Below are 144,179 nucleotides of genomic sequence, written 5' to 3'. Positions count from 1 at the left end.
GTTGATCTAGGCCATGCTCTGCCCCAATGATAATTCTGTCCTCACATTATAAATTTACCTCCCCCTCCAGTACAACATGGTTGTGCCAAGGTTCAAAGTTACTCATTTTTCTTTTCCTTCACTTTTCTTAATGAATCGGGTCCAGTGTGATCTGCATGAAAATTAGGTGACCGCTTCAGAAAATAAAAACAAATAATGGGGAGAAAGTGGTAAATCAGCTAGAAATAAAACATGAGATTGGCTAATATATACATAAAATATAAATCCGTTTAATATGACACAATCAATACATCAAACAAAAATCCCTGAGGGAAATGCATAAAAAATGGTATAGATATAAATGAGAATAGACTCCTTAGAGGCTTAAATGGAGGAATATGGATGTAGGATGAATTCATACCATACTGTATCTAGTGCATGGTCACAGAAACTTATCTGTATGGGGCTCAAAAATCATAATGCCCAATCAGAAAAATAAATATATATCTCCGGTTAGTTGAATAAATGTCCAGATTAGTCCAAACACTGAACAAGCAACAAGGAGTATCTGTGTGTGTTAGTAAATACACCTCCGTCCGGACAGCGCTAGACTGCAGAGCAATTTATCCCTCTCGGGGAGTAGATCTTACCCACATCTATGTGCAGATGAATCTTCCGTGGGGATGCAAATGATAAGCACGGTGCAGTGATATTACACGGGCTTGCCCGTTAGATAGAGAAAATGTGTATATGTACTCACTGTTCTTGCCACGTTGCATATCAAACAGGTCTCTGTTCAGATCATGTAGGTGCACCTACTTAATCGCCTGCGATAAAACATTGTTCCTCCTCAATCTTTAGTTCCTCGCTCCTCTGTGAATATAGGAGCCTGAGTTCTCAAAAACTATCCCTAACGAGCGCCAGACCTAGCCCCTAGGGGAGGTGTTGACAGCTTCAGAAACCCCACAATTTTCTTCATCACCTACCTACCTAATGAGTCTGAAGCAGGGATGTTGAATGATGATGGCCAGCCAGTAGTGAGGATAAAGCAATAAGCATGCCGGCTCTGAAGCAGGGTCTCCAAATTAGCATATAGGGGTGTGCTGTTTTTCTATGCTTTCCCCTGCTGGAGATAGCATAGAAAAAGCAGGTCTGAGTATACCACAAATACTTATCTGGTGCCTTGTTCCAATTTATGTTAGTGAATATGAACTACTTTCATTACTCTCCTACTGTAATGTACTATCTATGCATTGCTCCTTTTGTCATAGCGATTTGTTCTCCAGAGAGAGTAGCTGCAATTAAGGCGCACACACTAAATTCGGGACTAAAAACTTATTACGTTACAACATTCCTCTGTCTCCATGTCACAATATTGTCATATGAAAAACATTAAAATAAAAATATAAAATTCATTATACAGTGCTCCCTTTTATACCACACCCTTTAAAACACCACACTCACCACCAGATATTTTCTCTGCATAAAGGTGTATTAAAAGGTATCAATTCCATTAAATATCAACCACTTTATAATTTGATGTGAAGTTGATGTGTTGGAAGCAGGAAAAATGGGCAAGCATAAGGATCTGAGCAACTGACAAGGGCCAAATTGTGATGGCTAGATGACTGGGTCAGAGCATTTCCAAAAAGGAAGTTCTTGTGGGGTGTTCCCGGTATGCAGTGGTTAGTAACTACCAGATGTGGTCCAAGGATGTACTATCAGTGAACTGGCGACAGGGTCATAAGCGCCCTAGGCTCAAACGCTGGCTCGTCTGGTCCAATCCCACAGAAGAGCTACTGTAGCACCAATTGCTGAAAATGTAAATGCTGCCTATGATAGAAAGGTGTCAGAACACACAGTGCATCACATGTTGCTGTATATGGGGCTGCCTAGTCGCAGACTAGTCAGAGTTCCCATGCTGCCCAATGCACCTACAATGAGCATGTGAGCGCCAGAACTGGACCACGGAGCAATGAAAGAAGGTGGCTTGGTCTGATGAACCACGTTTTCTTTTACTTCATGAGGACCGTCACGGTTGGCTTATGGGAAATTGATCCCTATGCTCTGCTGGACATGGCTTAGCCCACCCACAGGCACAGGGTCTAACAGGCAGGTGGTTTTCACCAGGAACCCCCGCAAGGAGGTATGGATTTAGTGGCACCAAACTCGCAGGTCGCGGTCCTGTGAGTGGGTGAACAGCAGAACGGTGTGGAGGAGTCAGGTAACACGGGTAGAGACAAATGAGGCACAAGGAGAATAGATGTCCTGTGGTACAACGAGGGAAAGCAGAGGCTGTCACAATGGTGTATCCAATGGTGATTGATAGAGATACTGGAACAGCGGGAGTACAGCACTGGAGTATGCTGAGCACACACAGGAAAGCAGAGGTAGCTGAGGGAGAGCAGCCAATGAGTCACCAAGGCAGTTGCGGCTCACAGTGATAGCGGTGAGAGAACTAGAGCTGTCACAATGAAGTACACTGGAGATGGTAATATCAGTACTGGAGCAGCGATAGCTCAACACAGCCGGAGACTGAGAGCAGACTGAAGTAGCGGGGGTAACTCGTAGTAACAGCTGATGAGTCACAGGTGTAGTAGCAGCTCTGAGTGGTGGCGGTGAGAGAACTGAAGCTTTCACGATGAAGTACACTGGAGATGGTAGTAGCAGTGCTGGAGCAGCAATAGTTCAACACAGCAGGAGACTGAGAGCAGACTGGAACACAGGCAAACCACGAGGAGAACAGGAACCAGAACCACAGGCTACAGGAAGTGAGCTTGAAGAACAGGCATCAGACAGGTGAATCCAGGAGGTTTAAATAGTGCTCCAGAAGTGCTTAGCCAATAAAAAAGAGGGAGGAGATCCTGAAGTGCAATAGGCTTGCACCTGCACATATCTGAATATAGCTGAATGAATGAATGAAGTTAGTCTGATGCTGGAACATGGCAGTTTCCAGATAAATGAAATGCGGGTAACGGGACAGGTACTATTTGCGGGACCAAAGCGTTACAAGGACGACCGGGTGTGTGTGCTGGCAGAGATGTCAACAGGATGTACTATGGGAAGAAGGAAAGCTGGCGGAGGCATTGTGATGCTGTGCTGGGAAACCTTGGATCCTGGCATTCATGTGGATGTTACTTTGACATTTACCACCTACCTAAACATTGTTGCAGACCAAGTACACCCCTTCATGGCAACTGTATTCCCTGATGGCAGTGGTCTCTTCAGCAGGATAATGCACCCTACTACACTGCAAAAAGTTCAAGGTGTTGACCTGGCTTCCATATTCCCCAGATCACAATCCAATCGAGCATCTGTGGGATGTGCTAGAAAAACAAGTCCGAGCCATGGAGGCCCCATGTCGTATCTTACAGGTCTTAAATGATCTTTTTTTTGTTTATTAGATTGCCCCCCCTCCCAATGTCCTAAAATTAAATTGATTGCATTCAAAATTTAAAAAATAATGCTTATTCTTCCCCTACCAGACCCAAAATTAAATTAATAACTAAGATTTAATAATTACGCCTCCTTCCCCCCTACAAGTGTCAATATTAAATAGCATTCTCATTTATTAAGCAGACATATTCCCCACAGCCAAGACATTAAATGAAATCCTTTTGTGTATTGCTGTACCTCATGACTTCCATTTTGTCCTCTCTACATACATTATTTTAATATGAAATCTTTTATGGGTACAGAAATTGTGTTCTCATTAATGTGTATATAGTATGTATATTAAATAAGACAGATAAATCAATTTCATTCTTACTACCAGTATTTTTTGTGAACAACATAAGTCTATAGTGTTTATTTTGCAAAAACGTGAACCGGGATATCTAATGCAGACTGAGATATCTGCAATAGGAATAAATGGGCATATGTGGCTATAGAAAACCAAGTGCAGCAATATAAGTCTTGTTTTATTAATTGAAGATTGTACATATTTAAAAGTTTTAATAATACGGCTTTTTGTGACTTTATATATGATTAATATTGAGTGGGCCGTTGAGAGTGTTTTATTTACCCTACATTTCATATTTTCTTTGCGTTGTATGTTTCTTATGGAAAATCTATGTTCTGAATGTGGAAATCCTTTTACAATGGCAGAAACTTTATCTAGATGTATTGGTTAGGTTTGATGTGCTGAGTACACTGTGTATTTTTTTGTTCCTAACCTGTGCTGTAATGTGCAATGAGTGTTACTTAACTGTGCTGCTATGCCCCATGTGTGTTCCTAACCTGTGCTGCTATGCCCCATGTGTGTTCCTAACCTGTGCTGCTATGCCCCATGTGTGTTTCCAACCTGTGCTGCTGTTAAACAGCCTCACTGGGCTCAATCGCTCCACCTGACAGCAGCAGCGCTCGTCCATCAGCTGTTCTGAACGCATCATTCCGGTTCGGCCTGAGGTGGGGACAGCAGCAATTACGCAGTGGAAAGAGGACAGAGTGGAGGGAGTGTCTGATGAATGGGCTAGAGTTGGGAAACTGTACCCCACTCCTGTTGCTGACACCTCAATTCTGTACTCACCACGGGTGTGGGCCTAACCAAGAGGGAAATGGAGTGGGGCACACTCATTGTAGGGACATTACCTCCTCTTGATAAATGTCTGGAACTCAAAAAATGGCATCTATGAAAGGAGTGAGATGTAACAATCCTTCCACAGGGCCTACGTTTCCTCACTTAGGGCCTGATTCATTAAGGCACGCATACTGATCGCAATGTGCATGTGAGCATACCATGTTTTTAGAACCGACGTTCACTAGGTTACCTGGCCTCCCTTAGGTTTAGAAATCACACAGGTAAGGATGAGAATTAAAGATACAAAGCTATATATAATTTTATTATAGTAAAACAAGAGAATAAAAAAATGCACACTTTAAACAATAGGTTAGCAGATCACCAGTGTCAATAGGAGTCCCAGTAAGGTTCACCACCCACCTTAGCCACACAAAAGTTCCACAGGCAAAAGAGTCTGTCAACAGAAGGTCCAGGGAGTTTTGGTATTTTGCTGTTTCCAGACACATAGCTAGCTCTTCACAAGCATGGTGGGGCTCTGGGTATAAGTCTCCTCACGTATCTCCCGATGGAGTGATTTGATGACAGTTCCCAAGATGGGGCAATAGCCCGCTTCCCCAGATACAGGATAACAATGACCACCGGGTCTGCTGGTAGAGAACAAAAACTCAACACCAATCTTTCCCACATGTTCCAGGAATCAGTCCTCAGAATGAATACCTCCTGGAGTGGCTCCTTATATCCATGGTCAAATGTCCACTATTTTTTCCCCTCCCCGGGCAAACCTCTGGGTCTCTCCTTGTAAAACATTGGTGAGTGCTGGGCTAGGGGTTTGGAGCGGGAGTGGAGATGAGCTGGCCTTCCACAGTGGCTCCCCTGCTGTATCCCTGCCATAATGGCTGGGCCAGTCCTGTGGAAGACAATGGGTAATTCTTATCATTCCTGACCTCCAGATCTTGCATAACACACAGTCCCTCTTGAAAATTAACCCCCCTCATGCTTTTGTTACATGTCAGCGCCTCACTTCCTGCCCCTTACCTCTTACTCCCCCATGTGTCCGCAGTAAGTTCTACCCTTGTCCACCGGGCGCAATTTAAGAACTGGTCCTGGTGTGACAGTCCAGGTAATCCTTGCATATTGATGGGCCGAAGGGAGATGTTATCTTGGCAGTATGGACTGGTTCTGTCATAGTGCATTTGTTTTTGAAGCGCATGTTAATCGAATATATGTACGCCTGAATTAAAGAAGGAACGTATTTGAAGATACGTGTGGTGATGAATATGAGTGAAGGTCTGTTTTGCTCTACTAACCAAGACACTGCAGGATACGTCCAATGTTGAATATAAAATCACAAAAGAATGCACTGGAAAAAAAATACTATTCAATTAATGCAATATAGGCGTTAAATATAAAATATTAAAAAATAAAAATAAATGTTTTGTTTGTTTTGTTCTGGTGTTATTCACACCTCCTACTGACTGACAGTGTGTCCTAGCACTATGACTCAGAGGAGACACACCTGGAATGTTGCTTAACCAACATAAGGCTGGGATGAGCCGAGGAGAAGTGTCTGTGCAGAGAGTGAAAGCCAGGAACCCAGGATAGAGGGGATTAGTTCATGGGATCCCCTTTGTAATCTAGGGAGTTGGTTCGTGATCTGTTGCCATGAGAGGAAAAAGTACAACATGACAGATAGAATATTATTGACATGGGGTAGATAGAAAGGAGAGGCAGCATACATTGAAAGGGCTGACAGAGAAACATGTAAAATATTACTCCTGCAGAGGGAGGGTGAGAGATATTACCCCCACACAGGAGGGGTGAGTGATATTACCCCTGCAGAGAAGGGGTGAGTGATAATGCCCCCACAGAGGAGGAGTGAGAGATAATACCCTCGCAGAGGAGGAGTGAGAGATAATACCCTCGCAGAGGAGGGGTGAGAGATAAATCCCCATGCAGAGTTGGGGTGAGTGATAATACCCCCGCAGAGATGGGGTAAGTCATATTACCCCCGCAGAGGAAGGGTGAGAGTTATTATCCCTGCAGAGGTGGGGCAAGTGATATTACCCCCACTGAGGTGGGGTGAGTGAATATTGCTCTGAGAGATGAATGTGAGCTAAAAAGCCACCATTTTAAATGTCACTGTCCCATTAATATTCGGTCCATGTAGATGTTACGAACTGTGCAGAAGGAGACAGGAAATGTAGAAGAACTGTATATATTTACTTAATTACTGCAACAGTTTATGAATGTGCTGGAGTTAAGGAGTGTAAATAAAGAATTTATTTTGCAATATAGAGATGGTCTGGTGCCCAAATTATTGAGACATCTCATTGCACTGCATCACTAAGTTATATCACCTGTTGGTACACATCTTCAAAGAGACTTTGTAAAAAAAACCTGCATATGCGGGGACCCTCTAGTGATTTACATCCACAACCAGGAGCTAGCCTGGGCTAGAGAAGGAGGTGCACTGTCTATCCTGTGCACCTCAACACTCAACACAAGTGTCAGGGGGTTACAGTTATTTTCTCTTCAATAAAATACATTTATTAGTATGTTATGATTGTCTACTGTACATAAAATAATTTTGTATAGTTCCTCCTGATTGCAAACACCTGTAATAGCATGCATACCTACCCATCATCACTAGAAATCGGCATTTAGACTAGACCTGTAGCCATAGCAAAAGATACAGTTGAAAAGCCAGTACCGGACACAAGCCCAGAGCGTGAATCAGATGCGCTCGAGTTTGGCACGCACTTACTGTACATTGACTACAGACAGACACCACTTCCCTCCCCTGTTTCCTCACTGAAATCAGAGGCTATAGTTAGTGTCCTTTGTGCTCAAATATGAATTAAATGTGGCTGTCTTCAGTGGCTTATTATCCGGTTCCAGGCAAGCGCAGAGTAATTGTGCACATTATATGAGCAAAATCACAATTTACATGCCTTAATGAATCAGGGCCTTAGTATTTACCACCCACTCCAGTGTTAGCTTCTACACTAGGGGAACTTGGAGCACTAAACCAACTTCTCCTGGTGATCTAGTGGATTAGGGCACCGGCGGGATAGTGGTAAAGAAAACCAGAATTTATTTCTAATCTGCAACAGGCCTAATGCTTTACTTAATGCGACACAGGCTTAGTACCAGACTAAACCGATGCGTGACAGGCCTAAATCTGTTTTAATTATGCCTGGTGCCCAAACAACTAGTGCCACAGGCCTATAACCTAATTAAATAAGTGCCCATGGACCAAGTGCCTGATCAATTGGTGCCTCAGTCCTAAAGCCCCACAGGCCTAAGAGGTGCCAAAGATGTTATGTCCAAAGTAAAGGTGCCCAAAGGCAGTGACAGCTCTATTGCCTTCAACCTCTGCTTCTTGGTGGATTACCTCCATCAGTCTTCTACTCTTGAGCCTGCCGTCTTCAATGTTCTTGACTTGATTGTAATGTGTTCTCCGTCATTCACGCCATCTTCTTTCCTGATCATGGAGTTCCTCTCTTGAACTCTGCCAACAGATTAAACAACCGCAGCTAGCTGAACGAGAGCAATGACTGCCAAACCAGGCTCGCCGTCACTTGGAAATTCAAATGGCCTGTGATTGAAGCAAACTGAATCTTCTCAGATTTCAGTGGTCAAAAGCCAAAATTCTCCTGTTGCTGTGGCCCATGTTTGTTCCTAACTTGTTCTGCTATACCCCATGTATGTTCCTAACATGTGCTGCTATGCTCCATGTGTGTTACTAACCTCTGCTGCTATGGTCCCTGTGAATTTGTTACCTGTGAACAAGCACTTCCCACAGCAGCTCACTTCATCTTTGAAGTGGAAGGGAGGCGAGAGAGGGAGGGAAGTAGAGGAGAGATGTAACACCTCAGAGAAATGGAGGGATTACAATGCAAGAAATTACTTATTTTCTTCAAAGCTGTTTTCCTCCTATTCAGATATGGTTGACAGAGGGATAATGGTTCTGGCAAGTCTTACTCCCAACTTAATAAGCAACATCAAGAACCTTTTACATTTTTTGTTTCTGGATCAAAGAGGTTAAGGTGGGAAAAGGCAACTTGGAAATAATACATTCAAAACACATTGTGTAGACAATAAAACTAACATAGGCAATACCTTAAGCAGTTTGTTGGATAATTAAAAATATATTTCCACAGAAAATAAAATGAACTCTTCAAATAACAGGTAAATAAACACTTCAATAAAGAGATGGCCTGGGGATCAAACTAGGCGGAGCAGAAAGTGAAGCTTCATGGACATAAATCACAATGGGGCCTCCATAAAGTTCTAGCTCTATTTTCTGGCACAGAACGTAGTGAATCCTGATTCTGATGCATTAAATAGTCCCTATTAGAAGTGTACAATACTCTCTTAGCAAAAGGAAATCACTGAGATGCATACTCCCACACAGTCAGCGTCGGACTGGTCTGCCGGGGAGCCGGGCGATCCACCGGTAGGCCCCGACGCTGGTTAGCCACGCCCCCGCCCTGACCGTTGTTCCAAATAACAGGTGACAGGTGATTGAAGTGCAGAGAGCCCAAACGCGACTGTGCTCTCTGCACATGCGCCTTACAGACACAGTCATTGGTAGATAAGTCATGTCACATGACTCATCTGCCCACGTTTGAGACATCCTGCTACCCAAAGGAGCTACATGAAGAATACAGAAGCAGCAGGAGTCATTGCTGATAAGGTTAGTAAAGCGCGCAGCGCCGCAGCAACGTGCAGCCTGTCATTTTGGGGAAGAGGCGAGAGAGAAACAAATGTGGCATGAGAGATGAGGGGCAATGAGGGCTTGTGAACTGCCAAAGCAGCATGGCAGAGTGTGAAGGGGGAGGGGCCAAAGCAGCATGTCAGAGTGTGAAGGGGGGCCAAAGCAGCATGGCAGAGTGTGAATAGGGGGCCAAAGCAGCATGGCACAGAATGATGAAGGGGGGCAAAGAGAAGGGGGGAGCAAAAGCAGCATGGAGGGCGCAGTGTGATCATAAGGAGGCACAGCATGGTGATGAAGGGGCACAATAATGTGTGTGTGATAGCACAGCGGGCTTTATGGCAATGTAATTATTATTATTATTATAATTTATTTGTTAGGCGCCACAAGGTATCCGCAGCGCCGCACACAGTACTAACAGTAGACTATACAGGGTGAAACCATTCAGAACAATGAACAAAAAGTACCAATACTTCAGAAACTCCGGCTAGTCATATGCAGTAAAAACGGAGCGGAAGAACAGGTATGGAGACAGGAGGGGAGGAGGCCCTGCTCATACGAGCTTACATCCTAAGGGAGGGTAAATAGACCAGGCACAAAAGGAGCCAGTTGAGGCAAGAGGAGAGAAGGGAGGACGAGCAAAGGGAGGAGATGGGGGTTAAGTAGATGGTTGGTAGGCTTTGAGGAAGAGGTGAGTTTTGAGCGCACGTTTGAAGGAGCACAGAGTAGGAGAGAGACGGATGGAATGAGGGAGGTCATTTCAGAGAAGGGTGGCTGCACAGGAAAAGTCTTGGATTCTGGAGTGGGAAGAGGTGATAAGGGTGGAGGAGAGGCGGCGGTTGTTGGCCGAGTGCAGGGAGTGGGCAGGAGTGTGAATGGAGAGGAGGTTAGAGATATAACGGGCAGTAGAGTTAGAGAGAGCCTTGTAAGTGGTGGTGAGGAATTTGAAAAGGATTCTGTAGGGGAAGGGGAGCCAGTGTAAGGCAAGGCAGAGAGGGGAGGCAGAGGAAGAGCGGCGTGAGAGGAAGATGAGTCTTGTGGCCGCATTGAGTATAGAGCGGAGGGGGGAGACGGGAGTGGGGGAGGCCAGTGAGGAGGAGGTTACAATAATCAAGGCGGGAGATGAGTGCGTGGATGATAGTTTTGGTGGCATCCTGAGAGAGAAAAGGACGGATGCGGGCAAAGTTGCGTAGTTGGAAACGACAGGCTTGGGCAAGGGAATGAATGTGGGGGGCAAAAGAGAGAGAGGAGTCGAGGGTGACACCCAGGCAGCGAAGTTGGGTGACAGAGGAGATGGTGGTGTTGTTTACGACAATAGAGAGGTCATCGTGGGATGGGTGTCTGGGCAGAGGAAAGACAATAAGTTCAGTTTTAGAGATATTGATTTTGAGAAAGCGCTCGGACATCCAGGAGGAGATGGTGGAGAGGCAGTCGGATACCTGAGCGAGGAGGGTGGAGGAAAGTTCAGGAGAGGAGATATAGAGTTGAATGTCATCAGCATAAAGGTGATACTGAAGACCAAAGGAGGAGATGAGAGCACCAAGGGAGGAAGTGTAGAGCGAAAAGAGTAGAGGGCCAAGAACAGAGCCCTGTGACACTCCTATGGGGAGAGGGTAGGGGGAGGAGGAAGAACCAGACGTGGATACAGAGAAGGAGCGATTAGCGAGGTATGAGGCGAACCAGGCATGGACAGAACCTGAGAGGCAGAGAGAGAGAAGAGTTTGTTTGTGTGTTTATGTGTGTGTGTGTGTGTGTGTGTGTGTGTGTGTGTGTGTGTGGTAGGTGGTGGCTAACTAATGGGTGCTATTTTGTTTGTGGGGTGATGGGGCAATTTAATTTTATAGTGGGGACTATTAATTTAAGATGGGGTGGTTTGGGGGCTATTAATTGAATGTGGGGCTGAGTTTGAGGAGCATGAGGTCTATTTATTAAATGTGAATATGAATTATTTAATGGCAGTGACTGTTGCAGGAAATAGGTAAATTTATTATACGTAAATGCTATTAATTTATTGCTGGGGCTGTCTGGAGGGAGGGAAATAGGTTTACTTATTAAATGGGAACACTATTACTTTAATGTTGAGGCTGGATCCTGGATCCTGTTGATTTAACGCTGGGGCTGGTTGGAATTTTCTAAATGTACCCTTTTTTTTCAAATAGGGCCCCCAACATTCCAGGATCCAGACAAGCCACAACTAAAGAAACCAGCAGCCACAGGTGGTGACAAGAGCAGGTAGGACAGTCTGTTAAATGTTCTGATTCTAGTGGGACAATCCCTATTTTTTGGTGACTGTTCTGCCCAATCTAAGGGGCAGGTCAAGACTGTGTACTCTTTATATACTACACTACGGTGCAAGCTGTCCTTCATGGGCTGACCACTCCCCCTTTAGTGTCTGGTCTTGCCTCTTTGATGGCTGGCCACATCCCCTCTGGTGGGCCTCTAGCATTGCAGTCCCCCATTAGGCCCTTCATGCCCCTGTCAGACACTGCACACAATTTTACTAAAGTCCTTCACAATATCTTGAAACTAAGGTTAAGTGGAAATAGATGATAATCCCCCTAACAAATGGGTGAAATGAAGCAGCTTCTGTAAATTCTTATAGCTCCTAGAAATGATGCTCCTTTATCTTTAAAATAGTTGCACAGACTAATACTCTTTATATGCTAGCAATAGTGTTGTAGCATAATACTCTTGTGTTATGACAAATAACAGTCCAGGCTGGCCGATTCTGTAGTTCCACAGGACTGAATGGTATCTAATAGTTACAAAGCTCTCTCAACAAAGTTACTGGTTGGGTTGGAAGCATAATATCATTGTTGGGCTCCCTTTTGGTTGTTGGGTGCAGGACATATACTGTGTAGGCATAGTACTACTGATGTGTATTTAAATGGTACTTCAATGCAGGCTGAGTCCTGTAATTCCACAAATCACAGTTAGATTCTGAGAGATATTCAGTCTCTGCACCAAACAAATTGGCTGATCCTTGATACTACATTCATTAGTCTCAAAATGGTGGTGATTTAGGCTCGTACACATTACAGATATTTTCTCCAGATGTGTTATCTATAACAATTTTACCTGGTGGTAATCATATTCACAGTGTAGATAATACCGACAATGAATTTATGGACAAAATATGGCCGAACGTGACTTCTACGACATTAAAAAAAATCCAGACTTACCTTTTAATGAGAACAGAAGTATCCGACTGCCTTCTAAAACATCCCGATCACAAGTAATAGTGACACTAAGTTTTGACGTCATTCAAAATGGTGACCGACATATCAGAAGTTTTTAAAGCGGCAATACCGGCTGACGATCCGTAACCCGAGCCCGATACCATCAGTCCTCAAGAAGTGGGTGGACAAACAAAATCCCAAAAGTCTGACAAACTTCAGGTATTGATTAGGCAAGAATCATCAGTCAGTATGTGGCCCAGAAGTTAATTGACAGCATACCAGGGTGAATTGCAGAGGTCATCAAAAAGAAAGGTCAACACTGCAAATATTGACTCTTTGCATAAATTTTATGTAATTGCCAATAAAAGCCTTTGACACTTATGAAATGCCTGTAATTTTACTTCAGTATACCATAGCAACATCTGACAAAAAGGTCTAAAGACACTGAAGCAGCAAACTTTGTGAAAACCAATACTTGTGTCATTCTCAAAACTTTTGGTCATGACTGTAGATCCCCATCAGAGCCATTGTGACATCGCTGGGCCATGTGGCTGCAGCAGTTACATGGTACACAGGGCTGGAAATCTTAATGTTCCTGTGCTGTGACTGGTGGAGAAAAAGGTAAGAAGAAGGGGTAATGTGATGGGAGGGTCATGTATGTGTTGGGCTGCTTGGCATGTGTGTAAACATTGTGGGCAGAGAAGGTATATATGAGTAAAGCTGCTGGGCAGAGGGGACATGTGTGAGTAAAGCTGGTGTGCAGATGGGCGGCATAGCGGATTAAAGCATTTGGGCAGAGGGGGCATGTATGAGTAAAGCATGTGGACAGAGGGGGGGAATGTGTGCATAAAGCTTGTGGGCAGAGGGGGCATGTGTGAGTAAAACTTCTGGGCAGAGGGGGGCAACTGTAAGTAAAGCCGCTGGGCACAAGGGGCATGTGTAAGTAAATTATTTGGGCCTCTCTGTAATGATAGTGCTACAAGGCTCCTTCCCTAGACTACGGGAGCCCTATAGCACCAAATTATTGTATTCTCTAATGAGGATAAATTAAATTATTCCTTGCCTTGCGCTTTTCACATGCTAGGTACATCCCCAATTATTCAAAACCATGCCCCCCGTTGGTATGGCCACACCCCTTTGACACATAAGTTTACATGCTAGTCAATTATAGGGGGACTCCATGAAGTGCTGTACTGGGTGCCCAAAATTCCTCTTGGCAGCCCTGATTATTATATGCTATGGTTTGCAATCCGAGGAAGGGAAAATAATAAGCTATGAGCCACAAAGCTCCTTGGTAGGGGCTGGCTATGTGTGGAACTTATGAGCGGTATATGTAGTGCAATCCAACAATAGAATACTGCACTGTGAAGTTCTCCTCAGACTGTTTTTTATTAAGCTGGCTGCTCATACCACAGTTTGAAATTTGCAGTCAATTAATCTGCTTGTTTGTTTTGCCATGCACTTCAAAATAATGCACAGATTACATTATGATCTCTGAGTATGCATTTCAGCCCACTGTTGTCCTTTGATGATGATTTTGTATTAGAATTTAATACTAACATCACCTTAGACACCGTTGCTCAGGAAACATTAGCATGTGCAACTGTATTGGTCACTGAAGCTCTTGCCCAACGTGCTTCAGCAATTACACCTCTTTCAAAGTCCATAAGGACTCCTTTTGCAGCCATGTCAGGTATAATTATATGCAACCAGGGTAATCCAGAATATTTTTTATACAATCTTTATTCAATAGAATATATTTACACTATATAGCAAGGGTATAGAAGGAAAAACCAGATAAGGAGGTTCTATGATTTCACATAAGGATCTGACAAACATTCTCATGATATAGATATAGAGATATATATATATATATATATATATATATATATATATATATATATATATATATCTCAAATGCAGCATGTTAGAAATAAAAAGTTGCTGTTATTCAACATAGAGTAAAATAAAAAAAAAAAGAAAAGAAGGGGGTATGAGGGAGCTAGGGGAGATAAGAGAGGTAGGTTTGGGAAGGTGTATTTCTCCAGTAGATTTAGCTTTTCAGTTGTATTAAATGTGATACTGTACAGGATGATCTCTTCAAGTGTTTTCTCCCTATTATTAATTTTGTGTGTATATATTTTCCATAAGTCTCCCAAGCTAGGCGAGATGAGCGACAAAGACTTTAGCAACATGTAAGAGATGTTGAGGAACTCTTTCTTTTTATAGGTAGACAATGAATCAAGCCTCAGATATAACGGCTTTAAGTCTCAGAGACTATCCTCCACCCAATAATCTCAGAGCAGACCCACCTCACCCATGTCTTGTTTGTACAATCAGGGGACGTCCAAAACAAAATGAAGAAATTGCCTCTCGCCACTCTGCATCGTTCTCTAACAATGGGAAAAGCATTGTTCAATCTATCTGGACATCTATATCATGTAGATGTAGAGATATTTTCTCATTAGCTTTTTTTAGAAGAGGTTTGCATAAAATATCATGTACAGTATTCAGCCCTTCCAGGTAAAATGTGGGAGGTTCCAATTTGCTAAATGTGTTTGAATATTTCTGAAAAGGAGGACAAAATGAATCCAGCAATGGTTACTACGGTCTTTGGGTATCTGCAGCACCAGGTAGTTTATATTTGATATCTGCCATTTGAATGGGAAAGGTTGTGTGGAGGAATATTAATATTAAGTGTATCTGGCTTACAAAAACTAATTTTAAAATTCAAAATTGAGATTGTGGGTTTGTAGTGTATAGTAGAAGTGTGTCTACAAATGTAGCTGTTTTTAATTCCTTTTCAGTAATCTGGAGTCCTATTACATCTTGGTATTTTCTAATAGCAATAACCATATCTCCACATGGATGTCCCAATGCAACCTAAAGCTCAACATGTCCAAAACAGAGCTTAATATCTTCCCTCCTGCCAGAATCACCACTTGCCTTCAAATTTCCCTCATTGTCAATAACACCACTATTTCCTCAGTCTCCCAAGCCCGCTGCCTTGGTGTCACACTTGACTCCACCCTCTGCATTATTCCTCACATGCAGACTCTCTCCCAGTCCTGTTTCCTATTTCCTACTGAATATGGTACCAAAACTCTTATCCAGTTTCTCATCATCTCCCATCTTGACTAGTACAACCGCCTGTTATCTGGCATTCCTGACACCCATATATCCACACTTCAATCCATCCTAAATGCCGCTGCAAGGCTGATTTTCTTCTCTCACTACTCCTCATCTGCTGCACCACTTTTCAAATCCCTATATTGGCTCGTTGTGTTCTCCAGGATCAAATTCAAATTACCCACCATTACCTACAAAGCCCTCAACAACACTATCCCTGCATACATCTCAAATCTCATATCAAGATACTCTCCCCCACCCTCTTAGGTCTACATCTGACCTGCGACTTGTCTCGTCTCTGGTAACCACATCTTACTCCCGCCTACAAGACTTCTCCCGTGTTGTTCCCCACTTATGGAATTCCCTACCACACTCAATCAGACTTTTCCACAGACTTCAAATCTTTAGACACTCTTTGAAAACCCATCTCTTTTTTAGAGGTGACCTTACCCCAATAACTCTATTCACACTAATGCACCCTCACAACTGTCCCAATCTCCACTCTGAACCCCATTTGCTCCTCTTGTTTCAGCTGTGCCCTCTTCAATTTATAATGTAAATTCTCTAATGAGCAGGGTCCTTCATACAATTTATTTTCATGTCTGCATTTATTTTGTCTACCTTGTATGTCACTGTTTTATGTATGTATTGTTTTCTCTACTGTACGGAGCACTGTGGCGCCTTACAAACCTACGATAATAATAATAATAGTAATAATATGCTTGATGGCAAGTATGAATAGCAAGGCAGATAATGGGCATCCCTGCCTCATGCCATTAGAAATCAAGAATGGTTCTGATTTTGATACTAGCCTTCAAGAAATGATAGAATGACAAAATGTGGTATTTTCCATGACGTATGCCTTTAAGTGCCTCCCCCTTAAAGGCCAAGTCCATCCTCTCAAATACCTTCTCTGCATCTGTAAATAACAGGATTAGTTATATATTTCGGTATTGCAGTCCAGCATTTAAATATAACCCTGGCCATACTGGGATATTATTTTCTTAACACATAAGTCACACCTGCAGGAAAGTCCTTGCTTTCAATATACTTGGTGCCCCTCATTTACGCAGGCGTGGTGATGAATCCATAAATTGTTAAGAGCATTTTGTCGCTATCCAATAACGATTGTCGAATCTCGATTTGTATTTCCAACGCACAAATATTTATTCTCAAAAAGTAGCAGAATAATTCAAGCGAAATAATAATAAGTACAGCCGTTACTTATCGCAGATGCTCTGGATCCAGTGTACAGTCATTCAGGTCTGAAGTCTGTGGTCAAGGTGACTGAACACTACATGAGAGCTACTGCTTATATGCAAACAGAGACACAGTGAAACAATGCAGATGGTATAGCTTGCTTCTATTGGTCCAGGCTTCAGGAGGGTCCAGGGAGTTGCACATCATAGGCGGATTCAATCTAAGGAATCCAAAGGTGGGGTCATCTCTCCAGGGGATGAGCTCTGTTCTTCCCGCCAAAACTCCAATTACAATCAGTCCATTAGCATTTCACAGTCAATATCATATTAAAGGTTTATTCCCTAACATCAATAACTAGAGTATGCAATGTGAGATCTCTTCGCCGAATGCACCGGACAGCTGCTGATGTAAAGGGGATTAATATGATATCAAACATGACACGTTTCCCTTAACCTGAACCATAGGTTGCACTAGTATGCATATACCTCCTTTATTAAACATGAATTCTACTATATTTCGACATAACTAACCCTGTGTTGCGACTACGATTAATGTGTACTATGTACAAATGTGTGTGTTGGTGCGAATGTATACTAAAGTGTAAGAACAGTTATTGCCACGTGTTGCGGCTGGATACGCCCTTCCACGCCATAGCATGCTTGTCACTCACCGGACCGTGAGTGCCTCTTCACTGGTGCGTGGCTCTCCAGTATTCCTGCCAGCACCTATCCTGAACCGTGGCCGCCCGCCATCCTGATGGTCTGCGCATGCGCAGTTCCTAAGAACTCTTCAACCAATTAACTAAAAGCAAAGGTCAGATCAGGCAACGCTCCCTATTTAAAGCACCTGTGTTCATTACCTCGTGGCCTGATCTTGGAGTCTCATTCCCTGCGAGTCTCTGAAGGTGTTCCTGTGTACTTCTCCGTGTCTTCAGCTTTCTGCCGATTCCTGCTCAACTCATTGCCGGTTTCCAGAACGCTTCAAGTCTCCTGTGTTCTACTATGTCTTCAGTTCCCTGCTGATTCCTGCCGGTTTCCAGACCGCTACAAGTCTCCCGTGTTCTACTATGTCTTCAGTTCCCTGCTGATTCCTGCTCTAATCATCTGCGGCTTCCAGTCCGCTATTACCTCCAGTGTTCTACTCGTGTTCGCTATCTCCAGTGATTTCTGCATTGCTCATCGTTGTTCTACCCGTGTCAAGTTCTCTGCCTGTGTGCTGACCCAGACACGGATTACCGCTACCACTCACCTGTGGTTTCTTTACTCGTGCTGGCGTGCAGCCGCTCAGCTGTTCCTGTATCCTCTCGTGGACAGCCTGCTCAACTGAACCGCGGTATGCTTACTTTCAATTGACTGTATTCGTTTACTGCATATCCGCTTGGACTGTTCTCCACTTACCCACGGAATCCTCTATCTCCCTGAGACTGTGTTATTACTCCGCATATCTGCTGGGAAGTTTACCTCTTTGTGCAGTCGTGAGATACATATGCTAATTGACCTTCTACTATTAGCCTGGATTCCAGTAGTGAATTCGTCTCTGTCAAGCAGCGCCTGCCACACCAACATAGACTTGTGCATATTGTTTGGGATCAAGTTCCTTGTGCTCTCAGTGCCTACATTCTATGTTTCCACTCATCAACACTTGTACACCTCCTCACCTATTAAGCAGTGGTACAACTTGCTATACGCAGACCACTGACTTCCCCGCTACCTACCTGCACCTGGACAAGTCTTCTCACCATAAGCAGTGGTACAACTTGCTATACGCAGACCACTGACTTCCCCGCTACCTACCTGCACCTGGACAAATCCTCTCACCATAAGCAGTGGTACAACTTGCTATACGCAGACCACTGACTTCCCCGCTACCTACCTGCACCTGGACAAGTCTGTTCACCATAAGCAGTGGTACAACTTGCTATACGCAGACCACTGACTTCCCTGTTACCTTCCTGCACTTCTTCACGTCCATCAAGATCCTCGTGTTCATATCTACCTAATCATTAACCAGATTGCTGCTAGTCATTGACTTTTCTATTTGCATCCTCTCACCATCTGCTGAGTCATATGTTCCGCTAGTCACCCTGCTACCAGAGGACCACTGTGTAACCCACACTACTCTGGTAAGATCATCATCTGGTGATATCCTGGGCAAAGACTCCTAGTGCCCGTGACAGTGCTCTACACATAATTTCAGACAAAGACAATCATGTTTGTTCGATATTAATTGAAATGACAATTTGCTGACTTCGACAGCTCCACCCTTTGATAGTGTACTAAACTATCACCTAATCACCATCTCAAGTTCAGGATTATACAACACTTCATCACAGACCATGATCTCGGTATCTCTCACCACCCTTTCAGTCTCGTTCTCAGTGTTTCTCCCAGAAGACTGTTTTCCACACTTCAACACAGTAGGAACACATTTGACACATAAACCAATTGCTAAGATGACACCCAGTATAAGGAGAAGGAGCTTACCTACACTAGCAACCATTTCCTGTACCCACTCCCCCAAACCAGAGAACCATTTCACAGGGTTCAACCACGAGAACCAACCTGCCACCTTTTCCCCGACCTCATATAACGAAGAATTATGGTTTCTTCGAAAATCCCATTTCAGTTGCAGAATTTCATCCATCTTCCGGTCTATAACCTCCTTAGTGTCATCCGTATTATTGGTGATGTACGTGCAACATTTGACACCGAACTGGGTGGCCAGTGTTACACAGTACCCACCAGTAATAGAGGTGAGATAATTTAGTACCAGTCTATGTTGCACCAACTCCTTCTTGTACGCTTGTAGCTCCCTTCCAGTATACCTGAAAGTGTCATCATACATCTCGGTGATATTATATATCAATTTAGCTAGGTCTTGGATATATTTAAAGTTCAATGTTCCCCGAGTGGTCCTGGTGAGATCTAGAGCAACCATAACTTGGAAACCCGTTGTTTCACTAATCAATTTTGGAGCTATGGGTTCCTCACCAGGAATCATATTTCTCTTGCCACGGTGTTCATACGGTGTGTGTATGTATGGTGGTTATGTAGTCTTGTGAATACCAACCATTTCATCATGAGTAATAGTCATGATTTCAGGAACCAGTTTAGCTAAGAAACACAAACCCTTGGAACTCGGAGTCACTCAGGAATAAACTTTTCTCCCACAAACAAAGTACACATCATCAGGGAGAACACAAGGAACAGTATGCCCATTAATTATATCACTGTCACGAGCCGCGGCGGTACTCACAGCCGCCGTGGCTCGCTTCCTGTCTGCCCCAGCGTCCCGGCCGTCCCCATGACGACCGGGACGTCACTTCCCTCTCAACGCCGACCGTTGTCAAGACAACGGCCGGACGCCTCACAGTGTAGCGCTGCAACAGGGGACAGCCGGGAGCATGCGCAAGGTTATCTAATAGCCTGGAGGCTATTTAGCGGTTGATCTAATTAATTAACAGGGCCCTGTGTGTGGTTACAGAGCTAGGCTCTGATTGGTCTAACCCTGTATTTAAGGCAGTGAGGTCTACAGCCTCACTGCCGGTTATAGCTTCTGTGCTCCAGTCTGCTGACCTGCTTGTTCCTGTTCCTGTATCCTGCTACTGATTTCCCATGTATGACCCTTGACTTTGAATTGGACTTTGCTTGTGTTTCCTGTGACCCTGATCTCTGGCCTGTTTACCGATACTGCTGTCTGCTGCCGGCCCTTGACCTCTGCGTGGACCTCACTCCGCTTGCCTGGGTTCTCCCCAGCCGGTACAGACTTCACGACCCTCTGTCAGTCTGCAGCCCAGTCTGTCCCCACCATCAGGGGCTCCAGTGAACACCTGATTGGCAGAGTAGATTCCGGGTTGTGTTGTGCCGGCTGGATGGGTTCCTAACAATCACATAAGGTTTCGCTTAGGACAGTTGGAAGGTATGTCCCGCTTCACTGTGTACTGCTCGTGAAGGCAGAGCTGTGTGCACCTAACAGTAGTGCAGACAGTATTGCCTGTGTATTTGTCTAAAATGATGACCATGCTGCATCATAGGGGGTTACCCTGTCTAAAGTGCCCAAGCCCCCCAGAGCCTTAATCCAGCAATGGGTCTGGGCATAAAAATATATATATGGATTAAGCAACACTAACATAGCGTCTTTTTATATAGATAAATATATATTGTACCAAATACCACCCTTTAAGGATGGGCCACTACTTATGGGCCAGTGCTGTGTGCTTGCCCCCTGGGCTAAAGTCTGCCAGCCCTCCCCTGAAGTGATACGACTGAAAAAAATCACATACCTTAGAGATGCCCAAAGCTTGAATCGGACACTGTTCCGTACGCTCGAGCTTGGCATGCCTTACTGTACACTGACTATGTGCATATGCCCATTCACCTCCACGTTCTGCCCATGAAATTGTAGGCTGTGGTCCTTTGCGCTCAAAGATGAATTTTTAAGTTGCTGCATTCACTGGTATATGGTTCAGGTCATGTGCAGAGCGATTTTATGCAACATACTGCATTTGCGTTCCTTGATGATTCAGGCCCCAGATAATTGTATTTAATTTTTTTTGGTATATAATTACATTTTAAACACAGTGCAATTAGGATAAAGTGAGTTTTAGCATTTACTACTAACACTATAAAGCCACATCTCCACTAGGCTATCATTAGACTTAAGTATATACATTTGCAATGACTGATGTACGCCTGCCACTAATGCTACTGTTTTTGAGCTATAGCCAGGGGTGGGCTGGCCCGGGGGGCAGGGGGGCAGGGGGGCATCGGTCCCCCGGGCTGCTCGGTTTCAGCACTGTTAGGACCGGCCGGAAGGCCGGCCGGCTGCCCCTCGAATGCAAAATCTCCTGATTTTGACTGGCGGCCGCATCTCATGACATGGGATGCGGCTGCATCAGCGCACAGGCGGCCGCATCACGACACGCAATGCGGCCGCGTCATTGGACGCGGCCGCATCGCGTGTCATGTGATGCGGCCGCCTGTTGGCCCCCCGGGCTGTACTATGCCAGCCCGCGCCTGGCTATAGCCATATATAGCTCATACCTGTAGTCTAATGCATATGCGTCCACCTCAAAATTAGCCTCTAAATAAACATTCTACTCTAGAAAAGCCTACAAATCATATAACACTGCAAGTAGAAGACAGTGCAAGTTCTTGTGCAGCACATGGAATGGCCATGCATAACTCATGAATTATGTAGGTCTGCTCTAGAGTGAGTGATGATTTCCAGGCACATGTAATCCCAATGTGCTTGTCTATGCTTTTGCCATATTCCTAGCTCAATACCTATACCACACACCTAGTTTCATGGAGCAGTGCAAAAACAATATTTCATTTTGCAGAGCAAGGTTATTGAAAAGAGATGAAGGGGTAGAGACGTTGCATTATTAGGGGACATTCCTTGTTGTGTGGAGGGGTGCAAGGCAATTTTCATATAACAAAAGGACAAGATTTGAGGTGACTAAGCTCAGGTATTATCCTACACTTTTTAGTGCCCTCCAGTTGCACTTTAGTGGATACGTCTTGTATTCATTCAATATCACTGGGGAAGGTGCACCCTCACATATAGTACAATGTAGCACTAAAAGGAGGGGAAAAGAATATGTGTAATGGGGCACTCAGGGGGCTAGTTTCAGTTAAAATAAAGATACTTTATTAATAATTATGTTAAAAAACATGGTGTATGTTTAATAAGGACTTATATCTTTATTGAATCAACATTATTAGCAAAATAATAAAACCACAAGTGAAAATATTGAACCAGTTGGTTACATACAGTTAAAAGTAGCAGATAACTGCTAGACTGTGCTGCTGATTATTATATAAAGATCTCTTGGATTATGTATTTTCCTTTTTATTATCTCCTCAGTTACCAGTTATTGATATCAAGTCTAATTATCAGTAATGTTCTCCTTTAAGAAGTATATCTTAATGTGCTGTAGTTCAAGACAGTTGGTGTGATATATAGGAAATACCCTCAAGAAACTTATGTAATATTAAACAAATAGCTTACTTATCTATAATAAAATATATCATTGTTCAGTGAGGGTACCTAAAATAGATAGCAAGTGTTATAATGAGAAATCAGCTAATTTTAGACTGGCCCTATGATCGTGCTTCATAGGTTACAACCTATTGCTGCTGATATAAGCGTCATATACGATAGTTGTAAATAGTCAAATATTCCCAGGATTAATTACACGCTGGGCACTATGGTGAACTGAAATCCTATAACTGCTAGTATGAGCGTCATATATACTGGTTATTGAAGATCACATGCTCCCAAGGTGGAATTCAATAGTATGATAACTGGACGCTGAAACCTGCAGTAAGATAATTAGAGCACATATACTGCCCATAAGGGACATGAATGTCTACTAAGCAGAGAATAGCAACTGTCTGCACACTGAACTATTATTGAATAATAAACTCCTGAACAAAGACTGTAACTAGAGTGAGAACAGCATGCACAGAAATGCTGAATCGCATTTCGCCGATAGGCTTAAGCAAAGGCAACCCGAGGCAATCTTTCTACTCACTATTTAAAGTCTAGGGCCACGCCTCCAGTGACATCAGCCCTAGAGACATTTGTGGCTACAGGAACCTTGGAAACGTGACAGACGTGTACTCTGGCCAATTATGAATGCTGAACCATAAACAATCAGTGCACGCTTATACATAACACATACTCACAAGTACTGGGATCATACTTCACCCTAAGGTAGGTAATGTAAACAGAACAAATGTCCCAAAACACTTACAAAAAACAATTTACACTATATCAATTAGTTAGTCAATGATTCGGAATATATTATTCAAAATAGTGCCATACTATACTGCGGAATGGCTAATCTCGGTAGGTGATAATTGTGTCCAAGACCAGTAACATAATAATACCAAAGAGAAACTATACTATAATGTGAAAAGGACTATAAGTAAAATAAGGGAAACTAGTATAATGATATAGTGAACTCTGTAACGTGTGAATAAATTTGACAAGAAGAATGCAAAAATAAGTGACTGCAGTGTGAAAAACTATATGAATTAAATCAACACAATTTGCGTATAACATATGATTGGAACTAAGTTAGTAACAGGAATATCGCTAACAATAGACAAAAAAATATATATTTATAGGCTTTAATAGTCTATTTAGTGTTGTGAAATTAAGTGAAATACTAAAAAGTGACTAGATATGAAAAAGTGTGTGTATATATAATCGGCCTTACCTTAATCCAAAAGTGTCAATCCAGGCCTTTGCCATGATCCAGAAGTGTCAATATATAGTAAGTGTCAAATTCATATTAACATATAAGCCTAAATCTATGGCTATCAATATATAATATGCATATTTGGAATATCAATATTGTCATATCCTCAACTCCAATGCCTATTAAGGGCAGCTAGGTCTATACTTCATGGTATGATCTCCGTTCAATACAGAACCTGTAAGGGGGGGTCCAAATATTTAAATATGGATCATGGGTTATATCAATGGACAAAAGAAAGTCGATAGGGTATTACAGAAATATCATAAAGTTATTAAAGTCATTTAAACCATGTGGGACTAAACTGCTCATAAGGAAAGAAAAATTAGTTTCTCTCCTAAGCAATTCTTATTGGAGATCACCCCCTCTTAGGCCCAGCATGATCTGTTCCATAGCAAAGGCCTGGAGTGAACTTGTATCAGAATTGTGGTATCTCAAAAAATGCCTTGCAACGGTTGTAAGTTATTTATAGTTCTCCCTATCTTTCCTTGCTCTTCTTATATTGCCCACATGCTCCAAAATTATAACCTTAAGTGGTCTACTAGTCATACCTATATAGCATTATAGTTGCACGGCCAGGTTAAGCAGTAGATAACATTAGGTGAATTACAATTCAAAAATTTTTTGATTTTCCATATTTTTGAATATCGGTCATTATATTCCTTGATCCGTTTCATATATTGACATGCGCGGCATAAGCCACATTTAAAAAAACTCCATTGGTTTGTTAATGGTTGGCTTTTCTGGAGTTAGCACACAAACGAACCAAATGATCTCTTAAGTTGTTAGACCTCTGCCAAGTCATAGGAATTCTGTCACCAACAGCTTCATTTAGATCTTCATCAGACCTTAAAATACTCAGATGTTTCTGGAAGATGGTGGTAATTTGTTTTAATTCAGGGCAGTACGTACCAATCATACGGACTTGAGTGTCCGCAGATCTCATTTTAGGGGCAGGGTAGATTAAGGTTTCCCTATCTTTTGAATTGACCATTTTGTTAGCTCTAATAATGGTCTTATTGCTATAGCCTCTACATTGGAGTCTAGACTTGAGTTCTCTCACTCTCAAATCATAAGTGTCATCAGAGCAGTTTCTTCGTGTTCGAAGAATTTCACCTTTTGGAATCCCTCGAATAACTGCAGGGTAGTGTGAACTTGTCTAATGTAGTAGGCTATTGGTGGCCGTCTGTTTACAGGGAATATCTGTACTGAGCTTACCATCCACTGATTTGGAAATGGTCAAATCTAGGAAATTTATTTTGGTCTCCTGTATTTCTGAGGTCAATTTCAAGTTCAACCTATTGGTATTAAGAAGGACAGTAAAGTCATTGAATAGGGTAGCATTACCATCCCACAAGATGAATACATCATCAATGTATCTCAACCAAATAATTATGTGGCCAATATACAAATTCTCTCTCCCACCACCCCAAAAATAAATTAGCAAATGTGGGAGCACATGCAGTACCTCAAATTTGAAGAAAATATCTATTTTAGGTACTCTCACTGAACAAGGATATATTTTACTATAGATAAGTAAGCCATTTGTTTCAGTATTATTACATCAATTTATTTAGGGTATTTCCTATATATCACACTACAGCACATTAAGATATACTTCTTAAAGGAAAGCATTACTGATTAGACTTGATATCAATAACTGGTAACTGAGGAGATATTAAAAAGGAAATTACATTATCCAAGAGATCTTTATATAATCAGCAGCACAGTCTAGCAGTTATCTGCTACTTTTAACTGTATGTAACTAACTGGTTCATTATTTTCACTTGTGGTTTTATAATTTCGCTAATAATGTTGATTCAATAAAGATATAAGTCCTTATTAAACATACTCCATGTTTTTTTTAAAACTAGTTATTAATAAAGTATCATTCTTTTAACTGAAACTAGCCCCATTACACATATTCTTTTCCCCTCCCTTTAGTGCTACATTGTACTATATGTGAGGGTGCACCTTCCCCAGTGATATTGAATGAATACAAGACTTTATAATAAAATGATATGGTATTGATGATAAAACAATATATCACTGAATTAGTGGGCTCACCCAATGCGGTACACAATTGTTTAGTAACAACAGAAATTAATCAGAATGAATAAACTATAAAAATAAAAGTTTTTTGGACCACAAAAAACATTTCTATGTGGTATCATTCTCTCCACCTTTATCAGTCTCTTACTTTCTCTCCTGTCTGTGGCATTCTCTCTCCTCTTCCCTTGTCAGCAGAGCTGGATTAAGGGGGAGCACGTGCCCTAGGGGGGTGCGGGTGTGTTATAAGACGGTTCTCTAAAATAGTGCCAGTGGGGGGTCAGTATAGTTCTTGGAAGGTGACCAGCCACCTTCCTTCTAGTGGCTGCATTCTCCCTCCTCCAGTCTCGTCACTGACAGGTTCTGTCCCATGTGTGCAGATCAGCAAGAGCTTCTACTTAGCTTGGCTGGAACAAGGCAAGTGTGAGGAAAATGGGGTGGGGGAGGGTAAGTTATTGTAATTTGTGAGGGAAGTGAGTGGGTTATGCTAGTGTGAGGGAAGGGGGGTCTTAATATAACATGTGATGAGGGAAGAAGGGTCTTTGGGGTTTAATTGAACATGGGTACTATTTTAGTTGTGGGGTGATGGTGAGGAAATTGAATTCATTTGTTTGCCATTTAATTTAATTGTAGGGCCTATTAATTTAGGATGGGATGATGGGACCTTTAATATTGGGGCTATTAATTGAATGCTGGGCTGTTTGGGGAGAATGAGGTCTATTTATTAAATGTGAACATAAATTATTTAATGGCAGTGATGACTTGAGGGAAATAGGTATATTTATTAAAAGTAAATGCCATTCATTTATTGTCGGGGTGGGATGGTGAGAAATAGATTTATTTATCAAATGTGAACACTCTTTATTTTAATGTTGGGGTTGGGTAGAGGCCTCCTTATTAAACGTGGGTGCTATTGATTTAACACTGGCGGTAGTTGAATTTTTTAAAATTACATGTACCCATTTTTTTCCCCAAACAGGGCCCCCAACATTCCAGGATCCAGGCAAGCAGCAACTAAAGACACTAGAAGCCACAGATAGTAAAAGCAAAAAGAACAGGTAAAAGAGAGCAGGACAGTCTGCCAACTGTCCTGAACCTGGTGGGGCAGTACCAAATTTGGGTGACTGTCTCACTTAGTCAGGATTTGGTCCGACAGTGGGAACAATTGTAAGGTATATCCTGCTTCATACTGTACTGCTCATGAAGGCAGAGCTGCACACAGTAGTGCACCCAGTAATGCCTGTGTATGTCTAAAATGATTACCATTTTACATCATAAGGGACACCCCATCTTAAGTGACCCAGCCCCCAGAGCTTTAATCCAGCTCTACATGTCAGTGCCATTCTTCCTGCCCTGTACCTGTCTGTGCCAGCCTCTCTGCTTCCCCAATCTGTGTCGTTTTCACTCTCTTCTGCTCTTTATGTTAGCCTTTCTACCAGTCTCCTGTCTGTGCCAGTCTCTCTACTTTACTTTTCCTTCCCCTATTTGCTATGCTATCTGCACTTCCTCCGTCATTATGATCACAATTGCTGTTTGTTTATAAAGGACAATCTGGACAAAGCATGAATACAATAAACATTATAGCAGATGTGTTAATTCAATCAAGCATAACAACACATGCATGAGACAGATTCTTACATCAAGGGATAATTAGACAATCAATACGAAGGCACGAGTGGATTTGGTGGACAGGGGAAGTAGACGGCATGTATATACTTTAATTCATAAAGAATTAAATATTATTGTGAAAAATTGAGGCTAACAGATCAATGTTGTGAGCAAAAATGGCTTACTGCACTGCCAGTCCTAGAGGGCCATATCCACTGCAATCCATTGTTTGTGATGCTATAATTAGATTTTTATTTTGTTTCACAATTGTGCACTTTTTTTTTACTGGTTTTGACCCAAGAGTGGTGGCGTCTAGTTATCTATTTTAAGTCATTTGTGTGCACTGGACATACCTATGCCCTGGATCTCATAAAATCCAATACTGGGGTGTGAGGTCAGATACTGGAACTTGATTGAAAACATGAGAAAGTTGTCACGGTAGAAAGGAGGCTCCATTATCACTCTTATTACAGCTGGCACAGAGAGATCCTCAACTGCAACATTCACCATACAAAACCAAGATAGTTTCCTCCATATTACCTGTATGATTTAATTGCCAAATACAGTACACACTAACTCTACATACACAGTCTGTGCAGGAAGTATCAGTATAACAGTTGTTAAATCACACTGCAGTGTTTTGGAGCTCCGCCCCACCCTGCCCTCACTGATTAGGGTGAAAGTTGCCTGGGGAGAAAGATAACACTACACATAAAACTCTTACCAGCACCCCAGCTACTTACCCTATCCTGAGGGATGACTATGGGATGAATCATACACTCCTCACAATTACCTAACTTTGGCGTACAAACCCCTCAGCACCTTGGTCTAGAGAAGAAACCGGACAGGTTACTGAAGGGTAGGGATACTGCATAGATGCAAAAGGGGTGTCCCAGGTGATGGCAGGGAGTAGAGAAACCTAACAGACAACTCGTAATATTCTGGGCTAGATTGTGGGACTACAGATATTCAGGCCAGTGAAGAAGAATCCCACCCTAATACCCTACTCACCATTGTACTGGTAAAGACCCACCAAGTAAAGGAATCAACCAATAAATAGTACTCACAGAGGAACAGTCACTGTCTCCTCTTGATGGTTGCCTGCAACCCTCCAAACTGGTGCCTAGAAAAACAGGGGAGAAACAAAAACAGCCCACCCACAGAGCTACCTACCCTCTCAAATGTGCCTCCCACACTAGCGCTAACTACAGCAACAACGAAGCAGCGCCCTGATCCTAATAACAAACTATGTGATCAGACGCTGCGCAACTATAACGATATTCACTAGAGATGCGCATTCTGGGTTTTATAAAAGCCGAACCCCCTGAACTTCGCAAATCCAAGTACCAAGCAAAGCTGGCTCGGTACTCTCCTGCTTCCTCGGATCTGACATTGAGGCAAAATGCCATTGTCGCATCGTTGGATCTCACAGGTTTTGGATTCCATAAGTACCTCCATTCCCAGGAGATCATGGACCACTGCTCACACAGACACAGGAGGGGTAGCATCATTCTTGTCATTGTCCAGTGACATTGCTCACCCAGACACAGGAGGGAGGGAGGGGTAGCATCATTCCTGTCACTCTCTAGTGCCGGGTGGGGTACGCATCGCCGATGCTGTTAAACCAGACGCTGAGGACATCTACAAAAGAAAAACGATTTGAGAAGACAACGACAAGAATATACACAGACTTACCTGATCAGAGACTGTCCAGATATCCGATCGTAGCAGGACACTGACAGCAGCTTCTTTCGAATGTACAGGTGTCTGGCAGTAGTGCCTGACGTCAGTACGGGCTCAATGAATTTTTATTTAAAGCGTCAATGTTGGGACCACGCAGGATATTGTATGTATTCCTATCCCAGAATACATGCAATACAAGAAAATAAGTGCAAATGCAATTACATAAATAAGTGCCCTGCGCTATTCGCTTTAAATACATTTTTGGAAGTGAGACCAAAGGGTAAAGCATGGTCCTCGCAGACTGCAAAGTGAAGGAGACATTGATACCCTTCCATATGGGGATATGTAGGCAGACATCCTTTATGTCTAGCAATTTCAGAAATTCCCTGCATTCCATGCCTGACTCCATCCAGCATCCTAGTACCCGAACCAGTTTGTTGAATGTTCCGAGATTCAATATTGGATTAAACAATCTGTCTGTTTTTGGGACAAAGAGGTGGAAGTAAAACCTCAAGTCTTGTTCCTGAGGTGGGACCTGAAAAATTATGCAGGAAAACAGACGTTTCCGAATAGCCTCCTGGAGCGTCAGTTTCCTGAACCTGCTGGAGGGCAGACCTGTGGTGAAAAACCAGCGTGTGGAATTTCCCCATTTATCAAAGGCAAATGATAAAAAATTCCAGGTGCCAGGAAAATTTAAGTCCGGTTTCTGCCAGGTCTCAGATATCAACTAAAAGAGGAGAAGCCGGGAAACAAAGCATCTGCTTCTTTGGTATTTTAAAAAGAGAAGCCAGTAAAATCCCTATTTTCAGGTTTAGCAAAACCTATAGTCTGCCCAACGCCCAGGATTAAATCACCCATTAACTGTGATTTAGCTGTGTCCTCTTCATTGTAAGAGACTTCCCCCTCAGAATCCTGAAGCTACTTCCCATCTTCTTCAGAACATGGGATCAGAGTTGGGGTTATGGACCTGAATAGTCTCAGGAATCTGACATTTTCCAGTTGTCCTATGTGGGGGAAGACTTTAAAGGTGTTCCAATAAGGAAGAAGCACATGCAATACACTTGGAGGACTCTGCTAGAGATAATGCCAAACCAGTATCAGCCTGGGAAGCCCCAATAACGGGTAGCTGTGATGCATTTATAGAATGTGAAGAGTCACTTGCCTCTTTGGTCTGAGACATTACCCAGGCAAGTTCAGCTATGGATGTCGCCTGTGACTTTTCCTAAGGCGGCTTCTCTGGTTCAGCCAATGCAGTCGCAGTAGAACATTGATCACATGTTGCACACAGGGCATTCGGGTCAGACTGTCCTTTAGTCATGGCAGTCCCTTTCTCAGATATATTGATGGTAAACAAAATCAAGCAAATAAATTTCCTGTGTAATTAAAAAAAGAAAAAGGATTTAGTTTAAAACATATACATGCATGCAACACAGTTTGAACACACTACACTGATTACCAGTAAAGTTTGGTCCCCAACCATAAACTAGTGCCCACAACCCTGTAGGAACAGGTGGTAAAGGCACAAAAAACTGATAAACAGCGTACTATAGAGGATGGTACCAGAAGAGAGAGGGCACAGACTAGAAAAAAAACTGCTGCAGCACGACTGTGTTTATAGGGAGATGTTAAGCTGGTCAGGATGAGAGGTTACGCTGCCAACAGAAATTATACACAAAGTCCTCCCTAATAGTGAGAACAGCAGCTGCCACAGTTGCAGGGGTGAGAGAAGCCGAAAGGCTGCACATCCCAATGCAGGGACCCAAACTGAAGGAAGCTCACAGGCAACTCACTCTCTGGAAAAGGGTCCCCGCACTGTAAAAAGAAAAGTATTTGCAATAATAAAAAGACAAAAAAGGGAGAGCCCAAAATAAAACGCCCTACTTCCAAACACTTTACCTAAAATGGAGGATGGCTCCAATGGAAGGGGCATAGTAGGGTACTGGCTATCCACTCAAATAGTTTGAGTTTTCATCTGTCTATACTCCTGATCCACCTACTATATCCCATTGTTGCAGTGTCCCCCTCTTCACTAAGTTTAGGCGATTTAATTTTTAAATTCCAAACTAACTTCCAGGACCCCTTCTTCAAGGTTTAGCATCACCTCCAAACAAGTATTTGCTCCAGGTAGCTAGTAGCCTGACCCTGGAGCAGCAGGCTTCCTGCTACAACTAAAACTCTCAGGGTTTCAGTATAGCACTTCCCCTCTTTGGCCTCCCAGGAGGCAACAATTTTCCAGGATTTATTTGAGTTCAGGGGGTGCCATTAGAAACCCCTCTGGTGGTAATAGTCTGTGACTCCTGGCAAGGCCTGCCACAGAGTTGTACGAAAGACGCTCTTTTGGCCTCTCCACTGGACCACCAGGAATGGGGGAGTAGTCTGGCATGGCCACATTCTGCCAAAAGGAATCAGAGCGACGGAATAAACACTGGTTTCACCTGCAGAAGTGCATCTTCATAAAAATAATAATCTGCATTTTTTTTTTTATACAAGATTTCACCAAATACTAAAATTTACCAAAAAATGAATATGTAATTGTAGTTCTGAGCCCTGTTAAGAAGGGAAGGGTTGACTTTTTGGGGAAAATCTATTCTGGATGTAGAAACTTGATTGACAAAATGTTTACACACTTTTCAGATAACTGAACACAAACACCTTTTTCACATATACTTTAGGCTTAAATTTTCCAAAACTAAACACAGATGACCAATTAACCACAATTAAAATAGGATGTCTTAACTCTTAAATGTTATCCAACATCTATTTTCAGTCGGACACCTACCAAGTCTACTTTGAAGCCAATTGTGAATAACAAATTATCTTTAGTAGTCTACAGTATAGGTGCCTAATGTTAGTCAGCGTGTGGGTGTGAACATAATAATGTTTCTTAAGTAAGACAAACATTTTTTTTTTTTGCATGTTGATTTACAGGTAGAAGCATGCCATACTTATCGAAAGACGTGAAGAAAAAAAAAAACCTTCATCTTACCCTTATTTAAAAATAGGGTGGGGCATGTTTGCTCTTGTTAAATTAAATCTTAGAAGACCAGGGAGGATAAGCCAATCCATTAATTAATTTGGAGACCAACAGAGGCATGGCATAATGTGTTGGAGGGAATTTACCTTGTCCAGACTTTGTACACAGTTTCTATGATATATATCGCATTGGACATTTGTTGTTAGGAGCTAAGTGCTAGCTATAAGTGTCTCTGAATTATCTTAATTACAGTGTTATATTGACAATTAGTGGATGTATGTCCAAAACTTGGTTGGAGGCATCCAAACGAAGGTGCTTGCTCAACTTTAGTTGAACGCCAGAAAGTTTACAGTAATTAACCGGGAGCACTGTGGATATGATTTTTATAAACCACAAAAAAAATGCATGCAAGATCTGGTGAAATAAAATCACAGACACACATTGTTAATTAAAATAGAGTTTATTATTATTAGCTTTTTGTTTTTATTATAAACATGAGAAAGCAAAAACACCTGAAAATGTAGAATTAGTTTCAGTATACACCTGCAATAAACCAATTTACTTTTGGGATTCCCTACTACACAATGCAGTGCACCTAGAGTACCCAGACAAGAACCTTAATACTACTACAGTAGCCAGTTCTGTCCCCTCCCCCATATTAGCCATAGTTCCTTAGATACAAGATGTGAATCACAAAACCTCAACATACCTCCCTGTTCATAAAACAGACTCAATTAAGATGACTTACAAACATTAGGAAGCCACATATTAAAATCACAAAAAAGTCTGTCTCAGTGTGCTGACCAATTACTGTTTTGTGAGTTAGAGCCCCACATTGATGGGGAGACCATTGCATTATTGTTATCCTGTCACCCAAACAATTTTGTTAAAATGCTTATAAAACAGAGGAGTTAATAATTAAAATCTAAGACAATACTTCCATATGAAATGTAAGTATCATATTTGTCTGAAGAAACGAGAAGACAGCCCTTGCTTTTTAAAACAAAAAGTAGCACAATAGAAAAATATCTTGTACTTCACAATAACAAAATGGAGAAAAAGAAAAAAAAGCAAAAAAAAAATGCATTTACATAAACTCTGCAACCGCCTTATTTAGGTTTCATCAACCCATGCACATGACTTGGTTGTACAGTTGTTACAGTTGGCTCAGTTTGCTAATCGCATTAACATAACTACAAACATTGTTTGGAAAGATGCAAAAAAAAAAAAGTTTTATCTCAGTGGAACAAGGCATTTTAATAACGGTTTTAAAATTGGTCCCCAAAATTACATGGGTGACAGGTTAGAGCAGTTATGAAAAAATCAGGACCTTCTCACAGCCAGTAGACAAACGCTTTCGAATACCTCTTGGTTTAGCATACAAGTTTTTTTTGAATAATTAGACTCCAGTGTAAAAATTACCACTCATTCATGCAAAAGCCTTTTTTGTTTATTAAAGGATCATATTAAAAAAAAGTATTGTCGATTCTCATGTTCTGCATTTCTGTATATTTAAATCAGAGTATTTTGCTTCTTACTGATTGATGCAATAATTGGATCAGTTACACAGCAGTCTAAGCACTGCCCAGTGCATCTCAAACTTCAAACCTGCCCTGTATTACATGCGATATAACTATATATATTGAGGGACATTTTGATTAATTTATACAGGAGTGGGTGGTGAAATACAAGGTTGGAGGCAAATATGAATTTTCCCTGGAAAAAGTGCAGAAACATTGCTGAGACATTAACATTCAGTATGTCTTTGTTTAAAAGAATAAGTATTTTTGTCAGCTATCAACTGTTACCATCTGTATTAGAAAGGACACTGATCAAGTATGCAAACCTTTTATGTTAATTGGACTTTAACATTTTTAAAGAGATAGAAAGTTTGGGGAAGATTGATTTGGGGATGGAAAGTCCAAAATACAAAACTTAAAAGGGGTGTTATTCATCTGGAGAAGTAAAACTTCTCATCAGATCAGAATTAACAGTTAATTATTCTGTGTTCCCATGACTATATTATAATTTGGCATACCTACTTATCCTTCTTACTGCAAGGTAATGAATGGGCAGTTTACATTATCTAGCAAGCAGGTTGTTTCCATATGGTTTTGTTGAGAGGCTCATACAAACTACAACAGTTCAACACAGACATTTTAGAGGTTTTCCAACCATGTTACACACAATTGATCTTGTAGCAGCTGCAGTAGTTTACAGTGTGCTGTGGGACTCAAAAACAGCTATGATCATAGAAAAAACTGCAGCATGTCCATGTGTCACAGAAACTAAGGATGTAACCAAAACAAGTTGCAGGTATCTTCAGTAATCTGTGGTCATCAAATAGGAGTGATCATGGTGGGCCATAAATCTTAGTTCAGAAAAATTAAAAAAAAACAAAAACAAAGACAGCACTAAAGCAACTTCAATAGCAGCAGGTAGTGCATGGAACACATCTTTACATCACTATGAGATGAGGAAGTGGTGTAAAATTAAAAAACGTTCAAAGTTTATTTCATTTTGCAGCGTCTTATAATGCATCATTTTCTGGGGGAGCACCATTAATTACAGTAGTACAATCCAGTTATTTGTGCTGAAAATACACATTCTTCTTTGGACAGTCACCATCCTAACCAAACAATTTTGTGGTAGGGTTGTGCTGGTGGGCAACTGACAGATGAAACATTGCATATGGGTTAGATTACAAGCAGATCTTCAACTCTCTCAGAAGCGTAAAAAAAACAAAACAAAATAAACCATTGGTTGTGCAAGAGGACTCAAGTCTGTACTTTGCACTTGAATTTTATAAAAAAAAAAAAAAAAAAAGGTCTGGTTAACACTGAGGGATAACTGCAGCACAAAAACAAAAAAACAAAAAAAATAAAATGGCAATAAAAAAAATGTAACTATACTCACACAATTAGTGTTTTAGCTTCTACTATGTCAAACTATATAGTGTTAAAAGTCTCAGTTCACAGCTATAGGCCTACATAGTAAGCATACAAATGTAGGTAGTAGAGGGACATATGAGGAGGACTTAGCTTTTGACGCACCACTTGTATGTATGTAAAACGCTGTGCTGCTTCCTATTAGACCCTCTTCTCTGTTACCATGATGTATGCTCCTTATTCTCCAAAAAGGGCTTGCAGCGTCCCTGGATTCACTGTCCCTTGCCCCACCCCCCCACAATCCCTGTGCTGGAAGACACTGCTGGCTTGAAATAGTGTGTAGGAGAGTGTGTGGGAAGCTTGGTAGTGCCTGGGTAACAGTGCTGCACACTGATCGTGTTGAAGCTGCGCCTGGCTCCTGCTGGAGTTGCCTCAGGAAATGATAGCATTAGCACGCCGAAAGCCCACTAAGTTATCAGCACTGATGGACCGCCTCATGGCAGCTTTAGAAAGGTCTTTGTACTTATCTTCACACAGTCTGGAGATAGCCTGGGCGAAACAAATAAAAAATAATTAAATAAAAAAAAAATAATATATCATAGAAAAGCATTTACAAGCTGATAAGCATCGATAGAAAGTGCAGACAAGCCACTGAGGAAAAACTGGGAAATTATGCTTAGTACGGAAGTGTTCTACACAACAGCAAAGCAAATAAGTCAATAAAGTCATATGGCCAGAAATTTGGACATTAAAAAGGTCTTTTGGCCACTTGATTGAAAATACATTTACATAATAAGGATGGGGCTCTACAAGATTACCTCTAGTTTCTGTGCCCTTTCCTTGCTAAGTGGCTCCAGCAGAAAGCTGAGATTGTTATCATCTGCTAGAGAACGCAGGTCAAAGTAGTATTTGGCATATACACTGGCAGGAACGTTTATGTTGAACTGCAGCAACTCCAGGAAGTGTCTCTCCATTTCATTCCTGAAATTAGAGTTCAACATAATATTACAGAAAAATAAGAAAAAGTCTAAACAGTTGGGCACAAAACATACAGTGTAGTGTAGTGGCTACATAAGAAAGCTGGCAAGGAGCAAGTTAGCACCAGTGTGACACAGAACTAAGCAGATATCACAAAGCTGGACACACACTTTGCATTCCAGTCAGTCCAATAGCTTTTTATTATTTAATCCAATTGTTAAAAATGGATACAAGAGTAGGTGGCAATAGATCTAATCAAACAGATCACATCTAAATAAATGTGGTAGATTAGGTGGAAAAAGCCTCATCCAAAATAAAGAAACTCCATTCTTAAATCTGTGTTGTAAACACACAATTAAAGTCTAATGACCTGAAAACTATTCTACAATGTGTGTACTTTCAAATAGATTATGACAAATTATTTGCTTGTTTTTAAACATACAATATTAAAAAAAATGATCAAATCCACTTGGCTATCATCATGTCCTTTATTTGCATATTATTGCAGAAGTAAAACCATTCAGAAACAAAAATTGATGTGTGTGTGTGGCCAGCTGTAGACTGCTTGCAAAGATCACCACCAAGTACACGGTTTGCCTTATTTTCTCCACAATCCCTTTATCTCCTACTAGAGCTTGTCTGCCAATCTTTTTAAAAAGGTCTGATAATCCTACTGCAATTGATTTGGGCTGTGGGCTAATGGCAAATAGTATGTGACATCACTGGGGGCAGGAATAACATTGGGGATGTGGTTAGGTGCAGAAAGGCTGCACAATTATGGCAGGAGGCAGGAAGCAGACAAAACCTCCTCTATTAAGATAATATTTTGCACACAGGTATATTAAAAAAAAATAAAAAAATAATAAGAAAAATGTATCTAGCATATCCCACCTATAACAAGCTCAATTATGCAACAACAATTTACAATAGACTACCTTTAAGGTCTTCTTGCAAAAGTAAAATAAAACATTTGCATGCGTTTCAAATAGAAATTTCTGTTGCTTAGTTCAGGGGAGGACTTTATATAAAACATTTTAATACCCCAAATTGCAAGAAATATTCTAAATATTGTGTACCATTAAAATAAGACTTAAAATATCCGTCGAACGCAAATGTAAAAATAACACCAATTTTGGAAAAAACCTAACTACTTTTATTGTTCCTGTTGATTAACAAAATACAATTTGTTATGGTATGGAGGCGTGGGCACCGGGAGTAGCGTTATACCTTCTTCCCTTAGCTTGCAGGCTCTACAGTGGAGCAGATGAAAGGAATGATACTTGCTGTTTATTAGCTTCGATGAACTCTGCAACATTTTCACGAGACTGATAACAGGAAAGGGCTTTTTTTTATTATTACTAAAGTACAGACGTAGCAACAAAAGTGGGCACGTCACCAAGGCAACAAATGGATCCGCGCAGAGCTGCAGCTATTATCTCCATGAAAAAGGGCTCTTGAAGCAATATGGACTTGTCGCATAATAAATAAATAAATGGCACTCTGGAACAAGGAATTCCCCTGCCCCCTTTCCCACAGGCAAAGAACCAAAAAAACTCATCAACCGTCAGGATCTGCAAGCGGCAAATGACCACTGGCAATCTTAGCTACATAACACCTGTTGCTAGCAGTGGCTTTGTTCTATTATGGACACCTTTTTACACCAAGTTTGCAAAGCAACAACAAGCTCCTGCACTTCACTGTTTGACACAACCAAACACTCACTAATTTACAATGGACGGGTGGAAAAAAAAATAAAAAAATAGATAAACAGTTGACCAAAAATATTGTTAACATTCAGAAATAAAAGATTATAGGTTGAAGGGGTAGTACTGGTCAAGTTCATTATCCTAAAATGCTAGAGTACCAGGCATACCAGCTAAATTCATAAACAAAAACAACAATAAGAATGGGTGGCTTTTGTGAGAAATGGGGATTTTACCACTTACCAGGCAGTGTGATTGGTCATAAAATACGTCTGCCAATGCTCACTGCCAATACTTTTATATATATATTTGTCAAACATATGCCATGTTTTTTCAGGACAGACAGAGCTTTATTTTGGTACCAAGTAATTATATTTATGTTATATTTTAAAGAGGAGCTTTTCTTCTGTTAACGACTTTCATGAAATGAATTCAAGTGATTAAATATATCCCTTATTTTATTCTTGCTAAATCTAGCTTTTCACTTAATTGGGGGGTTGGTTTACTGTTTTGGCCCATAATACATAAATGTAATACATTTATTTTACTTTTGACACTATTTTAACACATTATAATTTTCTTTTTAACTTAATAATGCATGTGTTGACATGCAATACAATAAATTGAGATGTAACCATTTGTATTGGTCACCTTTAAAATGGCGGCTGAGATGGGAGCATACAGGAGGACCAATAGAAAACGGCAATCTCTGTGACTGCAGCTCCTTATTGGCCTACACAGCCACATCCCCGTTTTCAAATACCGCTGTGACATGAATGATGGCCCTCGAAGAGAAAAAAAGTTTGTATGGAGCAGCCCTTAGGACTCTGGTGAGGAGAATGATTTCTTTCCCTACCCTAATTAGTAGTACTGCTGTAAGATCAACAAAGCCTAAATTCAATGACAAAAGAGATACCAATAACATTCACAAAACGGTAGATTTTTTTTCTATGCACTGACCTATTCTTTCACAGTAAGCACATAAAAAAATGCAGATCATGGAGAAACGCCTTAAAATAAATAACACCATGGGACACAACGGCTTGCACTTAGCTACATATCAGGTATACTTAAGAACATCTTAAATACATCATTTTTATAATGCTCTATTTGACAAATAAAAATATCATCAAAAATGTTCTAATATTTACGTTGCACCCCAAGCTTGTGCAAAAGTATTAAGTTACCCCATTTCCCACAAAGACAGCATTTTTGGGCTGACATTTATAATATAAGCTCTTGCAGGTAGGGTCCTCTCTACCTATTGTCCCATGTCTGTCTACTGTCCCTTGTATGTCCTGTCATGTCTTTTGCTGCACCGAATGTTAGTCCTCATAGTATTACTCTCATTTGCCTGTACTACTTACATGTCGTACCTACCTCATCTATTTGTTACTTGCTTCTGTATCATATAATATAATATTTCTTGATATTCAAAAAAACACAGCCACCATTCCACTAGGAACCAGTAACATCACATATGCATTTCATGACTTATGATCATGATGCACTGGTTTGTAGTGAATTGAAAAGCTGCATTTTTTACAAGTATTGGTTCAGCCAACAAAATGGCTGCCTCCATATGTGTACAAGTGGCAGGACCCAGAAATATTGCAGATATGAGGCATTTACAAATGTTTACGTTTGCTATGGCCTAAATATAAAACTATGTATAGCATCTCCATATATACATACACTCCCTTGCACTAAGCACAAGTAAAGTATGTTTTCTAGGTTAGGGTAGTTTTCATGTCTTTCATAATATGGGACCCTTATATATTTTGTGAAAGGGAAAAACAACCAAATACAAAACCTGCTTTCATACTGTATTAACTTGTTGAAGGTTTAATGGCCTTTTCTACAAATGTTTTCAAAACAGTAGCTTTGAATGACTGTGGATGGAAGCTAGTTCCTACACACATGCACAACACTAGCTTCCTGCAATTACCAGTTATACATAAGGGTCACAATGGTCAATATAAATAAGAATATTGTCAGCTTCCACAGAAACAATCTCACTGTATGAAATTACCTGCTTGCACTAGACACAGAATGTATGACTAATATTTCTGTTTTAACATGTGCATTTGGAGGGTGGCCAACATTTATGTCCCACCTGTGTTCTCTGCATGCAGGCCTATAGAAATGGAAATCAGCTGATCAGACCACTAATTAAATCACTTAGTTGCTGCTTTTGTTCCTGCTGCTTCAATACATTTTAATTGCACACAGACAAAATACTTCAAGGCCTAACATCTAATTATTGTGATGGTAAAAATGATACCTACATGATTGAGCTGCAAATCCACAAGTGTGTATATCACAGGGCAAATTGGATAAGTATAGCTGGGAAAATTAGAGGGAAGAGAGCTGGAATAGACCTCTTTCACGGACCTGATGTTTATTGTATACAACTAATTAATGTTAAGATGATTAATGCTCTCACTGACCAATTCCTATAACACAAACTATGATGTGGGTTTGGCCCTTTGCTAGACTATATGTATACCAAATTCTTCTGCAGTTTATTTTAAACCTGCACCATAAAATTACCCATTGTATCCTGTTTTAGGGACATATTGCCACATTCAGTCATTGAGATCAGACTCAGGTGGCCATTACATTTTCTAAGAGATCTTGCAGTGGGACCACAAGACTAAGTGGATCCATTTAGGATTGAATACAAGAAAATCACTGGAAAAAATGACTTTTGAAATCAAAATTGTCAACCAAAATATCCATATAGAAGCCTGTATGGAAAAAAATTACTAAAAACAAACACAAACCTAGTGGAACTTCCATCATCAGGGCGATGGCGCGAGGTGAAATTATATATACACAGGTATGCTTTTTACTCAGATTGCTTGGGACTTCATAGATTTTAATGATGGTGCTCCAGGTTAAAGAAACACCCTCATCTTTATCCGGTGGCACTTCCCACCTACACTTTGTTTAGCCATTTTAACTAAAAGGGTCGAAAGACCATCGTTGGATGTCCAAGCAAAAAAGCTTTGGTAGTGGGGAGCATAAGAGCTTCTAATTTAGAACCCCATTGTCCTAGGAACACAGAAGGCCCTTGTTTCAAAATCAGATACTTAGCCAAGGGAAGAAACCCTCCTTTTGACCCTGTAAATTAACTTTCATTATTTTAACAAAAGCCCAAGTCCACCATTTGAACCTGCCAAGATTAACCCAACGTTTTATAATTACCTCAAATCCTAATCTAAGCCTAGAATTGTTAAACAATTGTTAAAAGTGTTAACTCATAGGTCCATTTAATAAAGGATGAAAAGGCCCTTAATTTTTAAATATTTCACAACTATTTTTTTACCATGTGTGACTAGCATGGATACAAATGTGCGCACATTTCCCTTAAACTGGCCTGGCAAGGCTGTAAGTAATGCCTACAGCCTCTGGGTCAGTATGCAGAGTATCGCTCAGCTGCCTTGCCAAGATTTTAATAATAAATTACGGTGACTTTGATAGATCCCATACGATACTTCATTTGTTCATGAGGCAATATCATTAACTCATTACACAGAAAGTTATTACCAGGAAGGGGTGGGAAAATGTAAATAAAAAAAATAACAAAGGTAAATAATGGCAGCCTAGTGGCTAAGTGGTTAGCACTTCTGCATTACAGCACTGGGGTCATGAGTTCAATTCCCAACCATGGCCTTATCTGTGAGGAGTTTGTATGTTCTCCCCGTGTTTGCGTGGGTTTCCTCCCACACTCCCAAAAACATACTGGTAGGTTAAATGGCTGCTAACAAATTGACCCTAGTCTGTGTGTGTCAGGGAACTTAGACTGTAAGCCCCAATGGGGCAGACACTGATGCGAGTGAGTTCTATGTACAGCGCTGCGGAATTAGTGGCGCTATATAAATAAATGGTAATAATAAATAATAATGAGGAATATTAGGGGCAGTCAAGGTGAAAGACTCATTTTTTAAAGGTGATTTTAGACATGCAATACAGATTCTGAAAATCATTAAAGCACTCACAAAGTACACGTTAAGTGGAAAACCTAAGTCCAAAGCAATCAGAGTAATACATACTGTACCTATATTCTAGACAATGAAGTGCCTGGCACTACTAATGAATGTGTATTGTAGAGTTGGAGTTAGTCATGATGTACATTAATGAAATGCAAGAGTTTATATTTTAATGGTAAATACAATTTTATACTGTCTTTATGCAGACTGTGAACAAAGGTACAAAAGGACTAAATACGAAACTTACATGTCTTCTACAGTAATATCCTTTAGGATCTGGCAGTAGTCCACATTCCACACCGCCTGATCATCCCAAACCTTAGAGGCCAGCAAGATTGCGCCCAATACAATTCTTTTCCAGTTACTGGGGCAAATATCAATTTCAGCATAAGTCAAAAGCCTTTCCAGGTAAACCTATGAATGCAGATCAGATGTGAATTGATCACATTAAACAACTAACACCTCTGATTTAGTAACAAATTGACCCATTGAAAGCTAGATGAAACTTTAACAAACATTGTAACTTTAGCTAGCACACTCAAAAATAAGTAAAATGGTAATATGATTTCTTTCTAAGTGACCAAATAAATGAAAGGAAAATAGTACAGAATCGGTGTAGTACCACAAGAAAAAGCTGGTTATGTTTGAAAGACAACAGTGACCTCCAATGGCTAAATAGTAAAATTACATTTTCAATGACAAAACTAGCAAAACTGCAATTACAGACTAAAAGCTTTTCAAAATATAGGCAATAAAGATTAATAAACATAAAAATAAAATACAATAAATTAGGTCTATGAACAACAATGATTTTGGAGTGAAAGGTATAAAAAGTATTAACCCCTTTGGCATTTTTGTTTTACCTTTCCTTAGATCATGGAATCAAAATTGATTTATTCGGTAACCACTGAACAACAGATAATACTGTGAAATCTATATAACAAAAAGCCCAGCAATCAATTTGCAGGGTGGCAAATAAAAAACAAAACAAAACCCCATCAAAAAACTATACACATTAAATCTTGCCTGCAGATTACCAAAAAGCATGTGCGAGACATTTGTATCAAATGAAAGGCAAGTTTATGGGCAGAGAACAAAATTAAAACGCTTTAGACTCATCCCTAGGTGAGGTGTTTGACATAAGCCCAACGCTACGCTTCATCTCAAGAATACTAACCATACGGTGGACCATGGCGACAGAGTATAATTTTACTGGATGCTTCTTTCCTTCAGGGAGGGGGAACCCTTGTCAAAATAGAAGGTAACATGGATGAAGAAAGATCTAAACAATCTCCCAGGAAAATCTGTTGCCGTTACCATGAGGACCGAGGATTTGGTAAATTACTAAATTACTTATATATTCCATCAGAACAATGATGAAAATGTTTTAAAAAACAAAACGTTATCGCTGTCTAAGCACAGAACTTAGGTTAAGCCTATCATGTCACTGTTGAATAATTTCAAAATTGCTGATCAGTCAGGATCCAGCTTGAACTGAGTTCTCCAAAGAAACGCTCAGCTGAAACTGCAGATAAAAGGTGCATGGTAATATTTCTGTAATAAATTACTGTCCACTTTGTAATTATATTTAAGAACAAGCTTTAGGGGTATATTTACTAAAACTGTGGGTTTGAAAAAGTGGACATGTTGCCTATAGCAACCAATCAGATTCTAGCTGTCATTTTGTAGAATGTACTAAATAAATGACAGCTAGGATCTGACTGGTTGCTATAGGCAACATCTCTACTTTTTCAAACCAGCAGTTTGTTAAATATACCCCTTGCATTGATTTGTAACATTAGGCAGTATTTTGTTTTGATTCCCAAAATGAACTATTTTTTATTCCAAGATTCAAGATAATAAAATGTGAAAAACTCCAAAGGGGTGAATACTTTTTACAGCCACTACATTTTCAAATGTTGGTCTGAAATATAATTGAATAGTGAATCCATTTAATTTGAGATGTTTCAGAGAATATACTCGTTATGCTTGTCACAAATATAACATTTCTGACACTGTTCCTAAAACTATACTTTTTTCCACATACATGATTTAGGTAAAAAGGAAATTCTATGAATGCTACATAACCCTAGATTTAACACTGAGCAGTTAAACACAACACTTACTAAAGTGACAATTGCACATTCGGCTGTGAGTTGGGCCGCGCTGAAGAGAGTGCGTACAAAACGGTAGATGTGCTTATGCTCTGGGTCATGTTTGCAGTAGTCATCTGTGACCTCTTCACGCTGCAAAACAAAAGTTTGATATCAGATATCCTGCACGAACCTCAGATGTTCCTCAAAAACAAAAAATAACGCTTGCTCAAAGTCTTCAAAAACCATCTATATAAAAGTTATTTAAACAGACAAAAAAACTCCAGATAAAGCAAAACATTGCAACACCTGACATGCTCTGGGTTCCTCTGTTAAGCTCATTGTGCAGCAATCACATAGGGATCACTGAGGCATACAACCCCTTGTATGTGTGTACATCTCAAGTGCATCACATGGGGGGTGGGGGGGGATCAGTATGAACACCACTGTAATAAACTGCATGGCAAATACACGCATGTTAGAAGAGCAGAGACTTCGTAAAAGTAATCAGACAATGTATGTTATCATAGACTAGGTGCAAGAGTTGGAGTGGGCATAATATTTTCTGCAACGCCGAATATTAGTCCCCTTTCTAAAATTAATATAATTTTAAGTAAAGATGAGGCAGTGAAAATCTGACCCTAATATTTCGGAGTTAAAATGGAGGATGAGTGTTAACAAAACTGCAAAAGTAAGACAACACCTATAAATATGTAAAACAGGAGGAGGAGGAGGAGGAGGAGGAGGAGGAGGAGGAGGAGGAGGAGGAGGAGGTGAATAATGGAGGGACTCAACTAAATTCCTCATCTTCAGGCCTACATAAGTTTTAAATTCTGCAAATGACGTTATCTTTACAGTCACATGAACTTTGCGGTTTTACTGAACATAACAGCATTGTGTGACTTCCATGACATCTAGGGGTATATATACTAAACTGTGGGTTTGAAAAAGTGGAGATGTTGCCTACAGAATGTACTAAATAAATGACAGCAAGAATTTGATTGGTTGCTATAGGCAACATCTCCACTTTTATATAAATTAGTAAATAAAATGGACATGAATCAGGAAGTACAAGATCATAAAATACCTGGAGTATGGGACAAATATGGATGAATATTGATAGCGCTCTAGAAACCTGCCTTTTATAGGTTTTCTTGACGCTGCACAAAATGTACTAAGAAATTGACTTCAGAGCTTTCAAGGTCTATCAGATTGTAAAGAAATCAATTTATACAGCAGAAACACTATAAAATTACTATATTGCTCAGACATTCAATCTTTTTCAAGCAACACATTACAAAAAATGAACTTCGCAAAACTAAAATGTATATTTATTCTTTTAAGCTTGCAACTATCTGAAATAGGGGGCAACTCTCAGATGATAACCTGATCTCTGAGGAGCGTTCAGGAGCTTTGACCAATTTTGGTCACCAACATGGCGGTCCCCAAACCCTTGCATCATCATCATTGTAGGTTCTATCAGTAAGTCACATTTGTTAGAGTAAAATGGTCAAATATCAAGTAGAGTGGGTGACATTAGGTTTTTGCAGTGTTAAAATACTAATAAGAGTCAATTTCAGCGCTCCACAAAGATATGTAGTCTAGTATCACACTGAATTCCACCAAACTTCCCATTGAAACAATCATGTATATATAAAAATGTAACATACACTGGCACTCTCTTTTTCTTCACTCAAATGGATATTCCTGTGAAAAGTGCTCCGGTCTTATGCTCATCACACCAACGCTCTTCAACCCATAAACGTGGGCCTTTATCAAGGTATAGTTGAAAACAGACATTCTACATCCTTAAATAGTCCATAAACAATAAATGTGCCGATCTGCGGGTATTCCGATTGGTCCTTCTCTGTATGACGCTCCACGTTACTCCTCCTCTATGAAATGAAGGAGGAAGAGTAACGTGGAGCGTCATGCAGATCGGCACATTTATTGTTATGGACTATTTAAGGATGTAGAATGTCTGTTTTCACTATACCTTGATAAAGGCCCACGTTTATGGGTTGAAGAGCGTTGGTGTGATGAGCATAAGACCGGAGCACTTTTCACAGGTGATATGAGATGTGGATTCTTGATGTATCATCATTATAAAGAACCTGCTATGTGAATGTGTTGATTTGACTCTGGTACGAGTTTTACTTTTATACCTTTCCTGCGTGGAAATGGTTGCTTTTAGTGTTGTTGCAATAAATTTTTAAATGGCATCACGCAAGGTTTTTCTTGGTGTATCCTTCATTACATGTGCCACAAAAGTATACAGGACGGCTGAGATCTCTGGGAAGCGAATCAGTGGATTAGAGCCACCTATGTGATGCGCATGATCTATCTCCGACTAGTAAGCCGATACCCTTAAGGGTTTTTTTCCTGAAGATATCTTGCACTGCTGGAGTTGATTTATAGATCTTATTATCACTGCCTGTTACTATACTGGTGAAGGTGTATATTGTGTACAGTGTATACCACCTACACTATGTGGTTTTTGTTGTTTTCCTACATGTTTTATGACTCCCTTTGAAGAGGGGGAATGTATAAGAATATAAAGACATCATTTCCTAAGAAGGGGAAGTTTAAAGGAATATCCATTTGAGTAAATAAAAAGAGAGCGCCAGTGTATGTTACATTTTTATATATACACAAGTTAACCCGTGCATGATACTCATGCATTCTAGTCAAATCAAGCTACTTAAGGTGTTAAAAAGGTTCTTGTCATGCATTTGGGCCATAGCCCAGGTCTCCTCAGGGGAAGAGCGTTACTTCCCGACGCAAGCGCCCTTTTTAATGTGTGTTCATGAGGTAAAATTACCTCACGAAAATAAGTTTGACCCCTCAACTCATAAATTTAGCCTTTACTACCCCTCCCACAGGGTAAAGGGGGGGATGATGGAAGTTAACTGACTTCACTATTCTAATTTTTTGGTCAAATATTGTCAGTATACCAAATTTCAGGTCAATTGGATGAGCCCTTTCTGAGAAAATAGTTTTTTCCACACACACACACACACACACACACAGCTAGACTTTTACATACATATATACACATATACATATATATATATATATATATATATATATATATATATATAAATGCCTAGTGGCGTGTGTGGAGAAACAAGCTGCAGCGCCACCTGCTGGGCAGAGTTATACACTGACATATATTTTTTGAAGGAGAAGTGACAGTTGGGAGTGGTTGGTGGTTGCCGGTGGTGACAGTGGAGAGTTTTTAACACCTTAAGTAGCTTGATGAAGGATGTGGCGATGAAGATGAAGGATGAGGTGATGGAGAAAAATGATGAGGTGGTGACATGTGGACAAAACCACGTTAAAAAAGGGCGCTTGCGTCGGGAAGTAACACTCTTCCCCTGAGGAGGCCTGGGCTAGGCCCAAATGCATGACAAGAACCTTTTTAACACCTTAAGTAGCTTGATTTGACTAGAATGCATGAGTATCATGCACGGGTTAACTATATAGATCTATATATATCTATATCTATATATTAGATTGGTTTTTGCAGCATTCACAATGGGGAATTCCCAGTTTTGTGCAATAGACAGTAACAAAAAAACCCCAAAAAAACCCAAAAAAACAAAAACAAAGATGGTTAGTCACAAATATCGAAACACTGATGAGGAGAGGAAACAAGTTACAACTTACTGTTAAGGGATGCAGTTTTTCATCAAATATGTCCAAGGATCTATCTGAATCTCTACAAGACAGTAAGTTTAATTTTTAATAGACATTTTTTTAAAAAAAAAAGAATGATAATAAATGACATTTAACTACAATTAGTAGATAGAAAAAAAAACAAAACACTGAAGAGAAATAAAAGCAGAAGATGTATCAAGTGATATGTAATCTTGGATAGTTTATTTATTACTGTTTATCTTTAGTTTCTTCATAAATGCACAGTAAATAAAATACAAAGTCACAGGTCAGTCCGCATAGAAAATACAAATAAAATGCTCATGTTACCTAAATTAACAGAAAACTTGGTTAGCATTACCAATGGAGATTCCAAGATGTATTTTATGTATATGGACTTTAATTTGCCAGTACAATATCACCCTTCATTTCTTGGTTATATAGCATTATGGATAAAAACAATATTTTCTGTTTAGTGTACCAGCTGATCGCCTGCTATAATTCACAATTACATAGACCTAAATAATCCAAAAACAAGCATTACTTTTTCATACCTGTTCTTTATGTGGTAATATATTGCTAAGGTAACACTGTAAAAAAGAAAAAACAAAACAGATGTCAAAATGTAATAAAGATATACCCGTAGAGAAATATCTATTGTAGGTATACAATAATACAATAATGATTTCACCACCCCCACCACCCTCTAGAAACCAGCTGCTGTATTTTGGTACTACTCCACCAACATTTAATTGGCTGACGTACATAAAGATAATAAAACCCTAATAATTACCCTCTGAATATGCACTTTATAAATGGACATTAGTGCTTGGCGTTTGTGAACTGCGACTTGAAAAAGTCTATAAACCTTTAACGCGCGTTATTTTGATTTTCAGCACTTCTGTTACTATGGAATCAATATCCAACATGATCTTCAATTTGAAAGCTGTAGCTCAGTAAAGGTATGGAGTGTCGATGGCTGCACTACTTACACAACACACTCTAGTACAGGAAAGAGACCAACTATCCAGAGCTCTGGATGTACCGTAACCTCCGGTCTTTGGTTCACCACATACGAAAGTTCTGTTGACAGTGAAAGAAGCTCCATTACCCTATAACAGGTACTGGTGACTGCTGGGACTGTCTCTAGGTATCCAGTAGGTGCTTACATTCAATACAAGCTTTCCCACATAATTCATATCTTACAACCCCCCCCCACCACATCCCTTATGCGGACAGCCATGGTGTTTTGGATAGTGTGCCCTATATTTGTAATTCAGGTTTCCTTTGAATCACTCACCATTTTATTGTGCTTCTGAGGTTAGGCTGACTGACTGTGCTGTCATCTAAAAATATTGTGGAACATGAGCTGTACTTCTTTGTAAGCTGCCCAGGAGAGACCTGCTCAAAACAAATACAGAAAAATAAAATTAAACGATAACTACTCTCTGTATATAGTAAGGCACGGTTAGAAGCTTGACTCACATTATTATATTTATTACAGTTAGGTACCCATAAAATCACTTGGATCCTGCTGTATTATGCAATCATGTTGCCTCAAGAGTATGAAAAGAACATGCAATTAGAATCAACATATAGAAGTGAAGCCACAGGTTACTCTCCGAGCTCTGATGTCATCAGTTCAGCGTTTATTAGGCAAAATGTATTATAAACATGCATTATAAAAGGAGCCATGCCCCCTACTGTAAATTCTTACAGATATTAGAAGCCTGCCAAGACTTCCGTAGCCTGTATAGAAAAAACCTCTGCTTACAATCTGATGCTTTTATATGGATTGTTATATTATATTTATGGTGAAGGTTTTATACTATTAAGGGCATCACAACTTTCAAAGAAAAAGGAAAATAGGGGAAGTATCACATGATAAGTCACTGTGAAGGTGATGTTGCATCACTGGACTTTACATACAGATGGCGCCAGAATACTGCAGATGGAAGGTACAGAATGTGGAGTAGCTCAAATAAAATTATTTAATTTAAAACATATACTATACATCTCACCGTAAGCACAATGAGCCAGATTCATTAAGGAAAGGTAAGCAAAAGTAAGCAAGTAAGGCAAAACCATGTTGCATTGGAGGGGGAGGTAAATTTAAAATGTGATGGCAGATTTATAGTTGGGGTAAGGCATGTCCTAGATCAACTTTAAATTTCAGTGTAAAAAGAACCTATCAAGTATTTGTGTGCTACATGAGAAATCAGTCAGTATTTTTCTTATGTGCAAAATAAACTCATTTGCACCCCTTGCATTGCAACATGGTTTTGTCCAGAAAACTTGAGTAAGAAAACGTACTCAATTTTTTGCTTAACTTTCCTTAATGAATCAGGCCCAATGCGCTTACAGCATTTATTCCTCCCTTATATCTAAAGAAAAAAGTATTTAATATTCTAAGCATAAAAATGTATATGAAGATATTGGATTGTACACTGTCCAAATACATTGCTGAAAATATGCATGTTGACATTCTTGTTGGACAAAATAGCATAACGTATTGTTTACAATTCAAATGTATACAAAATAATGGGTTCTAAATATATACAAACGCGAGCATGTAAACATATATAAGACCAACTGGCAGCAGATAACCAGCAAGCAGGAAACTGTACAAGACCAATGCGTGCGATATGCCATTTGCCCTACTTAAGTATTGTTAATGTTACAATAAATCAATCAGTTAGCTTTACTTACATGATTTATATGATTGCTCTTCCTCTTTTCTCTCACTGTAAAGATAGATAAATGTGTCATTATCAGAAAAATTCCAACAGTCTAACCGGACTCTGTCCTGTGTATGCTGTACGTTTCTGAGCGTTAAAAGTCAGAGGAAGGCCGTCGGTTACACTTCAATGGCCGCATTGAATCAAAGAAAGACATAGAACATACCAAAAGGCATTTAATGTAAGATAAAGTGTTACACACTATAACAAACAAATCTTACAATTCAATGTGACTACTCAGTGTCCAGTTTTTCCATCAGCTTTTGAAGGTTAGGAAAGATTAGGGTAGGCACATCACAACTCTGCAGACCGGTTTCTACCCATCAACCCTGTTGTGCTTAATGAGGCCCATGACAGCAAATGTCTGTTTACATGTAAAACTGGTAAAATTACCACCAGGCATGAAGAAGTTAATGAGACTAGGACTGCAGATGAAGGCTCAGAATACAGCATGTGGCCCTAAGAAAACCTGTTGCCCACCAGTATAAATAACAACAACTCAAACATCTTCTATAAGGAACCATAGTTTTTGTAGCCCTAATTCCCCACAAGAACTTGGGATAGGTTAACAGAGAGCAAAAGTAACAGCAAGTCTGTAACAGACAACATACCATGACAAGATACTAGCAATGAAAGAAATGGGGGGGGGGGGGGGGGGAATAAGGATTATTACATTTTAAAGAAGAAATCCAGGCCAAATGTCTATATACGCAATAATTTTATTTGTCACTGAAAGAATGACCTCAGCAACTGTAAGAAAGAGGGTTGTAATCCCTCACACCTATATATAGGCACAAAGAAAAGGATTGTTGTAAACTGGATTGAACCACAAATCTCTACAACAATTATTTAAACTAAATTAATTAACAATTTGTCAAAAGAAAAAAAATGGTAGTTAAAACATCAATAGCAGATTTCTATTATGGACATCACTGAAAATATACAAATAGTGTCGGTATAACTATTTGCCATTATCGAATTACTACGTATTCAACAGATATTTAGCACAATGTATGCCTACAAAATGACTGCAAAGCCCCGATAATAAATCCACTCCTACCTTTTGAGAGGACACAATCAGTTATTGATGTTCGTTGCAACATGCAAATTTCAATCCCCAAATGCTGAATTGGCTCAAATAGCTCAAATATGCAGTCATTCAGAGACCAGCATAAAAGAACAATGTCCAAAAAGCACATATGAAGTATAGAGCTCTATATCGTGAATACTTGCGGCTTAGTTTCAAATGACACAAACTTCATATGGCCTGTACCAGAATTCGGGTAGGGGTGTTTTAACTACTTCTGTTTGTATTTTATTTTGACAAATTATTACATATATTAGTATAAGAAATTGTTGTTGTAGAGATTTGTGGTTCAATCCAATTTTTATTTTATTAAATAATTTGGTTGTGACCTATAGCGCTGGGATCCTTGTCTTTAAGTAAAAGTTTGAGTTATAACTCTTTATGCTGCATCCACAACTAAATGAGTGTCAAAGTGATGGCCAAGAGCCACGAACATGAATGAAGAGAGAGTTGCATGCAGCTCAAACCCCTCCCTCCCTCCTTCAATTACTGCACCAAAGTTGAAGGACATAAAACATCATTACAGCTAGAGGAAAAAAGGGAAGTTTGGAGAGGTGATGAGGGAAATGGCACTTTTAAGAATTCATAACTTTTTCAATGTGGAAAATTCTAACAGTCAGTGTACACAGAATCAGATCTTCAGTTTATATACATATGCAATCTACCAATTAAATAAATAAAAATTTCCGTTTTGGACAGTGATGGATTCCTTTCCTCTAATCACAGAATGATATAGTGGTGATTCTAAGTTCTGTATAGGAAAGCATTCAAATGCAGAGGATTCAGAGACCTGAAACAGTGAAGAGATCTATAGAATAATGACATGGTTATGAAGCAGTGGTGGCCAAGTTTATCAGACCTTAGATGCCAGATAAACATACATCAATCAGTAAAACATTAAAAAACAAAAACAAAAAACAAAAAAAAAACAAAACATTTCCAAATTGGACATACGGGATGCAATTTCTGTAGCCACTGTAAATAAAAGAACAGGGCTTAGGCACAGCTAGATACTGATGTAAATTCTAATTTTCTGGTTGCCCAGCAAGTGGAGGTTAGAAGTGTCAGGCTCTAGACAGTTCACACAGACTCTTAGCATCCTAAAGTTAACAGCTTGCATACTTAAGTGAACTATGTGTTTGAAACTCAATCAGGCGAGTTAGAATACAGAAACCAGTACACAAATATTAATGCCACCATTAACATCGGATACAATGTTTGGACTAGTGTAGCGGATGTAAAGTATTTTTGTTTTGAAGGAAGCATTCTGGAAACTCCACTACCGTCCAATCTGTAAACAATTGGAAACAATAAATAGACAAGCCTACAGACCAATCTGGCCATGCGGGATACAATTACTGCAGCCGCTGTAAATAGGTACCTTTTCATAAAAAAGGTACCTCTAACATTTAACATCATAAGTCTAACTTTTTAGGGACACACAGGTATAAACTCACCATCAGTCTGGGATTTGCTGAGAAATATTGTGCTTGCTCTTGGGTGGTCAGACGGGTTCGACTCAGGGGCCAGGTCTAAAATGAAAAAGACAGACATGTGGTTACTAACATATTATAAGTGTTCAGCATCAAAATTTAAGAAACTTTTAAGTGTGATTTTTCCTACACTCTCTTTTTGTCAGTAACCGCACTGAAAGGCACTTTAACAAACCAATTTAGCCAAACCTTGCAGAAAAACAACTAATAACAGATACCAATGCCTTCCACTCAGCTATACAGCAAATGTAAACCTTCTGTCACGGCACGGTATCGTTTACATATATTTGTGAACATTCGCAAAATTATCTGTACTGTATGTTTGGTAGTCCTTCATATTTATATTTTTGCCTGGTCGCCCGCAACTACATATTTTAAAGTCCATCCTATAATCCTGGAAAGCACAATTGCAGGAATGTTTATAATCTAAACAAATTGACGTGTTAAACCAAAACTGTTGACAAAGGGAAACCTAAAATAATAGAGAGAGAGAGAGAGGTTTTAGTGAAATTGCTGAAATCTGTTACTTATACACGGCCTCAGCACATTTTAAAAGGCAGCCATCACTCAATACATTAAAACTATTTAAATGAATATACTAACATTGCTTTACTGCAAGGTCTTATTTATTTAACAGATGCTGGGTACGGTAGCTTAGTATATATAAACACTTTAGCTCCAAAATATTGCATACATTATAAAAAACTGGGGAGGCACGGATGTGCAGGTGTAGGTAAAACAACAAGTCAATCAGCATTATAAGGAGCATATTCAATTGTTGTCGTTTTCCGCCGCGGAAAAAGTATTACCGTTATTGCAGTAATACTAAGCCGGATTTCAGCTGGCGGCGCCACAAGCTGAAATCTAGCGAGAAAGGTACCGTAATAATGGTATTTACGCGCACTATTACCGTAATGACGGTAATAGTACGCTCGCCGCGTTACTTTACGCAGTAACACAAACAATTGAATATGCCCCTAAGTGTAATCATAACAGATATTTCAGTTCAGTCAAGACTTGCATGTTTATGTACAGGCAAAGTTAGAGGTTCTAAGACAAATAACCAATTTAAACATTAATAGCTGCACAGAAGTGATGTTCAGCTTCTCTTGAACTGATGAAGGAAGTGGTGTCAGTGAAACATCTCTGCATAAAGCAAGTTTTGATGCATCCAACTTGCTCATTGAAAATAGAACAAATTACATTGATTGATATTTTACATTTAGTGTCTAGACATCTGGTTTGTAGATTTGTGAACTAGTGTAAGTGTGTTAGTGCAGTTTCTGCTACTGTCTTATTGTATATGATGGGTTTGCCTACAGGGTAACGTGCAGAACAGATCTCTTACTCTAACAGTTGGCTTTTCCAAGGTTACTCATGATTGTGGCAAAGCATTAGCTGATGTTTATCAAGCTCAAGGTTATCATTAATTACACATGCATCAATTCACCTACAAGGCATTTGATAATTAGGTAGTTGCATCACAATTTGTTACTTGTCCTTCACACAAGTTATTGGTGAACTTTTATTGACTGCTTGAAACAAACACATTTGCATGATTTTCGAAGTGTTAAAGTTTTGTAGGTTTCATAGAGGAAATTTGGCAATTTCCTTGTCAAACGTAAAGCAAAATCATAACAATGTTACAGAACCATTTTTTATTATCCTTTATTTATAGGGCGCTGCAAAGGTTCCGCACCACCGTAAAGAGAGCAAACAAAACAGTACATAGCATTACAGGACAATAAACACATTGCAGTACAATTCACAACACAGCTACGAATACGTACAGGGCAATGAAGAGCAATGGGATATAGCGCGGGTACAACTAACAACATTAGAGCTACTGATTGAGGTGCATAGACAAGGGGGATGTGGAAACCAAGGTCAGAGAGCGCAGGGAAGGGGTGCAGAACATAACTGGTATGATTAAAGCAATGTTCTCCCCAGCGCCTATTTGCCGGGTGCTCCACCTGGCTATTTTTACATGCCACTTGGAGCCTAACAGAGCACTATTCTAATAGAATAAACCAGTGGATCCCAAACTTTCTTAGTTTGAGGCACCCTTAGGGTCTCCATAATTTTTTCAAGGCACCCCTAAGCCAAAATAATTACCAAGTAGTCAACCGCCTTGCTTACCAGCAGCCCTGGCCACGACCCACCAGGGAGCCACGGCACCCAGTTTGGGAACCTCTGGAATAAACCATTGTTTCTCCTATTAGAATAGGCACTATGTGAGCACTACAGCCAGCAGTGTGTGGTAGACCACTGACCACCAGTCTGACCAGTCCTGACAGTTGTGGGTAATAACCTTCAACATTTTTCAATTATTGCAAAGTATCACAACTGCATCCACACGGCTGGCAACATTTTCTGGCAAGAACACTGGGAAAGCATAGGTAACAAAAATAAGAGAACAGAGGGGAATAGGACCCTGCTCGCACGAGCTTATAATCTAGAGAGGAAGGGGCAAACAGTCTGACACATAGGATGAGTCAGCCTAAAGGAATCTAGAAATCATGGATGGGTTTGAAACACGAGTGGGTGACATGAACAGGGAAGAACGAACAAGGGTGAGGCATACTTCATGCTATTGGAAAGGCACAGGTGAAAAAGGGAGACCGAGAGGGAAAGGGGTGGTTAAACACACACACACACTAAATATAATATAATATATATATTTAAAAATCTGCCAGGAGGTGGGATATATTAGGCAGCAAGTGAACAGTCAGTTCTTGAAGTTGATGTGTTGGAAGCAGAAAAAATTGGCAACCATAAGGATCTGAGAGACTTTGCCAAGAGCCAAATTATGATGGCTAGACAAGAGAGTCAGAGGATCTCCAAAATGGCAGGTCTTGTGGGGTGTTCCCGGTATGCAGTGGTTAGTACCTACTGAAAGTGGTCCAAGGAAGGACAACTGGTGACCGGCAACTGGGTGATGGATGCCCAATGCTCACGGATACACGTGGGTAGTGAAAGCTAGCCAGTGTGGTCCAATCCCATAGAAGAGCTACAGTAGTACAAATTGCAAAAAAGTTTAATGTCGATTACGATAGAAAGGTGTCAGAACACACAACGCATTGCAGAATATGGGGCTGCGTAGCCACAGACCGGTCAGAGTGCTCATGCTGACCCTTGTTCACCGCTGAAAGCACCTACAATGGACATGTGAGTGCCAGAAATGGACCATGGATCAATGTAAGAAAGTGGCCTGGTCAGATGAACCACCTACCTAAGCATTGTTGCATACCAAGTACACCCCCTTATGGCAACTGCTCCCTACCACACAAAAAAAGTGTTCAGGAATGGTTTGAGGAATATGACAGATCAAGGAGTTGCCATCAAATTCCCTAGAACTCAATCTGACTGTATGTAGTGGGAAAACATGTGCGAGCCATGGAGGTCCCGCATCACAACTTATGGGACTTAAAGGATCTGCTGCTAACGTCTTGGTGCCAGATGCCACAAGGCATCTTTAGAGGTCTTGTGGAGTCCATGCCTCGATGGGTCAGAGTTGTTTTAGTGGCATGAGGGGTACCTACACAATATTAGGAAGGTCATGTTAATGTTGTGACTGATTGGTATATATCTCAACATTAGTTATATAGCACCAGCAAATTCCATAGAGCTTTACAATTGGGAACAAACACAGTATAAAACAAACAATACTAAGTAATACAGACAGAGAGAGGTAAGAAAGCCCTGTCTGCAAGCTTATAATATATACATGCGCACACACTTTTGTTTATGGCCTTACTTTTGCCTGTTTCAATAAAACATAAGAGTTGGTGTTATAAGCGATGTTTAGGTTATAAAATTAGCATTAGGCGAAAAAGTAATTTACTATTGAAAAGACTGATAAAAAACAAAACAAAATTAATACAACGTATTTATAATATTATAATAGGCAAAGACAGAACTGAAGTCATATTAGCAAGCAAGTTAGGTCATTCACTAAAATGCTATAATAAAGGCAACCGTTACATAGCGATACACTTCCCAAGTTAGCGACTAATATATTGATTTTTTTCAATATTAGAAACAAATAAATAAAAGAACATTCTAATGTTACCTGTAAAGCTACTCTGATTAAAGTCTAACTTTAGCAATAACACAGAACCCGAGGATCAATCGACAGCTTCTAAACTGTGAAAACACAGTGGCGGCAATTTCAATAGAAGGCTTAGCTGCAAATTATAATTATTACAATGGTGACAAAAGCAAAGACAACTTGGCTGTTCAGTGGGGGTTCTCGAACACCACAAGCCAAAGTAGGAAGTTTTGAAGTTCCGGCCTTTTAAGAATCCTGTGAGGACGGAAATCCCTGGCCAAGTACATTTAAACATTCATGTCTAAGGGGAGGAATTTTTCTGGATCCTTAAAACAATATCCACAATATAAAACAGCACATTCCCAGATACTTCTAAAAAAAAAATTAACCCATGCCTCACACACACACGTTTAAAAAAAAATAAAAAATTTTTTTGTTTGCGATAGCACAACCCATTGCTCCAAGTGAATATACTTCAGAATATTTTTGGGGGTTTGGGATTGTAACCATCACAAACAGACTTGGAGGACCACTAGGATTAGTGTGTACAGTATAGATTCTAAGTGAAGTGGTCCACCTTGACATGCTCTCAAACTGGTTTAAACAGGGAAGAAAATATACTGTATTCAGTATTTTACATTGTAATTCAATATTACAAAGCAATGGCTATAATAAAACCAGAGAATCCAATTATACGATGGGATAGACTATTTTGCAGGTCCCCCTGATACAATCTTCCAAGTTCTACTTTGCGTTGCCATTCCTCCCCGTATTTATAAATTCTGCAGAATTTACAATCTACAAATAGAGCTAGGATAATGGCACCGTCAACTCATTGTGCTGTGGTTTGAATTCTGGGTGGAAGGCTTAAGGCCAACTTTCGCTGAAGAAATGTGTGATAGGCTGCACTCAAATGCAGTTTGAGGCATCTACTTCAAACTCATATATAGAAAAGTTCAGCAAATATTTACCTAGTTATACACCACAATTGCCTCCCCAGATACAATATTTAGCACTGTCATATTGCTATATACTCACTCTTTGTATATTATTTCAAGTGTTTAATATAGTAGTACAAGTTTTAATTATGAAAGTTACAAAATACTGTATACACAGTTTATAGGACTGGAAAGGTTGCTCAGACCAAGATAAACTAAGCATTTCTTTTGCCCGCAATTAACAATTTTACTGTAGAGACATGTTTTTTTTCCCATGGAAATTCCACTATATTTAGACATTAAGCAGTTTGTTACAGCATGCGGAAAGGCATAAACCATTGTGGTGAAGTGCACATTGCCTTGGGCATTTTCCTTAATACTCAAAGCTGTGGGTGTTTTTCGACGGTCCCCTTATTTTATGCTTTCCTGGACATTACAATAACTCATCGTATACTTAAAATTCAGTGTAAGTTAATGAACACTGTAAAATAAATCATAACAATCAGCTATTTATTTAGCGTCACTAATTCCACAGCGCTGTACAGAGAACTCAACGGACATCAGTGCCTGTCCCACTGGAGCTTACAGTGTAAATTCCCTAACATACAAAAACAGGCAGACAGACTAAGGTCAATTTTAACGCCATGGTTGGTAATTGAACTCATGACCCCAGCGATGTGAGGCAGAAGTGCCAACCACTAAGATACCATGCTATATAACAATAATAATACTAACAACAAAAATGTTGTTGCTCCAATTTGACAGATCACCCAATCCCAGCATGGTAGAGAACCAGAAAGGCATTTGATAGTGCAGTACTAAAGATGTTTAAACTGTAAAATAAAGACTAAAGACTAAAATGTACAATAGAAAACTTAATAAAACAGCTTCTCTAATGAAATCCAAGCAGAGTACATATATTTTAGTAGTGGCAGCATGCTTCAGGGAGACGCGTATGGGAAGAGAGGAGCTAAAACCAAGATCACACTGTACAGAAGACACATAAAAAAATATGATAGATTATATATATATATATATATATATATATATATATATATATATATATATATATATATATATATATATATATATATATATATACACACACACATTTTTACACTTTTGGGAAAACACTGAAAAGCTAACGCTTCTTATAGGATGTGCACTGGCAGTGACAGTGGCAAATTAAACAGCTCTAGCAGAGACTTATTTTTAGAATACCTGCCAGAAAAGAGATTCTGTTCTCTGGAGCATTCCCTACATCTGTGGTCTACTTCCGACCTCAGAGCCCGGTTAAATCCAATTTCTCAGGCAGAGTACTTCATTAAGGGTCTTTCCAGTCAGTAGGGGTATCCTCTGTACTGAAGCTTACCCAACTCAACCAAGGCAGGCAGACGTAGGCAGCAACAGACTGCCATGGCACTAGATGCAGCAGCGCCCCCATTAATGGGATTTAAGTTCTCACGGTCAGAGTCTACCCTATGTCTCATGTATGCCCACTCTCATTCTCCCTAGAATTCCCCAGTCATGTCTTACAGATTTTTTTTTTTGTATATGCTATGCAATTTGTTATGTTTTCTTGCATTATATATTGCAATTATAACCTCTACATTATGGTAGATGCCTCTTCCACGTAATGTGCCTAGGTTTGTGGTAAATGCTGCACCTTGTATTTTAAGGTTTTGATTACCAAGTATGGCGTTTTACCAGAATAGAATCAGAAATCTGTGCAGAGACATACTTCTGACTATCACATATGGTATTGCTTTAATTACATATACTTTTGAAGTTAAACCAAAAGGTTTGCTGACCTCACCCTCCAGCTGTCTCAGAAAATGAATAGCAGAGGAAGTAACTCCTATTTGTACCACATTCTTCATGCTCAGGACTACCTTCCTGTTTAACACTGTTCCTGGGAAAATGTAACCAAGGGTGTGTGCCTCCACACACAGGCTAGTCAAAAGCATATTTTACTGCAGAACTGTACAAGCTTTGCTTTTTTGGACATCACCTAAAGTCTGGTCTATTAAGCTGCTGGCTTGAAGGACAAATGCAGCAATTGATAATGCAGCAGTGCACAGGGCAACACGAGTCACAAGGGTCTGATCAGATTACCTCTATTATAATCTTGTCCTCTAATGAGTCTGAATGTGATCCTGATGCTTCATTCCTAGTCTCACTTACACAAGCACAATAACTCTGCATAAAGGCGAAAGTACATGTGCCAAGTCTACTAAAAACCTAATGAAATCACTTGCTATATCAAGTCAGCTATGTTACCTGTGCGGTTCTCCAGCCAAAATATACTAAAGGGGAGAAAAAATAACAAAAATAAAATAAAAATATCACTAAAAACTTAGCTTTATTTGAATCATGAAGAAAGATATGTTCATAAACAATGATTAATATTAAAAATGTCTTTAAAGAAACTATAAATCTAAAATGACATGAGATGGAATACAGACTTGCATTTTAAGGTTAAACAATATAAAACTACATATGGTATCAAGCAATGATCGTAGAAATCCCAAGACCATATAAAAATGATTTAAAAAAATTATTAGTTATAGAGGTCACAGATCTCCAAGATAATATTCTAATAGTCATAATTAGTTAATAAGCATGGGGTACATGTTTTCTTATAATATATAAGTTTTAATTAACAATAAAAATTTACACTAAGACTGACACAAACAATGACAAAAACAGCCAGGCCTTGTCCAGCACCTTCTCTTAGTGAGACTAACATGATGCCATGGTCACTTGTGGACCTGTGATGGAGGCTGAGGATACGGGTTACAGAAAGTCGCAAGGTTTCTTAGAATAGGTCACAACCTGTAACTTTAAAACTTACGCAGTTATAAGAGGAGCGCAAGGAAATTACTTTGAATGATCTTTAAAGTCAGGAAAACATAGATGAACCATGAGAAAATACTGTTTATTCAAATATTTACAGAGACATAATTTGCCAATTGATGTGTTATTATATATAGTCTTATACTTTATATCAGAAATAAAAGGCTAAAAACACTTTGTCTGAAAGCTGTGCTCTTCATCCGTCATAACCATCTGCTGAAGAGATTGTGACTCTGTAAACTCTATTGAGATCTACTTACACTGCTGGCCGTGAGCGTATAGACACTGCAGAATTTGAATGACATCGTTTACCGAGAATTTTAGTCCGTTTATAAAATCAAACCAAACGATACAATATGCTTTGGAACAATAATCATTGGAGAGTACATACTAATGCAATATAGGGCTGAATGGTTGCTTATCGTGTGATTGGCCCAATAATCAGGTGAAAAACCTGTAGTGTGTACTCAGCCTTAAGCTGGGTACACACTACACGGTTTTCGTCCAATAATCAGCTCAATCAGTCGACATACGACCGCTCGTTCAAAAGTCGGGTCAGTGTGTGTGTGTAGTGACACGATGGTCGAAAGTCTGCCCAAATGGACGATTGTCGCCTCATTTGGTTGGTCGTACCGTTTAATATTTTCGTTCCAATCTCGTTTCCGCTTTGTAGTGTGTATAAACTTCCGACCGATCCACAACAGTGAGTACGAAATTACAGTCATTGCTCACGACATGGCTGTAAAAAGTCGCTAAAGGGACGTCCGCTCTTTCCTTTATCGTCCTAAACAAGAATAGTGTGTATGCAGTCCATGGACCGAGCGATCGGACCATAGATCGCATGTAAAATTGTTCAGCATAAAAAGTTGGTTGCAATTTCTGTAGTGTGTACCCAGCTTTAGGGAGTGTGACATTTATTTCCCCAAATCTTCTCTCTCCATTCAATGCAAATAAAAGTGCTACTTAATAGTTGTATGTCAATCATACAGTTTTATTGGCATTGAGCTCATGTTTTTATACACAAATGAAATGCAAGTGGGAAAGAGGGCTAACAGCAGCACATTCCCCCCCCCCCCCTCCTTTCAAAAAAAATAAATAAAAAAATAAGAATAATGACAGCTCTGTCTGTGACCTGTTTCTATCGGGCAGATTCAATTAATAAAAAAATCTGTGCCTGGTGCCTCCAGAACGACACCTTGTGCTTTTTTTTTTTTTTTTAACAGAACGCTGATTTATGCCGTAAAAAGGCACTTCCGCAATCTTCTCAGGAACATCGTGGACAACTGAATCTGCCCCTATGAAAGGACTTAAGACCTCAGTAGCAGCAACACTATAGCTTAGAATGAAGTTATAACATGCTGCACTACAACAACAAAACTTTTTCAGAAAGCCAAGTGCCATACAACGTTTTACGCGAGGATCCCACTTTCAAAAGAAAACAAAAAAAAATCAATTTGATAGGTTTGTATGAAACAGTGTAGAACACTGTAGAAATTGGCAGCTGGTAAAAACTTTTTTTAAAAAAAACCAAACCAAAACAAACAATTGCTTGACCCGAGTAGTGAAAATACTCCATGCACAGTAAGATTGAGGAAAGTAGATATGTAGCATTTATCAGAGATCACTTCGGGGATTTCATTTATTTATATGTACTTCAGTGTTTGTAATGCTCTGTTACAATTTTAAGAAATAACATTAACAACAAAGCTACAAATCAAACCATGTTGCAAATCGACAGCCTGATATGAAACCAGGTAACTTCTAGATGACCCACTAATACAACTTTAAACAAAGAAGTTTGTTTAATAAAAAAAAACCAAAAAAAAAAAAAAAAAACCAAACAAACTATACAACAGAGGTTGAAACCCTACTTTTCCCTTCCTTCTACTTCCGTTCCTTATACCTCTAAACCAGATTTCCTTCCTTTCTCTCTCCCCTAGCTCAGACAACTTGAAAACGTTGCAGTAGCAACACACCAAAAGCAACCTTAACTCTGCAAGGCTTCATTTAAAGCAAAAGCCACAACTTCACTAATAAATAATTTCAATCTATGCTTAAAGAACAGCAAAATGGTTTCAGCAACCTTGTCCTATAACTAGCACCCAAAAACAAACAAAATAACACACTGAAGAAACACTTGTTCGTATATTGGTGAGGCTTGAATCTAGTAGAGTGTAACCATAAAGCATCTACAAAACAGCATTACAACATCATTTTGTCTAACCTGAAGATTCCCCTAGCCGAAGTCCCAAGGAAAACAGCCACATGTAAATCATATTTGTTGTGTTCGGCACTTTTAAAATGGGGGTGGAGGGAGAGTTGTGAGGACCAAATTCTTGATTGCAAATTCGGACTGTTCCTCCTGTTTACACTCCCCTCTGCCACATTACACAGCCTGTTTTCAGCTGAGGCTGTGAGAAGAACCCATGGAAAAAACAGCTGCACATAGAAGCCCCCTGGGCTCCTGCTAGGGTAATCACTAAGTTAGTACATTTTTGTAGTAGGCGATCATACAGCTTTAAGCAGATGGGACTGGATTATGTAATTATACTTGTTAATTTAATGCTATAAGGCTAGCTTAGTTCCATGTGTTGGCGGGTTATACTTGTGCAGTGGTGCACTGTGTACACTTAAATGTAGTTCTATAAAGACTCATACACTTGTGATGCTGAAAAGCAACACCTGTCAAAAGTGTAAACAAAATATAATATTTTGCCCTCGCTTGTAACTGTTCGAATAGTAATATTATATACGGTAAGTACATTTAACAGACTTTAAGAACACATTATGAACAAGTAATTATCCAGCACCTACAAGCCTTGAAAGGTACAGTCATCAATTTGGAATAATATTTTGAACAAAATTTTACATTTTATTGTTGAATATAAAATGAAGCTGCAGCTATGTCTCTAGTTTTTTTTTTAACCAGGTTTCAATAGCTTGTTACTGCTGTAACATGTTATGAACATCTGGCAAGTCAATGTGGTCCTTTTCAGTGCCCCCAAAATCCTTCATTCTATAGTCAAAATCCATAAAAATCTGTCAGCAGATATTCTTCATCAGCATCATTTGAATCGCCCATCCATGGCTAGGAAATAGGTATGGCAAATTTGTGATCTACCTGATTGCCAATTGGGCCTAATAACCAGAACTGCATGTACTGCACAAGATCAGCATGTTTAATATGTTCGTGCTATATAAGTAAAAGGTGAATATATCATGTGAGGGACCAAACCAATGGCTGATGACAATCATCAATGGACATCGAGTAGACAACAATTAGGATTGATTTATAACGTGGAGGACTAGGATCTAACAATGCATGCAGTGATGATCCAATGACGCTAAATATCCCTGTAACGATCGGGTTATCGGATCCAAGAGGCCATAACTATCTGGAATAGGAACCTTCCGATCTCCAGAAGCAGTTGAGAAATGGTAATATAGACAGTAGTATTTCAAAATAAAAACATTGGGCAAAACTTTGCCATTTTATTTTTGCAAGATTGATTAATGGATAATAGTGTGTTTATAAAGCATATAACCCACAATTTTCATACCACAGTTCATTTACACTATACTCATGTTCAATATTAAGCTGCTGTTGAAACAATATTAAAAATAATAAAAAAAACTAAAAACATAGAACTATGTTTGTTCCAGAAAATCTTGCCTTTTAATTTGTTAAAGATTTTGACATTTAAAAAAAAAAAAAAAAAAAAAAAAAGGAGTGTGGTTTTATGTGGTGAGGAGACAGACCATTCACAAAGGTTCTGAATTATTCTGTCAAGCTGAATAAATTATATCAGACGTTGCAACACTGTGTGTTGCCTATACTTTAAAGACAGTTAAGAAGGAGAAATCCAAAAAGCATCTGTGTACATTGTATTTCAGTGAGCTGTAGTCTCAAGACCTGCTAAATGAGTGGAACTATGACTGGAAGCATTTAGTTAAATGGTGGAAACCAGTTTCATCCTCAAATTCAGACTATTGAGATAGGAGCTCTAACACTAAAGCTAAAAGACTGTTTGGTCCGATATTGCTCCCACGATCATATTTTATCGTAACAAAACACATTGCATTGTTCGATTTCATGTATAACAATTTATTGTTACAGAGAAATGTAACTGTACATGGAAGGAGTTTTAAGAGGTCAGGCTGTGCATTTCAACTGTGGCAAGTTCTCACTTATCAAAAGAGAAGTGGTGTTGCACCTTTAAAAAGCCAGCGCTTAACATGTGAGCAATTAAGAATGAAAATAAAAAAACAACTCACTTAGTATGTGATCACAAGTTACACAAAGCAATCATGCAGCCTGACAGCACAAGAGTACAATCAGTACAAAGGAAAAACAAAAAGGGTATAGATGAAATTCTATTGTCAATGGAATGTAACTTAAAATAAAATGAACTGCACCAACAAAATAGCTTTTTTTTTTTACTATGAGATTCCATGATAATATTGCCAAAATGCTTGCAATGAGTTCAACCTCTACAATATAAGCATAGAGCAGGCTGCTCCTTCTTTCATAAACTATGCCAGCTGTGTATTCCCTCCTCTCTATCACAGGCTTTGATCTTGTTTGGTGTTGCCATACTCCTGGGTAAAGGTTAAGAAAATGCCAGATCTGCTCCCTAATTTGTCCCTGACCTCTCATGACTTTTCCTCAAGGTATAGTTCAGTTGTTTGCTATGTATTTTACGGTTTTGCCTATAGTGTACTTTTTTTCTTTACTGCAATGTCCTGATTTGCCATCCTCTCTGTATAGTGTTGTAGACCCTTTGTGATGTCTTATAAATAAAAAAAAATAACCCTACTATATCTATATATATATATCTATATATATATATATATATATATATATATATATATATATATATATATATATATATATATATATATATATATATATATATATATATATATATATATATATATATATACACACATACATACATACACACACACACACATTAAGTTGCCTTATTAGCAGAGAGGTATTGTGGTAACCATGCAGCTACATTTATGCATGCATTACTGGTAATCATGGTAATGAAAACCTTGCTCGTTTTTTGGGGGTTTGTTTATTCAGGCTGCTTTTAAAGATTTATAATTCTGCAGCGATTACCATGTACAATGTAGTGAGCAGAGAGGCATTGGAATGCCCTTCTGGGCTCTGTCTGCACTGTATAATCCATTGCCTTCACATAACATGCTGACAACTGTGAGTCTATATGGGACTGGAAGACATACTGGACATCCATCCAAAGAGATTTTGAAAGAGATATAATGTTTTGTAGGCGAACAGGTAAGATAAAACCTTATATGTGGTATTGCTGCTTTAAGGATGCAGTTTATAGTCATTTTATTTGTAACATGGAATACAAAATTAAGGTTATATATAGGAAAATGTAATTTCCAACTATATTAAAAGATACATGGAACTGGGCATATTTTGCCATAAAATACTCCAGGAAAACCAATTTTTTCTTGCAATGTGGTAAAAAAAAGTGCAGTAAAATTGGCAGATGAAAAGCTTATCACAATGTACTTTATTTAGAAACAGGCTTTTAAAAGAATACATTGCAACAGAGGACAATAACCCAAGCAGATATGTTTTGCAAAAGACACCCATCTGATATGTACCAAGAGATGTCTGCTGATGTCCACTGTAAAACACGCAATCAAATGAAAGGAAAAACGCAGGTACCTGAATTACATCAGATGACATGTTCACTTAATTTACTTTAATGTCCTTTGGTACCAGCATACGTTTTTGTTTTTAAGTTTTAATAAGCAATCCTTCTTACTTAGTATAACAGATATAAGCACCGCAGTCACTGGTATATCAAGCAGATGGTTTGTGCACAGCACGGCACACAATCTGTTCTTTCACATTGTCATGCTGTCACACATCACATTAATTAGAGAATGATCCAAACCAAAAGTACATCCATCCTGTTAGCCACTACACATAAAAATATATGGCGAAATGGTACATTGTCTTAATAATGAGAAACTAAAGCAAAAGAAGAAATTGTATCCATTTGTTCTCCTCCCAACGGACTTTTATATTTTTATACCAAAGCAAACGACAGAAGACTGACATGGAGCTTCCTCTAACACCACACACAGAAGCACAGCAGTGGGTGTAACTATAAGGAAAGCAGCTGCTATGGGGCCTAGTGCAGGTGCTACTCATGCTTCTCTGTAGTGTCCATGGTGTGGCAGTCAACACTGAAAGGTATTTGAAGCCCTTGAATACCACTGTGCATTCTGGGGCTCTAAAACTAAACTCTGCATAAAGGGGACTGGGAAGTCTGGTGTTCCTTTCCAGTCTGAGCAGGAAGTGCTGAACAGCACAGAGCCAAGGCGGGCAACAGGCCTGCCAAAAAACTGGAAAACTTGTGTACCCCTTCATATCTTGCTACAGAGACCACAGTTTTATAATTATGCCACTGCAAGTTACTCTACATTTTATTGTAGGGAAAATGTCATGGGTTAGCTATTCTTAAGTATATCCATTTTCTTCCTGGGGCAAAAACCAAGGATCACATGAGGCTTATTTCCAATGGATCAAAAAATACCAATGCAATATATTTCAAATAATGCAGTTTATAGCTCCAAGACAGTAAGAATGTTATACAATACATAAAGCCTAATTCATGTATCTTGAGACCACTAACACAATGCAGTTTTTCCACACTCTGATCTGAACAATTAGTCATGCTGCATACATTAGAAGTTAATTTTATACTGCGTTATTCTTCGTGCTGAAAACAGCAAACTGGAAGTTGGATAGGACTAACTGCGGTTATCTTTCTATAAAGGACAGAGTGCTGTAACGGACATGGCCCAAAATAATATATTTAAAGGAACAGGTCAACAAGATACAGCATTCTGGGCACACTTCTCCATTAAGGACAGTCAGTTCTAAGACTTCATGTCTGAAATGCCATCAGTAAGAGATTGAATACAGTTCAAAATTACCATATTGTGGAGGCTGAGAAATGTCACATTAGCAACCAACATAATTAAAACAGCTTGTTCTACTCAATATTTGTCTGTTTGCTGGCTTACTTGAATAATAAAAAATAATAAGATATAAGAGACACAAAAACAAATGAGTGGGAAAGTCTCTCTTTGGAGTAATTTATTTCAAGAAAGAGGTTTCAAACAATTGACAAAAATTCTCATACCCCCAAACAGTGTTTGAAACCTCCCTATCCTGGAACAAATTACTGTTAAGTGAGGTTTTTCCAGTCATCTATGTGAAGTTTATGATAAATTTTGGATCTATGAGAGGCAGTCTGCGTGCTAGCCATCATCAGCAAAAAAGCAGAGTGTGGCTGTGGCAATATAGAAGTGCACCTTGAATTTTCACTTCTGGTCTTTTAAATGATATAATAAACAGAACTATGGCTGGTGTCATACTAGTGCTTTGAACATTTCTACTTATCCATCTACAAAAGTACTAGCGGTGACAGTTCTCAAAACGCTTGTGCAGACACTTTGAGTCAAATAGGGTACACATCCTGTCACACATGATTACACACAAAAAATGTCAGCAGCATCCTTTATGCATGCTGTTCTTAATTAATATAGTAAAGTATTGTTTGCTAACCAAAATATATATTGAAGACTCGAGACATACCCAGCTCTTAACATCCCTGTAACAAGTTGTCTCCTGCTACAGGATTTTGAGGTTTAAAGCTCCAACAGAGCATGTGTTGATAGCACCTCTAATGTTGTATGGGGAGTAACCTCATGTGCCCTTCCAGAAGCAGGCTGCCATCTTGACTCACAGACCCATGTTCATCATCCATGCAAAATGAGGTGCATTTGTGCAGAAGTAGGCATGTAACTTCACAAATGAACATTTGCAGATATAACAGAATTGTGAACTTGAACCAATTTGAATGAAACAGAGGACACATATTTGGAGAAACATGTCTAGTAAGACGTTAACAGAAAAAGGATTTTGAGAACCAGCAGTAAACAATAAGTTATGTTCTGGGGCTGACACGCAATATCTATTTGGCAAGGTGTGAAACAAGACAACAGTCTGCAACTGAAACATAAGAAACGCAGAATAGGAGAACTATCGCGTTCTAGAGAGTATACATCAATCAGCTACAACCTTAAAACCACTAACAAGAGAAGTGAATAACATTGATTATCTCGTTGCAATGGCATCTGTCAAGGGATGGGATATATTAGGCAGCAAGTAAATAGTCAGTTCTTGAAGTTGATGTGTTGGAAGCAGGAAAAATGGGCAAGCATAAGGATCTGAGTGACTTTGACAAGGGCCAAATTGTGAGGGCTAGACATCTGGGTTAGAGCATCTCCAAAACGGCAGGTATTGTGGGGTGGTCCCGGTAAGCAGTGAATTTACCAAAAGTGGCTCAAGGAAGGACAAGCAGTGAACTGTGGACAGGGTAATGTGCGCCCAAGGCTCATTGATGCATGTGGGGAGCGAAGGCTAGCCCGTCTAATCCAACCCCACATAAGAGCTACTGTAGCACGAATTGCTGAAAAAGTTAATGATGGCTATGATAGAAAGGTATCAGAACACAATGATGGGGTTGCGTAGCCACAGACCCAACAGAGTGCCCATGCTGACCCCATCCACTCCTGAAAGCGCATACAATGGGCATGTGAGCGCAAGTACTAGAGCATGGAGCAAAAAGAGAAGGTGGCCTGATCTGAGAAATCACATTTTCTTTAACATCATGTGGGTGGCTGGATGCGTATGCGTCGTTTCCTGGGGAAGGGATAGCACCAGGATGCACTATGGGAAGCCGGCAAAGGCAGTAAGATGCTCTGATCAATGTTCAGCTGGGAAACCTTGGGTCCTGACATTCATGCGGAAGTTATTTTGACACATACCGTCTACCTAAATATTTTTGCACACCGAGTACACCCTTTTATGTCATCAGTATTCCCTGATGGCAGTGGTCTCTGTCAGTAGGATAATGCACCCTACCACACTGCAAAAATCGCTCAGGAATGGTTTGCGGAACATCACAAAGAATTCAATGTGTTGACTTGGCCTCCAAATTCCCCAGATTTCAATTTGATCTGTGGGATGTGCTGAGGAAATAAAAGTCTGAGTCATGTAGGCCCCACCTCACAACTTGCAGGACTTAAATGATCTGCTGTCAACATCTTGGTGCCAGATATCACAGAACTTTAGAGATCTTGTGGAGCCCATGCCTTGACGGGTCAGAGCTGTTTTGGCAGCACGAGGGGGACCTACACAATATTAGGCAGGTGCTTTTAATGTTGTGGCTGATCGGTATATATTTCATCATCATTTACTTAAATAGTGCCAGCAAATTCCGCTGCACTTTACAATTGGGAACAAACCCAGTGATAAAACAATACAGACAGACTGAGAAAGGTAGGAAGGCCCTATCCACAAGCTTATAATAAATAAATACATACATGGGGGGATAAAATAAAGATACTTCATGCACTGCACATGCATTAAGTCTCAGTGACCAGGATAGTGAAAAATGTTTGCAATGAAAGCTTTCATATACTTGCTACACAGCCTCTATTTGCAAAGAAGACAGAAAGAGCTGCTCCAGGTGCAAATGGCACATGTGGGTCAAGCAGCAGTCCCCACCTCCCCCAATGCATCTGGCACACACATTTTATTCAGAGATACACTCCTATGGGTCTGGCAGATGCAAAGAAAGCTGCAAGTATCCTCTTGTGCTAGTGCCAAGGCACCCTTCATCATCAACATTTATTTATATAGCGCCAGCAAATTCCGTAGTGCTTTACAATTGGGAACAAACATTAATAAACCAATACTGGGTAATACATACAGACAGAGAAGTAAGAGGGCCCTGCTCGCAAGCTTACAATCTATGGGACCTTCTATGAAAATGGTCCATGCACTGAAAGCAGCAGACCAGTTAGATTTGCACAAGCAGAAAATTTGGCAGATTCCCCCTATATGTGACAGGCACACACAAACGCGATTCCCTGCGATACTTATACACCGAGTACTTATGCAGAGGAGGCAGTATGCTCATCAAAAGCCAGTGGATCCCAAATTCCCAGTTCAGGGCACCCTTAGGGTCTCCATAATTTTTCAGTGCACCCCCAAGCCAAAATAATTACCAAGGTTGCACCCGCCTTGCTTACCACCAGCCCTAGCTGCGGCACTCCAGCGAGGCTGCTACGGCACCCCAGGGAGCCGCAGCACCCAGTTTGGGAACCAATGTCATAAGCAACTGGCACCAGCAGTTAAGGTAAGTGCTCACTCTATGATACTGGTATAAAGAACAGGCTCCTTATGTGACTAGCAAAGCTAGACAATAAGGCAAGTGGTCCCCTTACAACTGCTACACCTCTAGAGAATACAGAATACACACACTGCCTACATTTATAAATTGCCAGCTGTGCAACCTATAAATGAATACATGCACATACTATAGAACTTACAACTTCAGCAACTACTGAATACACACCAACTTGTGACATCTCTATAAAGAGGGGGCTATACAAACCTTCACTACAGAAAATCACAGGAAGGTAGCAACTGCCAGTCAAATATGACTTCTTAAAGAAATAACAGATGTCTAATGTGTTACAAGGTAATTGAAAGATTTCCTTACCATCGGGTAACTCCCGGTCACTGATGTGCTGTAAGTGTGGGCCGGGTTCAGCTTCACTGAGCTCCACTTCCACCTGGTAAGGATCAGCCCGCTCTACCACCCCACGGGCACGACCTAGTTTGGGACTAGCGTCCGGAGACACACAACAAGTGACCGTGTTCCCCATGGTGCCAGACCTGGGAGGCGGCGATGGGGGTTACCCCAAACGGCCACTCTCCTCCTTCTGCTTGGAGGCCTCCCCCTATCTTAAACAGGCCAGTCACAGCGAAGGCATGAGGAGGTTGGCACCAAGGTACAGAAACGAGTGAGGCCACTGTAGTCGCTGCTAGGACGGCCGGACTGGACACCGCATATTCGTCTCCCCCTTTGCCAGCCGGTCCCACGGGAGTTCAGAGTGGGAGTGAACCCGTGACGTAAGGCACACGCCTCTGCAACGTCACTCAATCCAACTCCTCTATCCCTCACTGGTTCTTTCAGCGCTACACACAGTACACCAATAAGCGCCGAGGTGTTCGTGGACATCAGGCTTTATTCGGATTTCGCTACCTCCAATAAGGGAAGAGAAACCTTCTCAGTGGGCGTGGTAATATGTAACCAGCGATCTGTCAGAACATGGATGACGATAGCGAGCAAAAGACAGCCAATCAGGTGTCAGCATTGTACTGGGAGCCCGGACGTGAACCGCTATACACACACAAAAATATGTCTTCCGGGGCGTGAAGTGACCAAAGCGAGGCGTGGGACGCACACATGGTTGACGTGGTTTGTTCTTTCATCTGTTTGAACTAATATAAAGCCCGTAAATATATGAACAGCAGTAAATAGCGGTGTAGCAGCACTTAAATCTAGGTGGATAAGTTAAGGTTGTGACGGTGGGTATGAGGAATTATATATGGTAGTTTTAAATTAATCAGTTGCAGACATTTATCTGAACTGTTGTCAGACCTTCAATTTACATTCCAGGGCGTTACAGTTTCCTTATTGTCATTTTCTTTATTTTGCTCCTGGTCATAGTTGGTGTGTAATGGTTTATTTAGCCTGTCGTGTTAGTTATTTTCGGGAGGGACTTCGTCTCTCTTGAAGTAGTATCTTTAGGTAGAAATGTAATTCCCTAAGATGATCTGCAGAGTGCCTCTAGTACAATGGTGAAGGCATTCTGTGACAATGTAGCTGCATAGTTTTCCTTGCACCACATAGAGCAGGGCTGTAACTAGGGCCGTGGAACAGGGGTGACCGCTGAGGGGGGAGCAATTTAGGAATATTTTAGGTTCATTTGGTTAAAATTGAGGGCCAGGAGGGCGGCATTTGTCTTTCTCGCCCCAGGTGCTAGAATTCTAAGTTGCAGCTCTGACGTAGAGGTGTGCAGGGAAATCCATGATGTGTGGGAACAGTAATATTCAGAAATGAATGCAGCTGGACATCAATGGGAATTTAATTCCCTCCATAGGGGGATATTCAATTATATGTGAGATGCCTCTGCTGCACACCTTGCTGGCTAATATGGTACAGAAATCTTTGTTCATTTTCCCTCGTATCTCTATGGGGCGCACGGGGAAATAAGCAGAGATTTCTGTAAAAGCTCACACAATTGGTCAGAATCAGTTGGCTGGCTACACTTTATTACTATTTATACGCTAAAAAGTAATGTTTACTTTTGCTCGTACCTCTATGGGGTGTGAGCAAAAGTGAGCGGTACTTTCACTAAAAAAAATGTGTCTCTGTGGACTGTTCTGGAGACACATTGCGTCCCCTTGCAGTAAATTTAATATGTCCCTTTAGATTGCTTTTATCAAAACTCTTTTCACTAAGTCAATGGTTTCTGACCCTGGCAGGATAGTTGGTACATGATATTATATTTTGTTGCAACTCTCTATTTTATTAGTGTTAATAACTTAGCAAACATTTGCTTTGTTTTTCCTTTCTAAATATATTCAAGAAATGATTTAAATGTGTTAGGAACTTGTGCAGCATTTGAAATAAGATTGGCTCTTGGGTGGAGGCTTTTCCCTATGTACAACAGACAATGCCTGAAGACCTACGGAATAACAATGCAACTAGCCCTTCAAAGCTTAAGATGGCTGATAAACTAAAGTTTGTCTGCAATGTCAAACATTCTTAGTTCTGTTGTGTGGGTACATATATGTTATTGTCTAGCATTCTTTAGCTTATGGTTGTAGATAATAATAATAATAATAATAATAGAAAAAAAAAAAAATCTATGTTACTTGAAAGTAACATTATAAACAATATAAATTGATAGGTTTTCTCCAGTCCTGTTGTCTTTTCACAGTCCTGTTGTCTTTCCCCAGAAATTACAGGCATAACATAAACAGTGTTAAATAAACTGTTAATAATCTATATGGAAGAATTTGTCTAGTAAAAAGTACTGGCATAAAATATCTATTTATTCAAAAGTAAAAATTGAAAATATAAAATATCAGAGTTTTAAACATCCATCAAAAATGAAGCACCAGTTAAAAGTATGTAGAGCTCAAAACTCCAATAATAATTGTAACCCCCTGTCACTGTGTGTAGTGTGAGGTGCACAGGTTACACAGTGCACCTACTTCTCAAACCCTGGCTAGCTGATGGGCATGGGTGTAAATGACTAGGGGGTACCTGCACATATAGGAATTTTAGTATTATTATTATTAGTCTATTTGTAGGTAGTGGGACACAGGTGATGTCACTTTGTTGTGCAGAGCAATAAAAGTCAGAATAATTTAGTTGCTAGACAATCTGAACTCTTTATTTACACTGCTCTTCCTCCAGCACAATAATCATAATGGTTGCAGCAATACAGAAATATTAATACAGCTCCTTACTCTCTCCAGCACAGTTCTTATTGAGCAATATGAATTTGGTTGCGAGTATATCACCTTACTCCTCCTGCACACATTTTACACTGCTGGTTTTATCACAGAACATACCAGGTTCTCCTGGTCACAGTAGTTCCACAGCTACTCACAGTTCAGCCTCTGTCTGTTTCCAGTATACACATGCAGTAATCACAGTGTAGCTTATCTCCAACAAACATGCAGCTCTGACCCTTTCTATGTGTAACTCTCAGCTTTGCATTCAGGGGTAAAATCCCTTTGGCTATAACACTCTTCTCTAGTGTTCTCTCTGGGTTTCCCACAACTCTTTGCTACAACCTTCTCTCCAGGTGTCTCTGCTTTATATCCCAGGGTGTATGCATGCTGTCATTTGCAGCAATACCCCTTTCTCTCCAGGGGTCTCTACCCCTCTTCAGGGCACACATTACTTGCCCTTGGGCAGCTACTGTGCTTGTGCTCCCAGGCAATCCCAGGAGAGCCTGGGACCTCCACCTCCAGTGTCCCAGGTCCCCAGTCAAATCACATCTCTCTCTCACTTTGTCCTCTATATTACTTTTACAGACTGCCTTCTCAGTCACTAGTGGGCTGCGGTGTGTTGTGATCACAGCAACCATCCTAAGTCACTGGGGTGTGTGGTTTCCTTAAAACACCAGTAGGTGGTGTTGCATAATAATGTCCTTTCTCTCCATATGTCATCATATATGAAGCTTAACTCATATGTTCTAAAATAGTCCTGGGGGTAAATGTATCAAGCTGAGAGTTTTCCGGCGTGTTTGAAAGACCAATCAGATTCTAGCTATCATTAGTTTAGTACATTCTACAAAATGATAGCTAGAATCTGATTGGTTGCTATAGGCAACATCTTCACTCTTCAAACCCGCCGCAAAACTCTCAGCTTGATACATTTACCCCCTGGTCTTCGGCGCCAGACCAATAAAATTCTTTCTTTGTGCAATCCGTAAACGAATACCTCTGGTACAGTCTAGTTTCCTTTGCCTTTTGATTCTTTCATGAGATGTGAGAGAATTCTTACCACTCTTTTAATTTCCTTGATATACCCCATGTCATAACAAATCGGTTAACTCCCTAGACTGCTGAGTAAAGACAGGAAAAAGAAACACGTCTGGAAGGTCTATAGTGTGGCTTCTTCCCATGTTGTCTTTGATGAACTTCCCAAGCTGTTCCTGAAAAGTATAACCAGACAATATAGGTGGGAATATTGGGTTGTCATGGAGTATAATCAAGGAAATTAAATTAATGTTGGTATTTCTCTCATTCCCTTATCGACTCCATGGCAGCAATAACGAATGGGTTGTGGCGAGTGAAAACATTTTAATGAATAACTCCTTGAACGATTTTTCCTCCAAACTGAGCATCAGCAGAAGATGTCTCTTCCAGAAAATGCAGAATGCACTCTTAAGAGTATATTTATAAAACATTCTAAAAAGGAAAAGTGGGGATGTTGCCAATAGCATCCAAGCAGATTCTACCTCTCATTTATCTAGTACATTCTAGAACATGATAGCTGGAATTTAATTGATAGCTGGAATTTAATTGATTGCTATGGGCAACACCTCCACTTTTCTTTTTTTTTGAACTTTTGATAAATCTATCCCTTATATTTTCTGGCATATCATGTCCATTAGTTTTATAATTATGTGCAATGATCTCTGTGTATCATCTTGTAAGATGTTTGTATGGATTTGTGTCATTGTCGAGGTCCTACAGGAAGGACAAATAATTTATTAAATATAAAAGAAAACCTGTTTCGTCAGACCAGGTCACCTTCTTCCATTGCTTCATGGTCCAGTTCTTCTGCTTACATGATATATTGTAGGCGCTTTCGGTGGTGGACAGGGGCACTCTGACCAGTATGCAGCCCAATACAAAGGAATCTGCGATGCACTGTGTGTTCTCACACCTTTTTAGCAATGACTTATTTTTTTCAACATAAGGAAAATACTGGCTCTTTTTTTCATGTAGCACACAAATACTTGATAGCTTTATTTGTACACTAAAATTAAAGTTGATCTATGACACGCTGTATCCCAACTATAAATCTGTCCCAATGTAACATGGGACAGATGCAGCATGGTTTTGCCAAGGTGCAAATTTGCTCTTTTTCTTTGCTCTGCTCTTAACTCAAGATCAGGCCCTTATTGTTAATCAGTGATCTGTTTAAATCATGACATACACTCAAAAATTGAATATTTCAATACAGTGTTCTCTTAACGTGACAAATAGATATCACCTGGATAATACAAAGGGAATAACTTCTTTTGTAAAATCTCCACGTGTGCTGCCCCCTAGTGCTACACTTCTTACAAGAAGTTTTCTTTTTTGTTGTCATTTATCATTTATAAGAGACTTTGTTTTCTCCCTTTGATCTTCCTTTCAAACATGAAATCTCTCTTGATTCCTCCTCATACAGCATAGTTATGAATAGGAAAAGAGGGAAAGAAATGCTTCAAGCATAATACAGCTTAAAATCTTCATGTATTTTCTTTAATAAATGCTTCAAAACACTCACATTATTCAAAACATTAACGGTAATATATAAAAGTGGTATGTACCAGTCACTCCTACCAGAAATGATGCAAAAACAACAGCAGTATATGTTTGATGTTACCACAATATTCCCCGGGTCACAGTTACACTTTAGATGTTTTGTGTCCTTGATTTTATCAGTAGCCGGAAAGGAGGTCCATTTCAAAAACCAGAAAAGACCAAGATAAAACACCAGATCTATTTTACCAACGTAGTTCGATTTGGTAGACTTTTTCAAGGTGGATAGAAAGTTAGTGCTCCCACTTTCTGTTTATGCTACTTCTATCCAATCACAGATGATCTGCTATCTTACTTGGCTATATATATATATAAAAAAAATATCCATCAGAATTCATTGAATTGTACATATCGCTTATCTTGCACAATCCAGTTTGAAGAAAAATAGATAAGACACACAATAAATAAATTAAAACTTGAAAGGCTGTGCATAGTCCATAATTCAAAAAAACAGAATCTGTAGTTGTTCAACAAACAGACCAGCAATAGGAAAAATACAACATTTAATAGAAAAAAGATACATCACACTAGTATTCATTCTCTCTATCGCTATCTGTCTGTCTATGAGTAAATATATACATCAAGGCCCTGAATTAGAAAATGAGATCCATAAGATAATCTATAAGATAATTTATACATATATTCACTTCCGGTTTCTGTACTCCATAGGAAACAATCCAAGCCTTGTTTTCATAATAATTGAAATATATGTCATACATGGGATGAATTATAATTATCAACCACTGCATCCCGGGAGCACCCCACAAGACCTGCCATTTCGGAGATGCTCTGACCCAGTTGTCTAGCCATCACAATTTGGCCTTTGTCAAAGTCGCTCAGATCCTTATGCTTGACAATTTTTCTTGCTTCCAATACATCAACCTTAAGAACTAATTGCTCACTTGCTACCTAATATATCCCACTCCTTGACAGGTGCAATTGTAACAAGATAATCAATGTTATTCACTTCTCTTGTCAGTGGTTTTATTGTTGTGGCTGATCGGTGTATAATATTGAATATAGTGGTCAGCTTGGAAAATGTATGTGAATGGAAGTTGATAGACATGGAGAACTTCGGTGGGGATACCAAATCTGTGCACACCAATAATCAATGTTGCCCGGCCATTTCATAGTGCAAACATTCTGCCAATGCACATAATAATCTGCAAATTCAGTATGTGTTTGTGTATATGTGTAATTAATAAATAAATAAATATATATATATATATATATAATTTTTTATATATATATATATATATATATATATATATATACATTTTTATATTTTGGGTAATACTGTAATTAACTTGCTTCTAAATTGTGAGTTTTTCTTGTACTCACAACTTTTATCTGTTATCCCTCCTGTAAGTTTTACGGATATCCTTAGTTATGGTTTCTATATTGAGCTCCATGCCTTACTTATGTCTGAACTGAAACCCAGAGCTTTATTAATGTCAATGGTGTTGGGAAATTGCTTAACTTTCTCACTGCCCGTCTTGGCCAAATTCCGGTGTCAGCTTGTACATGTCCTTTCATTTACACATGGGCTGCTACTGAGTCACAACAGTCTGATTCTCCAAACTAGTGAATAAGGCCTTTTCATTTCCTAACAGAATGGTATCCTGTACACTCATACCAATCTGAATAGAGATGTTGGAGGTGACTGGGTTGTTTGTCAAATTTCCAAAGGGGCTTGTCAGTAAGTGTGTTGGCTGTACAAATATTGAATACACTCCTAACATTAAAACAACGAGTTGTGTATTTGCAAAATTACCATTTCCTATATTTAAATGTTTTGTTTGAGTATCCCAGATATATCTGCTGTTCCATAAGAGGTATAATTTCCGCCTTGTAAATTAATATCTTACTATGTTTGATATATTAGGAATATTCTAAAATTATGGTTCTTCTCTAGAAACTCAAAAACACTTGTACACACAGAGATAAGCCAATAACTGGATATTTGTCTAGCAGTATGCATCTATTTATTTTATGGTTCTGTCTATTTACAAAAGTGAGAAGCTGTACAGCTATTTTTAATAGCTCTACTTTTCCTCAAAAATAGTACAGTAGTAAAGGGTCCTTCCACTTGGATCCACAACATCTCTTGTACTGAGCAGACACACCTAAGGAGAGCCGCAGCAAGGCTAAAAATGACTGTCTTGAAAATAAGGTACATTTTTATTTATTGTGCTAACTTGTACTTTTTCTTAAATTTCTTAAAAGAAAAAAATAGTATATGGTAGGCCAACAAGCAGGATCTGATTAGCCAAATACGCTGACTAGAGTGCACGGCTGGTGGGGGTGCAACATTTTGACATGGGTAGACATAAATTGCAATTCATTTTAAAATTAAGCAAATGTTTGTTCTCCAAAGTAAAATGAAAACATGAATGAAAAATGTAGTAAATCCTGATGTATTCCCATGGTAAAGGCTGAAGAAGTCATCTTCAGGCAGGCACTTGTGAATAAGTGAGTAGGAGAGATAAGATTCCCCCCTGCCTTGCCTTCACCCTCAGTAGTGCATATTCATGCCTCTGTTCAGCTATGCAGTTCTCATGTTAATGGGAAAAAATGCAGTGTGCGAAATATTGCAGTGAGCCATTTTAAAAGACGAGTGGAAGAGAGTTTTTTAAATGTGCAAAAGTAAATATTGATGGGGTTTGGGGATGGTGTAGGAAGTCAGATTTTAAATTAAAAACGAGTTAATTTTTGCCTTCTGCGTTTTAGTTTGGTATGGAAAGTGAGGGGGTGTTATGACCATATTGGCCTAAGGCATTTGTCACTGGTGGCATGAACCCTTAATCAAGATCTGCCAACATGGCACACCATTTAAAAAACAAAAACAAAAAAAACTAGACATACTACTGCCTCAAATTGGGAGTCACAACTATAAGCCAATACTGGAATGCACAGTAGTTTCCAGAAGGAGGCACAGTAACGGAAGAAATCCACACTTTTTATACAGCTACCAAATAAAAGTTTGGAAAAAGTTTTAAATAATGGTAAATATTGATAAAAATGGCTTCAGATGTGTTCTGGTTTTCTTGTTTTTTTTTCATGCACTTTTCTGTGTATTGGATTTTTTTTTTCTTTTTACATTTTTGGTGATCAACAAGAAACAATATACCTGATTATGGCACCTGTGTTTCAGAGAAGGCTTTTTTAATTTTTTTTTATATATATATATATATATATATATATATATATATATTATATATATATATATATATATATTTATATATATATATAATTTTCTGTAGTGTAGTGGAGGCAGGATGGACTTTCTGTGGCTGTCATTCCTCTTCATCCCTTTTCTTTGTTCTGTTTTGGTTCAGATGATTACATTTCTTCCCATTTTCCTGAGCCTAAATATGAAGATTCAAGTGCGGTTTAAGGTTAAAGAGCTTATCGAACAACATAAACCAAATAATTGAACCATTGTACATGTCGGGGATCATTTTAACTTTTTAGGCTGGCATGGATTTGTGGAGTGTGGTGGTACTTCATAGACTTGACTAGGCTGCTTGATGTGTATGTGGTTTAAATACTTGAGAGGTTTAGTTTCATTTTTTATCGTATCCTATTGGTCAAGTATGGTGTTGTATGTTTGCTTACAATGTATGCAGTTGTATTGTGATCATACTCAGTGGTCATGTGGGTTAGGTGCAGCATAAGCATCTTTCATTTTGATCAGACTATCTTGCTTATTTTGGTGCCACAAATGCAGTAATATTGGGCCAGTTTGCTGATAACTGCCAATATCACAGCATGTATATCCAACTTGGGATGTGTTTGTACTCCAGTAGATTCAGTGTATTCCTAATGGCATAATTTGAAGCCAGGCAGCCGCTTGAGGAGCAACGTGGCTATGAGCGCTGTTTTTATATGAAGTACAATGGTGTCACTGACCGTGGATCATTACAAAATAGGGCTGTTTATTGTTCATGTAAGCTGCATGGTTTTGGTTTTAACTGTTTTATTGTGATGCATAAACCTGTATTTTGCATTGCACCTTTGAGTGCAGTATATTTAAAAATAAAGTGAAATGTACTTTTATAACAGATACTGCAACTTTAAGGTAGTTTAACTGTTGAATTATTGAAATAAAAAATGTCGCATTTGAAAATGTACTTCTCAAACAACTTTCTGGTTCTATTTGTATTCAAGTAATTTAAAGAATTTCCCCTTAGTTTTACTGTGCATAAATTGCTGTGTAATATAGTTTATTTACCAATCTGTAAATGTATAAACATGGCAAGAATAACAGTATACTGTTTATATATAGAATGATATATTGTAGTGGGACTTTAAACGATAAAAGGATTTCTGAAAATGAAAACAAGAAATGGATAAGTTAATATTTTGCCATCATGCAGCTGCTGCCTGCTTGGGTTGTATCTGCAACTGAGACATATGGCGTTTGTCGCAGCTGCCAGTGACAGCGAGCAAATGTCTTCCAGTCAATGCACTGCTGCTATTTATAACAGAATACACGGCCCTGGTGGTGAGCAGGGTCCTTTCAAATCGGGTAGCGTGCACTTGCTCCAAAATCAGTGTACATTGTATTTCAATAATTGTGGAGATTAAAAGATTTCGTAACATAGGGGAGTGAGGTCTCTTTATAGAGAGACTACATTTTAAAGAGGAACCAAACTAAATAGAATTAAATATTACTTTAGTGAGGTCTTCTTTTCTCAAATATTACAACATAGCTCTGTTTAATCCTCCTACGTTAAGTCTGTCTCATAATCTGAGTCACTATCTTTCATTAAAGACACCCCAATCCTAAAATAAAGGTTGATCCAATACGAAAATGGCATCTTGAAACATTTAGAAATGTACACTTAATGTTCTGTAGCATAACGGGGCTTAAGGTGCTTGGCGGCATTTTCGTCTAACACTCTGAAGATTATATCGTATTCTGATCAAGAGATCTAGGCACAATAAGTGAGTTGTGTTAAACTAAGGGGCATACACATGGGTGAACAATTACAACTGTAGAATGTATTCATTAGCAATTAACAAAGCACCAACTCTAAATATGGCTCCATGTGGCTGTCAGTTGACAGCCTGCCACTTAATGGTTAATATAACTAGAAATTAACCACAATGTGGCTTTACACTATTTTTTTATGTGTTTTTTTTTAAATGAGAGGAAAAAAAACCTCCTGTTACTTCTTATTTCAGTGATCAATTCATATCGGATTGCTCATCCCCTTAAATTCTGTGGTGGTGATTAATGCTAAAACAAGGCCATTATATGTTGGTATTGCATGATTAAAGTAAGTTAAACATTGAGTAGCAGAACATATTGGAAACAATAGGTTACAAAATGAGATCTTTTGTGCAATTTCAAGAGCTTCATCTCATAACTAAAAATCATCATGTAGAAAAAAGTGTGTACATGGGACTGGCTGCTAACTCTTCTAGGTATGCTAATTGTTAAGTAAATGAAGATGAACTAGACAACTAAATATTTTTAACATAAACTGAGAAGACAGTCACCTTTTCCTACAATGTGTTACTTTTTAGAGAGGGCAGAGCAGATAATGGCCACAATTTAGCAAAATCATGACTTCATCCGTAAAGCAGATAACTAAAAAGGGGTATGTTTACTAAGCGCCAATTAAATTTTTTTAAAACCACACAATGGGTTTTGTCTTTAATAAAATTGTCATTTTATAAAATGAAGGGAAAGCGCCGATTTAGTAAAATATACCCAGAAGTGTTTTGTAATTGAGCCGCAGGGATGTTTTAGAAGTAAACATTCTTTTCCAAGACACCCTTTAATTTCATGTTCTAAATGTACATATTAGTTGTGTTGGTGTCTGTTTGTATTTGGATGTCAGGTTTTGTACAGTGGCAAGAAAAAGTATGTAAACCCTTTTGGAATTGCCTGGATTTCTGCATAAATTATTCCTAAAATGTGATCTGGGGGTAAATGTATCAAGTAGAGTTTTCCGGCAGGTTTGAAAAGTGGAGATGTTGCCTATAGCAACCAATCAAATTCTAGCTGTCATTTTGTAGATTATAATGATAGCTAGAATCTGATTGGTTTTTCAAACCTGCCGGAAAACTCTCAGCTTGATACATTTAACCCCTGGTCTTCATCTAAGTCGCAAGAGTAGACAAACACACTCTGCGTAAACTAATAACACTCAGATTACCTTATTGAATACATATTTGTAACATTTAAAGTATAGACTGGAAAAATATGTGAACCCCTAGGCTAATGACTTCCATGAATCTAATTGACATTAGGAGTTAACTAACCTGGAGTTCAATCAATGAGACCAGATCGGAGGCAGAGAAAAAGTGCCTCTGGCGCCAATGAAGATATCCCATACTCTATTAATTTTCATTGTTATACAAGTTGCAAATTATGTGTTTTTATTTAACGGTCTTTTATAATAATTCCATAAATGTTTTCTATTGCAATCTTAAGCACTGGTAGTGGTAAATATAATTAAAGATTGGAGGTGTTGGTTAGAGTTGCCCTGTCCTATAAAAACTACTCGCAAATTTTGAGTTTGTTATTCACACAAAGTATTGCCTAATGTGAATCATGCCTCGGACAAATGAGATCGCAAATTACTTTAGATTAAGACTTGTTGACTAAAGCTGAAATGGGTTACAAAGTATCTCTAAAAGCATTTGTGTTCATCAGCCAAATTATCTATAAATGGAGAAAGTTCAGGACTGTTGCCACTCTCCTTAGGAGTGGCCGCCCTGCAAAGATGACTGCAAGAGCACAGTGCAGAATACTCATAAAGATTAAGAATAATCCCAGTGTGTCAGCTAAAGACTTACAGAAGTCTCTGCAACTTGCAGACATATTTGTTCAAAAGTCTACAATACGTAAAACACTAAACAAGAATGGTGTTCATGGGAGGATGCCACGCAAGAAGCCACTGCTGTCCATCAAAAATATTGCTGCACGTCTGAAGTTCACTAAAGACCATCTGGATATTTCAGAGCGCTACTGACAAAATGTTTTGTGAACATATTAAATGAAAGTTGAGTTGGTTAGAAGGAACACACAACACTATGTGTGGAGATAAAAAGGCACCTGCATCAAAACCTCATCCCAACTGTAAAGTATGGTGGAGGGAGCAGAATGCTTTGTGGCTGCCTCAGGACGTGGACTGCTTACTCTTAGTGATGGAAAAATTAATTCCAAAGTTTATCAAGACATTTTGCAGGAAGCTGTAAGGCTAGCTGTTAGCAATTTGACGCCTAACAGAGGTTGGGTGATGTAACAGTACAGAAGTAAATAAACAACTGAATGACTTCAACTGTAGAAAATTAGACTTCTGGACTGGTCCAGTCAGAGTACTGACCTAAACCCGATTTGAGATGCTGTGGCATATCTGAAGAGTGGTTCACACCAGACTTCCCAAAACTACTGCTGAACTGTTTTGTAAGGAGGAATGGTCCAAAATTCCTCATGACTGTTTGTGCAACTCTGATCCGCAGAAAACATTTGGTTAAGGTAATTGTTGCCAAAGGAGGATCAACCAGTTATTAATGCCAATGGTACACATAGTGTTTCCACCCTGCACTGTGCATGTTTACACCATGCGTTCGAAAAAAAAAAAGGGCAGATGAAGATGAGATCACATTTTATGACTAGGTTATTCCAAGGGATTCACATACAGTTTTGCCACTGTATGTTTAGCAGGGTTGGCTATGGAGAAAAGGGTGGTTGTTACAGGGAAAAAAAATATTTATAGGTTATGAATCATTGTTTTATCATGAACAAATGAGGTTATCTCTGTTTACTGGTGTGGTAAAATATATCAATTACAGCATACTTCATTTTTATTAGTCAAGAAAGAGGAAGGAAAACTACAGACTAAAAACAACTTTCGACTTGCTACCTAATGTTTTTTTCTTTTTTACTTATTGCACTGTCATGCACCTAAATATACTACAATTATTCAGTTATATTATCTTGTGCATATGCATTTATTTCTTTGTATATCCTAATAGCTGATTATTAATAAATCATATTTTATATTCTTACTTTAATCTGTTTAGAACTCGCATTAAGCCATCATGATCTTCAGGAAGTGCTATCACCGCTACTTAGAACTGACAAATGTTCTGCTTTTTATCTTGGGCATTCAGGTTTGTTTTATCTCCATGTCCCAGCACATTCATCCAACAATCGGACCAAATGATGCTCAGAACGATGACAAAGAGCCCAAAAGCTACATACAGAGATTTGAAGGCCTCTGTCAACTTGGTAAATGTTCAAAATGAATGGCTTTACCACCACAATGACTCAAAAAGTATGGCTTTTATGGAAAGGTAGCCATAAGAATACCCCTTGACTCCCCAAAAACCATTGCAGTATTAATTAGGTTTGTCAGCAATTTTTCAGCCTAAATTACAATGCAGTGTTTGTCAAAAACCAAATATACCACCATGAAAATCTCATGCCAACATTTAAGCCTGGTGATGGAGGGTGATGATTTGGGATTGTTTTACAGCCACAGCACCAGACACCTCTCAAAAAACTGGTCCCACTATAAACCCTCCTTTTTTTTGTAACACAGAAGCTTGGAGGGAAATGTGAGGTCATGTGTCCAACAAGAACTAGGCAGAAACTGTATCATGCAACAAGACAATGATCCTAAAAACACCAGCAAATCTACAACTAAACTGCTGAAAAATGAAATAATGGTTTTGGAATGACCAGGATAAAGTCCAGACTACAATCACATTGAGGTGCTGTGGTGGAACCTTAGAGTTGGGCATACATTAATGCCTGCAGCCATTTATGATTAGAAGCAATGTTGTAAGGAGGAGTGGCCAAAATTGCTCAACTATGTACAAGCCTGAAACGCATGCAGAACACCATTACTTGAAGTTTGTACAGGCTACTGAATCATGGGGTGTACTTGCGTTTTCATACATTATTTATTCAACAAAAAATAATCCAACATGAAGAAATTAATGACAAAGTATTAGATGAGATTAGATTCTTTACATCCTAGGACTAGTTAATTATGTCCAGATATGTAAAAATGCAGATTTGAAAGAGGATGTTCTTTTTTTCATCTAACTATGCATAATGCTCTCCATGATACAGTCCCCACTCTCACTAGATTATTTTTCAATTCTAATCAAGCTCAGCATGTATTTGTGGACAGACAAAACATAGTGAATTCTATAGTAAGATAATAGGGAAAATAAATAAAAGGTGCCTTATTTTGTTAAATGACTAAGTGCTCTTGCTATTACTACTACAGAGCCCTCTAGGGCCTGTACTTTGTTATACTTTTATCTGCTGCTCTAAGCTCCATTTTGAGATAAAGTAGATGCAGTCTTTCTAACTACTTCATCAACTTTTATCTAGCGCCAGCAAATTCCGTAGCGCTTTACAATTGGGAACAGAGCCACAATAAGCTTAATGTCCTGGTTCTCTTTGACATGGAAATCCATTGGTGAGCCAAGCTGTCCCATGCAAGACTGATAGACTTGCATCTTGGATACAGAAGATTTGGGATACTCCTGATTTTGCTTAGTGTTGCTACTGCACTATACATTTACCTCTTCTACATGACATTTTGAGTTGATGTGTCACGAGCCACGGCTTCACTGCAAGCTCGTTGCTTGCTGGTTCCCCGCGTCCCGGCTGTGGCCATGACAACCGGGACGTCATTTCCTCCTTGTCCCGGCCATCACCAGAGCAACGGATGGGACTCTCCTTTCACTCAGTGCCGCTCCCATCATGAAAGCACAGCCGTGCGCAACATTAATTATTACTGGCCTTCTGGGGCTAACTAGGGCAGGGATCAGCCCAGCGTTAGGATTGGTGACTAGTTCTATTTAAGGCAGGGAGGGCTTGGCCTACCTCCCGGTTATAGCGTCCTGTATGCTGCACATTTTGCTGACCTGTTCTGTTCCTATGTATACTTTACTACTCAACCTGATTCTTCGTTGTGACCCTTGGCTTTGTTTCTGGGCCCTGTTTGCACTCTGTATGCCCTGACTTTTTGCCTGCTCACTGCCAGCATCGAACCTTTGTCCTGTCCCTGACTACTCTGCCTGCTATGGACCCTGACCCCGACTTGCTTCTGACCACCAGCTCTAGTTTTGGCTACCGCCTTCTATTCCACCTGTGCTATGGCCACCATAGATAAGCTTTTACTACACTAGAGCTTAAAACCTGGGGGCAAATAAAGCTCTACTGGAAAGGTGGCTGCTAGCGGTGAAGACTTTTATACCATCTGTTATAAAAGTTTATCTTGGTAGCGGTTGGTTCTAACATGATTTATGTATTTAATTTTAAGTTGCATTATCATCATCAACATTTATTTATATAGCGACCGCATATTCCGTAGCGCTTTACAATTGTAATACATGACTGAGCAGTTTTTATAAGGTTTTTTTCTTCTGGAGTTTTTCCTTTTGTTTAGTAAAAGGATTCTCTAAAATAAGCTCATGTAGTATAATAGCAGAAAATCGTGTAAACGCTTTTCCCTGGTCACTTATTGGGCTGAGACAGATTGGCACCTGTAATGCTTTAACTCCTGCCACCATCTGACTGACAGTGGCAAGTGGTGTATAGTAGTTACCCCTAAAAGATACTGACAAAAAGTGTCTTCTTTGGAACATGCATAGATATATGGTAAATATTTTTTTGGCCATAGATAACACCGGTTTTAATTGTTTTCCATTGTTAGCAAAACTTAAATGCAACAGACCAAAATGTGCACAAATTTTGGTCTCTTGCATTTCCAAATTCTGATAACGCCAACGTGTGTGTGTGTAAAATTGGACTAGCTAGATGCGTCCACAGAGATAGATAGATATATATATATATATATATATATATACACCAACTTTCACTAACTTCCATGAACGGTCCAAGGTTTTGAGATGTGTGGCCTTTTGTTATTGTTATTGTTATTCTGGAGAACTACAGTGACTGCAGTTCCATTTGTTATACTATAAGCAATTTTGTGTTTTGTTGGTAGGTCAATTAATAAAGCAGTTTTTGGGAAATGAGCTGTGTACCCTACTGCAGAACTCTGCGGGATTTCTACCCTGCATGATTTCCAGACCCTGAAAGTGAGAGCTGTGAGTCTCTAACCTTTTCATCCCGCAACCAACCATAACCTAAACCTTACAGCCAAGCTCATACTAACTTCCCCCAAACTTTAACTTTAAGCCTAGACTTCCGTTTCACTGCAACATGTTGATAACTGCTCACAGTATGAACAATTTGCTCAATTCCATTATACACAATTTTCTTCGTAAGAAACTGGCTAGTGAATTAGTATCATTATGTTAGAAATATGTAATGCTAACCAATTCAAACATGTGTGTTTTTGTATAACAGAAGTGGTAACCTTTTTTTAGGAGGCCTGTTTGAAAAACAAAAATGTCTGCGCATAAACCTCTTAAATCCAGGCAGAGGTGGCTACTATGCTTTTGGATGCTTTTGGCTAGTCCCATTTTTACTCCACATCTCATGTTTTATTATTAATAGTGCTTTTGTATTTAAACATATTAGATTTGCAAATTATGTTGTGCTTGAAATCACTGTATGACACATGGATGGTAATGCGGCAAGACAGACTATATGAATTGAGATAGCAAGTGAGGGCTACGTGAAGAGGAAGAAATTGAAGGCATGGATAATCTCCTTCTCACATTCACCATAAAAAGGAACCTGCTTAGCCAATATTCGTAGTTTTTAGTGTGTGTGTGTGTGTGTGTGTTTTTTTTGTTTTTTTTTTAGTAATTAGTCAGCTGTTACAAATTGGGACTAGGTTTGGGTTTTAGAAGCTCATGTCTGACAAATCTGTTTCATTTTGTTCTGTAACTAGGCCCAAGGTAATATTAAAGAGGCATTCAACTTTTTAGGTAAATCTGTGAATGTGTTCTATGTTAGGGATGTACTAGACATAAAAAACCTGTTTTTTTTTTTTTTTTTTTTTTTTTTTTTTTTTTAAAAATATTACTTCCAGGGCATAGTCCTTTGGTTGTTACCAGACACATGAAAGATGTATGGATAATGTCAGCATATGAGTCCATTTGGGTGCATACTGGAATTGACAATAGTCTATTTAGAACAATGCATTTAAATTGAGAAATATGCAAAAGACACATCCCTCCCTACTTGGATACTTGGCATAGTTAACTTAAACATAGAATTTGATGGTAAAAAAACAACCATAAGGTCCATTTAGTTTGCCATTATTTGTGTGTGTGTGTGTGTGTGTGTGTGTTTAATTTTTTATTTATTTATTTTCTAATGTTTAAGTCTTAATAATAGCAATATGTATGTTCCCAGGCATTCTTTTAATGTATGAGTCTCTATGAGAAACTACTATTGAATCCAGCAGAATAAAGAAAAGTTTGTTTTCTTAAGTTACTTCTCTGTCTTCCCCCACTTCAGTTTTAAATTTGTTGTTCTACAAATCATATCATTTAAAAACACTGCCTTCAACTCCTTCAAGCCTTTTTTTTTTTTTAGGTGCAGTGGCTATCTGACTATCCTGGAACTTGTTGAAACCTGTGGTATTTTCAGTGTCTATTGAGAAAGATTGGCTTTAAAATTCTCATGTAGATGTATCTAGAGTTCCACTTATCGGGATCATCAATAGAAAAATATAAGGGAGTCCAAAACTAGTGTAGTATCCAATAAATGTAAATATACATACCAGCAGTGGGTAATAGAGCCAGCTGTTTTACTGGCAGAACCAATATTAATAAAAAGGCAGTCTATGAATTCTATAGGAACTAGTGACACCATGAGGCACTGTCTCAGTGATGTGACTAGTTCCTAGTGGGATGTATTTTCAGTCTTCTTCCTGCAAGTGCAGATGGAAGGTGTGGCCCTTTCCTTGGGTTTTTTCCATTAAGTGCATTTTTATATGGTGCTGTGATTACATATACAGTGAATAAATTAACACTGCTGCAAAACATGATTGAATAAGGGAATTAAGTGAAACTATAAGACCTGCATATAAACACAACAATAGTCTTGCACTACCAACCAATACAATAAAAACCTAAAACACTCTAAAACACTGTGTAAAAATAAAGCTGGACAGTATTTATGTGCTACATGCAAAATTACATTTGCAAATGTGCATCCTTTTAGCTCGTTAACTGTTTTTCCTCCGGACTGTAAATGATGCCCAGTGTGTTCAGTTACACTTAGGAGTTAAATTATATTGTGTTTGCTGGTGCATGTGTTGTATGCCATGGGCATGGAGATATATATATAATTGTGTGTGTATATCTTTTACTCTATGTGCAATTTGTAATCGCTAATATATATCTTATGTCTTTAGGTCACTTATATTTAATCTGGATTTGCTAAAATGGCATTGGTGTTGTATGATGATGGTATACACAGTGGCCTGAAGAGATTTCATAATTCCAGTGCTACCTATAACTTCGTCAACCACACCATACGGATCAAGCAGGACTGGAAAGATCTGGGAGTATCAGCAGTTGTGTGGGATGCTGTATGTATAACAAAGCACTGTTTTGTACGGTTTTAGCTATACAATGGAAGCCGTATCTGCCTATAAAATACTGGCATTTGGGGGGGAAAAAAAAGACAAGTTGAACATTCTATAACATCAAAATGATATATTACATAATATACATCTGTGTTAGATTGTTATCTTACAAGATTCTTTATATTCTTTATAATCTCCTGCTTGATATAAAACCTGAAACTATTTCCCCACACAAGCGTAATGTGTTGCAAAAGTGAACATCAGTTTTACTTGTATTTATATACTTAGGGGCGTATTCAATTCTCGGCGCAAACGCCGAAAATCTTGCGGGAAAAACAGTTAATACGGTAATTTACTCCAGCTCGCAGCGAGCTGAAATCCAGCTAACTATTACCGTATTAACGTAATAGTTTTTCCGCAGCGCGGAAAAAAAGAATTGAATATGCCTCTTAGGGGCCAATTCAATTCGGCCCGCGCAATCTTACTGTTACTACGGTAAAAGTGCACACTATTACCGTTGGTACAGTAACTTTAACGCTGATGTTTTCTCACAGCCCTCGGGGATGCGTGCAAAAATTCAGATTAAAATTACTGTATTAATGGTAATACAATTAGCGCCACATTATTCCTAGAATAACGTGGGTGAATTGAATCGGCCCCTTGGACATAAACTACCATTTTATATATTGCATATGGATTGAAGCAGAGCTTGGTAGGATCCTCACAATTAAACCATGTTCCTATGAGATGTAGATTTCCTTGTTATACACCTTTCTTTCAATCATCATATACAACCCTGTACCTCCCAAGAATTCTATGTAAAGTAAGCACTTTATAATTCTAAAAAATGGATGTTCAGGTCAATGTGTCCTAAATGAGCTGCATAACTAAATTGGGAACCAATAGGACTGTCATCTAGAGGTATACATTATTCATCGCTGCGTAATATGGTGGTGGTTTATAAATGATAGTAATAGTTATGTCTGGGCACACTGGGCTTTTTGTTTGACCATATATGTCAGATCTTCAAATTCACTAGAACGATAGGGAGACTTTCAGACAGTGGGTAAAATATCTGATGAAAAGGGAACTCCTGATAACTTCCATTGACAAGAGTCTTTTTATTTATTTTTAAACTGCAAATCACGAATATATAGTAGTGATTTATATATTACTGTAATAAAAAATCAAAGCTTAAGTGGTTTGATGAAGGTAAGGAAAGGGGTGGGACACTGGGTTTATTGAAGACAATCTCCTCCAGGGCAAGAGGGGGAAGAAGGGAGATAATCCTTTTCTTACTTGGAACAATCAAAAATGGAATAAATGTGTACCAATTTGCAACAGTCTCCCTGTAATACAAAGTGCTTCCTGGTGAACCATAAAGCGTCTGTTAACACCATTCATAAGGTGCCATGACCTGGATATCCATACATGTGTATGTCAAGAAATGTTATGTAAAGTACTAAATGGTGCGAAAGACAATCTGGACACACAGAGGCTGATGCTGAGTTGGACACACATGCATTCTAAAAATAGAGTTTTTAGACACATGCTGAGGTTGAGGTGTAGGCATTTCAAGATGCATATGTATCAGGTTTATGGCAGGCGTACATGCACACACACACTTGCCCAACCATGTCATAAGTACACGATGACCTTTGATTTGATGGAAAAAAACCTCTACAATAAAGAGATAAAATATTCCTTCTCAAATGGGAAAAAAAAGTATGGGTGTATTAGGTTTAAAATACACCCATACTTTTTTTTCCATTTGTATATGAGAAGGAATATTTTATGACCGAGTCCTATTGGTTCTGTGTCTGCTTCAATCCATATCATCATCAGCTAATCCCGCAGCGCTGTACAGAGAACTCACTCGCATCAGTCCCTGCCCCATTGGAGATTACTGTCTAAATTCCCTAAAACACACATCCCGAGAGAGACTAGGGTCAATTTGATAGCAGCCAATTAACAAACTAGTATGTTTTTGAAGTGTGGGAAGAAACCGGAGCACCCGGAGGAAACCCATGCAAACACTGGGAGAACATACAAACTAGTGACCCCAGCACCGTGAAGCAACAATGCTAAATACTAAGCCACCTGTAGCAGCTATATAAATAGCTGCTGCTATTAGGATGGCCTCTCTGTAAGGACCAAATAAGTTAAAGGGCACTCCCTGAAGGTTTTTTGACATTCGACTGTAAATTCCACCCGGGACAGGAACTAATGCACTTGAATATAGTTCTCTGTACGGCACTACTTCCAGACACCCACACTTTACTTTTGTGCACCAGTGCATGATTGATTGCAAACTTCATGTAACTGCAAAATGTGAAACTGCTATTTTTATTCGTGTATCATTTAACGTGAAAAAATAACCATTGAATTGGCAATCATTCATGTATAAAATATTGGATAAATGACTGTAGCAGAACTTAGAGCACACAATTAACAGTTCTATAACTAATAAAAATTGTGGGAGAAATGGATGTCTTTAACATTGTAAATAACTTGTGAATTGCAACATTTTGTTGATCATACACCTTTCTCCACTGCAGGCAGTTGTTCTCTGCATGTACCTAGAAGCAGGAGGCATTAACCTACAGGGGCGTTCTGTAATAGAATTGGGTGCAGGGACTGGATTAGTGGGAATTGTGGCTGCATTGCTAGGTAAGTGTAACCGTAAATAAGAAGCACTTCATGAATGAATTCATATCTAGAGATGTACATAGCTGAAAACTCTTCTAACTGTGCAGGCTGTATAGTATGATAAACTGTTTTTCTGCTCCGGTTTCCTCCCACACTCCAAAAACATACTGGTAGGTTAATTGGCTGCTATCAAAATTGACCCTAGTCTCTCTCTCTCTCTCTCTCTGTCTGTCTGTCTGTCTATGTCTGTGTGTGAGTATGTGTCTATCTTAGGGAATTTAGACTGTAAGCTCCAATGGGGCAGGGACTGATGTGAATGAGTTCTCTGTACAGCGCTGCAGAATTAGTGGCACCATATAAATAAATGATGATGACAGAGAAAACATACCATCAATACATAACAATAGAAAGTCCACTACCATCTCCAACAGATCTGTGGCTATTGGGATGCCTGGGATTATTTCAGTTCTTGGCAACATCAAAAATTGTGGGAATGGAGTGATTGGCTAAAATGTTATTGAACTGCCATGGCATCCACTAGAAAAACTTGCAGATGCTGAGAACTTGCATACATATATATATATATATATATATACACACACACACACACAAGTTAACCCGTGCATGATACTCATGCATTCTAGTCAAATCAAGCTACTTAAGGTGTTAAAAAGGTTCTTGTCATGCATTTGGGCCTAGCCCAGGCCTCCTCAGGGGAAGAGCGTTACTTCCCGACGCAAGCGCCCTTTTTTAATGTGGTTTTGTCCACATGTCACCACCTTATCATTTTTCTCCATCACCTCATCCTTCATCTTCATCGCCACATCCTTCATCAAGCTACTTAAGGTGTTAAAAACTCCCCACTGTCACCCCCGGCAACCACCAACCACTCCCAACTGTCACTTCTCCTTCAAGAAATATATAGGTCAGTGTATAACTCTGCCCAGCAGGTGGCGCTGCAGCTTGGTGTTTGTTTTTTTACACACACGCCACTAGGCATTTGTATAGTAGATATACACACACACTTTTTGGCTTCCTCCACAGGTTTACCAGCATTTCAAATGTTATTTTTTATTATAAAAATATTGATTGTAGATAAGTTTGCTACAGTCTCTAACATTTTTTTATTCCTTCTTTTGCATGATTTGACGACTTTCCACATCTCTTTAAAACTTTAGCTTTTAAGCCTGATTCCTGTTAGCAGTGTTCTTTGATAGATCTAACCAGCCAGACAGTGCAGGCTCAGTTACAGAATGTTTTTGGGAAGTGAAATCTCCTTTGGGGCAGTGATATAAGATTTTAGACTAAAAGTTTGGAGGCTGTTTGACTTGGAAAGCCTTATACCAGCCCTGAATTATAGTGTTGTGAGAGACAAAATAATCAGATTAATATGCTTATCTCTACCACATTATACAATACTTAACTTTGCAACATTGGGCTTGCCAACCATTCGAGTGGATATCTCCTAGTAGACTCAATTAAGTTCACTGCTAGATTGGAGAGATTCCATTTTACATGTCCTTGCATAAAAAGCATTCAATGATTTTAGGCAGTGTGCAGACCTTTTAGAAGTGGTAAACAAATCTTGAGTAGTACTCTGTTCTGCAAGAGGAACACTGGAATGAAATATTTAGTGTGAAAGCAATTTGATCAGGTCAGTCAAACACGGAAGAGACTTCATTGGCTACAATGGAAAAGTAAGGATTGAATTGTAGATTTTGTGTATAAAATCGCAAATTATTTGTGTTGTGGTTGGGAACACTAGTTTTAGTCATAGTGCCCAATTTTCAGTATAATTTATACCCCAGGGTGTTGTCCTCTAGTTAATAAAGGGGAAATAATTCTCCAACTCAATCACACTGTTAACAATACAAACACTTATTTGAGATTTCATAGACAGCAGTGAAGACCGACCTAAAGACACTCTTAATTGCATTATATTCCTTCCTTTTCTAGTAGAGAATAAGCTTCTTTTGTTTACCCTCATCTACTCAGTGCTCCTCCAGCACCACCCTTCCTGCTTATTACTGGCATTTACAACTATTGGTTAATTGAGAGTGAAATAGAGTTCAGCCTTCTAACCTTTATAATATAACAATTTGTTAAAATATGTGAATTATGCTTAACATTTCTTTTACAATGGATAGTTTCCCTTTCCAGTTTAGGTAGACAGGCTAAAATTCCATCCCTGGATGTAATATAAAGATGCTACTCATTTTCTAGTATGTCTATGTTTTGCAGGTGAAAACTTGGAAAGTTACTCAAACACCATAAGCATGGGTGGGTAACTAGGCCATGGAGTATTTTGTGGAAAAGTAATTAACGGTAAATATTCACATTTTTTCCCTCTTTAATTCTCCATGGCAACCATTGCAATGGGATTTACCCAAGTAATACAGTAGGGAGTGTCAAAAAGAAAAACAGCCACTTATGCTGTAAAATCATAAATTTATTTAGTGGCCAAAGGGATAACATGTCTCCCAACTGAGAATCCAAGAAGGGTAAGACATCCAGATAAGGACTAGCTAAGATTATAGATTGATGTCCATCCATCTGCTTTTCAAAGCTCCACAACAGCAGCCTGAGCCTTGCATGCCAAGATTCCGCCACTCTTGTTTAGTGGACCTTCAAGACCTCTTAAACGCATTTCCCTTGTAATCCTGTACAATTGCTTCTCTGATCCATCTGGATGGCTTGTTTAGTAAGGACACACCCTTTTCAGTGCCCTGATGGAATCATAAAGAGTTGCTCTGTTTTCCTGAATTCTTTTGTCATGGATAAGCATGTAGAAATTGCTCTTGCGAGGTCCAAGGACTGCAGATTTATTCCTTTTCAATCTTGAGGTCGTGTGGGGAAAAAAAAAGATGGTCGTACAACATCCTGATTAATGTGAAATGTAGATATTACTTAAGACAGAAGCACCATTTTATCTGAGAAGTCATTAGAAAAGAATCCTTAGTCCACAGTGCTTGTAGTTCTCAAACCCTCTGTGAGCAGAAGTAATTGCCAGTGCTTGCCTGCTACATCCATTGCTGAGTGACTTCAAGTTTCTCTCTGTCCAAAAAATAATTCTTGCTACTTTGGTCATCAGTGAGCTGCTTCTGGTACCTTCCTGTCTATTTATGAAGTCAACCATCGTTTTGTTGTCCGAGAATATCCTAGACACTTCACATAATTTTTGGAAATGAAAGCAGTGTTTATTTAAAAGGGAAGAGATTTTGTAATTTTTTTGTCAATTTCCCCCTGATTGTGGGCTCCCCCATCCTGGAATATGTCATGCAATCCATTCTACTTTAAAATTGACCCAACTTTTGTCCTTAACTTTGACTTCACCACCACCTGAGAGACTTACTGATGGCTTTACAAGGGTGATGCCACTTATGAGGGTCTTTTGCAGTCTGTTCCTCATCCATACCTATAGGTTTGTAAATATGCTTAAGCATTGTCTACTTAAAATATCCTAGGTGCCTCATTAATCTTACTGGAGGAAGCCTCCATATTTTTTGGAGAATAATATTCTGATTCCCAGCATCTCTATAAATCTATGTTTGTCTGATACCTTGCTCTCTTGAATAATACATAGCACATCTTTAATCATAAAACCTCTTATACAGGCTAGAAGTTCCTTATAGTGTTCAGGGGGCTTAGTTTTACCTTTTTGCTGAGAACTGCATGTTGGGCAAAAGATGGTATACCTTGCTGTCCACAGGCTCAAACAAGTGTACTCTAGAGACCTGACATTACTAACAGTAAAAATGCACACAAATCAAGCGCCCCTATCTTAGGTGCTTACCTAATATACTTGCACTTTGGGGTCTGAGTCTGGCTTCATTCCACTGGCAACTTGGGTTGATGTGCACAGAATAGTTGAGGCAAAATGTTTGCCCTAAAGCGTTCCCTGCCTTTGTTAATTCCAAGCCTCCTTCAGGCCTGTTCTCCATCTTGACACCCTGTGAGGTTGTGCGTGCACTGAGGTCTGAAAAACCACCAAATTCAAAATTCATACTCCAGATCTGCTCATGGAAGTGACAGGCTTGTGTTTCCTGGATAACCAGCCCAGTACTCTGCTTACATCATCGGGGTGCGTTGTAAGCCTCTGCCCTAAAGAAAATAATAAATCCCTACCTATGGGAAAAGGGAGGTGCATTTAATTGGTCTATACTGAAAACAAAACCTAACCATTGTTATGGCTTCCATCAAGAAATGAAGAGGGAAAAAAAAGTAACCTTACCATATTATGCTTATTGGAAAGAATATGAGCACCTTGAATAACCATGTGTGTGAAAACAACACAATTGTATTAGATTTTGTTTTGCAGTTTTTTTTATTTTCTACCCCCAGGTGCTGATGTAACAGTCACGGACCGTGAGATAGCATTGGAATTTCTCAAGTCAAATGTTAAAGATAATCTTCCCGATGAGCTTCAACACAAAATGTCTGCAAAACCACTGACATGGGGCATAGGACTTGAGAACTTTTCTCCATTTGATGTGATAGTAGGAGCAGATATAATTTATCTAGAGGAAACATTTGACGACCTCTTAAAAACTATTGTGCACCTGAGTTCAGAGCATACAGTGATCTTGTTGGCATGCAGACTTCGCTATCAGCGTGACAATGACTTCCTAGACATGATGCGGAAACAATTTTCTGTGGTTCAGGTCCATTATGATAAAAGTGTTGATGTGTACATTTACAAGGTTCAGAAGAAGGATGAAAGAAAAGAGCTTTAAAAGAAGGTTTTCCTGGGTTGTTAATTTTTACCAAGGCTTTGACGCACACATCATTCCCTTATCTTATGTGGTCAGGATCACATAAAAACTCTTAACAGACTAAGGGGTATATTTACTAAATTGCGGGTTTGAAAAAGTAGAGATGTTGCCTATAGCAACCAATCAGATTCTAGTTAGCGTTCTACAAAATGACAGCTAGAATCTGATTGGTTGCTATAGGCAATTTACTAAATATGTTTACTTGTTTGGATGTCACTCTGATTTTATTGTACATCTTCAAATAGAGCACAAGCTGTAAACATGTTGGTCTCACTGCAATTTTAATTAAACTTGTGAAACTATAATCAAACCTAATGGATTTACTCAATGTTTGTGTCAAACAAAGACAAAATGGAGAAAGTCATACTAAGGAATTGTTTTATTGAAGTGCAAGTCTATTATATTGTCTTTGACACGAATGAACTGGAAATGTGACATAAATTGACAATATTTGTAATTAGGATGGTCAATCATGTTTGTAACATAAAATATCCAAGCCCAAATAAGAAAAGAGGATTTTTATACTCACGATAAATCCGTTTCTCTGCTTCCATCTGGGGGACGCTGCTTCCATGGGTTGTGAGAGTGGAGGTGGAGTTGGCACTTAAAGTTAACTTTATTAAGGTATCAAAGCTGACAAACCCCTCCCTTCTGCAATCCCCTGTAGCCTCTTCAGTGCAAGTATAAAGCCCCAAGGAAGGTGATTCAAACAACCAGAGACCAAATAGCAGAAGGGGGGGAACGCAGTGTCCCCCAGATGGAATCAGAGAAATGGATTTATCGTAAGTATAAAAATCCTCTTTTCTCTTTCGTCCTATCTGGGGGACACTGCTATCATGGGGACGTTCTAAAGCTACTCCCTTAAGGGAGGGACCGCTCCGATAGCCCAGCACGTAGAGCACTACTGCCAAAAGCAGCGTCTGCTGGCGCAAATACATTAAATTGATAAAATTTGGTGAAAGTATGGACCGAGGACCAAGTGGCTGCCCTGCACAACTGGTTAGCTGAGGCCTCATTTCATGCAACCCAGGACGCCCCCAGTGAACGGATAGAATGGGCTACAATACGATCTGACACAGGGCTGTTAGCACCGACAATAAGCCTGCTTAATAGTAGAGGTCTGCCACCTAGCAATCGATTGCTCAGCGGCCGGCCCTCCTTGTTTAGAGGAGATAAACAAAATAAATAATGAATCCATGCAGTGAATCTTTGATGTCTTCCTGACATAAATTCTTAGAGCCCGGACCACATCCAGAAACTCCATGGAACTTGTCCCTGAAAACTGTAGGCCACCCGTGGATATTGGAACCACTATTTCTTGGTTTACATGAAAGCTGGAAACCACCTTTTGTTAAGAAAGCGGGAACTGATCTGAGAACCGCCATATCATTGTGAAAGAGAAGGTATGATTCACGATGTGAGAGAGCACCCAATTCGGAAACTCTACGAGCCGATGCAATAGCTAGTAGAAATACAACTTTCATAGTCAAGAACCGCAATTCTGCAGTGTGTAACGGTCCAAAAGGAGGTCCTTGAAGCATATTAAGCACCAGGTTAATAGCCCAGGGGGCCGTTGGTGAAACATATGGAGGTTGGATATGCAGGAAGGTCCTGACATCCCCAAATGTCAGCCAAGCGCAGGTGAACATTCACAGAAAAGGCTGATATGTGTACTTTCAATGAACCTAGACGAAGACCTGCATCCAAGCCAACCTGGAGAAAAGCCAGAAACTGTAAGACAAAAGGCAGGCATGTGGCATGGTCTTCTCTCACACTATTTAATGTAGGTTCGCCAGATGCGGTGGTAAATACGAGCCGAAACTGGTTTTCTACCCGAAGGTGGGTGTTTTCTACTCGTGGAGAGAAACCTCTGGACCTCAACAGCCATGTCGTTAAATTGAACCGAGGCAAGCCCTTTACATTTTTAAGGGAAACCGTAAAAGAATGAAATACAGGCAATCACTCACAAGCAGAGAGATACCAACTAGTCTATAACACAGTCAAAAATTAGTATCCCTGATAAGGTTATGTGTTATACAATAAGTATTTTATTTTAATAAAAATGCTATTGCAACAACAATTTAGTTTCAATATACCCCTATCTATGTTATAGAGATATAAGAAAACTAGTACTTAGCCTTCCAATCAGGCCAAGATGTCTTTTGGAGCAGAAGAGGTCTGTCAGCAACTCTGTGTCCCTGAGAATGTTTGCTGCTCTTTTTCCCGGGCAGTTGTTTGGCACCCTTGGAATAGTTCACTTGCTTCAGACTGCAGGGAGGGACTCGTCTTCTTAGTACCCTCCGACTGCACCCTTTTCCTGCTCCTCCTTGAGTTTTCTGCTGGTAAAAGGTGATCTGCTGCATCTATATTATGCAGCAGTCGCTTGTAGCAGATTCCTGGTGGCCGTTTTTCTGCTGGAACAAGTGAAACCCCCCCCTCTGCTTTGCTGAAGAGGGGACTTGGTACATTCCATTTTGGCGGCCCCCGGCGGTCCGATTACCGGCGCTCTCTGCATTTTTTGGTAGCACCAGTATCAGCGTGGCAGCGACTATAAGCTGCTTGTCAGCGCTGAGTTGTTTTAAAAGAATAAAAAAAAAAAACTTTCCAATGTTAGTGAGAGCTGTCCGGCACTCACTGTCTGAATAAGTGTGCTCTCTAAAGTTAACAGAGCACACTGCTGCAAAAAATAAAGTTAAAATTAGTAGAAAAATAAAAATAAAATAATTTAAAGTAAGCCCAACTCCCTTAGGCACTTTACTAAGACTGAAGAGGTTACAGGGGGTTGCAGAGGGGAGGGTTTTGTCAGCTTTGATGCACTAACAAAGTTAAAATGTTAAGTGCCAACTCCAAATCCACTCTCACAACCCATGATAGCAGTGTCCCCCAGATAGGATGAAAGAGAAATAACTATTTACATTAACAATGTGTATGTATTTATGCAAATCCATAAAAAATATTCTGTGTTCTACTACCCATTTAATGAATGAACTAACACACATTACATAAGTTAGAGAAAAGGGGGTGCATTCAATGCTTTCCATATTCTATTTAAAAACAAAATGCAGTCATGTAACAGATTTGTTTAGTCTTATCCATATTAAAGCATTGCGCAGTTTCATATTAAAAATTCTGAAAATGCATATTTCTATGAGTGTAGTTGGAGCTTGATATAATGAATGATGATAAAAGAAAAAAATAATTTGAGTAACAAAGCATAACATAAATCCCTGTTAATATACAAAGCAAATGCTAGCATCTGAAAAAAGCTATTATACATTAATAAATTGCATTGTAGACTATATACAATTTTTTATAGTAATATGAATTATGGCAGATATCCAAACACATCTGTACACCATACTGAGTTTGAGTCTCAAACTGTTAATCTAGAAGGCAACTGAATAATATATATTTGTTTAATTCATATTGATCATAGATTATTTGTATGTTCACTGTTCTGCGGTTTCCCAAAAACATTAATGCTTAAACAGTGCAAGCTTTAACTATGTACGGGTTGAAAACACGCTCCGTACCGCATTAGAGTAGGTAATATGGTGAAGACTGTAGGACATCTCTTTAATGACGTGCAGGCTTGATGACTGCAGATAATATCTGTATGAATCAGTCTTCCTCTGCCAGCCTCCATTAATAGATTCGGGCAATAGGGAAGCCAACTGTAGTCCCTGCGACTCCTGAAGATTTTCCATCACTTAATGGTTTTTGTTTGTATTATTATCAAGTATGGTAGAGAGATGCTAATTTTGTATCTCTATTCAGGATGGTGTTAGCCTATTTGTGTGACTGTATTGGGTAGCATAGTTTTTTTTTTCCTTCCTAATTTTGCCTGCTTCCCAGTACACAATATTACAATTCATCATCAACATTTGTGTAGCACCAGCAAATTTTGTAGTGCTTTACAATTGAAATGAAAAATATTGTGTTGCAAATGCCATTACTTTTCCCAAAAAGGCAATATAAAATTAACTTGTAAAGACACTAAAACATATAAATAAAATTTTCCCATGTTTGTGAGGTGATCTGGTACATATTGCACAAAATGGGATTTGAAGCAATCTGGCATCATCCCCAAGTTTCACTATCCTCTTCTACTAGGGAGACCTAAATGAGTACATTGGTTACATGTCTGGATTATCGGAGGAATCATGGAAAGTGTCCTTTTGTCTAGTTTTTCCTTGTTACAAAAAAAACAAAACACACACAAAAAAAAAATCTGATATAGGAATTACTAAAATAAATCCCTCTGCCCTCAAGAAAAAAAATATAATCCTATGAAACAAACAGTGCGAAAAGCAGCAACATTTTAACAATCAACAAATGGCTATTACTGCTGACTTTTGTGGTTCTAATCCCTTTTTGTCTGACAGAGTACAAAGGAAGCTAAAAGCATGTGTCAGATATACAGTCCGGTCCATAAATATTGGGACATCGACACGATTCTCATATGTTGGGCTCTATACACCACCACAATGGATTTGAAATGAAACTAACAAGATGTGCTTTAACTGCAGACTTTCAGCTTTAATCTGAGGGTATTTACATCCATCTCTGATTTTAAACAATTTTTTTTTACTTAAGCAAGGATGTCCAAAAACACATTTTCTGCCAAATATCTAGACTGTCTGAAAAATCAATACTTCAAATAAACTGGAATAAGTAAGGCGCGAGTTGTTTAGTACATGGACCATTAGTTTCTGAAGTATTACAGGTGTTTCTTAAGGGATTTCCATGAAATTTGTACATTTAAGGCAACTTGTCCTCCTGAATCCAAAATCCAAACCAAATTACTTTTATCTGCCTTATGTTTTGAGATACAGCAAAAATGCAAGCTTTTGGAACAGAATTAAAATTGCTTGGTTATATCAACATTAGATATCCCAATTTTGTTCAGTGCTTAACAAAATGTATACATTACTCATTACTACCACAAAAAAAAAAAAAATCAGCATGGTACTCTTTCATAGTAGAGAAAAACAAATCATGAAGTTGACGTTCGTTTGCTGTTGTACCACATACATAATTTACACAAGAAACCATGAAAGATCACTTGTCTGCATTGTTTGTGACTGTGGTCGTAGTGACACTAACTGGTTAATGCTGTCTTTGTCGTTCGATCACAAGCGGTACATGTGTAGCTCATTACTACCAATAGGCTGAAATTTGTGATGAGTACCTGTTCCTGTCACAGTCTTTGCTGTTTGTAGACTGCTATGCAGCTTGGTTTTGCAGTCTTATATTTCACTTTTTGACACATTTAAAAAACTTTTTAACTTGCCCAGTTATACAGGTCCAAAGGTGTCAAGATGTGGTGGGTTTCCACTACTTGTAGACTGGTGCGAGTGGTTAAACGATTAATTGTCCCTCCAATGCTGTCACATGGACTTTCACCATAAGATGTGTCAAAAAGTTGATGTCATCCTTAGGGAACCATAAGTTCAAAAAGTTTTTTTGCAGTTCATGTATAGTGCACTAGCACCATCACTTAAGTAGCGAACTTACTCCAATTTTGGTAATCATTCCGATAAGTGGTTCATAACTACCGTAATGAAGGCATGCAGTTATGGGTACATGGGCATGGGTATCACTTATAACACACAGACTCTCACAGTTTAAAGTGTCATAAAACTTCTTGCCTAAAATATACAGCAAATGGGTGGAGTGTTGCTTGTGAAGTGTCCCAGTGAAATCTTTGAATTGCATTCCAACACATGAATGATTAGTAATAAAATTGTTTCTAGGCTAATGGTTTCCTTCAACTGGCATAAGTATTCAGCCTGGGACTTAGCTGTGTACAGATGGGCTGTTGCATCATCAACAGCATTACAAATAACCTCATGGAACTGTTCCACAGTACCAGTGATTGTAACCAATTTACTTTGGTCAGTGTGGACCCACTGCTTAGAAACAATTATCATCATCATCATGTCTCTATCATGAAAGTTTTTCAACTACTTTCTTAGGTGCCACAGCATGTTTACTCTTAAACCTACATTACTTAAATCAAAATGTTATTTGAATTGATCATAAAAATTATCAATTTCATTTACAGATTGAGAAATGTTACTCCAAATATTATTCCCACCAATCACATGGGACAGCTGTCTTACTAAAGGACAAAAAGTCATATACGGGTGCAATTTCAGGTTAGGAAATTACAAATCTGCACCACCAAAAGGAAACCTGCTAGAACCACTGGATTTCAGGTGGACTGTTACACCCCAATTCTCACTTTTATGAACTTGTGCAATGATGTAATATATAGCTCTCTCTCTTTCCAAAACACATAGCTAGAAATCCAGTTAAGCATTTGCAATTTCATTATTTTAGTGCTTGTTGGCAATTAGTTTAGGATCTTGCTTAAGTCCAATGCCTGCTCACCCCAAACATCTCCCGTTACTCGACTATCACACAGGCATGTGTATTATTAATCCAAGGGGGAAGTTCAAGTAGCTGCAAAGTATCTTCTGATCATTCCAAAACAGTGTGGCGGATATTTTTACATAATATCCGCTCATTTTTCCTTGCACACCATAGTGGTGGGAGGAAAAATAAGCTGATATTTCTCCTTTAGTAATAGTAAAAGTGTGCAGCCGTGATATATCATGGCTAATTGAATCTGCCCCCAAATGTTTTCACACCTCTGCTGCATAGTCAGTGTCTTGCTCACACATTCAAGTCATAGGCAGTCAGGCGTGTCATCTGCTTGCAATGTCATATCATCACCATTTATTTATATAGCGCCACTGATTCCGCAGCACTGTACAGAGAACCCTTCCACATCAGTCCCTGCCCCATTGGAGCTTACAGTCTAAATTCCCTAGCACACACACAGACAGAGATTGGCTGCTATCAAAATTGACTGTAGTCTATTAACCTACTAGTATGTTTTTGGAGTGTGGGAGGAAACCAGAGCACCCGGAGGAAACCCACACAAACACGGGGAGAACATACAAACTCCACACAGATTAGGCCATGATCGGGAATTGAACTCATGACCTCAGCGCTGTGAGGTAGGAGTACTAACCACTTAGCCACCGTGCTGCCCAAGCTCATATAGCCAGTTTGAGCATGCAAAATGGGGCACACAATGGAACTTACATCCAAAGATCAATCAGACGCACTAGGCTGAACTGAAACACTGCAAGGGAAATTTTTATATTTCAATGCTTATTAACCACTTGTCTGAATGAACCTTAAAGCTACAGTTATTATATTGTGATAGCACCAGACATTTTATAGGGAAAAAAAAGATACTTTGGAAAAATAGTTTAAAACAATTGCACATTTATATACAAAAACATGGATCTTTTGTTTCATTCAAAAAGCAAACTGTGTGAGGAAATAGTTAAGACCACTGTTTTTAAACCACAGGATCTTGACACTTGTTTCCCAAACATACAAATGTAACAGGTTAAATAATGCAAATAATTACCATATGCTGGCACTACATATGTAGTTTTATAAACACACTAAGCTCAGATCTTTACAGTTTACAGATAGCTAAACAATCACCCAGTTTACATAATCGAGCCCCTCTTTCAGTTTAAAAAAACTAAAGTGTCTAAACGAAAACAATCTGTTTTACATTTATAATCCCATATACTTAGTTTGAATGGTTTAATACAAAACAAGACACAGCTATCAAATAAAAATATTTTGTCTTTAATACTTTTTCTTTTAAATATAATTTTTTTTTATTAGCTTATGTCCATCCTACTTATTTGTCTAGTGTCTATACAAATTCTGAAAAGTTCTTGTAATCACTAATAAATGATATAAAGATTGTACTGGTGTACCTAGTTTAAATAATATATACCAGTTTAAGAAGTTAAATGGTGTACTATAGTAAGAGCAACTTTATGATCTTTGGATGGAAAAACTTATGTACTTACTGGATCAGGGTTGAAAAAAACCCCAAAACCTTTATACTTATAATAAAAGCTTGAATTAGGGCAACTGATCCCTATGACAGTTGACTGTGACACAGACAGGTGTTAGAATAAAGGTGCATCTAAGCAGTTACTGTGGAAGGCTTTACTTTAGCGAAAACTACTACAAGTTCTTCATATTCCCTTTGCCAACTGCCCCTGCCCACACACCGCTCCTTTAAATGCTGCATGTACATATGTGAAGGGGCATAAACAACCAACCATACACATTACTTAGTATAACTTTGTTGTCTCACATATCCATATGTATGCTGAAGTAGGATTCATCTTATGTATAGGCACATATATAACAATCATTATTACAAACCTTTGATGAATAATGGGCGATAGATGGATTGCAATGCCTCCATATACGGCTTGTTTCAGCTCATATATCCAAAGTCTAATCATATACTGACATTTTGATTACTTGCATTGATTTCCTTCGTAAATACACAATGTAACAAAAGCAGTCACACCAAGGTAGTGCTAACAATTTGACAGCCCCTGAAAAAATAAAACAGATGTCCACCTTTTCAGTAGACCTACAAGGTGCATTCATACAAAACTGCATACTCACAACATATACCAGTCAAATGTTCTACATTAGTAGACTCTATTTAACTGTACAATTATTGTAATTAATTGGCTACTAAATAAACGTATGTAGCCTATATACAAAATATACAAACATTTCCTTTCAAAAAACTTATTTAAATCAAATTTATTTAAAATTTTAGTTTAGAAAATTCCATAACTGCAAAGTGTTTAACAAAAGGTCAAGCATTCTTTCTTCTAGCTGTATGGAGATGAACAATGTTAAAAATATTAAAAATAGATTCACCTATGCACATTTCAGCTGTTTGAACAAATCAAGTATCACTTTCTAATGAGCATGTTTTCTTGTATTGCAAAACATAGCAGAATAACGTGTATCACAAGCATATATATTGGGTTTTTTGTGTGTGTGTGTGCTAAACAAAATAAGTCCCAGGCCCCCTTTCCCAGTGGAGGAACCACAATTGCAGCGAGTACAATATGCTTAACAGCATATGTAGGTAGCACCATCTCCTCTTCCACCAATTTTGTGCCAACATACAGGAAGGAGACAGTTTGCAAGAGACTATGACTTTGTCCACTCGACTTGCATACTAAAGTCGAACAAGCAGAGCAGTCGTTTCAGTTCTCTTGCATACATCAGGCCTGCCTACTGGTCTTAAGATTGGATGCCATTGAAGGGAAATAGTACTACTGCATGTGTATGTGTCGCATCCAATATGCTGTAGAGCAATGTGGTCCCTCTTCTAGGCAGATGAGGGAAAAAAAAAACCAACTTATTTTATCTTAAAACATTTTGACAGTCGCCTTAACCACTCCTGGTGACAGGTCATCTTTAACTTTATTTTCTTTGTGGAAGAAGCCTTGAAACTTAAAGTGAAAAAGTCAAAGTGAATGGTCTATTAATATATATATTGGATATACCATCAAACGCATTAAAAAATCTGTATTGGGCTATGCAAAGTGAGCTTTTACAGCTTGTTTGCTCAACACTACATTCAAACTGACCACCACTTGGGTGGACCTAACAATAGTAGTCTATTAATCACTGTCCAACCTAACCCTGAATTGACCTTGAATGCAGTTTGTTAGATTTTGCTTGAATAATACACAGTGCGTATAGACAAAGTGTCCTCACAATTATCACTGAGTTGGAGTTCCATTCCAGCCATTCAATCAATCCAGTGAGGTCTACACATCAAGGCCTGTTGTACAACCACCCCTTAAAAAGGAGAATGAGTCCTCCTCATCGGCAACTTCACATTGCAATACGACTCACAACTTCAGGTAAGAAAGGGGGAAGGTTCTCCAAAACTGTACCCATATGTCCATATAAGTGTACTCTGCATGTTTAAAGTAATTTTATAACTGATTGGGCTTTGATAATTGCTGTAGTCTTGAACGCAGTTTTATTCAAATGTATTAGGATATGTCGTAACACAAGCAATATACTGTATACACTGAAATGTGTAATGTTTGTTTGCTTTTAAAGGTCTTGCTTACACTTGCGCTTTGCACATTTTGTCAGCATTACAAGTATTCTCACTGAGTAAAGAATGTAGAGATGAAAGAAAATGCAGGTGAGAAAGCGCAATTAAATCCCAAAATCTGGTAACATTTTTGTGATCGTGTTTCCTGTAAAGAATGTCCCAGGAAATATCATGTTTAACATAATTTTCTTATGGCATAATATTGAAGTGAAGGTTTGAAAAGTCAATTTATAGCAAATTCCCTTTAAATATTCTATATCAAATGCCTATATTTAAAATGCAACCAAAACCCTTTTAATGCTTAGTACATTAAAGACAGAAAAAACAATCAGCCTAGTATCTACCTTCTATGAAAAATAACTACATTCTAAATTATTCACCTATCAGTGTGAATATTTTCTTATTCAACAGTGTCAACAATCACGTTGGCCATCCAGAAAGATTTATTTTCTGGTCCTCTCAATCTCCTTTGCTATTGTATAAAAGTAGAGATGAGGAGATAGACATTCCAGCAATTTAGAGAAATGTACTTGCAAAAGACTTTTAAAAACTTCACGCACATACAGTTAGCTACACACAAAAAATACCAATGTGGCTTTAGTTGGTAGATGGTGGAACCACTTTTATTTGTATTTAAAAATAATTCTGAAAAAAAATGATTTTCTAATTACTCTGACCAATGCCCAAAAGCATTAGTTGCAACTGCTTAAAAATACATAAAATAAAACAATTTTCTACTTATGGTATCCAAAGGGCAAAAGTAGTGTCAATTGTAACATAACTGTATCAAATAGAAACACATTCTTAGGGGCTTGTTCACATCTATCCTCTATTAATGCACTTTTCAGCCACTAACACCTGTAAACACGATGGATTCTTATGAGCATCCCACAATTACATTCTAAACTTTGAACATTTTAGAAAGTCAGGACCTACTTCTCATGCATTTATGCATGCTGCCAGTACGATGGATTGTTTTGTTAAAATGACAATGTCAAGTGCATGCGATTTTCATGCGTTTTACCCATGTGTGAACAAGCCTTGAAGCTGCCAAGAAGATTCCAAAATTGCTGCAAACACTAATGTTGCCACAATTTGCAGAATGGAATATGATCAAAATGAAGTCCAACTGAACTAAAAAAAAAAAAAAATTCTGATAAAGTGTGATGGAGTTTTAAAACGAAGTCCAGGCCAATCTCTCGCTACTTTTATTTCCCAGTTGTGACAGACTTAGTAGAATTGTTGTGGCACAAAGCAAAAGCGAAACAAGCACCTACATTGTGGTATTGTATAACATTACCTAGATTTCATGTTATTACTGCTGCAGTAACTAGATGAACAACTTTAATTATAGGTAACACAATATATTATAGATGGTTTGCTCTGATCTGCATATACTTAAACCATATAACTAGAACTTTTTTTTTTTTTATTAAAATAAATCCAGTTTATCTTAATATCTAATTTGCATTGTTCGTTTTCCTGCTCTCCTATGGTTATAAAACAGTTTATCTAGTCTGGAACTTTTCCAAGATGGAGATTTCCTTTAAACGGTATAACTACTGGCTCTTCCACAATTACACATTCAACCAAATAACCATGATTACATATAGCAAAATTATTAAGGTGTCCAGATTATAAGTCACTGAATCTTTGTGCTCAAAAACAAGATACACGAGTCTATGTATGAAAAGCATATTGGAGAAACTTTATATGAATAAGAATACAAGTTTTGTATTTATTGTGATTTTTCTCTTTTCTATGTGCGCAAGTGGGTTTTGATATGATTTTTGAATACAATAATCTTTTAAAGTTTGGAAGCAAATTGAAGATATTTAGTTATCCAAAGTGACAATCTGGACACTTAAAAATTGGGACACTTGCAATCACTTTATTTGTAAATCAGTTATTTGGCTGAATGTTTGTATAATTTTGGAAGCACCAGTAGCTCTTCCCCTTTAAGATTTGTTATTTGTCTTTGGAATTGTGGTAGAGTTCCTGGAATTTCCATTTTGGGAGCGCTAAAGGAAAATTAAAGTAGCTTTATCTAAGGTGGCTATTTCTGCGGGCTAGTATCAGTGATCCTGATTCCTGCTCTATTATTAACATGCTATATATTTTGTCTGCATAGCTCGACCATGTTTATGCTGCACCACATGCACAGTGTACTATTGCCTAAATATTGTTGAGGCAGGTGCGACACTGTTTCAGCAAAGTATGCAAAGAGTTATGATAGTACATCTAATATGGGATTATTTTATCAGATAAGCAGGTTACTGTTTAGGTTTATCGGTAGGGTAGAAGGGTTAATGAGAAGGGGGGGCGCGAGAGAGGGGGTGTGGCAGACAAGAGGAGGGGGGGCAAGAGAGAGTGTGGGGGAGGGCGTAGAGGACGAGAGAGAGTGGGTGAGGGGGGTCGTTTTTACAATTCATACAATTCACAATTTGTCCGCCATCTAAATAAAGTAACAAAAAGGTACGTAAATTGAAGCATTTAAACAATTTCATATCATATGAACAAAGCCCCCCCCCCCCCCCCCCCCCCCAAAAAGTGATAGAATTGAAAATAAAAAAAAGAAAAACATCACATTGCTAGTTTCAAATTATAGCAATATAATTTTCAGGTTATCACAATATAAATATACTTTTTAAATATAACACTTATATACACACTTAATTAGAATATTAAAAAATGTGTAGTAGGGTTAATTGGACATCACACAAGTACAGTGACTAGCGCTTAAATTCTGATTTAGGGCCAAGTCAGAATGGCGTTTTTTGTGCTACAGTATATAAAATCGTAAAAGACTGCAACAAAATGATCAGGATATGACAACTGAAAGTAGTGTAATTACACAGTATATATGTTATACAGCTTTTTCATTACCATAACCTTTTACGTCTATCCAAATATGACCCATTGTAAATGATCCTATATTGATAGCGAGTGTTGCCTTTTCTTTTAACTCAAATACTTGCTGTGGCAATTTGAGATTGCAATATTAAATGTGCATGCACGTTACTAATGGAGGAAAATTCCTTTCCTCCAGGAGTATCAGAAAACCCATTAAATGCATACAAGTGAGACTCGTCCTTAGCAATTTAGGCGGTCATGTAGATAACTAGTCCAACTCATCCTTTCCAGTCAAGGGGTTGAGAAAGCAGATAAATACAAACTTATGATTTAAAGAAGAAATCCACTTAAAGGGGATGTTTATTCACTTTATCTATATTAATCAAATTCTTGGTTAGCTGAACAATGTACATTAAAAAACTGGAGTGTTTATACTTAACTAAATAAGTAACCTGCGCTCTCACTCCTTAGGAGCAAGTTGACATGTTAGGAGGACTTTGCAAAAGTGCACTGTGTAATTTAGTGGACACATGCAGGGCCACTGATGGCACAGTAGCAGAATTGACTTGTGTAAGATCCCATTAGGGCACTGTACTAAAGCTATGGGATGGCCATCCACATATCTGAAATGAGTGGGGAGGTAATACCTTTTTAACTGAGCTTTAGAAAGATGTAAGGTTAACACTGAAAAATTTATTTCACCTTCATGGTTCATATTTTGTGGTTTATTGACCCTTTAAATGAAAGATATAAAATGATATATATTTCGCAAAAATCACCCTAATGAACTCTGACTGAATACAGTAAGCAGTGTATCAAGAATGCTGATTGGATGGGTTGATGTGCTATCCAAATGTTCTAAAAAAAACCAAAAAAAACCGTACACTGCTTGTTGTACTCAAAATGTTCCAAAGTTTCTATCCCTGGAGAGCTGATTGATAACAATCTGAGGCGGGGGTTTGAAGCATGGATTGTGTAACAATCATGGTTGTCTTGGTTACAAAAGCAGTGGGCACATTTTTTGATGTACACATTACCGGAACACAGAAACACTTAAGTAAGAAGAATGACGGAGAAGGAGGATAGACTACTTTTTTTCTATGCACTGTTGGTTTGAAATACCAGGTTGTATTAAACAAATACTTGTTAGAAATCAATTTGCTATTTTACAGTAGTTCTTAAACTTCTTTCAAAGTTCTATTCCATAGCATTTTCATATTTGAAAATGTACCCCAACTGTTGCTAAATTACATTTTCCTTGATGCAAAGCCAACTGCGTGTCTACTTTTGCACCGGTTTCAACTGCTAAAAGAGGTCCATACCAGTCTTCCCATTATTTTCTCAAATACAGAAGTGCAGACATTAAAGCAGAGGATGTTCTTTTTCCCTCATTCCATGTGATAATTGGATAGTTTAGAACCTGCATAAGAACTAAACAAAATCTAAAATATACTCCGATTACAAATGTATGAATTTACAGAAATTAAATTTATATAGTTATTTATATATATATGTAAAAAGTTAAAATAAAATAGGGTATATACAATAACTAATAGCACATAAGCACAAAAGTTCTGCACACACAAAGTAAAAAAATGTTCTGATGCAAACAATACATCATAGTTTTAAAATACAAAATGTATTTCAAATAGTCCATGATAACTCTACTCAACATAAAATATTTTACAAGACCAACAAATCCCAAACACAAAGCTTCTGTTTTTAAATGTTGCTGTGAGCAGAGGATATAGAAAACCAATGGCCACACAATTCATTGCAACTGGGCTCTTATGACCATTTTAAAAACGGGGAAAAGTTCATGGTGCACATTTGTTCCATCTTTCCAAATCAGGGAAGGCAGTGAAGAAAAAAAAAAATAGAAAAACAAAACCTTTTTCCATAAATATACATGTGGAGTCAAATATTCCACAACAGGTTGCTGGTGATAGGGATTTGAGTTTAAAGAGGTACAGTACATATAGAAATGATCGCAGTTTTAAAATTGCTCAGTTTCAGTGTTCCATGGTTGGCCAGACATTGTTTCTTTCTAGATATTTAGGTATGTAAATTTTACAAATATTTGTCAAGATTTGATGTTGCAATGAGGAGTGCTTCATGTACTTTCGTTGTAGACCCTTCAGTCCTTTAAAACATTATCAATTGTACATCAGTGTGCTTAGAAAGGGCCATCCTTCCATGTATGCACAACTGTTGAGTAACTTGTCAAATGATTGCGGATTGCAGCTGGCTTTGCACGACAGTCCAAAAAAAACCCCAAAAAAACCCAAAACTCTTCTCCCCCAAAAACCTGAAAACCCCTAAGACATTTGTCTTCTCCAAAGGTCATTAACATGGTTTTCTTCCACGTGATGGGTGGTACTTTTGATACATTGGAATTAATAACTTAATAAGCTTCAAATTTTTCACATCATCTGAATTAACTATGCATGAGGCAGACATAGTAGAGTAATGGTGATACGTGGAGCATGGCAAGGTCTGTAGTGAACCCCAATAACTACAGTATATTTCATTGTACTAAGAGCCACATGAGTGAAAGAGAAGCCTGACCGCATTATATACACACACACACAAGACCTCCCCTTCACCAACAGTGCTGAGCAAACATAGGAAGGACATAGCAGAAGAGCAAATAAACAAAATGTAGGATTAAAAAAATAATAAAATATGTCTTCTTCTTGATCTTGAAAGATGTCAATTACTCACTTGGATTTGGAGGCAGGAGTTAGGAGCATTCACAGTTTAATGCAAAAGCACAGATGATGAAGTCCTTTAGTTGCTGTCAGGCAGTTTTGCATAAAGGGGTAATATAGAAAAAAAATGTTCATCTGGTTATAGGCCAACCAGTCTCTCCTCAATAGGGGTTAATAAACCTAAATGTATCAGCCCCTTAGTCAGATTTGTGACAATAAAGGTCTTTAAGTGCTTTCAGTTCTTCAATCAGTGTCTTGTTTTGATTTTCAAGGACAGCTACTCTGTTCTCTAGACATTTTACATATTCTTTCTTTTTCCGGCGACATTCCCGTGCTGCTTCCCTGCAAGTACAAATGACATTCATATTATGTGGTAGGTAAACATTTCTTTAAATAAGCACAAACCAATGAATAAATGTAACTTTAAACCTGGACTGGACAAATCACTAGCCAAAAAAGCAGCTTGCTGGGACTGGATTTACATGTTTGTACAACTTTCATATTATTTAGTAAATAAGAGTCACATTATTTCACAACCTGTCAATATATACAATGAAAGTTTTGCGGCACTTCACATCAGAGTAATATATTTTAAGATAAATTAATTTTACACATTTAATTTTAGCTTTACCTTGCTTTCTATTTTTATGTATATTCAAACTTTAATATTAGATCAGAAACGGAGACCCACTGGATTTTCTTTACACCTATGGATGGATGCAAGTATGCCCTATTCTAATATTTTGTTTTGTGCACCACAAACAATCCAGCCGTTTCAGAATAATGTAATAAGAGTGTTCAATCCAGTGAGTGGGGAGGAGCCATCGGGCAGGTAATTTATACTGATTATATGAATGTAATGGTCCACATGTAAATGCTAGCTATCATTAAAAATGATCTGCTACATGCTGTACAATCAATGTTATTTGGATAGCCATACCTGCTAATGTCCATAGCCCAACACAAACACCTTATGTTTGAGGTATGTGCATTTTCTATTATAAAAATGCTGCTCCTAACTTAGAGGAATTTGCTTTGAATTCTTTTTTCAATTATTTAGTAAAGTGTACTTCCATAGGGATCTCAGAGTTTACTAATGTGTGAGAGCAAAACTTATAAACATTTGTGCAAATATAAAATGGAGGAACATTATGGAATCTGATGTATCAGGGTTTTCACTAAGAAAATAAATGTCTGGACAATATTAAAAAAACAAACTTGTTTATGTATGTTCACTTAGTCATATATTTTATTTTTGTTCTTTCTTTGGAAAACCTAATAAAAATATTCTTGAGTTAAAAAAAATAAACAAACAAAATAGAACATCTGGAATGGAAGGTCTAAGCCTTAAAGTCAGTAGGCCAAATGACCTTGAAAACAGAGGTACAGACAGTATTTATAAATGCTCCTCTTTTGGTGTAGCTCGATCCCTAGTTGCATCAAGCTGCATTGATACAAGATATTAAAATATGGCCCTCTGCTGAGCACAATTACACATACTTGCCCACTCCCCTGGACCGTCTGAGACACTCCCAAATTCCAGGTCGGTGTCCCGGAAGAGCAGGTCATTCTCTGGTACCCCTGTTTACTTCCTAGTGAAGTGGGCAGGATGGGAGCCTCCATGACGCGATTTGTGGTGAATCGTGTCATTTCCTGTCCTCACCCTCCCCTTTGGAATCTCATGGAGGTTGACAAATATGCCATTACAGCAATAAAAATATTTGTATAAAGTATTCCAATAGTGAAGACTTTAAACATTACAAGCTAATAATAAAACAAACTAACAGTTAAACAGTGGCCTGGGACCTGGTGGGTGGGATAGACAACAGATTTAAAAGAAAATTAGCACTGGGACATGTAAACATCATTTAAAAAAACAAGCAAAAAATCCCAAAAACCATTACTAATATGCTTTAATATATTAAAGTCCATGGTGTAAAATGAAAGCTGTAGGCTAGATCACAGGGGAAACGCAAAACACATCTGATCGAAAGAAAGAACTTTCATTATGATTTTGCATCAAATGCTTTAATTTTTTTTATCAACATTGGAAGAAAAGGAATATAACTTTAATATGCATTGCAATGATGCAAAACCGATGGATGCCAGTGGCGCACGCAGCTCTCCCTGTTTTTTTTGGGTCGGCGGGGAGAAACACCCCCCCCCCCCCCCCCTGACAATCCTCCGTGCGCCCCTGGATGCCATGTATACATTTTAACAAAACACTTCATAACAATGGTTGTACACACTATTTGTAAGGAAATGGAAGTAAAGAAACAGAATACCTGTTTTTCATAAGTCTCACTTCTCTCTTCCGCGCTGCCTCCTCCGCTGGCTGGGCAGGAAGTGCTGGAGAAGATGCCATGACCACTCCTGGTGCAATCGTGCTGGTTGGTGCCGTGCGGATCTGATAAGTCTGTACATCTCCTGAGGCAGCTGATAAGGATCCAAAAATAGTAATTTACTTATAATGCGGTTTGATATACATGAAAACCGCAAGAGACAATGCAGTGTACTAACCAGAAGAAATGTCCCTTATATGAAGTAAACCATGAAAGTTTCAAATAGCAGATGTTGGAAGTGCCACATTATTATTTATGCTCAGATATTTGGACCTCTTCGAACATAATCCGCACGGGTCTGCAGAAAAATCATTATTAATCAGTGGACAATTTGCAAGCAAGCAGCTTGCCTGGCCATTTGACCTCAAGAAAGGTGGAATACATAAATCCAATATTTTGTTTGTTTTGTGGGTGGGTAGGCGAAAAGTGGTGTGATTGAAAAACTATTTTGTGCCGTTTTTTTAGACTTGTAAATTATAAACCATTTGATCGTAAGATGGAAACACTGTACACTTGCAGAATTGGAATTTAGATGGGAGATATGTAGACAGTAAAACTCATTAGAAGAAATTGTGTGGGTAGAATTCTGTCCCTAAATAATTATTTAAAATAATACCATTGCAAAGAGCAAGAGAGGAGAGAAATTTGTCACAAACCAGTTAAATGAATAGACATGGAAATAATAGATATTTATTCAGATACCCGATATCCAGCAACTGTGGGACTTCAACAGTTAAGAAATAGCAATATTCATGGCATCAAATCGGAAACCTGAGCATATCTGACAGAATAAATTGGTCATTTTCACTAATTCTTTCATTGAATATCATAAGTCTGGATCAACTAAATTCAAATCATACTCAGAGGATAGAAACATTTAAAATACAAAATAAACATTTTATGGGGGGGGTATTCAATTGTGCGGCTTGACGGACGAAAAACTCGCGCTCTAAAACTATTACCGTTAATACGGTAAAATTGCGCTTAAAAAACGTTCATACGGTAATTTACTCGCTGAATTTCAGCTCGCAGCTCCCTGAAATTCAGCGAGTAATTACCATATTAACGGTAATAGTTTTAGAGCGCGAGTTTTTCGGCCGTCAAGCCGAACAATTGAATACCCCCCTATGATTCAAAATGTATAAAAAAAAAAAAAAAAGGTTTTCCAGAAATGCTTATTTAACCACTTCATGAACGGAGGTCCCGAGTCCCAGCGCACTGAAAAAAACATAGTGAAAGAGTGCCACTGCCCTGGGAATGCAAACTGTTGAGAGAAGTCCTTATGACATCACAGAATATTCTCTTTAAAACAAAAACGCTGCACAGAGTTTGCGGTTCCTGCCACCCTATATTGATCCCTCAGAAGAGCAGACACTGGTTTGTGTTTGCTATTTTAAAACAGCAGTGCAAAGTTAAGATGCCTCTAATACAACATTTCTAAATTGGGCGTTACCTACTTTCCATTACATATATATCTGCAAATGTTTTCAAAAATGTTTCATGCTTTGTGGTTGTTTGAAGTAAGGAACCTACCATTGTATTATTAAACAGGAATTAGTTTTGATTTGTTTAGTGAAAGTCAGATAATTAATCTATAGTTCTAAATGGTTGTTATGGTTTTAGTGCAGAATAATGTAAACCTAAATGAACCTCAGTGTACAGAGAATGAAATTGCCAGGCCTCCAGCAGAAGATACTAAAACCTTTGGAATCATTTTTGCATTTCAGAACAATGTACTTTTATTATTTCACTATTGGGGAAAATTTCATTTTTCTCTTTTTCGGGTGGGTTGATTAAGAGAAATGTAACAGAACCAACGCTGTGTAGTTAAAACTAGGAAGCACACGTTGTATTCCTGCATCATTGAACTGCAATTTATCAGGATTTTGCCTAAATATGTTATCCATAAAAGTGGCACAGTGGCTTAGTGGTTAGTACTTCTGCCTCACAGCACTGGGGTCATGAGTTCGATTCCCGACCATGGCCTTGTCTATAAATAAATGATAACAGAATCCAACAGTGCCTGTGTACTATATCATACATAAAAATGGCATGCCCCAAATAAATTCATATAGCTTACCTTGTACAACAACTTGGTTGCTTGGAACAAGTATCTGCTGTCCATCTGTCGTCTGTGCATATTGTAAGATTGTAGTTCCCGGTTGAGTTGCTGCTGTGTTGGCCATAGTCAATGTTTGAAGCCCTTGGACTCCATCTGTACCATTGTTAGCTAGCTGTATTGCTCCTCCCTGAGTAATGGCAACTATACCAGAAATATAGAACAGGTTAAAATGATACACATTATAAACCAGAAATAGACCACAAATTATTTTCAGGTACAAACATCCAAAATGACAGAAGATAGTAAAGTAGTTGTCTTAATTCACTAACATGCTTTATGTATTAAATCAATTAGTTTATGGAACATGACATTTATAAAATATAATTCTAGAAATGGAGTGGATTGTGCTTCTACACAACAGTCTCCTCACCCTACTATCATTAGCAGCTGACAGGACCAGCATCTGGGCTAGTAATTGTTCAAACTGAAGATCCGTTTGTACACTGTAGTAGTAATGTTTATGGTAAATCAACAGGTCTTTCATGTAATAGCATTGTAAGTCTTGCCGGGAAAGGTATTACTTAATGATCCATGCAGAAATTGATGTAATGGTAACCGTTATTGTAGTTCCGAATAGATACATTTTTGCATTGGGTCCTAATTATTGTGATCACAGAAATACATATTGAAGGGGTTTTAGTAAGTTTTCTGGTTTTGCATTATTTCAAAATGCACTGCTGGAGATTGAGGTAGAAAACTACATGTACAAGTTTTTGTTTAATCAATTTTGCCAGTGATCCCCTATTTTAAGCACGTAAAATAAAATATACGATGCTCTTATATACAATTGCATTGATCTCAGGGATTTTTGGCCACTCCCTTCAAATATGACTTAGGGCTAGATTTACTAAGCTGTGGGTTTGAAAAAGTGGGGATGTTGCCTATAGCAACCAATCAGATTCTAGCTGTCATTTTGTAGAAGGTACTAAATAAATGAAAGCTAGAATCTGATTGGTTGCCATAGGCAACATCCCCACTTTTTCAAACCCGCAGCTTAGTAAATCTAGCCCTTAGTGCGGTTTTGTTAAATATCTTGTAGAATATATCACTATTTTAATTATTTTACTATGAATGTTTAATATAGTTACTCAATCCCAGTATACTTCTTAATTGTATATTGATAATTAGTGTTTCAAAATTGATATATATATATATATTTTTATAATGGGGTTAGCAAAAATAAATAACACAATAACATAAAAAGACAGATCCAGTGCACAGCTCACTTAACTGCATAAGTATAAATAATCGTAAGGTACTAACACATGTATATAAACAAGTGTATGTATATATATATATATATATATATATATATATATATATATATATATATATATATATATAAATAATTTATTTTGTGATATTGTTCCTTGCGCTAGTACCTTACGATTATTATTTTAGACTTCTGCAGTTAAATGAGCTGTGCACTGGATCGGTCTATTTTTTATTTTATTTTTAAAAAAAATCTATTATGAAATTGAATAATTTTGACATCATACATATTGGCGATTCATTGGATGGTTATCTTCAGCTTTCATTCACCATGAGGCTACATTCACATTAAAGCTTCTTTCTGGCATGCAGCATTGTGTGAAGCACAAAGAAAGATGGAAACCTTATTTTTCATTTCCCTACAACTTCTAAAATACTCCTGCATGACTCTTCATCCCCCCCCCCATTCACCAAGCTTGAAAAGAGAAGTGATGGGAGATTATTCCATGTTTTTAAGTAATCCCCGTGATTGATCACTTCTAGGTTTCTATACAATTGTTAATTTTCAATGAAACATCAATATTTTTGTGGTTGGTTATGCTATCTGTTCGAATGGTTGGCTTGTAGGTTAAATAATTACCATATTTGTGACTACTTCCTGAATATAAATATATATTTTCTTATATATTCTGTTCCAGTTATTTATTATTTTAGGATTGCAAATTTGAACTTTTTGTTATTTTTTTTATTTATTTATGAGGGATTATTTATTTGAACAGAACTATCCATTACCCATTTCTTTGCTCCATGTTTTCTCTATACAAGGACATCAAGACCGACTGGGCGAACACCATTACCCCTTTTTCACAACAGCGCTCTTTCTAATTTAAAAACAAAAGTCATGGGGTAGATTGCAGAGGAAGCCCTTACTCCAGCCAAATATGGCTTGTAGGTTAGCAAAGTATTAGCACAGAAAATTGTATTTGTGAAGTTCCTCACGCTGTCAGACATTTAGGCACAGGGTAAAATTGGATCCCACTTCTAATTGGATAACCAATATTGATTATTTGATGTATTTTAAATTGAATACCCATGAATATAAAACAGAGCTACACAGTCCTTTACAGAAAAGGATAAACTATATTGCAGAGAGAGATTTTGTAAAGGAATGTACTGCAATTTACTTGCACATTCTATAAAAAATAAACCATATCTAAAAATGTTTTACATTTTCTGCCTTTGTAAACTGCTATAAAAAGGATCTCGGAATAACATTTTCATAATTTATTTTGTCACGACTCAAAAAAGTAGATTGTGCCAGAATATGAGAGAGTAGATAACTTTGAAATCACAAAATAAGTATCTGTAAGCTAAATATGTAACATTTGTGATTGTACTACAAACTCACAGACAATGAGAACTTTAAAAACAAAGAAATTACTAGCAATTAATGAATGTAAACTCACAAAGAAGTGTAAAAGAATTTAGAAGAGCGAGTATTGACAAACCCCAGTTTCATTTTAAACAACTGTTAACCAATACAGATAAAATGTATATTGACTACTTACTGTACTGGCCACTGCTGGTTTGGTAAATGGGCGTTGGTACAGTCACTGTTGTGATAGCAGGTGCAGATGTCTCCTCTTCAGACTTTTCTTCTTCAATTCTTGGTACTCCTGGGGCATCTGAAGATAGGTCATTTAAGATTTTCCTGTGGAGACAAATGGAATTATTTAGAAAGAAAAAAAAAAAAAAAAAAAAGGAGAATGATTTCCCCCCAAAAAATGGCAGGACATAACAAAAACAGTAGCTTTCTGCTACTGAATACTGCACATCCTACACATCATCTAGTAAACCATGTCACCTGCTCTGAAATACACTTGTATTACATTCATTTTGCCGATACTCCTGCATTGGAGTATAGCAAGCTTCTGCTTTAGTAAGTACTCTGTTCGCATCTCATTCAAATCTGTCATATTTTCCTGAACAGACTTTCCGGCAATACAAGCCAGTCGAATCACAACCTTAGGTCATCTGGTAATTGTGTGTTTTGATGCTGCCCAGCATCTTTTCTAGTCATTGTATAGACTATCAGTTCTACAGAAGGATGAATTTCTATCAAGATAGACTTTTAAGACTCTGACCACTTTAACAAATAAAGAGACTCTTCAATCCCCAAGGATATATTCTTTCCTAGAGCAGGGATTACTATATGTTGGTTTAGGTGAAACTTTGACACCACACTGGACAGGAAGTGCATTTAGTACATAGGACTGTCCTGTCAGCAGGAAAAACAAAAGAAAGGTGACCTGCAAGACAGAGCTACCAATTCTGAATCTTCTTGATGACGGTGTACCAGAAGGAATGTAATTTTGAAGTCAAGGAATCGAATGTCAAATAATTTCAATGGCCCAATGGTGAAAGCTGCAGGACAGAGGATCAAATGTAGGTCCCAAGGAGCTAGTGGCGGGACATAAGGCGGCTGAACATGCAGAACTCCCTGTAGACTGGATCTTGGGATAAGGCCAATTTCTTCTAAAAGCAAACTAACATGGCAGATACCTGGACCTTGAGGTAAGTCACTCTCCTGTCACTGTCAAGACCATTCTGTATAGGGGACAAAAGGAAGACAAATAAACACCCGTTCTTTCACGCCATGTAATTAATGCAAGTCTTTCACACTTAGCAAAGACCGGTTTTCTGCCCTTAACATACTCTGAAGGACTTCCTCGAAAAGAGCCTTAGCTCTAAGGATCACAACCTGAACAGCCATGTAGTTAAAGCCAAGAGATCATCATAGATCATTTCTTAGAGAGCCTCCAAAATGGGTCTGCCGCCATGATTAAAATGTCAGCATACAGAGTATTACTTAGTCAATGCTGCGCTACTAGGATTGCTGGAGCCCTTCTCTCTTGGCCTTTTAGAGTATCAGAGGAAGCATGACTATCAGGGGAAAAGAAATATCTCTCAGCTGAAAGTTCCATGGGACTGTCATGGAGTCCATTAGGAATGGCTTGGGGTCCCTGGTTTTCACCCAGTACTGGTTCAACTTATGGTGTAGCAGAGAGGCCACCAGATCAACCTCTGACTTACCCCATTTGTTCACGATCTGACCAAAGTATTCCAGGTGGAGAAACCACACCCACAAATAATTAGCATATCAACTCAAGTAATCTGCCTCACAACTGTTCACCACTCCTGGAATGAATACTGCAGAAATTTCTGGAACATACCTTTCTGCACAACGTATAATCCTTCTTTGATAGGTAGCTCTTGGTGCACCTCTAATGATGAGTCAGAGCACATTTATAGGGGAGCTTTGTCTCCTCCTGGGACCAAAGTCCCTTTAGCTGAAGATTCACCGCTCCTCATCCCCGTAGGCTGGCATCTCTGGCCATGATAGTCCAGTCCCCGAATGAGAAGGGACAGCCCATGTTAAGATTTTTCTTTCACAGCCACCAAAAGAGGGACTGACAGTCTGTGGCAACAGTCAGAAAAATTATGTTGCCAAGTATGTATTAACTGCACTATTTACTAAGCATCTGAAAGTGGACACTATTTTCCACATGAGCTTCATGTGAGGTTCAAGAGATCTCATCAGCTTTTGAATCACAGGGAACTTTTCTCCAACACCAAACTTCAAAGAATGTTATTTACCAGATTAGACAACGAAGAAATGTAATGTGTTGGGCCAGGAAGAGGTTGGATTTTAGCTAAATCATTATCCAGCCTTGGGATTCCAGTGTCTGTGCTATTATCTGCAAGTGGGTAAAAGGGTGAGATACAGATCCTCCTTTTATCAAGACATCATCCAAGTAGGGGACCGTAGGTATTCCCTTTGATCTTAAAAAGGAGGCTCTCACTGTGTTAAACAATCTCAGTGCTGTTGCCAGACCAAAAGGCAATGTTCTGAGCTTCAAAGTGGAAATCTGCAGCAGGAAGTCGTAGGACTCTCTGCTGGCCCTCCCAGATCAGGATGTTAAGATGCACCTTTTATATCTATGGAGGCCAGAAATGTATCTTATTCCATGCCGCCGATGACTGATCATCAGCCATCTGGTTCCTATCGTCCACTTGGCAATTTAACCCGACATTTGGAACAAATCAAATGCATTACAGATTTTCCCCCCAGATTTAATTCTGGAACTGGTCCCCTTATCAGATATGACTGGAGGGTGAGAATAATACAGAGGGAAAGCTATAGAGCACAGTAAAAATGTAGAAAGCGAAACTACAAACACCGAGTGTATTCCTAATTTACAGCTTAATTTGGAAGAAAGAGTGTGCTGGTACAGTACAGTAGATAGAAAAAATGTAGAGCTCAATAAATAGTTGAGGAGACAGTCTACTTTGTTACAAGTATAAAGACATTCTAGTATGTATAATCACAGAAATCACACAGATATTTCCCAGACCATTACAGAGGAAGAGAGGAGCCTATATACCATTGAGGAGAGGAGCTGGTTGACATTTCTGATGGTGGGCATGCAAATGCTGCACCTCCCTCTTCTGGTCCAGTTCAGACATGTCATTGCCCTGTAGACCAGGTCTCCGCTACCCACGTATGCACCTAGTGTGGGGTTGCAGCAGTAACCAACATCTGACCATTTGTCCCCGAAAGTCTTGCACTGTCTAGTGTGCAGGATTAGTCTGGTCACTGATTTTGATGACTCCACCAGGAACCATCACCGTAAGCATGTGAGTGGCAGCAGATGGCACACCACGTTTGGTACTTGTGACCCATTCCAGTCCTCAGTGATGTCAGTGCTGTGTGGCACCACTGGCAATGAGGGGGAAAAAAGAAAAGAAAAATATTGATCTTTTTGCAGTTATAAGCAGCACATAGTGAAGAGAAGCTTCAGATCCAATCTAAGTGCCTATTTCAGCATGAACCCTCTATACCACAAGGTAGCAGCGTCCCCCAAACTGTATGAAGGAGAAATATCCTTATTATCCTCCACGTTGCCAATACACTGTATACGCCACACTGCCCTTATTGAGTGATTTTAGCAGCACCCATTATATGGACTGTAGGAGCCCTGCAGATCAAACGTGTGTATTTGTGTAACAACCACTTAACATTAGTAAATGCTTACTTTTTTTCTTGTCTAGTTTTCCAAATTTTGCAAGTTCATTGATAAGAGACCACAAATTATGTATTTATTTTTATAAAAAAAAATATTAATATTTTTCTGCCTGGCAGAGAACTGTCCTCTGTACCTCCAAATATTGAAATCCTTGGTGAAATCACAGAATTTCCCTTACTAACTTGTTAACACTTTGAATATTTTTTACAGATCATGCAGAAACACAGAGTACAATTGGCAGGAAATAGCAAGGCAAAGTTCGGTGGAGAAGTTAAATCTTCCAATACTGTAAGCAAGTTGACTTAAAAGCCTTGTGGGTCAGAGATAAAGGAAGGGACTTTGCAACACTCTTCTGGGACAAATCACTGTTACCCCCATAGAGTGGTCAATATAATGCACTATTGAAAAAGAAAGAACAATTAAAATCAGAAGTGAGAGATGCCCAATAATGATCCAGAGTAATTGTATGTGCAACATATAATCCTGGGGGCACTGATAGATCAGTGCCATATAGACTGTGCTTCCTTACAGGTGCATGTACCAGATTTTATATGATAGGAGATGAACTCTTACATTCCAGGTGTCAGGACATAGAATGACCAATTACTAATGTGGAGACCAGGCAGAGCCAGGCCCAACATCCTGCACTTACTTTTTTGACAATGTGCTTGTCATCTCAGTGTGCAGATTAAAGTGATGTATGCTTGTGTACCTCCAGCAAGGGCAGGCTGGGCTGGGGGGCATCTGTTCCCCGGGCTGGTCCCATAGTGAGCTACCTTGGGCTGGGTCACCTGCATTTTTTTTCAATTAAAATAGGCTGCTGAGTAAGGTCATATCCCCGGGCTAAAAATTGCCAGCCCTCCAGTATGATCAAATTAAATATCAACAGACTTTAGCAAGAGAGAGATTTGAGTACTACAACTACTTTATCATAAAAAACAAAAACCAAAAACAACTTGGATTTACCAGACCCCGGAAAATTATTGGCTAAGTGGTTAGCATTTCTGCCTCACAGCACTGGGGTCATGAGTTCAATTCCCTACCATGGCCTTATCTGTGTGGAGTTTGTATGTTCTCCCCATGTTTGCGTGGGTTTCCTTCCGGGTACCCCGGTCTCCTCCCACTCCCAAAAAAAAAACAACAACATACTAGTAGGTTAATTGGCTGCTATCAAAATTGACCCAAGTGTGTGTGTGTGTGTGTGTGTGTGTGTGTGTGTGTGTGTGTGTGTGTGTGAATTTAGACCGTAAGCTCCAATGGGGCAGGGACTGATGTGAATGAGTTCTCTGTACAGCGCTGCGGAATCAGTGGCGCTATATAAATAAATGGGGATGATTTTAATCATCCTTCTAAAATGCAATACGTTTGCATGCCAAGTTATGCACACGTTTCTGAAACACATAACTTATTATGATATTTTTGAAAATCAGGAGTTTTAAAAAGATACTGGCTATTAAAAGTCAAAATTTGGGCTAAAGAAAATTCTAAAATCCTGAAAACTAATGAAATCCTTACCTGTACGATGGCCGTCTTGACAAAATTTCCCTGCGTTTCTGAGAGTCTGTAACACTGTCCACTGATTCTTGCGAATCTTCACTCTCTGCAATCGTGGAAATCTGATCACAAAATAAAGCAGCATATATATCAATTTCTAGAATGACAAATGATTTTTCTACCAACCTCGGTAATAGTGAAAATAGAAAAGTTGCAAAGGTTGAAAAAAAATTTGAAGTGATGACCTTAACTTTTAAATCATGGCATTTGTCTTTCAGTGACCAAGATTTATTTTTTTAAATATGTATTTGAGTAACTGTCATTTATCTTTCAAAATGGAAAGGCATCATTAAAAAGCAGCATTGAAAGGAAAGGTATACCACCAGAATTCAAAAGATTAACAAAGCAGAACTTGCAACATAAAATAACCAGAACCTCAATAAGCCTGTATCACTAAAAATTGTTGAGTTGATTATCAGCAATTAATAGGCATTGGGAAAATAAAGCAAAGAAAAGAACCTGTATTCTCACCTGCTTTCAGAGATGTTAAAATTTACTAAAAAAACTAAATAAACTTCAATATTGTTCATCAATGTAAGAGGATAGTTAGATAGTCAAATTATTGTAAGGAGAACCAGACATCTGCTCATTACGAAAACTCTGTAGTGTTTATATATCCCATGGTATCAGACTATCGGCAGAAAACAATCTTGACTATCTGGGTTAAGAATTTAGCACCAACATCAAGTCCAATACTTACTCTTGACAGCTGTGAATTTGTTTTAAAGGGATTTAATACTTCCTGAAACCAAAGTGTACCTTAAATGTATTAGAGAATTAGAAGCTCACCAATTTAATTAACGTATCCTGTATTTTTTCTTACCCTATTAACATAGGGCCTATGTTAAGAAAGACAGAGAAAAAACAAAATTATGGACTGAATTGAAATAAATAACTCACTTGCACTGTCTGCACTTGTGGAGACTGTATGACAGATGGCTGTGCAGCTTGAATAACCCCATGTACTTGAACTGTCTGTCCATTGGGAAGCTGAACTAATGTCACCGTGGGGGCCGATGAGGTTGCATGTGCAGCTGCCATGGATACCTATTAATTGAAAGTGAAAATATATTATAGAAAAAAACAAATTAGTTATTATAGAGCTATTATTATACGGTTACAGTTTTACTCAGAGTGCACCATCTAAAACACATTACTAAGATGTATTAAATTAATTGATGGTGCGGCTCCTTAAAAGAAAGTTAAACAAAAATTGAATGCGTTTAACTCCTCAAATGCACAATTTAAATGAAGAACTATTAAGTCATGCATGCAATTTAAGAACAAACTAGTTTTCCACTCAATACCTGTGCTAATGTTGTAATCTGCGGCTGTGTCTGTATGGTCATCTGTTGGGCTTCTGCCTCCGTGACAGCCGCATCTCCACTCTGCTGTGTCTCTGCACCAGATTCCATGGTCATTTAGGTTACCTAAAAATAAATCAACTTTATTTATTCTACAAAAGTTACATGTGAGCATTATTATGTCATCACTATTAGGAGAATACATATTATATTAAGCCTAAACAAATTCCTCTAAAAGCCAAGATCCAGGTACAAAGTTAGGAGCAAGAAAACAAAGGAAAAACTGCAGTACACAAGCAAACCATCCACAAAGATCCCCTATTATCAAAAACATTTTACACAGCCCAGGTGACCTGCATTGTAATTATATTAGTGTCCCCTCATTACACCAATACTATTGATGCCACTGTACACAAGCCAAGATCCCATCCTCCCAACCACGGTACAACATCCGGGCCCACCTCTCCACCACGGTACAGCATCCTGTCTAACCTTTCCCCCACAAAGTATAGCTGTCGTGACCCCCTCTCACCAAATAGTATAGTTACTAGGGACCCCTTATTCTCCCACACAGTATAGCAGCCAGCACCCTTCCTTCCCCCAGTATTTTCCTTATCACCTAGAGCAGCGTTTCCCAACCCTAGTCCTCAAGTACCATATCACTTTGCTGGAGCACAGGTGGTATAATTATATCACTGGTCACCTGGAAAACCTGAACTGTTAGGGGTACTTGAGGACTAGGGTTGGGAAATACTGACCTAGAGTATAGCACCCAGACAACCAGCACACTGTCCTGCCATACACGGCAGCGCGCTGCTCACACTTCTAGTGCAGAGACACTGTACGTCAAATAAATAGGAACCCTCATAGCCACTGCTGGCGCAAAACACCACCAGTTGGTGATGTCAGCTTGTCAAACAGTCCCCATGTGTCCCACTGACTGACAACTAGCTTGTTATGTGTCAGCACCAGTACTTTGATTTGATTTCCATATTATATATAAATACCTTTATCTATAGCCTACATACATACATGCATATCTTTCACAAATTATTATAAAGCTTATCCCAAGTCAAATTGTGAATAGTGAGTGAAACAGTAATAATAAATGCACATGCAGTAAGGCTGCTTCTTTTCTATGCACGTTTGAAAATGCGATGCCTTAAATATAACAAAAAAAACAAGAACGCCAAACATATTGTAGTATAAGTACCAAAGGGGAATAAAACAGAGCATTTCTGAATGGTATGTACAGCAGAATTCCAAGTAAAGGCATCCTCTGAGAAACTATCTCCAAAGAACTAAGGTCCTAAAATGCTCTACAAATATAAAAATATAGTGCAGTATGTTTTAAGCTATAATGGGAAAAGGGAAAAAAAAATATGTGTACCAAAGAGAATATTCAATTCAGCATATCAAAGAGATTCCATATAAATTGGAAATAAAAACTGCTAAATTCAATATTTCCAAAGTTTTAATGCCAGCTAAAAAGTAAATACAATTCTTGTACATTCAATTAATACACAAGGTTTATCTTCATTCCTTAAGTGAAGGGAAAGTCTCTAGCTAGGAGAAGATCCCACAGTAATTATGAGAATTCCAACAGTCAAACCAAAATAAGTTCTAGATGGACCCTACGCGTTTCATCCCATGATTTTCCTCAGGAGGCAAGGGAAACTCATTAATCCAATGACCTATTGAACAGGAGCCATGTTCAAACATCGGGGGCTGAGACACAGGTGGAACTTCAGTGTCTCAGCCCCCAATGTTTAAACCCCTCTCCCATTTGATTAGTCTTTGGAATCTAAGATAATGCAAATCCAAAAAATAAATAAAAGCAAACCCATGACAAGTAATGATCAAACTATGGCTAAAACTGCACTTTAAACCCCTTAGCTGAAAAAAATGGAACTAAACATACTTGGTGTGCTAAAAAGCTGTAAAGCTTTTTCTTCTAACTTTGTACTTGACAGCACCAAGGCAGCCATCCTCTGTTCAGCTATAACTGGACAAACTTTCCTTAAATAAACATGCTTTCAAATATAGCAGATGACATCCACAATGGATCCCTACTCACCTAAAGCAGAGAACCAGCGAGCAATGAAACACGCTTATGTTTTCTTTTAGGAGAACAAAATAATTACACTTTGTCCAAATGTTTGCAATAGAGTTCTTGGAAAGAGTTTCCATAGGTCTACTGCAAGAATATGGATGAATTGAGACCTCCAATGATTAACCCTATTTTGTGTAACCGGGAAGGCCTCCTCTATTTGCTATACAGGAGGGATTCATCAATTAGATAAAATCTTTAAATTATAAAAGTATATCCCATCGAGTGGCTGCAGTGTGCCCAATGTGCTTCTACATTGCTTTTAAATGAGTGAGATTTGATCCCCACTAACAGCACATTTAAATAATGCTTAAATTATTTAGACAGAGAAAAGAATCACACTTTTTTTAGCTACTTTTTCTTTATAATAGTGACTTACTAAATTTATATTTTAGGTGGCACCTATTTTTTGGAGTAATTTAAGATAATATACAATCACATGAAGGCCATATTCACTTATCTTGGGAAGTATCATATGTAATGTAACAATGAAACATCTTGATTAACACTTATCTTTCCTGGTGCTTTATGTTACTCGACAACGCCTAAATTTGTTTCAATGACAATGCCTCCACTATTCTTATTGATGATCGACACTTCATTATTTTGGTTATCATTGCCACATTTTCCACCCAATTTTAGTTATGCTATCTGTTTTTCCATTTTTTATTACTGTAACTCCTCCCTCTCACCTTGTCACCTCTGCCCTTTGATTCAGCACATTCCTGTCATCTTCCACAAACTTACCTTCCCACTTTTTATTTTCTTCCCTCCCTTTCTTGCTCACCATTCCACTCTGCTCTCTCCTCTCTTGCTTATTTTACCACTCCTCACATGAACAAGGGAAAACTGTAAAAAAAAACAACCAGATCAGCCTCTACAAGGAGAACTGGTACACTTTGCAAGGAAAATGTGTACATGCTACAAGGACAATTAATACACCCCTTCAAAGAGAATTGATACATACATCAATCCAAACCATCATGACCACAACAGACTCCATAACCACTACTCACAGCAGGACGCAGCCAAAGTAAATACAGAAGGTAGATACAGAAGGTAGATTTATATCACCTCCCTGTATTTCTCCCCTCTATCCAAACAGATCCATCCTGCCCACCTACACCAAGGAAACCCCCATCCATCGCCGAACAGGCGGCATACAACCAAACAACCCCACATTAGCGTAGTCAAACCATGTGCTGTTGAACGGAGTTGGGTAGATCGGGGGAGTTCCTTACTAAGCAAAGATTAGGCAGTAAGAATCTGACACAAAACAGGAAGTAGTTTTTCACTGAAGTGGGGTGGGGTTAGGGGTCCAAAAAGAATTTTAACAACAAAATACAAAATTTAGCAAAATACGCTGGGACACTCACATTTGAAACAGTAGATTCCAGTTTTATCAAACAAAAGAATCGCTTTATTTATGGTCTGTTGATAAACATACAAAAACACATTTATGCAAATAAAAAGAAGAGGCAAAATAAACTCAGCACAGGAGTGGAAAAAATGCCTCAGCAACAAACGCTTCTCACTATATCAAGTATAATGGATTTAGATCTGTTGCTTCATTCAGTTAAAATGTTGTATGTGAAAATAACTTCTGATTAAAATTAATGAAATCACTGAAGTATATGTGGGTACCTAAAAGGTTATACTTAATGAAGTTCTCTTTATACCATCATTATGCAAATAATTCACGTTATCACAACCTAAAAGAACAACTCTTTAACTCAGTTGATCATTTAGGAATATAAATACAAGTTGTCAGTAACGTATAGGAAGCAGCAATCCCATGAAATAACTTCTTGGAACATAAATCACTGTGGTAGGGGGAAAAAAAAACCTCAAAACTTTGTAATTAACATTTTTCCTTGGTTTACTTCTCCCTGTTGCTATTAATGATTTATTATTAAACATATAATAACCACCATGTAGTGAGCAGAGAGTCTTTGGAACACCCCTCTGAGCCGTCTTCACTGTGCACTGTAACATCCTTCCCCTCCTTCTGTCTTCACATGATGCGTTAGCTGCAAGTATGTGTGACAGGCATCCATACTAGTGTCTGCCCCAGAAGATTTGTAGGAGGACAGCTACAAAAAAATGACTATCAGATGCACATTTAAACTTTCAATTTAAAAAAAAAAAAAAAAAAAAAAACCAAAATAAAAAACCAAGACTGTGGGAGAGCTACTTTAGCAATGCTATTTTTAGCAAGAGAATGAACAAAACAAATCTTATATCCTATGATGGTTATGGGTTTTTGCACATGTGTTAGAAAATGATCCCATTGTAGCCTCCCATATGTTGTAGTATAGCACTGGCTTTTGTCAAAAATGGGGGATTCCAGGAAAATACAGTTCCTGTGACCCCACTAAGGGGAAGGAGCAGATCGGTGAAAATTTAAACTAGTAATCTGGAATGCAGGTTTAAGTAGGTTGCCACTCTGTCTGAAATTTAAAGGAAGACTTAACTCAGGGTACCTTCCCTAATGCAGATGCTAATGTTAAATGTGTATGAGGTATGTCTATTAAATAACGACTGTGATTCCACCTGGTAAACAAAGCAGTCAGAACCGGTTATAACTGCATACGTAGTAACCTTGAACCGGTCTGAACCTGCATGACAAGCTGCAACACTCTATGACGTTCAGTTGATTGTGAGTCGCCATTTAGTTTGGTTGTGTTTTCTGTAGAGTGCCGAAAAAATGCTAAGTTTAAAAGTTGAACAACGTGTCAATTTGAAATTTTTAGTAAAATTGCACAAAACACCAACAGAATGTTTTCATATGCTTACTACGACCTATGGGAATGACTGCCTGTCTCGTGCAAGTGTTTGAGTGGCACGTAAGATTTAGCGAGGGACGTGAGAATGTCCAAGATGATGAACGCCCTGTAAGACCTTGCACTTCAATAACATAAGAAAATGTAGGAAAAAAAATCTGATTGTTCGAAAAGACCGCCGATTCAGTGTTCGAATGATAGCTGAATCCGTGAACATTGACATGAATATTTTCGATATCAAGGGTGTAATATTGGAAGAATGGATTCCAGAAGGCACAACAGTTAATCAACATTATTATAAGGAAGTTTTGCAAAAGCTGAGAGTCAGAAAGAAATGGCCACATCTGTGGAAAAATGGTGTCTTTCTTCACCAAGACAATGCGCCTGTTCACACAGCACTTTCTGTGAAGCAGTTTTTGACCGACAAACATTTCTACACTTGAACATCCTCCATATTCACTCGATTTATCACCTTGCGATTTTAATCTTTTCCAGTTGGGAGGAATTGCAAGACAATGCAGATGATGATGAGTGGTGGAATTAAAAGTTTTTGCTGTGTCTTGTGCAAAATATGAGTTTCCCTGCAATGCACAGCAGACTGTATTTCGACATACAGTGGGGCTTTCACTCTGAAATGACCAACAGGATAGTTTGGCTGACCAAACATAAGCCAATCACGTGACAGGATTACTGTACAATTTCATCACACACGGCTGGTCAAATGAGACATGATCTCACAGCTTGGCCCCTTGACTCACTCATCAGTATTTACTTCTTGTTCCACTGCAGCATAATGAGGGTGGAAAATGACTGCACAGACTGACAACTGCCATATTGAAACTGCATTTTCCACCGTACAAGATAAAGATCCTCTTGATTTCGATAAGATCATTAAATGGAATCATGGTTTTTAGTGTACGGCACCTTAAGGCAAATTGTAGTTTATATTTAATAGTCTGTTAAGGCTTCTTTTTGCTGACCAAAAATATATTGCTAAAGGTTTTTTTTTAGCGCTCTTATAAGGATTCAATAAGATTACACTGAAAGGAGAAACACCTGGCCAGGTTCCTTAAAAGGATTAAGTTCTCAAAAAGATTAGTAAAAATCTCACATCAGCACATTAGTGAATATGCAAAGATAGTCATGCTACCGATTACATAGTTAAAGAACTATAGAGAATAAGAAATCCAAGCGAAGTACAAGAATGTTACATAATATTGTAAGACAGATTATTGCCTACTATACCAAAGAAAATGGTCATTTGAAAGTTTTCAAATGTTCCTGGAATACAAATGATACTTGTACATGCTTGCCTGTTGCATCCATTATCCAACCAGTGGTTCATAGTACAGTTCCATGACACTACTCAATAGACCACTATTTTATGAAGCGCACACACACTGTTCAACTCTTGGTAAATGCAGCACAGGGTAACATACCATAGCCAGATGTTAAATATGATCTTGTGTATACATACCCTAGAAGACACTAACTAGTGTCCTCTGTTAGAGGTTTCTGATGTGTATGGATATGTTCATTACCCTGCTTTCAGAGGGCAGTGTTGACATTCCTCCAAATAGTGATAAATTGATTACTACGAGGACCGCACTTCAAAATGTTTGACAGATCCCGGAAACAGTAGGCTGCGTTTTCAGTGAGCACCATGCTCATAAATTTCTATTTTAGTACTGTGTATTCTACATTTACCTCCCATTGTACGCTGGATAATATACCATATACAGTTGTGTATTGTACAACATGTTTTAACTATCATAGACAAACATCAGTCATGCAAGTTTTAAGATTAATGGTTGACACCTGATTATCAATACAATCATCATTGCTACTTGTCAGTGTATACACAATTTTCCAATTCCAATGCCTTTACCAGTTTATGAAAAATATACAATATGCTGTATTCAGAAAGCAGAAATATGGGAAACTTGTGGTTATCCCACTGTCAAATTCAAAAGGAAAAACATGTTTTTTTATTATTATTTATGATTTACAATGTTACTGCAGATATAAATTACTGTGAAATATATACAAATACTATTAATAATTGTATAGATATACAGATGCATAATCAATATTATTCAAAAAGTACAATTCAAACGGAACTTGCATTACAGTTAATTGCTACAATCTGCCGCAGAGGCAAAAAAAAAAATAGAATCTATAAAAAAGCAACGGTATAATGACACCTGATAAGGACATACCATTGATTATTTTTTCTGTTTAAAACATTTGGATCTTATTGAACATGAATTTCTTATTTCATATTACATTTTAGACTAATTGCTGATATATAACACCCACAATGTATCTTAATATATAAATTGACCCTTTCACAATCATATAATTTGTAATTTACTGGGGGGGGGGGGGGGGGGGAGGAAACAACAGTGTTTCCACTCCCACCCACCGTACGATTCTCATCATTCATCCATGCACTCTTTACTCAACAAATATAAAGTTATATTTTGAGGGAAGTACTTTGAAATCTGCTACAAAAAAAAAAAAAAAAAGACAGTCGTTGCCAAACTTTTTGGTGTTGCAACACAACTTTTAACATAAATACAACATGATTCAATTATTTTGATGACACGTTAAAATAATTGTGGGACTCTGGCTATAAAAGACAATTTAACATATCAAAAGAGGAAAAACAATTGTATACAATGCTAATGATTTTTTTTTTTAACCTAAAATAGCTCAAGTCTATACGATAAAACACAATGGGGCATATTCAATTAGGTTTCCAGCCAGTGGTAACGCGCCGGAACGGGCCGCGAAGTCAAACCACGGAACCGCAATAACGCGGAATTTTGTGTGCACCCCATAGGGTTGCTTAGGAAAATCTGCGTTATTGTGGTACCGTATTACCATCAATACTGCACAGTTTTCACGGTAACGCGCGTTACCATGGTCCGGAGACCTAATTGAATATGCCCCATTGCATGTTGCAGAATATACATTTCTCCCTAATCTCTATTTATTCTTACAATTCACATGGCAACCTGTGCATGCCATTTAAAATATCGGCACTCACAGGTAAATAGTGATCATTTTTATAATTAATTTCCAAACATGCTTCATAATGAACCAATAAATATTCATAGGATTCATCACTGGCATACCACACGCAGAGATGTCAGAACAGTTAGCTTTGAGGCAGAGCTACACTGGCATCTGAAAGAAATTAATCTGATTTGCCAGATGCGCCATTAACTTCAATTGAATCCCAACTGGACACAAGAACCTGATTTGAAGCAATATTAATCCTATTTGTTCCAATGCAATGAAGGTTTTTGTTATTGTTCCTTGTTTAACTGTGAATGCTTTGTTACTTTACTACTAGTCACAGTATACTTATGTTGTGGCCCCATGACAATGTATATTTACTGCCTCCCTTAATGGACAATTTAATTTTTGCCTCTTTGATCACCAGCACACAGCATTCAAGATGATTGCAATGTGCTCAATGCGAATGTGCTTCTTTATTCAGCTGCAGGTGTTGCCAGTTGATTCCCAGTAGTCGGGTAGAGTCAAGTGGATCTTCTCTTCCACTAATATTATTAGATCCAAGTAACGCTGAATCAAATAATGTTAATGTTCAAGGAAGATCCATCACTATTGGGTATTCCCAAAGTGTAAAAAAAAGAAAGTATTTCCTTTCTTATTATACCTAGAGAGCATCACAGTCATAAATGCGTCACATACTGTCACGACTGACTAACATCTAGCCTCCCATAAATTATGCCCCCACAGCCCCTCCCCACCACTCTCCCAAACTAAGAATTTGTATGCATGGTACAATGTACCAGTGTGTAGTAATGGTGGGAAAAAATATAGTGCTAAATTATATACTTTAAATCTTGTATGCAATATTAAACCTTGTAAAAAGTACACATTTGTTGTGGATTATATTTTAGGGTGAATATCTGGGGTTTTTGTAATTAAGTGAAACTATGGACAGAACTGTGGAAAAATGGTTTCTTTATATTTTTTTCATACATAAAGCCCATTAAAAGCCACTTAAACTGCAGTCTTGAAGCGATTAAGAACATAATGTGAAATCTTCTATCGTAAATGCACCATGTTTATCATACATCCCGTTATATATTTTCAATTTGATCCACCCACTGGAACAAGTGTGCAAATGCTGACATAATAGGCATACAAGAACATAATTGCAAAATTTACTCTGCATACACAAATATTTCAAGGTGAACAAACTGCAAAAAAAAAAATATTCTTCCGACGACAGCAGAAGGAATCTGCCATAATAGCTTTGCTTCCCGTCACTGAAGTAGCCGTTGCCCGATGAGACAAATGTGACATTTGTACCTCATTTAAAGACTAATCTTCCAATTTTCTCTAAAGCAGTCTCATGTTGAGGCAATTTACACCACATGGAAAAGGGAAAGAGCTCTACAAATAGTCTGAATGTTCATAAAGTGTTTGTACAAATGAAACATTTTATTACCTCAAGGTAGGTTAAAAGATGTCTGCCGAAAGAGTTTGGGCTCCAGGTGTTAATCATGCAAGTGTAGTATTTTTAATTGTGCTTCATGTTAGAGTTCATCAATATTAATTTTCAGCCAACATTATAAATATTTCAATCCTTATATTTAAAAGTACTCATTTGTTTAGCACAAAGGTATATTGTGTTCCATACATGCAGTAATCCATATGTGAGCAAGATAAGATGTGCCTTTTTCGTAATGGTTAGCTAAAATTATGTTTTAAGACCCGCACAATCCTCATTTAGAAAGCATAACATATCTTATAAGTTTAGAAAAACGTGTGTGTGTTGAGGAGGGGGCGGTGGTGCGTTATGTTATTCTCTACATCAAAAGTGGCTTATGCACTTAGCAAGGTATGTTTATTTTTTGTTTTATAAAACTAGTTGTACACATTTTTAAAAAAAACAAAAAAAACAAAACACTTTTGCAAGTTTGACAAACATTCTTCCCAAGTACTCCTTCAGATTGCCAGTTATCAGATTGCAACTGCTCACTGCCAACCAAGAGAGCTGTCCGACACTCCTGCCCATTCTGCATTCTGACTGCTGGTTCAAACTCCCTCAGTATGGAAATGGCGAATTTGGCTGCTGAATGTATACAAAAGCATGCAACCCTATAAAAATGCAGTGCATAAGTTGTCATCTTTAGGAAAGTTAGACACAAGTGGTTGTTTTGTGCACACTTAGTTCATCGTCATCTATTTATTTATTTATATAGCGTCACTAATTAGTTCAAGCTGTGGTGACCAAAACTGAAGTGGCTTTGAAATAAGAGATCATTGATCTCTATGGCAAACAGGATATGGGGGAAAACACCAACAATATTCCTGAATGCTTAACAACTGCAATTCAATAATCATATTTGCATTAATGTCCATACTTTTACAACTATGGTCACAAGGGCTTAAGGGTAAATAGGGAGGGCCTGCACAAAAAACTTAATCTAAAGCAGCCATTTGCTCAATACACAAGGTAACTATTGCAGTAATATAAGACCTTGCACACTAGTCAATACTATTTGCTGTGTGTGCGCGTCAAAGCCCAGTGCGTCAGGATGGACTTTTAACACATATTACAGTGTGTATTGGGCGATACAACTGCGTAGGAATCAAAATCCATAAAGCCTTCCGCAATCAGAATGTGGTATTCGGTGATCACATTACCGCCTGTATAGACGACTATGATGCCTTACAAAACCCAGGCACTGTTCAAAATCAACCTCATGCGTATTTATACAGATTACTCAAACTTGTGTTAAATCATAATATTATAACCTCGCAGATCCCCAAACTGACAAATTGTGTGCTGCAACAAAATGCCAGCTGCTCTTCAGCAGGAGGTGTACTACAAGAAAATGTTCACCCATTCTCCAGAGCTTCCACAGGATAACTGGCCAGGAAGACTGCACTGCCCACAGAGCACAAGTGTATGTGTCTATTGTCTGCCCTTTTCTTTAAGTTAGGAATTCACAATATTTTATATTATAGTCTTATTGACAAATTGAGGTTTATATGTACATAGCTCCATGTCTGTTTATAACTCCATACATTTTTGTAGGTTGGTTTATGGATTGCCTAAATGTTAATACTGTGATATAAAAGGATATTTTATCTATGTTTTTCCCCTTAATTTGGAGCACCTAAAATGTACCAATTACTGTGAAAAAAATAAATACCCTACTCAGACAAAACAGCAGAATAAAATTTTATTGAAGGACAACCTTTTATAGTACAAAATAATCATATATGTATGTGTGTGTATATTATACATAACTTTTTAAGGGGGTAGTCCCTTTAATATGCAGTTAATATTTTGCAGATAAAAGTAGGCACTTATCTCTCTCTCAAAATTTATATATATATATATATATATATATATATATATATGCATTGTTGCACAAGACCTGCCAGCCAGTGACTGCAAATTCACCCTAACATGAACACTAAAGTTCAACCAATAGGGAAATTGATCTTGTAACAAATCTTGGATCAAATATATTAGTCGCCTTGAAGACATTGCATTCAAATTTGTAGTGCAATATTTTGTTAGAGATTTTAGGATGATATAATACATATATATCTCCCTCCGCATATGTGAAAGAAACTTGATAGGAGCTAAAGAGGAGTATGTGGAGTGACTGGGCCAAACACCAAATCCTATGAGACAGCCAATGCAGTCAGACCAGGACAACCTCCATGGCAGGATAGCTATTGTTCTTTGACCCCATTTTCCACTAGTCCAATTGACATCTGAACTGTCCCAATTAGATGCTGTTCAAGATAGATAGGCTTTGTGCCACATGCTGCAATTTGTGGACAATTAGATCTAAAACGGACATCAAAAATCAGTACCAAAGTTGTTTTCAGATTACAATATTCTAATAATGAAAACCCACTAACAGGATCTATATGGGTACCAATATCCTCTCGCTTTTTGTACAGTTTTCTTTTTTTTAAAAACTAAGTTCTGTTCTTCCCAACATCCCTTACATTCCCTTGTTTTAGATTTGCAAAAGTAAAATAGTTTATAGAAAACCAGTACGTGTGTTTAGACACAAGTGGGACCTCTCATAGGGTTAAAGACAGGAGGTGTAGTGTGCATGAGAAACAACCTCTCAATGACCACAGCTTACTCAACAATAGCATTGAAACTTTTACATGCATATTTATATACCGAATGTTACTAGTTGTTATTTTGTATATAAAGGAGACAATAAACTAACCACTAGCAGTCATAGATGCAAAGTACAGTAGCTATTATATGTAATCTTTGGAATGCAGGCGTTTTTCACATAAGGTTTTTTTGTTGTAGTAACTTGTCATTCTCCACATTACTCCCAGCAATCACCTCCTCATTGAAGGAGTCATTCTGTGTTCTTGGCGTATAGACAATCAAGCAGCAACAATGCATTACCTTTTTCTATTGTAATGAACTTTGTGGTTAACAGGTTTACAGAAAACAGATCCCTACCTACACACAAAACAAACCAAAGCTCCTTCCCCCATATAACAGATTAAGTGGTCATGTAAATGTAGAAATCAAATGCTCCCAGTTTGCAAATGTTTATTTGGCTATATTGAACCCAATATATTAATAATAAAAAGGGACACATCAAAATGTTGTATACTATATATTTAAAAATGTTAAAGGCTAATCTTAAGTTTAAGGTGCTCCATCAGGTCCTGAAATGTATCCATTATTACCCAGCATGAGAACCTCCTTTTGTTCAGGGTTGTCAAAAATCGCTCGTGACCTTTCTCTTCCTATGGAAGTGAATGAGTTAGAACAGGGGCCAACAAACCCCGGCACACGTGCCAGACGTGGCACGCAGACCACTTTTGTCTGGCACCCTACAGCTGCTTCACTAAATCAGGTGAGGATGGCCGAAATGGAGCTGCTGCACATGCGCAGCAGCTCCGTTTCTGCAATCCTCACCTGCTTTACTGCAGTAGCTCCCAGCCGTGGAACGAAAACTCCAAAAGTATGAGGCGCACAATGTTTTGGGGGCACATGTAAGTGGCGCACAATGTTTTGGGGGCACATGCAAGTGGCACACAATGTTTTGGGGGCACATGCAAGTGGCACACAATGTTTTGGGGGCACATGCAAGTGGCATGGTATGAATTGCAAGCACAACTATGAGGCATTATATTATTTGGGTGCACTATTGTGGCATAATGTGAACTGAGGCAATACTGTGTGACATAACGTTTATATGTTGGTCCCATTACTGTTAATATGAATTTGCATCACAAGATAAGCAAAACACACAACTGGCACACCTGGGCTGGACTTGATTTTAGCCGGCACACTGATAGAACAAGGTTGCCAACCCCTGAGTTCATAGAGTGTCTCAATCTGCTAGACATGAAGGTACCTCCAGGACTGCAAGAAAACATCTGGCATTTTTGCTCACTCAAAACTAAATATTTTTTTTCTCACGCAGGATTGGCAATTAGTGAGCAAATTAAGCTTCTATTTAAAGTATATGATATTAAAGGCTGGGTATTACGTAGCTAAACAAACCTAAATAGCTGCAGTGTTTATACTTCACTAAATAGATCCCAGGAAATAGTCTCTGCTTTTTTTTTTTACCAATGGTATGCCATTACAATACTATCAAAGATGATGGAGGTGCTTCTGCTGTCTAATTGGAGTGCAGCTGGTAATATTTTTAACAGAGGTGCAGTGTAATGTTAGGCTAGTTTTAAAGTTGAGTACTCATGTTAAGAGGTTCTAGTTTTTATGAACGAGAAAAAACTAAACTGCTGCTTATTTTTTCTTAGTTGAAATATCCATGCACTTTAGGGCTAAAGTTTCATTGTAGTCTTTCCCCACTGTCTCACGTACAATTCACGATGGTGTAAATAAGATACTGTATTATTCATAATTAACATGGTACAAGAAGAAAATAATTGTAGCAATCAACTTTTAGCAGACAAAAGAACAAAAAAAAACAACCTGAAAAGGCATTGTTTTATTTCTGTCTGCACTCTTATCCAAAGAGACCCTAAAAGGTTAATATAACCTAGACCAGGGGGTCAGCAAACTCCCAGCATGGGTGCCAGACCATGAGACACGTGGATCAATTTCCTCTGGCATGCACAAAAATGGTACAACTGCACCTACCAGGATCCGTTGCGTAACTGAAGACGTGTGCACTGACAGAAACGAGTAACACGTAAGAAAATAGGTGCCTACATATGTTTGAAGATGCACCCGGGGGGCACTACTGCGTGGCAGAATATGCACCCAGGGGGCACTACTGCGTGGCAGAATATGCACCCGGGGGGCACTACTGCGTGACAGAATATGCACATTAATTTGTTGGTCCCCTTACTATTATGTTATTAGCATGATGTAAATATATACACCTGGGCTTCACTAGATTTTAGGGGACACACTGATACAAAAAGTTTGCCAGCCCCTGGCCTAGACAGTGTGAGCTAGACTAAATGAGAGAACACAATACCAAGAGAGACCCTACCAAGTTGTTTGAGAGACCTACCAGATCTGCACATATACTTATTGCAAAAAAAAAAAAAAAAAAAAAGAGAAATTCAACATTACAGGATACTACCCTATCTTGAACACTACAGAACACACTACTTTGTTAATAAATCACATTTAAAAATGCATTAACTTTGCTTTCTGAAATGATTTTAAGGGTAAATAAAATTACAGATTTTTCTGAGCAAAAGTTGGCAATGTATTATAGTAGAAAGTGTACACTTAAGCCTACAGCACAGTGTGTGTAATTGCACTTTTTTCTCTTAAGACAGAAAACCCCACCTCAGAGCTAGTGTACAATAACGCACAGAGCATGCATGTAAATCTACAGCAGCGAGAAAAAAAAAAAAATAGAAGTGGCTTATTTGGAATTTTTGGAACAGCCCAGATCTGTGCAGGCGTATTAGGGGAAAGTCATAGCCTTAATCTACAGAAATCCATCTCCCGCCTAAAAGGAAGTAACACACAGATACAGAAATAAAACCAAAACATTGTTGTTTTGAACTTTATTGCATGTTATGAAGAAAAAAAATATTAACACCAAGTGGCAAAAATAGAGAAACAAGCTTAGATTAAATATTTCAGTATGCACTGTAAACACAGTCTAAAAACCCATTCCCTTGCAGAATGGAACAAGGCGTTGTTCTCACTTCTGTTAAGCAGTGGGTTAAATTTGAGAACATTAAAATTGTGCAATTTTATAAGTTGCCCTAAGTAACACTGACAAACTTTAAAAAGGTGTTCCTAAATTTTAATATTGTGATATTTTTGGTGTCTTTCATAAATCCACACAGGGAACAGTTGAATCCCCATAGGCAGACTGCAAACAATGCCAATGGGTAATACTTCCATTTCTAAACCTCAAAAAGGTATGTTTCCATTTATTCAAATTCAGTTTATGAAGGACCACTTTGACTTTCATGTAGCATTGTGTATTTTTGTGTTTTAACTTTCATGCAGTGCACCTTGCCACACAACACAAAACACTAAGGGTTTGAGTCATCAAGGAAGGTAAGACAAAATAAGGAGTAAATGCTCTCCAGGACAAACCATGTTACAATGCAAGGGGTGCAAATTGATTTATCATTTTGCTCATAAGTTAAATACTGGTAGTTTTTTCATCTAGCACACAAATACTCAATAGCTTTATTTTTACACTGAAATTTTAAGTTGATCTGGGACATCACCTATACGAACTATAAATCTGTCCCCACATTTTAAATTTACCTCCCCCTCAAATGCAACATAGTTTTGCCCAGATGCAAAGTTACTCCATTGTTATGAATTGCACTCCTTAATGACTCAGGCCCTAAATATTTAACAAGTATACAGTACATATGGTCAATTTACAGCACTGCCTATTAAGAAAGTCACCCCAATTTACCAACAGGATTAATATGTTAACAAAACACCATGATAAATATTTGGATATATGTTGCCCCTTTAAAATGCCTGTACTTGGCCTATACTATTGAGATGCCAGTATAAAAAGAGAGCACTGTATTTACATTTGTGGGTTGTGAGAATGTTGCAAACAAAGAATTATTACCATATATTACAAAACTGTCAAACATAAGTCACTGTCCTATAGAAACGTGCAAAATCATTTTAACCCCAGCAGCTATCATTCAGATTACCAGGGACAGATTGAAGCTAATCCTGATTTTACACCTTGAGCAGCTCTACCAGAGAATACAATAAAGATGCACAACCAGAATTGACCAAACCTCACCCTGGTAAGCTGGGCAGAAAAGCTCACACTCTATGCCATCTAAAATGATTAGTAACAGAACCTACAAGCAGCATATATGTACATATCTAGATAGATATGCCATAAAAATGTGCTACAAATGTAAACCCAGCAGAAAGGGGAATATTGTATATGTACCCATAAATATTGACCTGCAGATTATATAAAAAAGTTAAAAATCAATTTTTGGAAAACATAAAAATAAGCGGAAATTACTTAACACTTTAGTGAAACAAAACGAAGAGCACGTTAAAGAAAAAGGGGTTCTATCGCGATAGAAATATTTCTGTCGCGACCGAGAGAGTGCACCCCTCCAACCCCCCGATGACCCCCTATGTCTGCCCAGCATACCCCAAGCTCAGGCCGCCACCGCCGGCCGCCTGCTCTCTGCCGCCATTATCCTTTGTTTCGCGGCTCTTTTACTCCCCAGCTCTCCATCCCCAGCTCGGGGCAGCGGGGCTCCATCTTTACACACACCAACATACACATGGAAAGTGACCAAGGTGGCGGGAAAATAAAACAAATAAACGCCGGGTAATGTGTTCCTAACAGACCCCAAGACCCCTTTGCGTGAGCCCTTATGGGTGTGAGGAGAGCCTCGGTGCTGCGGCCTGCTCCATGTCTCTCCTCCAGCCTCTCCCTCTCCTCCTCCTTCCTCTTACCGGGTTACACTGCCTCTCCTCCGTCACTGCTTTCGTTCGCGGCTGGGATCTCGCTGGGCTTTTTTTATTCTCTTCCCCACCACGTAACACACCGCGTCAAACTACACCTCCGCCGCGTCACTGTGCAGCTCGCTCCTCTCTCTCCTTCCTCGGCTTCTTTTTTTTTTTTTTTTTTAATTTTTTTTTTTTTTTACTGCTCAGTGTCTGTCGGGCGCGGCGTTGAGCGGCGGGCTCTATTCCGACAGGACACTGCCCAGGCCACAGCGCCACAGCCAGCCAACCGCTAGAGAGGGGGCGTGGCTTTGGAGTGCGACACTACGCGTGCGCGTGCTGGTGTGGTGACACGGAAATGCACGAACGTTCCCGACTCTGAGAGATCACTCTGTCATTCTGAGAATGGAACGCAGCGCGCGTTGTACAATGTTTATC

The 144,179-nt window shown here is 38.6% G+C and overlaps 3 protein-coding genes across 9 annotated transcripts; 1 reads left to right on the top strand and 2 right to left on the bottom strand.

Annotated features, from left to right (window-relative positions):
- Nucleotides 1–33,736: 33,736 nt before the first annotated feature.
- On the bottom strand, nucleotides 33,737–71,842 carry CCNYL1 (cyclin Y like 1). The gene is made up of 10 exons (XM_075180222.1): nucleotides 71,413–71,842; nucleotides 52,901–52,975; nucleotides 50,328–50,362; nucleotides 48,919–49,019; nucleotides 48,173–48,208; nucleotides 47,631–47,682; nucleotides 43,995–44,114; nucleotides 42,116–42,282; nucleotides 36,011–36,173; nucleotides 33,737–35,741 (listed from the first exon to the last, which is right to left on the bottom strand). The coding sequence occupies exons 1-10, from the start codon at nucleotides 71,576–71,578 to the stop codon at nucleotides 35,625–35,627; spliced, it is 1,032 nt and encodes a 343-aa protein (XP_075036323.1). The 5' UTR covers nucleotides 71,579–71,842; the 3' UTR covers nucleotides 33,737–35,624.
- Nucleotides 71,843–72,019: 177 nt separating this feature from the next.
- Nucleotides 72,020–98,488, top strand: METTL21A (methyltransferase 21A, HSPA lysine). 4 transcript variants are annotated; one of them, XM_075180225.1, is made up of 4 exons: nucleotides 72,020–72,174; nucleotides 90,134–90,310; nucleotides 92,866–92,977; nucleotides 97,298–98,488. In XM_075180225.1, exons 2-4 carry the CDS (start codon nucleotides 90,164–90,166, stop codon nucleotides 97,687–97,689), a joined length of 651 nt encoding a protein of 216 aa, XP_075036326.1. In that variant the 5' UTR covers nucleotides 72,020–72,174; nucleotides 90,134–90,163; the 3' UTR covers nucleotides 97,690–98,488. The 4 variants fall into 4 exon arrangements, with proteins under 4 accessions (XP_075036326.1, XP_075036324.1, XP_075036325.1 ...); XM_075180223.1 differs by having other exon boundaries at nucleotides 72,024–72,284; nucleotides 97,298–98,487; XM_075180224.1 differs by lacking the exon at nucleotides 72,020–72,174 and adding an exon at nucleotides 78,833–78,987.
- A 13,707-nt stretch (nucleotides 98,489–112,195) lies between these two features.
- CREB1 (cAMP responsive element binding protein 1) lies at nucleotides 112,196–143,971 on the bottom strand. Of its 4 annotated transcripts, none has more exons than XM_075180230.1 (9): nucleotides 143,751–143,971; nucleotides 129,765–129,866; nucleotides 126,908–127,033; nucleotides 126,504–126,650; nucleotides 125,565–125,665; nucleotides 120,531–120,673; nucleotides 117,709–117,891; nucleotides 115,572–115,722; nucleotides 112,196–113,628 (listed from the first exon to the last, which is right to left on the bottom strand). In XM_075180230.1, exons 3-9 carry the CDS (start codon nucleotides 127,022–127,024, stop codon nucleotides 113,484–113,486), a joined length of 987 nt encoding a protein of 328 aa, XP_075036331.1. In that variant the 5' UTR covers nucleotides 127,025–127,033; nucleotides 129,765–129,866; nucleotides 143,751–143,971; the 3' UTR covers nucleotides 112,196–113,483. The 4 variants fall into 4 exon arrangements, with proteins under 4 accessions (XP_075036331.1, XP_075036332.1, XP_075036330.1 ...); XM_075180231.1 differs by having other exon boundaries at nucleotides 129,805–129,866; XM_075180229.1 differs by lacking the exon at nucleotides 129,765–129,866 and having other exon boundaries at nucleotides 143,751–143,969.
- Nucleotides 143,972–144,179: the final 208 nt, after the last annotated feature.

The sequence above is a fragment of the Mixophyes fleayi genome, chromosome 7 (assembly GCF_038048845.1).
Source record: "Mixophyes fleayi isolate aMixFle1 chromosome 7, aMixFle1.hap1, whole genome shotgun sequence".
NCBI classification, from domain to species: Eukaryota; Metazoa; Chordata; class Amphibia; order Anura; family Limnodynastidae; genus Mixophyes; species Mixophyes fleayi.
The sequence above is the reverse complement of the archived record's forward strand: the minus strand, read 5'-3'. Positions and strand labels throughout refer to the sequence as shown.

Coding starts and splice junctions, on each gene's coding strand:
- CCNYL1 (XM_075180222.1), bottom strand. CDS start 71,578: ATGGGGAACACGGTCACTTGTTGTGTGTCTCCGGACGCTAGTCCCAAA. Junction 50,363..52,900: donor CAGCAAATCCCAGACTGATG/GTGAGTTTATAC, acceptor CTATCTTTACAG/TGAGAGAAAAGAGGAAGAGC. Junction 49,020..50,327: donor AGAGCAATCATATAAATCAT/GTAAGTAAAGCT, acceptor TGTTTTGAGCAG/GTCTCTCCTGGGCAGCTTAC.
- METTL21A (XM_075180225.1), top strand. CDS start 90,164: ATGGCATTGGTGTTGTATGATGATGGTATACACAGTGGCCTGAAGAGA. Junction 90,311..92,865: donor CAGCAGTTGTGTGGGATGCT/GTATGTATAACA, acceptor TCTCCACTGCAG/GCAGTTGTTCTCTGCATGTA. Junction 92,978..97,297: donor AATTGTGGCTGCATTGCTAG/GTAAGTGTAACC, acceptor TTCTACCCCCAG/GTGCTGATGTAACAGTCACG.
- CREB1 (XM_075180230.1), bottom strand. CDS start 127,024: ATGACCATGGAATCTGGTGCAGAGACACAGCAGAGTGGAGATGCGGCT. Junction 115,723..117,708: donor CAACCAAGTTGTTGTACAAG/GTAAGCTATATG, acceptor GATCCTTATCAG/CTGCCTCAGGAGATGTACAG. Junction 113,629..115,571: donor GTGAGACTTATGAAAAACAG/GTATTCTGTTTC, acceptor TTGTACTTGCAG/GGAAGCAGCACGGGAATGTC.